Source organism: Pipistrellus kuhlii, unplaced genomic scaffold (assembly GCF_014108245.1).
Source record: "Pipistrellus kuhlii isolate mPipKuh1 unplaced genomic scaffold, mPipKuh1.p scaffold_m20_p_11, whole genome shotgun sequence".
NCBI classification, from domain to species: Eukaryota; Metazoa; Chordata; class Mammalia; order Chiroptera; family Vespertilionidae; genus Pipistrellus; species Pipistrellus kuhlii.
In genome coordinates this window covers 48,291,706-48,406,443 of record NW_023425416.1, presented here as the reverse complement: position 1 = coordinate 48,406,443, position 114,738 = coordinate 48,291,706, and the positions used below count along the sequence as shown (strand labels likewise).

The window sequence follows — 114,738 nt, the reverse complement described above, 5'->3', positions numbered from 1 at the left end:
GCAATCCCACTTCTGGATATATATCAAACAGAAATCCGTGTACCTTTGTTTATTACTGAATTATCCACAATAGCCAAGGGCTGGAAATAACCTGTTAGCAGATGAATGGGGGAATGGAATGACCCAAAGCAAAAGTCCCATTCTGAAGTTTTTAATGTGTGTCATTTTCTTTTATTTTTTCTGTGTTTATTTTTTTGTGGTAAGATACACATAAAATATACCATCTTAACAGCTTTTAAATGCACAGTTAAATGGTAGTAAATACATTTATAATGTGCAACCACCATCCAACTCCAGAATTCTTTTCTTTTTTTAATATATTTTATTGTTGTTTTTTTTACAGAGAGAAGATAGAGGGATAGAGAGTTAGAAACATCTATAAGAGAGAAACATCAATCACCTGCCTCCTGCACACCTCCTACTGGGGATGTGCCCACAACCAAGGTACATGACCTTGACCAGAATCGAACCTGGGACCTTTCAGTCAGCAAGCCAACGCTCTATCCACTGAGCCAAACCAGTTTCGGCTCCAGAATTCTTTTCATCTTGTAAAACTGAGAGTCCATACCATTAAAAAATAACTTACCCACCCCATCCCCAGGCCCTCATAGAATCATGGGACCACGCAGTATTTGTCCTTTTGTGAATGGCTGTTTCACTCAAGGTTCATCCATCTTGTAGTCTACATCAGAATCACCTTCTTTTTTAAAGATGAGTAATATTCCATGGTACGTTTATACTACATTTTGCTTATCCATTTATTCATTGATGGATACTTGACTTGCTTTCATATTTTAGCTATTGTGAATAACACTGCTATGAATATGAAGTACAAATATGTCTTTGAGACTCAGGTCTTAGACATCCCAGGAACTACAAGCTTGAGGTAGCTTACAGTTTCAACATTAGACTGTAGTACATTCCTTTCCAAGTCACTATATCTTTGCAGAGCAGTTTCCGGTGGTTTGAGAAAAGGGAGCAGGAACTGAGGGTGACAGTATCCAGGGGATTCCAAGATTTGAGAATGGAGCTGTGCCCAACAGGTGCACATATCCCATTGATACCAATTGTTTAAAAATAAAATATTATGTTTTCTTCCAATTTGTGTGTATTTGCACACAGCTATACACAGAAGCACTTAGGTTGTTTGGATCTAACCACTTAACTAAGTGGAGCAGTTTGCTGTTTCTTTTGACCTTAGGGCCCTGAGGAGAAAAGACGGAGATGGGAGGGACTCTAAGAACTGAGAACGTTGGCGCTCCTCTGGACTAAGGACTTGCTTAGAAGCCGGAGTGTATGTGATTGTGGGAGCTGGCAAGAGTCTGTGCAGGCTACTGCCTGGCATCCAAGACTGGGAGGGAATCTCTGTGGGTCAGCCACACAGGCAGTCAGGGAGAAAAGCCTGGACCACAGCGAGGACACAGTGGAACCTGGCAGGACTAACCGCAATGCCCGTGGACAATTAGGCCTCATGAGGACAAAGTGTGTGTGTAGTGACCTGCGGGGGAAGTTGCCCTTACCCATGCTGATGCCAGGCACCCAGCCCAGGACACAGGAGCAGCAGCAAAGCAGTGGGACCTGAGTCACAAGAGCAGACAGCAGGTGGACTACAGTGGGTGGAAGCCACCATGGGCCCGGCGCCTGCTTGCATCTTCAGAACATGACATGGCTGCTTCACTCTTACAAATGGCTCACTAATTATCTCTCCTGGAGGACACTCACATGGACCCTTATAGGCCAGGGCTTCTGGGAAATGTCGGTCCAGCTTAACTAGACTGACACTGGGCAAAGCCACCAGAAAGAGTGATGTTCACTTTCCTCTGCACCCTCTTTCAGTGCTATTTTTTTTTTTTAAGAATTCATGTGTGTTAAAAACCCAATGAGGAACAATTGGTGATTTTTATGCAAACACTAAAAAATTCTTTTTAAAAAAATATATTTTATTGATATTTTACAGAGAGGAGGAAGGGAGAAAGATAGAGAGCTAGAAACGTCGACGAGAGAGCAACATCTACCAGCTGCCTCTTGCATGCCCCCTCTTGGGGATATGCCCACAACCAATGTACACGTCTTTGACTGGAATCGAACCTAGACCCTTCAGTCCGCAGACCGACGCTCTACCACTGAGCCAAACCAGTTTCAGCTCAGTACTATCTTAAAAAAAAAAACAACAACAAAAAACCCCCACATTATAAGAAAATCTATTCTTTGTTAAGAAAAAAAGAAGTGACGAAAGAGAGGGATGAGGGGAGGGAAGAGCAAGGGGAAAGTTGAGGAATGAGTGACAGAGAAAGGAAGATGAGAAGCTGTTTCTGAAAAGAACAAGTTTGGGATGAGCATGTCAGAATGAGGGTGTGGTGTCGGTGGAGACCCTGAAACATGACACCTCTGGGAACCAGAATGTTGGGTAGGATTTCCACAGTGTGCATGGGAGCCACCCGGCACCCGGGGTGGGAGGGATGAGCTGGCAGATGGTCAAGAGCGAAAAGCCACCAACAAATATTGAAGTTGAGCCTGGCCAGCGTGGTTCAGTGGTTGAGCATTGACCTCATCTATGAAGCAGGAGGTTGCGGTTCGATTCCTGGTCAGGGCGCATGCCCGGGTTGGGAGCTCCATCTCTAGTGTAGGGTGTGCAAAAGGCAGCTTATCCATGATTCTCTCTCATCATTGATGTTTCTATCTCTCTTCCTCTCTCTGAAATAAATAAAAAAAATTTTTTTTTAATATATTGAGTTTGAGTTTACTATCAGGAGGTGACACACACTTTGGCCACAAGCTTTCTAAGATGGTATTTATATGCCAGGAGACCCTGGATAACGTGCCTCTGAACTTCACTCTTCATATTAATAGAAAAGCTAAAATAGTGGGAGTTGCCGAAACTGGTTTGGCTCAGTGGATAGAGTGTAAGCCTGTGGACTGAAAGGTCCCAGGTTCGATTTTGCTCAAGGGTATGTACCTTGGTTGCAGGCACATCCCCAGTAGGGGGTGTGCAGGAGGCATCTGATGGATGTTTCTCTGTCATCAATGTTTCTAACTCTCTATCCCTCTCCCTCTCTGTAAAAAATCAATAATATATATATATATATATATATATATATATATATATATATATATATATATATTTTTTTTTAAATAGTGGGAGTTATAAAGGCTCCATATAAAGTCTTTGTCCTGTGGTACTAATTGCTCAGAACCCTCCTGTCCCCACAACTCCTATTGCTGAACCTCCTACTGCTCATCCCCACCACCACCACCACCACCCTTGGGTATCCCAGGCCTCTTTCTGCCTGGTAACAGAATGAAGCACACTGAGTGGGTTGCTGCAGAGCTGCAAATGGGGATTTAATAACTGAACTGTCCATGAGGAGCTGCTGCCTCAGAGTGGCCCCCATATTTTATTTTTACTTCTAACCAAGTTTTCTGAAAAGGAAGTGTGAGTGCCTTTTCTTTGAAACAGTGTCACACTTCAGTGATTTCCTTGTATTACTTTGATGCCCAAGCCACCTTCAGGAGGCTGATGCCGTGGCCACTCACACCAGACATCACTGGGGTCTCTCAGGATGACTGCTGAGCCCTGCAGGGCTGCTTGATTCTCTACTTGGTTCCCGAGAAGGAGAGAAAAAGGAGAAGTCACCCATATAACTCCGATTCTGAATACGTGTCTTTGCAAAATTGCAGAAGTTCAAGCAGCTTTGTACTTCTGCTTTGTCAAAATTCGGTCTTCTTTATTTTCGCCAGCAAGCAAGGCTGGGAGTTGTCCTGGAAGTAAATAGAATGGCGTTACTAAATGTGACCACAGAGAGGCTGCAAGGATGTGGCCCACAGCGGTGCCTGTTCTGAGAGAAAATGAGAAACTTCCTGGAGGGCCAGCATCCATTTAAAGCGATGAACAAAATAGACTGCTGCTTCCTGCTTTCTTGGACACCTCGGATACACTGAAAGTAAAAGGGGGAACAAACAAGAAGCAAACAAAACAACAAAACAGAAAACCCCAGGGGATTGGTCAAATAGATCCAGTAATGATGTTCTGCAGCCGGCTTGTAGCAGTCACAGAACCAATTGTGTGATCTCTTTGCCAACTCCTTAGTAAGTCATATAGCATTGGGGTCTTGCAACTGGACATGGTTAGCATATTTACACCAGAGAAATGGGCAAGGCTGCAAATCAGGGCTGGGGTTTTTCATTTTTATTTTTTGTTCGTTTTCGGTTCTGTTTTTTGCTTCTTTTGAGAGACAGTGATTAAACGTGAGGACCCCACTGTTTGTAATATATTCGTGAAATGGAATATTAAGCTTTACCAATATTAACATTACAGAAGAATGTTTCATGATAAAATAGTATGTGTAAGGGAAAGATCAACTTAGACCCTCACTTCACACAACACTCAAAGATTAACTCAACAAAAGTCAGACTCAGATGTAAGAGCTAAAACAAACCTTTAAAAGAAGGCAGGGGGAAATCTTCAGACTTTGAGCTAGGCAAAGATTTGCCAAACGCAATACCAAGTGCATGGCTCATAAATGGGGAAAGACTGAGAAAGTGGACTTCATCAAAATTCAAAACCTTTGCACTTGCAAAGATACCATTAAGAAAATGAAAAGACGGGAAATAGACCAGGAGAAAATATTTGCAAAACATATATCTGATAAAAAATACTTATATCTGAAATTCACAAAGAACTCATAAAACCTAAATGTAGTCACAAGTCAGGAAGAGGAAGGTAGAGGGAGAATTTGCTACTGAAGAAGGAAGGCAATGCAACAACAAAAGCAGAGATTAGAGTGAGGGGGGTCACAAGTCAAGGAATATGTCAGCCAAGAGATATTGAAAAAGTCAAAGAACAGATTTTCCCCTGAAGCCAGGAGGAGGAACAAGGCCTGCCAACACCTTGATTTTAGCCTCATAAGATTTGTTTTAGACTTGTGGCCTCCACAACTGCAAAAAAATAAATTTATGTTGTTTTAAGTCACTACATTTATGTTCACTTGTTACAGCAACAATAAGAAACTAATACAGACACCCTGGTCACAATCTCCATCCTTCCTGGAGCTGGTCATCCAATCACCATCCATCACTTTACTCCTTCTCCATCCAGACACTCGATCCCAAGCTGTCCTCGTGGCATCTATTATTTTTAATATTTGAAATTTTATTTCAAGAATTTCTTGACAGCTATTGAATGTTGCAAGGGTAGAGTCAAAACTCACTTGTGACTTTCATTTCCACATTTGACCTTTTAGGAGGTTGAAAGACTATTCAGATGGTCATTTTGATGTGGCAATATCCCCTGCGATAGGCTAACCAAAAGCCATCCAGCCCCCTTTGCAGTCTTCTATTGATAGTAACTGGGAACTTGCTTTCTTTTAAGAATTTACAAAGAGAGTGTGCCCTTGTTCAGGTCAGCCAATCTCTAACGAGCCTGAGACCCAAGAACCACAACAGATGTTGAGAACAGAGGAGCATCTGAAAAACAAAAAACAAACAAAAAAACAGGATCAGGCCGAAACCGGTTTAGTTCAGTGGATAGAGCATCGGTCTGTGGACTGGAAGGTCCCGGGTTTGATTCCGGTCAAGGGCATGTACCTTGATTGCAGGCACATCCCCAGTGGGGATTGTGCAGAAGGCAGCTGATCGATGTTTCTCTCTCATTGATGTTTCTAACTCTCTATCCCTCTCCCTTCCTCTCTGTAAAAGAATCAATAAAATATATATATTAAAAAAAGATCAGAATTGAAACCTCATTTCTAACCACTCACATCTAGAACATTTGACCAACTACTTCATATGAAGGGGCTTCTGAGTTATATGTGTGGCCATTGTTGAATGTGTGCCCCAACTGGTTATTATTTTAACCCAGAGGTAATTTATCCATCGTATTCTTTTGATTCTCCCCAAGTGTTGGGAGAGTGGGGAAAGAGGAGTAGAGTTCCTTTGTTTTCCAAGTCTAGAGATATTCAGATCTTTGCAATCAATTTCCCAGAAAAGTGTCGCAAGGTTGGTTATTATTGATCTAGTTGTAGGGTACGTCTTTCCCACTTTTGATGTAGTTGTTTCCCCTGAACTGCTTTCCATCACAGATCTTACCATCTAGTTCTTGTGCATGATTAATGTTTTAAGTATGAGAGCATGAATTTACTAACTTTCCTATGAAATCTCATCTTGTTGGTTTCAGTTCGGCAGCCCACTTTATCAAGATCCATTGGAATCTTCATCTTTGCTGTTCACCTTTGCATTGCAGTCATGACCCATGTTCTCCCTCTCAAAATTGACAAGCTAAGTGCTTCATGGAAGGTTACTGTGTCAAGTGTGATAAAATCAGCTCTGTAAGAAAACTAAAAATTTGAGCTGTATTCACTTTCTCTTCCTTGAGGAGGTCAAAGGTCAATGCAGCAGAGATAGGAGTAGTACAAAGTTTACTGGCTTAGGAGCCATGATTACAGAGCAGAGGATCCTGGCGTGTACTCACCCCTGTACACAAAGAGCAAAGAGAAGAGAACTTCTGTGAAAGAAGGGGATCTAGGAGGGGAGAACCAGCCCATCGAAACGAAGAGCAGGAAGAGTGGACACCAAGACTGCTTGAGGTGCCTTGTAACTACTTGCACGATGTTAAAGTTGTTATCTGCTCTGTTTTCAGGTCCCGTGGAGTGAAGGAGAGAAGGAACCTCAGCAATTTGAATCAACTCATAGAGAAAGGAAGCAGAGGCATAAAAGTGAGTGTGGGCAGAATGCAAGGCAATTGAGGGAGGAAAGGGGTCGGTGGATACCCAGCTCAGACCCTTAGGCAGAGCCATCCCTGACCCCGCACAGGTGGAGAGCAGCAAGATAGGATGGAAAGCAAAGGTCTCTAAACTTTTTTAAAAATATATATATATTTTTTAATTGATTTCAGAGAGGCAGGGAGAGGGAGAGAGAGATATATAAACATCAATTATGAGCCGAAGCCGGTTTGGCTCAGTGGTAGAGCGTCGGTCTGCGGACTGAAAGGTCCCAGGTTTAATTCCGGTCAAGGGCATGTACATTGGTTGTAGGCACATCCCTGGTAGGGGGTGTGCAAGGGGCAGCTGGTCAATGTTTCTCTCTTGTCGATGTTTCTAGCTCTCTATCTCTCTCTTCCTCTCTGTAAAAAATCAATAAAATATATATTTTTTTAAAAAACATCAATGATGAGAGGGAATCCTTGATCAGCTGTCTCCTGCATGCCCCCTAATGAGAATCAAACCATAACTTCCTGGTTCATAGGTCAACGCTCAAACACTGAACCATGCTAGTTGGTCAGGTCTCTAAACTTTTGATGACAGGCTGCTGTCAATAAGTGCTGGGCAAGTATCTCCAATGTGGGAATACTCATTTATTTATGATGACATATGCTCCACTTTTCTTAGCTGTGTGACCGTGGGCAGCACTTCATTTTCTCTCAGCCTTGGTTCCCCCATCTGGGAGGTGGATATTGACCTCAGTATTCACGACAGGGGATGTGTAGAGCCTCAGAGGTTCAGAGATACTTATACCATACAAGGGAGTGTGTGACATCTGGGGATCAATAAAAGCTCATGTCTCTAATTATGACCAAGGAGAAAGGAGGAGGGGATTCGGGAAGTCCTGGTCCTCAGTCTAGCTCAGTCCTCTGTGGCCTGAGCCACCCATTTTCCCTCCCGGGCTCCAGTTTACAACAGGAAGCCATTGGGCCCAGCACTGACATGGCAGAGGAAGCTGTAGACAGGGGGGTTAGGTCTGCACCGAAAGACATTGCGAGAGTTTAAGCCATTGTATTGCTCTCTCTCACAGAGAACAGTGTGTTGGTGTCAGCCCCAAGGGAGTGGTTAGATTCTCTTTTCTAGGGTAGAAGTATGTAACATAGGGTCAGGGTGTGGGTGCGCCAGATGGGCAAGCAGAGGGAATAGGGGAGGACGTGAGTGTGTCAAAGGAGGCAAGGGAGGAGAGTGCACAGGTGAGTCAGATGGAGAGGAATTCTTATCTTGCAGAGGCCAGCTGTCTGCCCCACGCTATGGGAAAAGGATATAACAACGTATATTTCAGAAACATGTCCAAGCAGGAGACATTAGGGGTACTTCATCCTAACAGGGGGAACAATGATCAGGGATGTCCTGAGTCCTTGTGGGGTGAATAACCTGGTTCAGACTCAGTCAGATAAGCCTTCAGCAATGATCACATGATTTAATCAATTAGACTTTATATTCCCTGTCTCATGCACGTGACCAGTTTAGGGTATGAGTTGTCATTTGCTACATTAACACAAGAAACACCTAAGGTTTGCTATCCTAAAATTATAAAACTATTTATTATCTGGCATAATCCTGTAGGTGCTGAAGGGTTCTTCCCGGTCACATGGCATTGACTGGGTGCCAAGAAGGCTGGAAAGTCCAGAGTCACCCGGTGTTCATATTTAGCCCCCCTCTTATGCTATCATTCCCCTCCCCGTCCATGTGTAATATACGCATTATTTTCCTGGTCGATGAGGAGGAAGTGGTAGATACCATGTCCTGCATACTTTCTAAATACTTCAGGGTGTATTTCCTAAGAACAAGGAGATTCTTTTGTGTAGCCACAGAACAATTATGGAAATCAGGAAACTTAACATCCATCAGATCCACAGTCCATAGTCACATTTTGCCAATTGCCCTAAAACAGCCCGTGGCAAGCTATCTTCCCAGGATCCAGGTCCAACCTGGGATCCTGCTTTGTGGCAAGCTGCCACGTCTCTGCTTTCAGCCCATTTTCACCTGGAAGAGCCCTGAGCCTTTCTTGGTCCACACCTGCTCTTTAGACAAGTGGATTTCTGTGTGAGGGCTGGGGGTGTTTAGGGCCATCTCCTTCCTGCCACACCCGCTGCCTGCCATGAGAGTCCATTAGTCTATTTGCTCTTTGTCCCTAATCCTCCTGGGGGGTAGACCAGGAAGCTCCACTGAGCAGCCTCACCCTGAGGCTAAGAGAAGACACAGGGAATGGAAAGTATTCCTCTTATGTTGTTTTCTTGTGACTTCTTTCCAGCCAGGAAAATGTGATTCCGGTAACCCATGCTTGTTCCCTTTCCCTTTAACCACATTTTGTTACAAAAACAATATGCTGGCCATCATAAAGGGAACTTTGCCACAAGGGATTTCCTCTGTGAACCTGTTTATTTTGACATGTGCCGGTCTAGCGATGCATTTTGGATTTTTTTTTATATATATTTTTATTGATTTCAGAGTAGAAGAGAGAGAGAGAAAGAAACATCAATGATGAGAGATCAATGACCAGCTGCCTCCCTGCACACCCCCTATTGGGGATCGAGCCTATAACCTGGGTATGTGCCCATGACCTCCTGCTTAATAGGTTGACGTTCAGCGGCGCTAGCAGTGCATTTTATACACTTGAAGCCACTGTGCTATGCTTGTGTTCTTTGCTTTTTCACATTTTCTAAAATCTGATTGTTCCCTGTCACCCCCTCCTTGCAGGACACTCAGAATAAGGTGGAGGCATGACCTTGAGTGGCTTGGGAGACCCCTGCCTGTTCTCACCCCAACACGTGGCTCTTGTGCTCCACCCCAGACCACCAGGCTCTCTCAGCTGTGCCTTTCCCTGCCACTGATCATAGTGCCACCTGTTAAATGTCTCTCCGGGTGGCCTAAGCATCACCTCCTGCTCTCACCACCCTAGCCGCAACCCCAGACCAGGCCAGTCCCTCTCACTGATTCCAAGTAGCTGCTACCACTGTTTTGTAAATGGGCTCACATGCCTGCCTCCCCTGCTGGACTGTCATTTCCTTGGGGTTTCAATGTCCCCAGTACCAGGCTTACCACATGGAGGTACCCCCAAAACTCTGGGGGTGAATGAGACAGCTGTGAGGATCAGTATCAGAACCCTTTTACCCTGGTTTCACTTCTAAGCATAGCACTCATTTCTTTTGAGCACCATCACACTTGCTGTGCCTCCCCCCCACCCCCACCCTGCATCCCCGCCGGCTTCACCCCCTGGTCTGACAGCTCCAATTTGGATTCCAAGTCTGTTTAACTCTAACAAAGTTCTTTGCTTGATCAAACTTAAATCGGGCTCCTGAACCTTCTCCTAGGCCCATACATCAGGGCACTTCTTTGTAAAAATCGGTTTTTATCAAGAACCCTGCAGAGTGGTTGTAGTAAGTACTTCCACCCTCGATATCTGATTACCCTTAGCCCCTGACTGGGTTCCTCAGGCTCCACCAGCCCATGTGAGGTCCGGCCGCCCTGACCAGCCTCAGCAAGAGTCCTGTTACCCTGCTTTCGCCAGAACAACCCCCACCCTCCTGGTGTTTCCTTGCAGTAATTTTCCATGCACTGCCCCCCCACCCATTCCTGGGTTATTAATTCCCACTGCCTTCCTCACTGCAGTGGTCCCTGCACCCTTGGTGATGGTGTCAGTGAACTTGATCCCCTCTAACAATTCCATCTCCCCCTGGGGCCATCTGTGTGAAAAGGGACACTACCTTTCTGCCCTCGAGTTTCTTGGCCTCAAATCCTTTGGTCTCCCCACCCTTCAGCCACCCACACTACAAACCTTGTCACCTCCAGAATCTGCCTTACCAAGAAATCTTTAACTTAGAATCTCCCTCTCTGACCACAACTTCCTACCGTTCCCACCCCTCTCACCCTCCCTCAGTACATCTCTCCCTCCTGTTTTCCACTCTGTTAAGATCTCTGGCAACTTGGACCTGCTATTTTTATTATTATTATAATTACTAGGGGCCCAATGCATAACATTCGTGCAAGGGGCTTGGCCTTTGCGGCCCCATCTTTGTCCAGAAGGTCGTTTGGCTGTCCGGTCTAATTAGCATATTATGCTTTTATTATTATAGATAATTATTATCAGCCCCATGAGGTCTTTTTGTTTTGTTAATCCTCACCCAAGGATATTTTTTCCTTTGATTTTTAGAAAGAGTGGAAGGGAGTGGTTGAGAGAGAGAGAGAAAAAAACATCCATGTGAGAGAGATGCATCAATTGGTTGCCTCCCTCAGGGTGGAGCCTGCAACCAAGGTGTGTGCCCTTGACCAGAATCGAACCCACAACCCTCAGTCCAAGGGCCAACACTCTAACCAAGGAGACAAACAAGTCAGGGCCTCATACTGTCTTGACTTAATTCTTCCTCCAACCAGACACATGGTCACTCCCTCAGTCCATCTGGTCCCAATACAATCTACACACTACCCTTCCGTCATCTCTGCCTCAAGGAACCCTGCCTCTCTCCAGCAATTCCACTTCTGTATTTATGCTCAGCCTTCTAGGGAAATTCACCCACATGTGAAGACTCCACAGAATCATGGTTTCCAATGTCAAGTCCTGGATCTGCCACTTCAGGCCACGAAATGCTTGTTACTCCATCTCTGCAAGGTTTGGCCTCCTCACCACCAAGTGGAAATCAAGGACACCTGGCTCTCCGGAGCGCAGAGGAGGGTCGGGGCGGGCATGCAGCACACTGTAGTAAATGTTAGCGACAGCAATTGCCATCATTGCTGACGGCCAGCCCTCCCCAAGAGGGCAAGGGGAAGTTTCTCTGAAATACTCACAGCTGGTCCAAGCCTCCAAATTCCTTCTCCAGCCCCTCATCCCGCCTCTTCCGCGATCATTCACCACTCAGCTCCTCCTTCATGGGGGAGACAAAGCCATTGGCATAGGTCTCGTTCTCATTTGTCCACATTCTCTGCCCATTCCTTGCTCCATGTTGAGGATGTGCTCTTACCCTGGCCCTGTCCAGGGCTGATTCCCTTCCTCGGCCTTCAGGTGCCAGCCTTGCCCCCATGTCAGCTTCCATCAGCGGGCCCCTCACTGTCTTGTGCCTTCGACCTCTCCAGTGGCCCCATCCTTCCAGCAACAAAAAGCAAGCACTTAAAGAGACGTCATTTCTGAGAAGATGGAGTCAATATCGTTTTCCTGTTCCCTTCTCTAAGTACAACTAAAAACCCAGGACGTTATATATAAGACAAACATAGGAAAACTGAAAGGTGGAGAGAGGAAGACAGACTGACTACGGATCCTAGCACTAGAGGAAGTGCATGGTGGTGAGTTACCTGAGTCTTCTTTTTCCCTTATCCATCCCCAAATTGGAGCCGAAGAAGCCAGCAACCAGGAGACACCAACAGAGAAGGAGGCAAAAAGCCCTGCTAGGGCCGCCATAACGAAACACCACAGATTGGATGGCTTTGGTATTGGGATAATGCTCGTCTAATAGATGTGAGGTAGGTAGAAACTGCTCCTTGCTCTTTGATTTTTGAGAAGAATTTAAGAAGGGTTGGTATTAATTCTTCTTTAAATGTTTGGTAAAACTCACCGCTTAGCCACCGGGTCCAGGACTTTTCTCAGTTCAGAGATTTTTTGATTACTCACTCGATCTCTGAACAAGAATACCAAAGCCAGACGAAGAGACAAGAACACCACAGACCAATATCCCTTATGAGTATTTACTCAAAAATCCTCAACAAAACATGAGTAAATCAAATTCAGCAGCATATTAAAAGGAGTATATACCATGACCAACTGGGATTTATTCCTTGATCGCAGCTATGGGTCAACACCCACAAAACTCAGTCAACATGATATACACCATTCAGGCACTGCAGCCCCAGTGTTAATGAATCATTACAGGCTTTTCTGCTTGCTATGTGCGTCTTCCACATTTTACATTCTCATCAGCATGTGATCTGTTCTGACTAAACGGATCAGCTGAGATTGAATTAATTCATTAATTTTAGCAAAAGCATGAGGATGTGCGTGCGGATGGACGGACCTCTGATTCACAGCTGGCGGAGGTGCGTGGATGCTTGCCCCCTCTCTAGAGGGTGTCTTTCTCTAACTATATTTTAGATTTTAAAATTGTTCAAACCTTTTGATCCAGGAACTTCATTTCCAGATAGGACCCTAAAGAATTAATCAGAGCCGAAACCGGTTTGGCTCAGTGGTAGAGCGTTGGTCTGCGGACTGAAAGGTCCCAGGTTCAATTCCAGTCAAGGGCATATGCATTGGTTGCGGGCACGTCCCCAGAGGGGGGTGTGCAAGAGGCAGCTGGTCGATGTTTCTCTCTCATCGATGTTTTTGGCTCTCTATCCCTCTTTCCTCCTCTCTGTAAAAAATCAATAAAATATATTTTTAAAAATATTATTAAAAATAAAAAGAATTAATCAGGGCCCTAACTGGTTTGGCTCAGTGGATAGAGCGTCAACCTGTGGACTAAAGGGTCCCAGGTTCAATTCTGGTCAAGGGCATGTACCTTAGTTTCGGGCACATCCCTAGTAGGGGGTGTGTAGGAGGCAGCTGATCGATGTTTCTAACTCTTTCTCTCCCTTCCTCTCTGTAAAAAAAAAAATAAATAAATAAAAAATAAAAATAAAAATCTATAAAATATATTTTTTTAAAGGATCAGGGATAAGTGTGCAACAATATTCAAGTTCTACTAGCATTCATACTGAAAAGTGAGAGAGAGCTTAACCACCAACAGTACGTGTCTGACTGACTAAATCAATCATGGTTTACCCGTGTGATGAACTGTATGTGGTTATTACAAATTATTTGAGAGAATTGGAATAATATAGGGAAATACAATGCCATGCTAAGTGAGAAAAATGGAAAACAATTTGATTTCAGTTTCATCTAAATTGAAGCTAAAAGGAAATACTTCCAATTATAAGTGGTTATTGCTGAGTTGTCTTATTGATTGGGGGTGAAGTCTTGTTTTTATTTTTGTGGTAGTTCTCTAAGTTTTTGTTCGTAACTGTTTATTTCCTTTCTAATGGTTTTCATTTATCATGAAATATTTCAAACATTCAAAAAATAGAAAGAAATGAGCAGATATACATTAGGTCTCTACCTCATACAATAAAAAAAATTAATTCCAGTTAATTCGTTCATTCCAGAATGTGGTCCAAAAATATGAAAAGCAAAACGGAGAGACTTTGAAAAGAGAACATAGAAGACCCTCTCTGATCTCAAGGTAAAGACCTCTCCTGCTGACCTCTTTAGCAAGACACGCGCTGTTTCAATATTCCCGCCTAACAAGCCAGCCCAAAACTCAGCGGCTTAAAGCAGCAACCAGCTTTTCCTGTTGACCATTCTGCAGTTGAGCAGTTTAATCTGGGCTCGGGGGCAGTCCTGAAGGTCTTTCCTGGGCTCATTCATGTCACTGTGGCCGGCTGTCAGGTTACCTGGGGACTGGCGTTGGCTGGTCACAGGGTGTCTGGGCCACATGTCCATCATCAGGAGGCTGCCTGAGCTCATGTACCTGGCAGCCGACAGAGTTCCAAGCCTCTGAGCTCAGAGCTCCCACAGCCTCACTCCCATCGCACTCCCTTGGCCAGAGCCGGTTCTGAGAGCCCAGTAGGGTAGCGATAGGTCCTCCTGCTGACCGGAGGAGCTGTACAGACATTGCACGGATGCAGGAACGCAGGGAGTGGAAAGATCGTGCCATCTGTGCAGTCAGCCATGAGGAATAAAATGCACAAACCATAAAGGAAAAGATTGATAGTCTGAACACATAAAATTAAAACTTCTGTATGAAAAATGATACCGTATATGTAGTACCTTTATAATCATAAAACAAAATTAAAATAAAGATTTCAGGATACTGCACTTTTTTTTTTTTAAACACTGAAGAAAATATCTATGTAAAAATCTGATCTTCCAAAGTGGGGAAGTTATTGGATCAATAATGTCTTTATATTTGGATGCTTTCTCCTCAGATAGGCATATTACAAGACTCAGTCAAATAGTAAAGACCACCTCCTGCATTTGAAAAGGAATTCCTTCCACAGAAATTCGTATTACACATCTATTATACGATATACAATAAATTGTGTCTATTTAAAATTATAAGTGCTGCCTTAGCCGGTTTGGGCCAGTGGATAGAGCATTGGCCTGAGGACTAATGGGTCCCTGGTTCAATTCCGACCAAGGGCACATGCCCAGGTTGCTAGCTCAATTCCCAGTAGGGGGTGTGCAGGAGGCAGCGGATCAATGATTCTCTCTCATCATTGATATTTCTATCTCTCCCTCTCCCTCCCTCCCTGAAATCAATAAAAATCTATTTTAAAATAAATAGGAAATGAGAAATAAATGCATAATTAAAAAATAAAATTACAAGTGCTTCTTCATCTTAATTCTTCTCATTCCAGGAAGATTTTTGAATTAATCACCAGAATCTTAGAGGTCTCTTGTTAAAGAAGCAGGAACATTGAGAGGATTGAGCTTTCCTGTCTTCAGAGAGAGTGAGTAAGAAGGGACTGGGTCTAAGCACAGACTGAGGGACCTACACTTTTTTTTTTTCTGAGTCAGTGCTCAGAAATCCAACCTTTGCCTTTTGTATGACTCTGGAAGTGCCCAAAACACCAGCTCCTGGGGCCTCCTGGAACAGTTTGGGTCAGACCATGAGGTACCCTAGTGACTCATGGCCCGTCACAGTGTAAACAAGAGGGGGTTGTGGTGTCTCAAGGATGTGATCGCAATCACACCCCTGAGCAGCAACAAGCCTGCTGGGTACGTCAGATGCTCAGAAAGCAAACTTTCTGCTGAGAGCAGCAGCCCTGGTTCCTTTGGGGCTTGTACCCACAGATGAAAAAAGAAAGGGAGCACCGGAGACTGAGTGAGTGGAGGGGCACGGGATTCTCCGATGTCTCCCTTCGTCTGCCCGCCCTTCGTGCCCATCGCGCCGGCCAGCATCCTGGAAAGAGCCCCATTTCGGCTCAGAGGCCCTCATGTCAGAACACCTGGGTAGTGAGTCACCTCTGTCACCGAAGGACCAACCAAGGTGACAGCTGAGAGCTGATGTAATCTCTCCACCCAGCTTCCTGCTCAAGGGGCTAGAACCGTGGTTCGCAAACTGCAGCTCACAAGCCACAAACGGCTCTTTGGCCCCTGAGTGTGGCTCTTCCACAAAATACCACGGCCTGGGTGAGTCTGTTTTGAAGAAGTGGCATTAGAAGAAGTTTAAGTTTAAAAAATTTGGCTCTCCAAAGAAATTTCGATCATTGTCCTGTTGATGTTTGGCTCTGTGGACGAATGAGTTTGCCAACCACTGGGCTAGAACACCAATCACACCCCCTCGCTGTCTGCTGGCCCAGCTCCGCCAGGGGGGCAGGGCAGCAGCATGGCACCCCATCTGCTTGTGTCAGGGCCCTGCTTACCTCCCTGTGGCGCTGCTTGATGATAAATATGGCAATTTCACCATTACAAATATTAAATTTTTTTTGTTTGTTTTTTTAAATATATTTTATTGATTTTTTTACAGAGAGGAAGGGAGAGAGATAGAGTATCAGAAACATCGATGAGAGAGAGACATCAACCAGCCGCCTCCTGCACACCCCCTACTAGGGATGTGCCCGCAACCAAGGTACATGCCCTTGACCGGAATTGAACCTGGGAACTGACGTACAGGTCCGCTATCCACTGAGCCAAACCAGTTTCGGCATCACCTTTACAAATATTTACCTGCGCCTCCAAAGGCCACCGGGAGGATTCCCAAACACTTGGTTTCTCACAGGAATGCTCTGCAAAGGGAAGGGGATGGTCTCTTTCCCTTGTAGCCACCGGGAAAGCTCAGTGTGTTAATCTACCTTCAGATGGGTGAGGGCAAGGCCTAGGACCTGGGAGGCATGGGCCTCCCTTCCGCAGTTCTGCAGGAGAGTCCAGCCGGCTACCCTAGTGACATGCAGAAGGAAGTGACTGAGGTCCGTGGCCAAGAGGAGGGCAGCGTGTTGGTGACCTGGGAGATGGGAACTGTTCTCCTGGGGATGGGGATGGGGGTGAGGGGAGGGTGGGAGTGGGGTGAGGAAACAGGTGCCTCTGGTTTGCTTCGAGCTGATGGTTTAGCAAAGGAGCGTGGCAGAGGCAGTTCGGTGTCATTTCTGTGAACAACACCCCCAGTTGTCCGTGGGGTCCACAGGTGCTGAGATGCCCCTGTGAGAGCTCAGTGCACAGGAAGTGCCTGACCACGTGTGAAACCGACCCTTGTCACAGGTCTAGTCTCGGAAGGGCCGCCGCATGGGCCCCGGGGGTCTCTTTTTGTGGGCTCAGACTCCTCTTGGGGGCCCCCTTTTGACACATACGCCATCCCACCTCTGCGTGGAGTCAGTCACTTCCCGCAACAGAAAATGTCCAGAGTTGCTTCCGCAAACCGCAGATGTTGCAAACAGTACCCCATCCCCCACCTCAAATCATGGGTGTCATGGAGACAGGGTGACCTGAGTGGGAGGAAACATTATCTCTGGAAGAGCAGGGGAGCGCCCAAGGTGACTGTGGAGATCAGGCTGTTGAACCCTGAAACCTCTCCCCCAAGAAAAATGGTGCTGACTCAGGTGCAGATACTCAGAGACTCCAAAAGGACTGGTACGCTACGACTGAATAAAAGAGCATGTGGTCAGCCCTTGCCGGTTTGGCTCAATGGATAGAGTGCCGGCCTTCGGACTGAAGGGTCCCAGGTTCAATGCTGACCAAGGGCACATGCCCAGGTTGCAGGGTCGATCCCCAGTGTGGAGTGTGCAAGCAGCAGCTAATCAATGATTTTCTCTTATCATTGATGTTTTTATCTCTCTCTCCCTCTCCCTTCCTCTCTGAAATCAATTTTAAAAAAAAATTTTTTTTTAAATGAGCATGTGTTCAGAAACCATCACTAGGTCCTCGTTCTCTCTCCTTGTGAATTTTGTATGGTTTCAAGGCCCCACGCAAACAGCCCTTACATGAAGTCTGCCTGCATTCCTCCGTCCACAGCTGCCTCTGATCTTGCCCATCTCCCACCACTCCCCAGGGTTGGCTTCTTCTGTGGCACCCTCATACCAACTGAAGAACTGAGTGATTGCAACACTTTGAAATGTTCTGACTTCAAGAGCAAGAAGCTATCAGTACAGAACACCCAAGGAAAGCACAAAGAACATTTTTAACCAGAAGAACGAGCCAGACTGAATGTACTTCCCTGCCTTCTAGAACACCCTTTTGGTGCTTCTCCACCATGGTTTACATGAGGGAGCAGAGCACAGTGACAGAAAGTGTGGCTCTGGAGTTGGACTGCCTGAGCTGACAGGCTCGGTGACCTTCAGCGAATCAGTTGACTTCTCTGAGCCTCAGTTTCCTTATCTGTAGAGAGGGGATATCCCTCCCTGGTTTGCTGTGAATACAAATGTACCTAAAGCACTTAAGCAGTGTCTGGCCCATGGAAGCACTCTATTAGCATCCGCCATGTCCTTGCTTTGTTCACAGGCTCATGGAGTTGAGCATATACTAGTAAAGGTCAGGTTACTACTCTAGGTATGACTGCATTGACCATCATGGTTTTGTGGGTGTGTTGTTGTTGTGTGTGTTTTTGTTTGTTTGTTTTGTTTTAAAGATAAATGGAACTTCTGCACATTCTTGAGTTTTTTCTGTATAAGTCAAGTTCTGTTGACATGGAACCAGTTTTAAAATCACTAGTGCGTGTGACAGCACTCGTTGACAAGAAATGGTGCAGCATTTTGAGGCAGAGGAAGACCTATCAGGTCATAAAAGGCTCAGCAGTGTCCTACTCATCCACCTCTTACTGCGCTTGTCAAACCAAGACCCTATTTGGGCTAATACATTTGTGCAAAGAGCTATTAAAAGCAAACAAAATAAAGCCAAAGCAAAGAGTTTTGTTTTTTTCCATTGAAAGTGGGAAATGCATGGGAGTTGTCTATGCTTTTTAATATTAATTGTATTAGGTGGAAGTCGAAACAGATGTCATATTCTCATATTCTCACTCCCCCACAAATCCATTAAACACCAGAGTTCTGTTGTCTCCAAATAGGCAAAAATGCTCCAGCAGCTCTCAAACCAACAAAGGAACAAATGTCACAATATGCATTGCTTTGCAAAGTGCTGTCGAAAACAGAACTAACACATTCCTGACGCAGAGTGGCTGCCCCAGAAGTGAGTGATGGCACTGGGGCTGGGCAGGGGGGAAGGGGAGAAGGCACAGGAGGAAGTGCCCCGGAAGCTGAGTGGACAGAGTGTGCAATGTGTGACTTAAATCCCCAGTTTTAAGGAAGTAGATGGAGATGAGCAGGGTCTAGAATAGAAACCCTTCCTACCAACATGTCAGGGATAAAACAAAACTTACAACAAGTACAAAGAAGAAAATAAGCATTTTTTGCTATCTCTTCCCTCACTGTTAACACTAATTAATATGAATATGTGTTTTACATCATCCAAATCGTGTGATACATACAATTTTATATCTTTTCATTATTATATCTTCTCAAAATTATCCCACATTATTAAAAATTGCCCACAAACATCACTTTTAAGAACTATAAAGTATTTGTAGATGATACCATAGTTTTCTTATTTCTTTATTGGTAGATATTTTCCTAAATTTTTCTCTCTTTTTTATTGACTTCAGAGAGAAGAAGGGAAAGAGAGGGAGAGAAACATTAATGGGGAGAATCATCCATCTATCAGCTATTTCCCACACACACACATCATAGACTAAATATAAAACCAACCAAAATGCATGATTTGGTACAGTCTAGGAAAAGAAAACCCACTTGGCCTTGATATTGAAACATTCCCCTCTACAGATCCCAGCATAAGACCTATTTCTGTAGAGATTAATATTTATAATATCTGTACTTTAAATACAGCTTGTTCGTTGGCTTTCAATGATCAGACTTAACTGACAGAACATGGAGAACAAATTTACTAAACAGAAGGCATGTGCTGTAAGCCTTGGCAACATTACAGAGGTGATATAGTTGAGAGAGGGTGAGGAGTAGATGGGAGAGAAGCAGTGGATGGAAGAAAATGGGTATTAATTTTCCAACTTATATAGAAGGGGAACCAAGAGTTACCACCAACAATTAATGGGTCAATAAACAGAAATGGAATATTCTGCAAAATCATAAGGTTAACAATCAATAAGAATACAGAACTATCCATGATTTGCAGGTGGGAGAAGGGGATCTATAAGTGAATAAATTTCTCACCTATTGTAACTAAAAGTCTTTCGATAAAGCTTTGAGCTGATAATCGAAGATGTAGTTGTAGTATGCCACTTAGCACTATCAAGCTAAATACCAGAAATAATAGAAACAGAAACAATCAAATGAAGAAACCTATTAGGAGGAAACTAGAAAAGGAATTGGGGAATAAGACTTTTTATGGCGTTCTATGTGGTTTTAATGTTCATTTCCAGGCAACTATACTTTAATAATTAAAAAGTGAAAAAAGAAAAATACCAAAGGATTTTAAAGTAGTAGATATGCATCAGGACAAAAAGATGGAGTGGGTGTTTTTCCCCCCTCTGCTTTCTAATTATACTGTATGTATTATGGCATTTGCTATTTCCATAATGGAAAAATTCATGAAGAAAAGAGAAGTAATTAATGCATCATTTTTATCACATCATGGGTAGATGTTGTAGGAAATGGGGGTGACGAGGCAAAGAGATGCATCTAAAATATCTGAGGGAGGATTCTACAATGGTCATGAAGGCCAGGCTAACTGTGCGATCTTGGCTAAGTCACGTAGCTCCTCGGGTCTCAGTTTCCATCACTGAAACACTGAGGAGTTGCCTTTAGCAGTTCTCAGACCAAGTTCAGCTCCAAGAACGTATGAATCTCTGAATTTCCAGCAACTGTGAGCATTGCCATTGAGATCAGTGACCCAGGCAATCTTGACTACAAAACAACTGGCTCCTCTCTTCTGTTGTTGAGGGGCTGTTTCCTCTTAGAAGGTGAAGCTGTGAAGTGCTGCAAACCTCATGTTTTTCCACCAGAATTGCAATTGTTTGCTCCAACAGCAAGTACAAGGTCCACATAGATTATTTGCCCTGATGTGTGCTCAGAAAAAGGCCAAAGGCCTTACCGTGAGGACCAAGTGGGTACCCCAGGTCCAACTCAAGCCCCAAAGAAACCTGTCATCATTGGGGCTCTCGCTGTTCTACAAGAAACACAGGAAGTGTGTTGAAAACCATAACCACAATAAAACTGCCACATCAATCAGGGAGGTATTTTTTAAACACGGGAAATCAAGTACCATGAGGACCTGCCTAAACCAGATCCCGCTGCCTGCAGGGTTCACCGTGTCTCTAAGTATTGGCATTTCATCCACATTGAAGTTCTGCCTCCAGGAGGTTATTAACAACAGCAACAAAACACAAAATGAAAATAGAAAGTTTGTGGTGAGATCAAGTAACAGATGGCAGTTCATTTGCTTTTTGTAATGTGGTGTCTGAAATTGTCTGGTCAGGTTTTGAATACTGAGAGGCAGTACCTAAGGAATATCCACAGGTCAGTGGTAGAGTCTATACTGTTGCCATAGGAATTGTGGTCTCCAGAGCAGTGGCGCCCTGGGAAGCTTTCACATGTACAGAAGTTTAGGCCCCAAATGGATCTACCCAACCAGACACGGCCTTTTACCAAAATCTCCAGATGACACTTTGGGGCAATCCGTGATGTCCACACTCCTACCCACATCAAAAACTGAGGATTTAACTGTACACAAGGTCAAGTACCTAAGTCCACAAAGCTTTACAAGGAAGATGATTTTTGTTGTTGTTGTTGTTGTTGTTGTTCTCATTATTCCTCTTCTGTACAGATGAGGAAACTCAGTTAACTTCAGCAGGCCTGGGCTACCAGGAACTTACAGAGAAGGCTTAGAGAAGTTAGAAACTTTCCCAAGCTCATAGGTAGCAAAGGGCAGAACTGGCATTTGAAACAAGATCCCTTTAAACCCCACTCATGTTCTTAAGCCATTACTTTCAGTTGCCTCACTAGAGTTGAATATTTTCAAGGGACTCCAGCAGGCTGATATACAGGCTGCCTCCATTGAATCCAGTTGGTTGCATGTCAAGAACCATTTTCCAGAAGATCAGCCTTAGGAGACATGTCGAGAAGCTTCTTTCTCACCCCTTCCCGGACCATCAGGGGTAGATATGGATGTTCTGGGAGGGATCCTGCCCAGAGTTTTGTCCCAGAGAATGTGACCCTTCTAGGCAACTGAGTCTGAGTTAGCCGGCCCCAGAAACATTGCCTAAGTAACGCCTGTGTTTAAAAACAGAAGGCAAAGCTTCCGGGAAGGATGACCTATTTTATGGTACCTTATGGTTTCAGAATGACTGTGGGCCCCTTCGCCTACCTCCTGTGGGCTGAACACCATCATCTACCCTTTGACACTCTTGGGTCTAGAGAAAGAAGGGTAAGGGTGGAGGCAATTGCAGCTGGCAGAAACCTTGATTTTCAAGAACCTGGGTTCCCGGCCAAGGTTCCCTGAGGCCCTCATGGTATGACTTGGGGACATAAGGGTTTTCTAGAAAGTCATGCATGCTTTTCCTGGGAGGGAAGAGGGAGGACCCAACAGTGACCTTCTTAGTAATCCATTCTTCAGTCCCACTTTCTTGGTGATACCGGGAAGGATGGGGTTCATCTTCTCTATTTGCAAGAACTAGATTCAGGTCAATAGAAATGATGAGGATTGTGATGATGGCTTAAATCAATGCTCTTCGAAGCATCATGTGCTCATGAATCACCTGTAAACCTTGTTGAAGTACAGATTCTGATTCAAAAGGTCCAGGGCCGGCCCTGAAGTTCAGCATTCCTCACAAATTCCTGGTCTTACCCATTCTGGGGCCCTTCTCATACTTTGACTAGAACCTCCAGTTTTAAAACCTGTCAGAATCATCAGAAGTGGTTACAGCCAATTCCTTAATGCATTAGGTGTTTTTGTTTGTTTGTTTTCTGTGCCCAATGCCCCTTTGACTGAAACTGCCTAGCATACAGCCCCCAACCTACCTACCTGTCCACCTAGGGAAAGCAGTTATGGGATAACTTTTGGACAGGAGTGACCACAGAGGGGAGCAGGAGTGGACACCCTACCATAGATTGCTAGTGGCTTACGACATGGTCCGGTGCAAAGGGAGATGACAAAACTAAGGTGATAACATTAACTGAGCCAATCAGAATCCCTCACCAGGGAATTTAACCGGAAGTTACTGGATAGAAAGAGGCAGTTGTGGTTTCCACGGAGTCAGATTAAGGATGCCTCAAACTCCCATTGATGATGTCCCCAGCTCTCAACACCACTGAGCTCGGATTTTCCAACCTGGTGTTTTTCATCCTGCTGGTTCTCTAGGAATGCCACAGATATTCAGACAGACACAGTTGACATCCTTTTCTATTCACCTAGTGAAAATGATCTGTGCCATCTTGCGATGTACACAGCTAATGCTGTGCAAGTCTCTAGTTTTGAGGATTTCCCTGCCACAGTATATTCCCCTTCCTGGCTGAAACTGCCCTCCCACAGGTCTTCTCTGTGGTTAGGTGGTCACTGATTGGGCCAAGGAGCCCAACCATAGGCTTTCCAGTTGAGGCTGGTGACTCGTGTTTTTCTAAAGGAAACAGTAGCTCAGCTGCTATGGTCAAACCCCAATCACATGGTTAAAACAAATCTATGTTTCCTTTTTTTTTCTCTTGTGGAAGTCTATGCTAGCATGCCAGTTCTATTCTGCAAAGATGTCAGGGACCCAGGCACTTTCTCTCTTGTTGCTCTGCCAATTCTATAATTTTGTCCTCATCTTCACTGTCCAAGATGGTTTGCAGCATCCACATTCTTGTTAGTAGGAAAGGAAAAAGTACCCCAGAGGACATGCCCCTTCCCTTTTAAAGCACAACCTGAAAGTGGCATAGATAACTTGCATTGGCATCCCATTGACCAAAACATGAGCATATGCCCTCACCCAGGTGCAAGGAAGGCTGGGAAATGTTAGTTCTATCCTAGTCAGCTGTGTGCCTCATTAAAACCAGGGTCCATATAAAGTAGGGTCACAGTTGTGAGTATACAAAACACAGTTTATTACTTATTAATTATTGTATTATTTTCCACACAAACAACCATAAACCTGCTTTTGCCCCATCCTGTATTCTGTGCCTAGTTAAAAATTAGAAGTTCTATTATTTTGAAAGAGAATGAATAGGAGAGGGCATGTCCAGTCTCTGCTGGTCAGACCAGCTCTATCTGGAGTCTGAGCCTGAAGAAACCAGAGATCATTAGTTATTGAGAGTAAGAGGAGATGGAGGGTGACAGGTGGAAAGAGTCACAGCCATGAGGCCCATGAAAGCATTCAAGAGCATGGATACACCCTAAACCACCTGTGACAACAGACAGTTCTCACTCCTGCTCTCTGCTCTCCCACTAGGTGTCCTCTTGGAAAACTCCCTTCTCTTAAGGAATGTGAGACACTCAGAAGTCTTTGCTGCAGGTCCAGGGCAGTCCTGTGGGAGGTGAGGATCAAACAGTGTTTTAACAATGATCCCATTCTCCATATGAAATAGCTAAACCCAAGACGCTTCATCATCTGTCCTCAGGCAAAGGAGAAAACTTCATGAGAATCTGCTGCTTCAGCCTCTTGATCAGAGATGAAAACAAGCCATCGGTACATGGAAGCGATGCTATCTGGCTTCCTCTGTGTGGAAAGTGCTAATAGAAATTGAGAGGTCCTGTTTGCTGAGACCACAAGCTCCGGTAAGTCAGCGTAGAAATACATCAATATAGATGAGATGTGAAGCTGGGTATGTAAACAAACACTGAACACTTGACACACAGGCCTCCCTGAGGCTCTGAATGTGTGAGGCCTTTCTGGAGACCACTGAGCAGTGAGCCACGGTGCACACAGTAGGGCCTGAGGACAGGTGGGAGAGGAGAATGCAGTCAGGACGTGGGCCCCAGCTAGCACCAAGAGGACAGGATTAGTCTCAGGTCCTGGGGGCAGAAGTCCTCCTCAGAAGGCAGAAATAGTTCCTGAAGAGGATGACCAGAATGGCACCTTGCCTGACAATATGACTTTTAAAAGCAAGACACCCAAATCACTTCTCAGGCCTTAATTGATTTGCAATATGCCTGATCTGGCAGTGGGCAAGTTCAGAGGTCAAGGCAACCTGCAGCCCCAAGTAGGGGTGTCTGCCAGGCACAGTAGCCACAGACCAACTGCACTGGAATTCTGAGGTCTCTGGGCATGGGTGGTCCTCGGGTTGGATTCATCTGACCACCCCAAGGAAAAGCAAAGAGATTGAAACTCCTGATGCCTCACTCTAGCGACAGCACTGACCACCATGTTAAAGATAATTGCAAAGACTATGGAGAAACATCTCTGTAGCTGCTGGCATGAAAGTTTCTTTGAGAAGAAAGGGTCTTGCCAAAACCGGTTTGGCTCAATGAATAGAGCGTCGGCCTGCGGACTGAAAGGTCCCAGGTTCGATTCCGGTCAAGGGCAAGTACCATGGTTGCGGGCACATCCCCAGTAGGGAGTGTGCAAGAGGCAGCTGACCGATGATTCTCGCTCATCAATGTTTCTAACTCTCTATGCCTCTCTCTCCCTCTCTGTAAAAAATCAATAAAATATATTTTTTTAAATAAAAAAGAGAGAAGAAAGGGCTTTGAGAAGTCTACTTTTCAAAGGGTGGAAAGGGAGTTTCCAGCCTCTACTTTGAACCCCTCCTACGTTTTCTGCAGAAGGAAGGGACTTTTCTGGAGCACAAAGGAGGGAGGAGGAAGAGGAAGACTGGTGCTGAGGTCAAAAAGACAAGGAAGAGAAAAGAGTTGCCTCCACAGCTCAGAGGAAGGTCTCAACAAACCTGCTGGACACATATGTGTGAGATTAACTTGCCCTGCTTCCCTCCCCCCTGACTGCCCCCACAAGCCCCTGAAATCTTTAGCAAATTCCCCACTGCTCATTAATGAGTGTGTACCTCCTCCCTCTCTTCCCCCCACTGCCCCTAAACCTCACTCCGGGTCACCAGGAGAGCAAGTCTCAAAATGAATTCTGCCCCCAAAGCCTGATATTTGTTAGCAAGCAGGAAATCCTTTGAAGTGCAAGGAAATCCTTTGGGGCCACAGAGAGGTGGTGAGGATGAACACAGAGACCTCAAGCGAAGATGAACATATCGTAGTGAGAACTGATGTAGATGGCTTTCTGCATGTTTCTTTATGCACACCTAGTACTTCATTCCAAATCTTATCGGAGGCAGAGACTACTTATTCTGCTTTCACAATCTCATATGACCTCATTCTCCAACCAGCAGGAGAGAAATATGATAAAACGTGAACAGTATACAAATGAGCATTCTGCCCTGTGAGACATGACTGACTCTGTTCTGCGAAGGTGTAGATGTTGAAGGTGTAACTACGGGATGTTGTATCTCCCAATTCAAGCATTTCCCCCAAAGTGTCCAACAGGAAGATCTACAAGGGGATGTCCTGGAGGAGACACAAAAGGAGGGGCAGAGGAGGGAGGAGGTTCTGTCCATCTGCAGGGGTAGAGTGTCCAGCATCTGCACAGTACAACACACGGAAACCAAGTGAGCATCCGGTGCTGGTGGCCAGCCAGCCATGCACCCAGTGGTGCAGAACTCAACTCAAGAAAGAGGACTCCAACCACAGAGCCTTCCAAATTCAGGAAGGTGGCCAGTGTGGGTAGAAGGGCATCTGAGACAACAGTAGGTTATATGGCTGTAGCCACTGGAGTGAGATTTGGGAAGAGCAGAGGACTCCAACCCTGAGCAGTAACTGAGGATAATGGGAGCAATAAGAGTGGGTTCTGGAGGGACTGAACCCGTGACAGGTGGAGGTTAGGGACAGAGAGCGAGAGAAAATGTCAGGTCGGGGCACAATGGCCACTCCTGAGGCGTAGGCCTGGCATGTAAGCTAAATCTCTCTGAAGGTTCCTTCCTAAGGTCAGGGCTAATGCCAGAAACAGAAGGTTTTTATTTTTCATTTTTTAATTGATTTCAGAGAGGAAGGGAGAGGGAGAGAGAGAGAGAAACATCAATGATGAGAGAGAATCGTTGATCAGTTGCCTCCTGCATGTCCCACACTGGGGATCCAGCCGAAACCCAGGCACGTGCCCTGACCACGAATTGAACCATGACCTCCTGATTGGTAGGTTGATGCTCAACCATTGAGCCATGCTGGCCAGGCAGAAGGAGTATTTTAATTAGGAGGCATTTAGCTGCACGTAACCAGAAGCTGAACTAAAAGTGACTTTAACAAAAAGGAGATCATTGACTCACAACTGAAAGGACAGTAGAGCAGGCTTATGGCTGATCTATACAGTGGCTCCAACTCCACTTTTTGGTGACTTTTTTCTACTCTGTCATGGGACGGTGGCTTCATCTGCAGGCTTCATCCTGCCATGAGCGACATTGCAGGCTCAGCTCTCTTTGGGGCTATGGACCATGTGGGCAGAATAGATGCCTGCACAAAATTATTCTTCTGTTAGGAAGAAGGAAGGAAATGATACCAAGGGCAGATGAAGTGCAAGTGGGTGGCTGACTTAGGTTCTTTCTACTAATCCTCTGACCAGCTGTGTGAGCTGGGGGAAGCCACTTCTGCTCTCGAGGTCTCATCTAATAACAAAGATTATTCTAGAGAATCTTTAAGTGGTCTTAGACTCTATGCAATGAGATGTTCATGGATTACTCAATGCAGGCCTTCGAGTGTAGGAAATTATTCTAGTAGTTTGTGGAAGATGGTACTTCCCAGAGATGACCCCAGCTACTTCTCCATCCCACGCACCCATCTGCAGTGGAACCTTGCCACTCCGCCATCAGGAGACAGAGTCTAATTCTCAGCCCCTTGAATCTACGCTAGCCTGATGACTCGCCTGGACCCAGCGGGCCACAGTAGCTTATACCTAATAAACTGTAGGTCAAGTGACACTGAAAAGGCCATACAGAGTCCAGTTGGTTCTCTAAAAACACCAGCTGCAGGGGAATCCAGCGCCATATAAGAAACCCAGCTACTCTGAGACAGCCTTGCTGGAGAGGCCCTGGCAAGGCATTCGTGTGGACAGCTCAGCTGAGCTTCCAGCCCAGAGCCAGCACCAGCTACCCACAGTGAGTGTGCGCCACCTTGGGCCTCCAGCCCAGGCTGACCTTCAGATGACTGAACCCTCAGCTGACATCCTATCGCAGCTCCATGAGACATCCCACAGATAGTCCCGCCAAGCCTGTCCAGAATTCCTAACCCAGAGTATCAAGAGCAAAAGAAGATGATTGCCGCCTTTCACCCTTATGTTTCAGAGTGATTGGTTATGCATCAGTCGTACCTAGGCTATCCTTAGAGTGGAGTGGACATAAGTGAACTCGGAAAGATTTAGACTCAACTTTGAGAAGTTGTTTCTGATAGTTGCAAAGCATTGAAAATATTCTTATTCTTTCTTTATGGCTACTTACGAAGTCAGGAGAGATTCTTTGAGGAATGACCTGGGTGAGTCTTGCCACAAGGTCATAACAATGACCTTCTCATTTAGGCAGATCTTTGGAGTTTGGGGAGGGCAAATGAACTCATTTGAAGGTCAGAACCAAGGGCTAGGACACAATTCAAGCCCCATCTTTATTCAGTCCCCCTCCTGGAATTCCTGAACCTTGCCCACCTGTTTTCCTTGGAAAGAGAACTTTTACGGATAAGCAGAACTTCCCTTCAGTGAGCACCCATATGAAATAGGCCAACTTCCTAATCATCTCCACTCTGTACCTTCACATGGGGACAGCAAAGAGGGCTGGAGGCCTCTGAGCTACCAAGTTTCCTCCTTGGCCCTCCTGTGCTCCTCTGATGGTCTCAGGGCCCAGCCCCAGCAGCCCCTAGTACAGCTGTTTTTAGCAGCTGCTGTCTTGACCCTTAGCAGAAGCACCTTTGATTAATGGATTTTCTTGAAGTTATACAAACAAAACTTATGATGGCTCTGTGAGGCGAGCAGAGCAAATGTTATTAACACTATCATGGTAGCCAGACTTCAAGATGGCTCCCAATAGTTTGTACCTCCTGGTACTCACAACCTTCAACAGGTTGACTTGGGTAACAAATGGGATAGAGTTTAACTTTAGAGGCTATTTCACAATTGAGTGTGGCTTCTGTCTTGCTCTCTCAGATTGCTCACTCTGGGAAAGGCCAGCTACCATGTCAGAAGGACCCTCAAGCAACCCCATGGAGAGACTCCTGCCAATAGCCATGTGAGTGAGCTGTCAGTAAGCAGATCCTCCAGCCCCAGTCCAGCCTTCAGATGACTGGGGCCCCAGCAGACACCTTGACCCCATCTCATGAAAGATCATGGGCCAAAACTGCACAACTGAGTTGTTCCTAAATTCCTGGCCTAAGAAATAATAAGTGTTTGAGATAACAAGTGTTTATTATTTAAATCTTTATTAAATCTTTATTAAATATATGTATTAAATCATATAATCATATATATACATATATGATTTCAGAAAGGAAAGGAGAGGGAGAGAGCTAGAAACATCAATGATGAGAGAAAAACATTGTTCAGCTGCCTCCTGTATGCCCCCCACTGGTGACTGAGCCCACAACCCGGACATGTGCCCTGACTAAGAATCTAACTATGATCTCCTGGTTCATAAGCCGATGCTCAACCACTGAGCCACGCCGGCCAGGCTAAACTACTAAATTTTAAAGGAATTTTTTAAAAAGTAATAAGTAGTTACAAGTGAGAAGCTGAGGCTCAGAGACATACAGTGACTAGTCCAAAGTGGCACAGCTGGAACTGGGAAGAGCTCCCTCACCTTGCGACTGCTGACTCATACAGACAGGTTCTGTTAGCCCATGACTCAGCCATTCGGTAATTTAGGCCCAGAAAACGGAGAGATGAGGCTGCAGGCATGGAGCAGTGATGGCCCAAGCAACCCTGCCACACTCAGGCCGCAGACCCAGAGCGTGGCCGAGACCCTTGGCCCCCATTGCATGGGGCCTCCGTGACGAGGAGAAACAAGGCAGCATCTGGACCTTCTTACCTGGACAAACCCACATACACATGTTCTGGGCCTCAGCCCTGACCACTAAGAACACAACTGCTGAGCCACGATGCTGCCATCCTGCTGGGCTGTGGCACAGGTGTGTGGGGGGGGGGGGGGGGGGGATTAGGGCCTAAGAGCCCTGACGCGAATTCAGGGTCTGGCCTGGTCTCCGGTGCCCTCACTGCTGACTCAGGTGTCCTCTTTAGAGAAGTCACTCCAGTGAGGGGTGCTTTCAGTTCCCATGTGAGTCACTGGCCACATGGTAACCGGTCACCCTGCCGTAGGCTGTGCCTGTGGCCTACGTGAGCTCTCAGGGGTGACAGTGTAGGTTGGTCATGCGGTCAGAATGGGGCAAGTCTATCCGGCTGTTTCTTCATCCTTTCAGCTAAATGGGACTTATTCCAGCAAGAGCCACTATGCTCCCCCCAACCCCCTGCATAGAACTGGGTTTGGGCAGGTCAAGAGGGTGGTTTAAGACAAAGGGTAAACAGTTGCTGCTTGTCTTCAGGGTCTCAAGTTCAGCTATCGGCGCTCTGGAGGGAGCACCGGATAGAGGCCTAAAGCAGGGGCTGGGATTGGCAGCAGGCAGTGGAGAAATGCTCACAGGATGGGCATAGGATGCGGCAGGGAACAGCCCCTTGGCTGTGCAGACCTGTGGAAGGAAGCAGGGAGAGACCCAAGGTGACATTTCTTGATAAAGGACCTCAACAGCCCAGCAAAGGGTCTTATGTCCGTTACCTTGTGTGGCATTCGAGGACTTCCATGGTAGAAGAGGAAAAATCCAGGACACCTGGATTCTAATCTAAACTCTAGATTCCATCACTTTGATATCCTTGGGAAAATTGTTGGCCAATCTGGGCCTCGGTTTCTTCATGCGTCAGGTCAAGCAAATGGTATTCAGACTGGGTTCCCTGGAACCCTGGGGTTCTGCAGGCCTACCTTAGAGTTTGCCATTGGGAGGGAGCCTCTAAACCAGTGCTGTCCAATAGAAATATAAAGCGAGCCACATGTACAATTTTAAAATTTTTTAGTAGCCACATTTTTAAAAATCTAAAAACAAATAGGTAGAATTACTATTAATAGTATCTTTCAACATATAACCAATTTATTAAGTTTCTTAAGATATTTTAAATTCCACACGACATACTAATTTTTCAATATTTGGCGTATAGTTTGTGCATAAGCACAACTCAATTCGGACCAGCCACACTTCCAGCACTCAATAGCTGACCTGTGCAAAGGAGAAATCAAGGCTTTAAGAGCAGAAGACTCCCCCTGGTGGACAAAGCGGAAAGTACAGGAGAGACCAAAGGATTTAAATGAGTCTAACACCTGAAAGCATAGAAAAGACTGATGAGTTGGGGGCTCCGGTGGCTCAGTCCAGCCAGAGCGTAAAGGTAGGGGAAGGAGTGTCTCAGAGAGGTCATGAACTCATTTGGCTTCCTCCAGCATCATGGGATTTCATGACATCGAGTAAAGGTCTCAGTTCCTTGATTGAGCGTGTATAATGCGGGCATCTGTGAGGGCATCTGGGGAGAGCACGGGCCAATCAGAGACGCAGGTCACAGCCAAATTCCTGAGGGATTTGGGAGCGAGAACTGATGCAGACTCACTGCTGGGAAGCGAGGGAATGTGTCACAGGGGAATGGGGCACAGACAAGGATGTGTTGAGCAGAGAAAACATATTTGGACAATAATTCGGGCTGCAGAACAACTGGCGTCATCAAGTCAAAGGAGCCAGAGGCATTCAAGACGCAATATAGCAGCGGCGTTAGGAATAGACTCGGGAGCCAGCTTCGCTGCTTGCTGGCTGTGTGACTTACCTTCCCGGCCTCAGAGTCCTCATCTGGATAACAGAGGAGATCATAGCACCTGCCCTTGGGTCTGCTGTGTGATGAGTTGTGTTTGTGACAATAGATTCTTTCTTTCCCAATAGCATGTGTCAAATGCTGAGAACAGAAATAAGAAAGTGCCATGGCTTCCCTCTTATAATTACAGGGATTTCTTTAGAAGGACAACATTTTCTGTGAGTGCTCACACAGGATCCAGCCTCATCCCCAATGAGTTGGCATTCAAGTGCAATCACAGGACAAGTCTGTTCCACATAGAAATGGCAGTATTGTTTCAGTAGAGGGCAGTGGCCAGCCACGTATTTCTCCAGCGTCTTCAAATGGAAGCTGCCAACAAGGCCAGCTTCCTTCCTGACCTGGTGGGACTCAGGACCAGGGGGGTTCAGCCCTGGTATTAGGACTCCCTCTTTCCCAGAAAAAAATGTGGGTGTATCAGGATTCACAGTTCTCTCTTCTAACTTTGATGAATTCAATGATCTTCTCATTTAAATAATAATAATGGCTGCGGTTTGTGGAGCCGCCTCTAAGGGGCAGTCAGTGACCAACATCCCATCACGCCATTCAAGCCTGCAAGGCCTTTGTCTCCCGTTTCAAAGCTGAGGACCCAAGTGTCATCAGTGCTTGCCTAAATGACAGGATTCCCCAGAGCAATTGGTTGGCATATGAAATCTGAGCCCTGGGCGGTGGTGCCCAATCTCGCTGTGCCTGGAATCATTGGGGTGAGAAGGAGATGGGTGGGGAGGGGCGGGGGTAGGAGGGAGGAGGGGAGTGACTTTGTAAAATCCTGGCAGTGCAGGCCCACCCTCCATGTCAATCAAACTGAAACCTCCGGCTATGAGACCCAGACATCAGTGTTTTCAAACTTCCTGAGTGAGTTGGTGTGGAGCCCAGATTGAAAGCCACCCATTCAGAAGAGGTTGTTCTGGTTCCCAAACCTGACCCATCAGTCCCCAGTATCATGCCTGGAACATTTTTGCACAGAATTGAATGGAATGTTCTCACCGTGGCCTGCCGCAGTCATTGGCGGTCTGTGCCAAGAGGAATACGTATTTATGTTCTTGAAAACTCCAGCGCGTGTGCATTTAGTTTACAAAAGTGACTCTGTGCCATCAAATATCATTTGGGATGCTTTTATTATTATTATTATTCAGCTTGATGCTTTTGTTTTTAAATATATTCTTATTGATTTCAGAGAGGAAGGGAGAGGGGGAGAAAGAGAGAGAGAGAAACATCAATAATGAAAGAGAAACATTGATTGGCCCCCTCCTAAGGATCGAGCTACAACCAGGCATGTGCCCTTGACCGGAATCAAACCCGATACCCTGCAGTCTGCAGGCCGACGCGCTAGCCACTGAGCCAAACCAGCCAGGGCAGCATGATGTTTTTGTTTGAGCTAGACCCATGCAGCTGTAGTAAATGTAGTTCTGATTTCTGTTTTGTCTTCCTGCGTGTCCATGTATCAACGTTTTATGTGTCCATTCTGTAGGGACAGACACTCCAGACTTTGCAACCAACCACACTCCCCTGAGCATCTTCCCACTGTCTCCTGGTGATCCCAGCCACGTTTCTCTGGGTGTGCAGCCTAAGAGAGGAGCTGCCCAGTCAGAGGGCATGGGCAGCCTTGCATTGTCCCAGCCTGTCTTCAGGACGCTATACTGGTGATCGGCAAACTGCGGCTCTCGAGCCACATGCAAGTCTTTGGCCCCTTGAGTGTGGCTCTTCCACAAAATACCAGGTATGGGCGTGCACATACGGTGAGATTGAAACTTCGTGTCCCATGTGCAGAAGTCAGTTTTCGGCTCTCAAAAAAAATTTCAATCGTCGTACTGTTGATATTTGGCTCTGTTGACTAATGAGTTTGCTGACCACTGCGCTGTACCAATTCACACTCACATAAGATTGCCTTGAGGGGCCTCTTTTCCCAGCCTTGTCAGCCCTCAAGATGATCTGTGGTAGGTCCCCAGAAAGCAGCCAGGCCAAGAGGAGTTATGAGAGTTTTTAAGAAATTTTATGGCGCTCTCTCACAGCGGGCTGAGACCAGTGTGTGGGATGGCTGGGTTCTCTGATCTAGGGTAAAAGTATGCAACATCGGGTCAGGTTGTGGCAGCGCCCGTCAGTCAAGCGGGGGAATGGCAGGGGCCGGCACAAGTGGGTCAAGGGAATTAAGGGGGGAGAGGTCACAGATCAGTAGGCGAAGGGGGATTCCGTCTTATCTTGCTTCTGCAGGAGCCAGCCGTCTGCCCCGAGCTATGGGAAAAGGCTTCTCACAAAATATATCCCAGAAAACATGGCCAAGTAGGAGAGATTAGGAGTGTTTCGTCCTAACAATCTGACTTTCTAGTTTTTGCCAAACACATGGGTAAAAAAATGACATCCGACAGCTTTAATTTGCATACACCCAATCCTTCCAGACTTAAATTCACCGCTATTCCGTGACTTGCCTCCTGCTACCTCTGTAGTCACACCTGCCCCCGCCATCCCTAACCCCGGCAACCAAGCCTACCTACCATCTCCATGGTTTTGTCATTTCAAGAATGTTATGTAAATGACATTGCCCAGTACGTGACCTTTTGAGAGAGCTTTTTTTGGGGGGGGGGAGGCTTGGGGGGGGGTTACTAATCATAAAACCCCTCAGTAGTAGCCCATGACATGGAATTTAGCCATTCATTCGTTAAGAGACATTTTGGTTGTTTCCAGGTTGGGGCTGTTAAGAATAATTAATGTTTTTATAAACATCATGCATAGTTTTTTTGAAAACATGAATTTTTGTTTCTTTGTCATAAATGCCTACCAGTGCAATTGTGGGATCATATAGTGTGTGTTCTGGTTTTTTAGAGGACAGCCCAGAACAAGGCAAGGATGTCTCTTGTATGTTGACTCTGATGAATCTTCCAACCCATGAAAATGGTATGTTTCTCCCTTTATGTAGATGTCCTTTGGTTTATCAGCATTTTGAGGTTTCAGCATACCTGTTTTGTACACGTTTTGGTGATTTATGCATAAGTATTTCTTTCTTGGGAGAAATATTATACATGAATTGTATATTAACTTTGCTTTCCACACTTCTATTGCTGCTGCATAGAAATGCAATTGACTTTTACATGTTGCTCTTGTATCCACAGCTTTGCTTATTATTCTAGGAATCGTTTCAGTTTTTTGTTTTTGTCGTTTTTTTAAATATTCTTTGGCATTTTCTATGTAGGCCATCATGCCGTCTCCAAACAGGGACAGTTTTATTTCTTCCTTTCCAATCAGTATCCCCCCCCCCCCCCCCCGCCTGCTTATTAAGCTGTCTGGGACTTCCAGCACTAGATTGAATAAGAGTATTGATAGCTGACATCTTCACCTTGTTCTCAGTCTTAAGGGGTGCCATGTGAAGACTTGGCAGGGGGCCCAGAGCAACTCAGCTGTCTCTTGGGGGATTTCCCGGCTGTGCTGCAGGTGGAAGCTGAGTAGAGAGCGCACCAGCTTTCAAGCCACATTAAAGGGAAGCTGCGGAGAGTTCACGAAACTCCTCCTCCGGGTGCTGATGTTTATCTGAGAGTGTGGGATGGCTGAAGGCGGGATGGAAAAATAGGCTGGGATTTCTCCCTAAGCAATCTTACACGGTCTGTATGCTGTCTCATAAAGCACCCGAACAGAAGCTTAAAATGAGCACCATTTCTTTATTTCTCATAATTTTGTGTCTCAAGAACTTGAGCGGTACTCAGCTGGTGAGTGTGTGTGTGTGTGTGTGTGTGTGTGTGTGTGTGTGTGTGTGTTATCAATGGAGGTACCTTGGTGCTACCGAGTTGGTGGATGGCTTTTGGCAGAGGAGACAGGTAAGCTGGGCCCAGAAGCTCTCAGGAGGTCTTACCAGCATGGCAGCCTCATGGTGGTGGACTTCAAAAGTGGTGGTTCAACCTCAGCTGGTTTGGCTCAGTAGATAGAGCATCAGCCTATAGACTGAAGGGTCACATGTTCGATTCAGGCAAGCCCATCCCCAGCCAGGTAGGAGCAGTTCAGGAGGCAACCAATCAATGTATCTCTCTCATATTAATGTTTCCCCTCCCTCCCTTCCATTCTCTCTAAAAATCAATGGGAAAAAAATATCCTCGGATGGAGATTGAAAAAAATAATAATAATAAAAAAAGAATAGTGGTTCAGGGCTCCCAATTAGAATGTCCCAAGACATTCTGAAGGCTGCAGACTTCTTATGACCTAGAAATCCCAGGATGTCCCCTGCACTGGGTTCTATTGGTCAAGCAGATCACCAAGACCAGCTTACATTCTAGACTAATGGTCGGCAAACTGCGGCTCACGAACCACATGCAGCTCTTGAGTGTGGCTCTTCCACAAAATACCACGACCTGGGCGAGTGTATTTTTTAAAAAATATATTTTATTGATTTTTTACAGAGAGGAAGGGAGAGAGATAGAGAGCTAGAAATGCCGATGAGAGAGAAACATTGACCAGCTGCCTCCTGCACACCCCCTACCAGGGATGTGTCCGCAACCAATGTACATGCCCTGGACCGGAATCGAACCTGGGACCTTTCAGTCCGCAGACCGACGCTCTATCCGCTGAGCCAAACCAGTTTTGGCTTGGCAAGTGTTTTTTGAAGAAGTGGCGTTAGAAGAAGTTGAAGTGTAAAAATGTGGCTCTCCAAAAGAATTTCAATTGTTGTACTGTTGATATTTGGCTCTGTTGACTAACGAGTTTGCCGACCGCTGTTCTAGACAACCGTCTAACAAATAGCAACCGTGTCTGGCATCCGTGCTCAGCACATGTTGGCTGCTGGCATTATGATTGTTCAGTAAGTCATTATTGGATAAAAATGTTGTTGTAAGAAGAGCTGTGCATTGAAGAATGACACGGTGCAAAAAACCACAATCAACACAAGAGCCTGACATATTCAGGAGGGGGAAGGTTAAGCCTAGGAGGAGGAGGAGGAATGAACTGGGGGAGGGTAGCCAGGAGAGCCTTCAGGCAGAGGGACAGCGTGGGAAGGGAAGCGTGCACTGGATGGGGCAGGTTGGGAATGGATCTCCCATTGCTCTGAACTGGCATCTTCTCCACCTGCCCCGTGCTCCCATGAACGGGCTGTATCACAGGCACCCTCGCCTCCTTGCTGGTGCCAGGGGAAGGTACCAGCAGGAGTTGGGTGGGTTGGAATGGGGAGGAGAAAGAGGTTGGAGCGTGTATTCCTCTGGGTCCCTTCCAGCTACGGCTGGAAGTGACTTATTCCTCAGCCAAAGGCCAGGTCCCAGGTCTAGCAGCCTTCTCCGGGCTGTAGGTCTCACCAGCCGCTGCAGTGGCTTTCCTCTGCCCACTCTGCTAGGTGAGGGCGCTTCACCGTTGTTCCTTGTCTTCCCCACACCCTGACCCAGGGTCCCAGCTGCGTCCAGTGCACACTGAGGCTGCATGCCACTCCCCCCACACGCCCTGTGGCTCTAGCCAGTGGCTGTGTTTGGCAGGTAGCAGAACCCTTTCATTCCCGCCCGAACCAGAATTCCCACATGCTCTACTGATCTTGAGGTTTTGGTTCCAAAGGGAGACACAACAATGATTCCACTGAACTAGAAGCTGAGGCTGCCATCCAGACACGTTGGGTCCTCTTATCTCTGAATCAACTGGCAACAGAGGGATTCACTGCACAGGCTGGCATGAAACGGACCTGCCACTACACAGTAGATGTAAGAAAGAATATGTCTCAAACATGAGTGACTCCTCGGGGTGTCTCTTAGTCCTACGTGCTGAAATGCTAATGGTCCAGGTTTTAGGAATGAAGGGTTGGATCAGCAAAGAACCATGACCAACTAAAGTACTTGTGGAGGGCGCCAGAACCGGTTTGGCTCAGTGGATAAAACATTGGCCTGCAGACTGAAGAGCCCCAGGTTCGATTCCAGTCAAGGGCATGTACCTTGGTTGCAGGCACATCCCCAGTAAGGGGTGTGCAAGAAGCAGCTGATCGATGTTTCTCTCTCATCGATGTTTCTAACTCTCTATCCCTCTCTCTTCCTCTCTGTAAAAAAATCAATAAAATATACTTTAAAAAAATAAAAATAAAGTACTTGCAGAGGGCAATGAGAGTATGGAATGGGTAGTGAAAGAAGGTAGTGGTTAATACCAGTTATGACTATGTGGCCAAATGCAGAAATGTGAACCAGAACTGTGATAAGTATCTCTTCCTTATTTAGCCATGAATATGTCTATTTACGTATGTATTAAAGCAGATAAATTTGTCTTCCTTCTCTTATCCTCTAATGTAATATATAACAAATAACTGTACATTATGTATTCAAGTTACCAGATATCCAGGAAAAGAATGAATATCACCCAAGAACTTTGAAACCTGTCTAGGGAAAGGGTTAGTACATTCTCAGTTGTACCCAGATAGTGGTAGGAACAAGTATGATTTTGTTATTGTAACTGTGTGCATACTTGTTATCATAAATGTATCTATAAATATATATGTATATAGTAACTGCATATATTTATAATTTATATTATATATAAATATATGATTTGATAGTATATGTAAATACCTATTTATAAATATATCTAAATATCATATATATGCATGTAGGTATGTATGTATGTATGTGTGTGTATATATATATATATCTATATATATATATATATATATATATACATACATACATACAGGGTGGCCCAAAAAATGTATACACACTTTGAATAATTCTTAATCCCAATGGCTTAAGTCTGAAAAGAAAGAAAGATCAATTGAGCTATCAGCTATAAAGCATGTATACATTTTTGGGACACAGAGAGAGGGGGGGGGATTGCTTTTTCATCCTATTGATTCTCTTTTTCTGGTAGAATCCTGCCTAATACATACCTCAATAAAGTCGAACCAAAAAAATAAATAAATAAATCTTGGAGGCTCCAGTGCTCATGGGTAGTTGGACTTTGGCCAAGTGAAAGTGAAGGATGACCAGGTACCCTTCCCTTTTTTTACTAGAAATGGGAAATGCAAGCTACATGTTCTGTAGAAGTAAAAGTGAGAGAGAAACCAAGATGGCGGCATAGGGTAGACACCCGAATGCAGCCTACCACAACAAATTTGAATTTAGAACTGAAAAACAGGGGAGGCATTGCCCTGAAGCGCCAGACAGCTGGCTAAGAGGAGGCTCTGCCATCTGGGAAGGAGAGAGAAGGCACGCTGAACCTCAGGAACTGTGAAGGTATGGAGAACTGTGTGCGCGAAAAGGCGCTGGATTAATCCCGGTGCGGAGAGGAAGGGCCGGACCGAGATTGCTGCTGGCTTACTCCCTGCACGCAGAGAGGGCGGGCCGGGCTGAGATCGCTACTGGCTTACTCCTGGCACGGAGAGGGCGAACAGCTAACGCGGCTGGCTTTCTTGTCCGAGAGGAAAACAGAATCCCCCTATTGCTCTGATAAACGGCCCCAGACAGGGAGAGGCCAGACTGTCAGGCAGTGGGCAGAGATCTCTTGGTGGTGTGTGAAGCCAGAGGCCATTACTGCGGGTCTTGGGGAGGAGCCGAAGGGAAAACAAAGTTTGTCTGCACCAACCCGAGACTCCGCCCTACCTGTGGCTGAGCACAGAAGCTCTGCCAGAGGCTGGCTTTCTCTAAGGAGGGACTTGCAGGAATCCAAAGCTTGTCTGCGCCTTTACCAAAGAGGTGCGCGCACGCCTGCAACCAATCTTCCAAAACTCTCCACGAACAGGACTTTTCTAAGGCGAAACTGACAGGGAACCAAAGATTGTCTGTGCCACCCCGAGACCCCGCCCTATTCAAGCAGAGTACGGAAACCCTCCTAGCTGAGTCACTGCTGATCCTCACAGCCAATTGGCTTGGAGATCAACGCTTCCCAGTGATACCAACAATAAGCAAGGCTTAACAACAAGACTGCACACACAGCCCACAAAGGGCTACACCAAGACTGTCCACTGCAGGTAACTGGGAAGGCTGTGCTACTGGGCTCTACCAGAACACCTAGCACACAAAGCTATTCCATCAAATCAGGGAAACAACTAAAATGCAGACAAGAAGAAGGACACAAAGGAAGGAGATGGAGGAAAAGAAAAGATTGGACATTGAGTTCAAAACTACAGTTATAAGGTTATTCAACAATATCCTAAATAAAGGCCGATAAAATAAATGAGACCTATGAGGATATGAAAAGGGAGCAACTAGAAATAATAAGGGATCAACAAGAGATGAAGAAAACATTGTCTGAAATAAAAAATATTATACAAAGTCCTAAAAACAGACTGGAAGATCGCAAGAATCAAGACAAAGATTTAGAACACAAAGAGCCAGAGGACACTTCTCTGCAGAAGGGAGAAGATAAGAGAATCCAGAAAGTTGAAGATAGTGTAAGAAACCTCTGGGACAATTTCAAGCGAACCAACATCAGAATTATGGGGATTCCAGAAGAGAGAGAGCAAGATACCGAAAGAGTACTAGAGGAAATAGTGACAGAAAACTTCCCCCACCTGGGGAAAGAAATAGACTTACAAGTCCAGGAAGCCCGCAGAACCCCAAACAAAAGGAATCCAAGGAGGACCACACCAAGACATATCATAATTAAAATTCCAAGAGCAAAAGACAAAGAGAGAATATTAAAAGCAGCAAGAGAAAAGCAGGTAGTGACCTATAAAGGAGCACCCATAAGATTGTCAGCTGATTTCTCAACAGAAACTATGCAGGCCAGACGGGAATGGCAAGAAATATTCAAGGTGATGAATAACAAGAACCTACAGCCAAAAATAATCTACCCAGCAAAGCTATCACTCAGAATCAAAGGACAGATAAAGAGCTTCACAAATAAAAAAAAAAAGCTAAAAGAGTTCATCACCACCAAACCAGAATTATATGAATTGCTGAAGGAGGTTATTTAGGAAGAGGAAGAAGATAAAGATAAAAATTATGATCAACAAATACGTAGCTATCAACAAGTGAATCTAAAAACCAAGGGAATTTAAAAATCTGATGAACAATATTAACTGGTGAATATAATAGAATCAGAGGTATGGAAGGGGAGTGGACTGACGATTCTCAGGGAAAAGGGGAGTGGGGGTGCGGGAAGAGACTGAAGAAAAACTGTGCACCTATGGATGAGGACAACGGGGGATTGGGAAAGGACAGAGGGTGGGGTGGGAACCTGGTGAAGGGGAGCAATTGAGGGGGAGAAGAGGATCACATTTGTAATAATCTGAACAATAAAGATTTATTTAAAAATAAATAAATAAATAAATAAATAAAAATAAATAAATAAAATAAAAAATAAAAGTGAGAGTCCTCTCCACTCTATACCCCAAACTGGGGATCGGGGAACTAAGATTTCCCGTCCGAAATCAACTCACAAACGTGATGTGCACAGGCTGCAATGGGTGGGCCTGGACCCAGGCACTGTCTAGAAATAGTAAGACTGAGCGCGGGGGTACCCATTGCTCTTCCCAAGCAAGTGAACAAGCAGGAGCAGTGCTCCAAGGTCTGCTTGTGGGGAGGAGTCCCCTTCACCACTGCCCTTCAGGGGTGTCCAGCAGGAAGCTGCAGTGCCTCTCCAGGGGACCCCTTTTGGGAGGTGTCTGCAGATCTTGCAGAAGCATCTGCAAAACAGACATGAGTTTTTCTCCTCCTCATTCAACTGGACACAGGGAATTCCTCATGAGGTCACAGGTGTGTGGCTGGGCGTAAGAAGGCAGTGTAGCAAGAGCAGGGGCCGTGGGCATTTGGGTCACTCCCTCATGTAACTTACCTGTGCTTTCAGGGCCTGCTTGGTCCTGTCTTGTGTATAACACCTCCGTTCGATGATGGCTTGGTGGGCCACAGAGGTGGAAGGGCTGTTTCTATTGGCCACGGAGGGGTTCTATACCCCCAGCTTCCTTGGGATCTTCCCATACATTCCTGTCCCAATTTTCAGGATCTCTTTTTCCCAATGCCCTCACTTTAACAGAAGATACCCTGCAAGGCTGTAGATTTGGTTTGCATTATGATTTGGCCACTGCAGATTGAGAGGTGGTTTGGTTTCCAGAAATCTAGCCACAGGAGGAGGATTTCATATATATATAATAATTGATTTTCTACAGAGAGGAAGGGAGAGGGATAGAGAGCTAGAAACATCAATGAGAGAGAAACACCAACCAGCCACCTCCCGCACGCCCCCCACTGGGGATGTGCCAGCAACCAATGTACATGCCTCCGACCGGAATCGAACCTGAGACCCCCAGTCCGCAGACCAATGCTCTATCCACTGAGCCAAACCGGTTTCGGCGAGAAGGATTTCTTTAAAGACAGATATAGAAATTTTCGAGTCACTCATGCAGAACTTGAGCTGGCAATCTGAAACCCTGAGACCATCTTTGCTCACTTTCTCTAGGACAATGGAGAACCAGCAGCCAATGTCATTATTTACCTTAGATTGAGTAAGGCTTCTTAAAGTATCAAATACATGGATAGTCACCCAGAACCTTGCCTTTGTAAGTATTTGATGAAGAGCACACATTGGTAATATTTTCCATATCTCTATTGCCACATCACAACAAGATAGCAAAGTTTTTATCACCCCCAGAAGTTCCATCACGCCCCACTTCAGAGAGCACCTAGGGATACAACTTAGGAGGAGCTCTCTTGCTCCCACTCCAAGGTCCAGATGTCTTATCTGCTACAGATTCTACCAAATGAACAAAAGGACTAGTTGGCCAGAGGGGGAAGTTTGGAGTATTATACTAACAATAAAAACTTCTGTAGAAAACAAATAGAAAAGCAAGATCATTTGGGTAACTCTTTGAGGAGGCAGATACTCTCTAGATCATGATTTCATGCAAAAATAAACTGGTTGAATTTGCAAAGAGAAACTTTGGAAGTAAACACAAGAGATTAATCAAATATATATATTTGAAAATAAATAAATAAATAAATAAATAAATAAATAAATAAATAATGCATTATCCTTTCACATTCCTTCTAACTCCAAAATTACCCAAACCTACCCTTGATAGACTCCAGGTAGGAAGCCCCATGGTGGGAAGGGGAGGGATTAGTCAAGACTCCATCTCCCACCTTCCTCCAGACTACTGGGCAAAATATAAGAAGCACCATTTCTGCCTTTAGTTTCTCTGAGCAAAATATGAGAAGCACCATTTCTGCCTCAAGACGCATGGAAAGAGGTACAGGTGAGTTCCTTTTAAAGTTACATTTTCCTCTCATTTTAACAGGGATTCTTAGACTTTGGTGGCCAGCAGAACCACCTCAAAAGCTGATAAATGGGGAGATTCCTGATCCCTCCCTCCAGAGGCTAATTCCATGGGTCGGTGGATGGTGCTTGGAGTAGAATGGTCACATATAACACTTTTCTTTTCCTTATGCTAAAGAAAGTAGAGGTGATTTAACTGGTTATACGTTTGTTTGTTTGTTTGTTTGTTTGTTTTTAAGTAAAATATATTTTGTTTTAAACTAGAGGCCTGGTGCATGAAATTCGTGCATGGGGGCCGAGGGGTATCCCTCAGCCCAGCCTGTACCCTCTCCAATCTGGGATCCCTCAAGGGATGTCCAACTGCCCATTGGACATTGGACATCCCTCTCACAATTCAGGACTGCTGGCTCCCAACTGCTCACCTGCCTGTCTTCCTGATTGCCCCTAACTGCTTCTGCCTGCCAGCCTGATCACCCCCTAACCACTCCCATGCAGCCTGTTTGCCCCCAACTTCCCTCCTCTGCCAGTCTGGTCACCCCTATTTCCCTCCCCTGAAAGCTTGATCACCCCCAATTGCCCTCTTTTGCCTTCTTCTACTTCTTCCTCTTCTTAAACAATACCCTTCAGCATTTCATGTAATCCTGGTTTGGTGGTGATGAACTCCTTTATCCGACCTTCAACTCTGAATGATAGCTTTGCTGGGTAGAGTAATCTTGCTTGTAGGTTCTTGCTGTTCATCACTTTGAACATTTCTTGCCACTCCCTTCTGGCCTGCATAGTTTCTGTTGAGAAATCAGCTGACAGTCGTATGGGTACTCACTTGTAGGTAACTATTATAATTGTTTTTCTCTTACTGCTTTCAAGATTCTCTCTTTGTCTTTTGCCCCTTGGCATTTTAATTATAATGTGTCTTGGTGTGGTCCTCTTTGATTCCTCTTGTTTGGGGTTCTGTGCACTTCCTGAACTTGTAAGTCTATTTCTTCTACCAGGCAGGGAAAGTTTTTTGTCACAAACGTATAACCAGTTAAATCACCTCTACTTTCTTTAGCATAAGGAAAAGAAAAGTGTTATATGTGACTGTTCTACTCCAAGCACTATCCACCAACCCATGGAATCAGCCTCTGAAGGGAGGGATCAGGAATCTCCCCATTTATCAGCTTTTGAGGTGGTTCTGCTGGCCACCAAAGTCTAAGAATCCCTATTATTTCTTTCAATAGGCCTTCGATGTCCTGCTCTCTCTCTTTTTCTGGAACCCCAAAAATCCGGATGTTGGTGCGCTTAAAGCTGTCCCAGAGGCTCCTTACGCTATCCTCACACTTTTGGATTCTTCTTTCTTTCTGTCTCTCTGGTCGGGTGTTTTTTGTTTCCTCATATTCCAGATCTTTGGTTTAACACTTGGGGTATGTTGATCTACAGTTGAGTTTCTGTATATTCTTTATTTCAGACAGTGTTTGCTTTATTCATTTCAGATACTCTCAATGTCTAGATGGAGCCCTCAGGCATCCCAGAGACTACCACCCCTTATGATTATGATTCGCAGAGCTTTTTGTGTGACACTCAGACCTTCACCTTTGCAGCCTTCAACACCACCATCCTGTACTGCCTGGTGTTCTTCCTCAGCCTGGTGGGCAACATTCTGGTGTTGTGGGTCCTGGTGAAGTATGAGAGCCTGGAGTCCCTCACCAATGTCTTCATCCTCAACCTGTGCCTCTCAGACCTGGTGTTCTCCTTCCTGTTGCCTCTGTGGGCCTTGGTGTACCACTGGGGCTGGGTGCTGGGAGACTTCTTCTGCAAGCTCTCCAACATGATCTTCTCCATCAGCCTCTTCAGCAGCATCTTCTTCCTGACCATCATGACCATCCATCGCTACCTGTCCGTGGTGAGCCCCCTCTCATCCCTGAGAGTCTACACCCTCCAATGCCGCGTGTTGGTGACCACAGCTGTGTGGGCAGTCAGCATCCTGTCCTCCATCCCTGATGCCATCTTCCACAAAGTGTTTCATGATCCAGAATCTCCATCAGGATTTTCAAGATGTGATTATTCAGAAGTCAAGTGGTACCTGGCCTCAGTCTACCAGCACATTGTCTTCTTTCTGCTCTCCATGGGGATTATCCTGTTCTGCTACGTGGAGATTCTCAGGACTCTGTTCCGCTCTCGGTCTCGGTCCAAACGGCACCACCGGACAGTCAGGCTCATCCTCACCATTGTGCTGGCACACTTCATCAGCTGGGCTCCCTACAACCTGGTCCTTTTCCTACAGACACTGTTGAAACTTAATATCATTCAGAGCTGCCAGGTCTCCCGGCAGCTGGATTATGCCATGCTCATCTGCCGTGATTTTGCCTTCTGCCACTGCTGTGTCAACCCAGTGCTCTATGTCTTTGTCGGGGTCAAGTTCCGCAGACACCTCAAAAGTCTGCTCCAACACTTTGGGCTCTGCCAGTCATTACCTTCCCCATCACCTCACTCCCACAGTGCTCTCCCCTATGAGGGCGCCTCCTTCTATTGAAAGGGAGTTTGGTGCTGCAGGTTGAGATGGACAGAAGACATGGAGTGGGAGCAAAGAGAAGTGGTACAAGAAAGAGCATTGCAGAAGGCATAACACTGGGGATGCTACAGCTGCAGGGGTGGGAGGTGAAAGAAATGCGTTACCCCAGGAGGTCCTACTGCAGAAAAGGGACTCCCTGCCTGGAAAGTTTATATTGCCATCAAGAAAAAGATTTCTTGGATCCTGAGTTTATTATTCATTCCTTCATTTATTCCTTCATTTATTCATTCATGGGTTCATTATCATTGCTTAGTTCAGAAGGTTCTAAGACATGAAATTTTCCCAGACCATACAGACCTGGTCCCAATCTATGAATCTGATTCAGCTCTGGATGATTGGGGCCTTTGGAAAATCTCCCCAGCTGATTCTGACATGTACCCTATTAAGAAACATTGGGTACAACTCCTTGAAAATGGGGATTCCAGAATCTTCCACAGTTCATTGAGCGGGACTTTGCAGAGTCACTGTGGCACGCAATACATGTTTATTGAGTAAAGTAACTACTAATACAGCCCTCAGCTGGAGCCTGCAGAGCTTATAAAGCATTTGCCCCTTCAGTTCCAGCTATCATTTCAATACTCTAGTTGCCATTAGGAGGCCAGCCTTGGAGGACATTGACCTTGCTGCAAAGAGCGAAGGTCTAATTTTAAGAACTGGTCAGTAACACCTGCTGGAGAAGGCTGGGTAGTGCACCAGCTAACCAATAGGTGGGGCCATCACCCACCACCTATGGAAGAAATAGCCCCCCACCTAAGAAAGGAGATGAGATGGTTTCAGAGTAAGTGGATAAAGAGCCTCTCTTTTTGTTGTATGTGTGTGTGTGTGTGTGTGTTTTTTTCTACTTCCATTTCTCTTCCTGACTCTTGCTTATATTACACCTTCCAATCAACTCCAGGTACCATTCATAGGCTTTCCATGGCTTCTTCTCCGCAGCACACCAGCCCAGGCATCACCTGGTTTGTTGAATTCTCGTGGCTTTCATTTGTGAAAGCTGCCTCTGATGGGACAAAGAAGCCCACAAGCATGGAAAGCCCAGTAGAAAAGAACCCCCAAAGTAAACTGGCTAAGCAGTCTCTTGGGATTTGAACCCTGGACCCAAACCGCAAATCCAAGCTCTTTACTCACTCACTGTGACCTTGGATCTCTCAGAGCCTCAGTGTCCTCATTTGTAAAATGGTATCAACAACACAAAGACAGGTTCTACTCAGACCATGGAGGTGCACATGAGGTTATGTGTATAAAGTACTTGCTTTGTAAATCATTCGGCCTCGACTGATATGAATTACTATTGCAATCATCTAATAAAAACAGGAAAAAAATCATTGTATCATATGCACAAATAAATCTCTACCCAAAATCATTACATAAGATTCCTAAAAGTTCTCTTCTTATTGGAGGGATGGCGGTGGGGGTGGGGAAGCTGGGTTAGGATTGGGGTGAAGGGAGGGACACAGAAGGGTTGGAGATAAAGTGTGAAATAAATCCTGTGTGAATCAGGATGGTGGAAAATTGGCTCCATTTAGGCCTTAGGCAAAATTGTCCGAGGCCAAGTCTGTCATGAATGTTCCCTGGCTCAGTTTTTTGTCCGTATCTCTCCTCTGGCCTGACACCCAAGTCTCTGTCTCCAAGTCCAGGGCTTTTTCCTATCTCTTAATCCAGTGTTTTTCAACCTTTTTTGGGCAAAGGCACACTTGTTTCATGAAAAAAATCACGAGGCACACCACCATTAGAAAATGTTAAAAAATTTAACTCTGTGCCTATATTGACTATATATAAAGTAATTCTCTTGAATAGGAATCAAATAAACACAAAGAAAGTATTTTATAATTACTTTATTATGAAATATTAAGTAAACAAAATAGTGAAAAATTATAAAATTCTTGTCTTGTCTGCACCTACGGCACACCAGGCAACATCTGTGCCGCGGAACAGCGGTTGAAAAACGCTGTCTTAATCCAACTGTGTCTGAACTCAAGTGTATTCTGCACTTACAACACATGCCCAATTCAACTCAAACTCGCCACATTTCAAATTCTCAAAAAGTCACACATGGGCGGGGCTGCTTTCCAGAAGGATCCCAACATCGGTGGTTGCTGTGCGTCCTCAGAGATGGAAAAAGGTTAACCTACAGCCAGAGGCAAATAGGAGTTGCCAGCCTCAGCGCTGCGGAGCATGCTGGGAGTTGTAGTCTGAGCCCATATGCCCCTGGGGTCCGACGGGCGCTGAAGGCCTGGAGCTCGTGGAGCATGCCGGGAGTTGTAGTCCGCACCGGCTCGTGGCGGGCTCTGCGTGTCATGGCCGTCTCCGCCGCGCTCCCGCAGTCTTCCGCTTGGCCCCAGAAAGTTTCGGTTCTGCCCGGCGGTGGACCCATTAGCGCGTAAGTGCCACCGGGGAGCCGGCCGGACGCTGGGGGCGCCCGGGCTCCTCTCGGCCCCGGAGCCGAAAACTTCAAGGCACCTGTTGCCCTTTCCGTTCCCACCCGGCTCGGGTGTCCCGCAGACCCGGAGCCCTTGTCCGGCGGGCCCGGGAGATGTCCGCAGCGGGTGACCCTGGCCCTGGAGCCCGGGCGGCCTCTGTGACCCGTTAGAAAGACAGACACCACCCCACCCCCCAACAGCAGCCCCAAGACCTCCAACGGCCGAGGGGCCGCAGAGGAACCCACCCGGTGGGGGGGTCTCAGGACAAGCCTGGCGTGTTTGGGGCGCGGCGGGGAGAGGTCCCCGGCCTCCAGCTTGCATTGTCCAAGGCACTGACCTTAAGAAGCCAGTTCCTGGCTCAGCGGGGCCAGGGCTGCCCAGACCCCTCACTTGGCGCTACTCCCCTGATGCCCTCCCTGGTCTCTCCCCTCCTCCCCTAAGCGGTTGGTTTGTTCATCCCGAGACCATCCATCCTCCGATCACGGCCCTTTGTGCCCGCTGCCCACTTGCCCTTGTGTCCCAGCCCCAGGATCTCAGGTTGGTCTTTGCTGGAACACCTGTGGGTCTGTGGAGCGTCCTCTGGTGTGGCTGCCCCGCACTTGAGCAGAAGAACCTCGGCTTGTGGGGGATGGAGACAGGGTGCTGCATCTTATTATTATTATTATTTTTATATATAAGAAATCATGTGTGGTTGACACATTAACCACGTGGCTGCCTGTTAAATGCATCTTCTGGTGCCTTTTGTCACTCTTCGCAGTTCCCATTGGCTGCCCTCCCCAGGGGAAGAGAAAAAGAAAAAAAGAGAGCGCCGAGTGAAACCGCCCGTGTTGGCCACAGCCTCTCTGCCCCTCGGCTCGTCTTACCGCAGCAGCTTCCGTTTCCCACCGAGAAATGGGTCAGGGGCTCAGGGGGACAGAGGAATCGGGCCTTCATCTGCGCGCGCCCTCCGGCCGACAGCTGAACCTCCCTGCCATCTGCCTCCTGCGGATGCGGGGGGCGCAGCGTCCCGCGGAGGTTACCTGCCTGCAGGGCCCCCGCCTTCTGAAGGGGGCCAGGTGGAGTGGGCCGCACTGGGCCCCTTCCCCCCTTTCTGTGACAAGGACTGCTCAGACGTGATCGAATGCCCTGAGCCGGCTTGTGGGGCCATTATCACCTTCACCCCGGAAGGCAGAGTTCATTATCTCCGTGCTGGGCTGTGTGGCCTTCTTTGATGAAATGATTCCTGTGTTTAGGAACCGGGTTTTCTGCTTCAGTTTGTGGTTGTTGTTTTTTTTGTGTTTTTTTTCATGGTTTCCAGGGTTTTGTTAGGAAAACGGAATCTTTGAGAGACTTGCATAGTGAACACATACCCACCTGTTAGATTCCATGATGACTATGTGACGTCGGTGGTTTTTGTGCTCCGGAGTCTGTCCTCCAGCGGCTCCTTGGATGGTCTTTGCTCCTTGTGGCTGGTTTCAGGGCACCCCGTGTGGGTTTGGGAGCCACGCCGTTAGCCTGGACCGGTGGTCGGCAAACTGCGGCTCGCGAGCCGCATGCGGCTCTTTGGCCCCTTGAGGGTTTTTTTGTTTTTGTTTTTTAGCAAAGGCCATCGTAGGAGTACCCTAATTAAATTAATGACACTGTACTTACCTACATAGTTTAAGTTCAAAAAGTTTGGCTCTCAAGAGAAATTTCAGTCGTCGCCTGTTGATATTTGGCTCTGTTGACTAATGAGTTTGCCTACCGCCGGCCTGGACCTTTTGGGGGCAGGATGGCGCCCACAGATGTTTCTGATGAGAGGAACCACTTAGAGCAGGTGTCGGGAGGGAGAATTATTCCTCTAACCTTCGAGGTTCTTCTGGTTGGACTAATAGTCAAATCAACAAGAGGCAGATTAGCAGGAGGAAAACAAATGAAAGTTTAATCACACGTATCCAGGGGAGAGACCGGGGAGAACTGTGTAAGTCGCCAAAATGGTGGAAGCCGACACCTCAGATACCACCTGCAGCGAAAGACAAAAGCTGGTGTGTGTGTGGGGGGGTCCGCTCTGGGGGAAGCCTTCAGCTCACCAGGGTGAAGTTGTCATGCAGATGTGAGCTCCTGCCTTCTCCAGGGCTGGCAGAAGCAGGCCTGGCCCCCTGACGTGCAAACACCCTTACAAATGGAGATTGCCCTTACAAATGGAAATGCCCTTTTACTAAGGGTAACTTCTAGGTATTTTGAGCTCCTGGCACCTCTGCTGGGTCTTAAAATGAACTGGGCTGGCGTGATCTGCATCCCAGAGAGGCCCATTTGGAGGGGTAAACGGCTCACCCTTCCACAGCCACGCCAGAGCAGACGGTGCGGTTGACCCGTGTTGGTCGCCGAGACCGTGGGCCGCTGCCACTGGAACACACAGCCGCCCACCATTCCTGGCAGTCCTCCTCTTCTCTCTCCTTGGTGGGTTTTCTGGTGATTCCAAGGACAACTTGGGTGAGTCTAGACTAGAATGCCTTTTTTTAACGGAAAAAAAAACAAAAAAAAAAAACATTGAAACCTGTAAAGAATTTTAGTGTTTATTTGAGCCAAACTATCTACATATTCCGGGAAGCAGAACCTCAATAAATTGAGATAATGCTCCGAAGAATGAGGGTTACCTTTCTATTTATACATTGCCATCAAAGGAGGGACATAGGTGGGTTACATGAAATGCATTGGTGACTGATTAAGGAGAGGTGGGTGGGATAAAGCAAAGCGTGGGAAACCTCTGGGATTGGATAAAAAGTAAAATGATGGACACAAACTTAGGTGGGCGAGGAACAATTAACACGATAACGAAGGAATCTGAGGCATCAGTCCTGGTGCCCACCACATTTGGTTGTGCCCCAGGGGTTCCAGAAAAAGGGAAGTTAACCAAACATCTCACAGATACGTTATCTTAAAGGTGGAAAGGCTACGGGGCTCAGTAAAAGAAGATCTAAGTTGGTCTTTGTCTAGGACGTGACTACCCACTAAAACCTGTTTGTAGATTAAATATTTAATTTTCAGACCATCTTTTGTGGTTATTTTAAGTCTCTGAGTTTGCAAGACTTCCATGCAGGCCTCCCCTGAGCTTGTCAGGTTAGCATGTGGCTCTTTCGTTTACACTTTAAACTTGAGGCAGACGAAGGGTGTTGCTTAGCGTGGTCTCCAGGTGAAAAATCTCTGCTGGGGACTCCCCAGTAGCAGCCCCGTCGGCAGAGCAGGTAAGGCTGTGAACTGGTGTAATTAGGCAGAAGCCGCAGAGATGAGTGGAGTTTGGCCTTGATGACATCTGCTCACCTAGTGGCTGAATGTCATTGTCTTGCTCAGAGATAAACAGTGTTCTCTATTCGTAATCTCAGAGCCAGGTTTGTTTTGTTTTGTTTTTGTTTTTAAGTTCTTGGTTGGCCTAAGAGCCTCTGTTTGAGCAACTGTTTAGAGTGGTTGTTGAGTAGAAACCGGTTTGGCTCAGTGGATAGAGCATCAGCCTGCGGACTGAAAGGTCCCAGGTTCGATTCCAGTCAAGGGCATGAACCTTGGTTGTGGGCACATCTCCAGTAGGGGGTGTGCAGGAGGCAGCTGATCGATGAGAGAATATCTCTCTCATTGATGTTTCTAACTCTCTATCCCTCTCTCTTCCTCTCTGTGAAAAGCCAATAAAATATATTAAAATAGAGTGGCTGTTGAAATGTGTCCCTGGATCTGTGTTGATCTCCTGCTGTTCTGAGATGTGTCAGTGTTCTGTCCCCACGTTGAGGTTCACCCTCAGCACGTGGGCTCCGTGGCTTTTAGAAGATGGAGACGGCAGAGACGTGCCGAGTTGTGCAGGAGCTTGTTTCCCTCTTCTCACATTGAAGCCACCCAGCCTGGTGGTTTAGGGAACACCCGTGGTCCTTCCTGTTCACGCAGTTCTGGGTGGCATTAGAAAGACAGCACGCGGCTGTTGTAGCTGGGCCAGATCCTCTTTTCAGGGACGCGGGTGTGTACGTCAGTGTAGTTCCCAGGACAGATTTAAGGAGAACCGGAGGTCTGGTTACACTCTGTGGCCTTGCGGCCAGTTCAGGGACCCCGGGGCAGGTTTGACCAAACCATGGGAGGATGTAGGCAGTGCACCCCCAGCCTGAGGCAGAAAACTCTTAGGGACAAACTTGCAATTAAAAAAAAAAAAAAGGAAGCAGAAAAAGCATTCTAAGCAAGTCCCTAGTATGCAGAGGGGTGGGACAAGAGTGTCCCTGTAAGAGGCCCAGGATGGACGGACAGCTGAACCAGAGCTGGTGTCCATTCACCATGGAGCTGGAAGGGATTCCTCAGGCTGAGCCTGCAGCCTTGGTCAGGAGGAGCGGCTCTCAGTAGGAGCCTCAGCCAAAGTTAGCCACTGAGGATATCTGTTCTCCTTCCCCAGCTCCATGGAGGAAGGTGAAGGATCACCTCCCCACACTGTACCAAGAAAACAAATAAAAAACCACCACCACACACACACACACACAGTATGAGGAGGTCAAATAATGTCCCTAGGACAAATAGATTTCAGATTGGAAGAGCATCCAGATTGGCGATACTCAGCTACAGCTGATAAAGGGAAGACCGTTTTCTTGCCCGTTGCCACAACTCCCACAATCCTAGTTCTTGCTTGCCCCTCCTGTGTGCCAGCTTAGCCCACCCCCTCCCCCACCCCCATAACCACGATATTGCCCTTGTCACCCAAAGAGCACAGCCTAACTCCGATCCATCCATACCTTCCACACCCACCCCTCTAGTGTTCTCCTGTTGATGGGTCCAGATCTAAACTTCCAGGAGAGGAAGAGGAAGAGGGCCTTGGGGAAGGCTGGGTGAATGGGGAGGTGGTGGTAGTGGCTGTGGTTATTATTGTCCTGGGTGGAAGGCTGCCTCTGGGTCAGAGCTGAGGTATGTACGCACTCTCCTGTAGACACACTTAATGCATCCAATCCCTAAATTACATAATTCCATTCATTCTCAGAGTAATAACTGTAGTATTGCCACAATAATGATGATATAATGTCTGCATTTACAACTTGACTTTTTAAATGCATTATTTTAGTCAACATAAAAGTATTTTATGCTCAATAAAGACAAATTGAAAAATCAGAGAAATAGATTTTTTGAGGCAGATTTGCCTGTTTCCCACCATTGAAGGATAATCATCATTATTTACATGTTGCTACATTTCTAGTACATTTCTATGCCTAAAGCTTAATTTGGATTGTGGAGCAAGAGTCAGTGGTTTGTTTTGTTTTTATTCATTCATTCATTCATTCATTCATTCAACAGGTAATTTATTGAGGGCTCTTCATGTGTCAGAACTGTGCCATGTGCCTGGGAAATGATGAATAAATAATGAATAGCGGTGGAGCTTACAGACAGGTGGGAAAGACAGATTAAACAAAAAATTACTGGACCGGTAGGTGGCCACCAGAGTGGAAACAGAGGCGAGTCCCCCTGCAGTAGGTGCTTAGAATGTGAGCAAAGTAGAGTTTGCTAGAAGGTTCACCTGTTTTCATCACAGTGCTTCTGAGGCCTCAGGTGACCTCTTATTTGTCTATTCTACAGTGATTCCCAAATTCTCATGATGAGAATCACCTGGTGAAGTTGTTAAAATACAGATTCCTGAATCCCAACTAAGAAGTGCTAAACTAGAGTTTTGGGGAACATATAGGTAAAATTGTATACGTAACTAATTGTATACTCTAAGCTTAGAGCACTAGTTACGTATACAATTTTACCTATATGTTCCCAAAAATTCTAGTTTAGCACTTCTTAGTTGGGATTCAGGAATCTGTATTTTAACAACTCCACCAGGTGATTCTCATCATGAGAGAAGTTTGGGAAACACGGGTCTATAGGCTTACGCAGGAGGTGTGATCGATCATGCTCTCTGCTTCTCCCTCTTGGAGCATGAGTTCCTTGAAGGTCTGGGACTCCACCAGCCTGTTCACAGCTGTAGCCCCCACCCCTGGATCAGGCCTGCCTCTGAAAAGTGGTGCCCAGCAAACCCAGTTGGCTGGCAGGAGGTTACCTGCTGTCTTCCCCAAGGCCATGTTTGGTGGGACGGCATATTCTGCCAGAGATTTGGTCCGTAATTTAACACCGGCTGGCCAGGCTCCCTGTTCTCCCACCTGCATGGGGTAGGTGCTGGTAGGGGCAGGTGCTGGTGGGGGTATGTGCTGGTAGGGGTAGGTGCGCCAGTTTGTGCTCCTTTGTTTGTGCAGCTGTCCCAGAAGCTGCCCAGATTTTCAGACGCACATGCCATTGTGGCCTCGGGTGCTTACTCTGGCCTTCAATGGCACTGCAGCCCCAAGTACCAGCACTTCCTGGGAACAGCTGCCCACCTTCCTGGAAAAAAACAAAAACAAACAAACAAACAAAAACAAAAACAGCTTCCCCCAGGCCCAGCAGCAGCACCCCTACCCCCACCCACAGGTTCCTCTTCTCCCTCTCTCCTGGGTCAGGGGGCAGGAATTGGAGCCAGATCTGTGTGTCTTCCAGGACAAGGGACCAAGAAAACCTGAACTTGTTGGTGGGGGACGGGCAAGAGAAGGTTCAAGAAGTGATGACAAAAATCTTCAGTCTTCATTCCCTTTGGGAAAAAGGAGAAGGTTGCAAGCAAGAAGGCGTGCTTGGGGAAGATGAGCCAGGCATGCAGTGGGTCAGCATTTTAATGATAGGCCTCAGGGGCGGGGTTGCCTGAGGAGCCTTTGCTCACCTGTGCCCAAATGTCTGCTCTGAGCTGGCCTCTGACGCTGCTGAGCACTCTTCCGGGCACCTTCTTGCAGCTGGCGAGGGCAGCCTGCCTGCCGACTACCCATTCAGCACCAAGCCAGCAGAGCCGTGGGCCTTCAAAGCCGCAGGTACCTGCCCAGTGCCCCCCTTTCCGTAGGTGGTGACCCAGGCCGAGGCGGTGGGCTCCTCCACAAAGGCTCTGCTTTGACTGGTCTGGGTGGAATTTACCACTGGTGTAGAGAGTGAGCGGCGTCCCACTGGACGGTGTCCTCTCAGGGTCATGTCTTAGTTATTGTGTTGTTATCAGTACTTGTTACTGAACAAGTAGGACAGATTTTGAGAGCAGGACATAGTTGTCTTTCATGCCCCTCTCCCCCCCTCCCCCCTTTTCCTCCTTGGACCCTTCTGTTTCTTCTTTCCTGATGTAGCTCTTCAAACACTATATTGCCCCTGCCAGAGCCCATTTCTGGGCAATATAAGTGTTAGTCATTTGCACCATAGTATAAATAAGTTTATGTGAGTCTGGCTTTGTATCTTTATTTGGGACTAAACTGCTGTGTCTATTGTTGAAGCATTTAGGGCTTCTGGGCAGGAAGAGGAGGAATTTTCGAGGTGGTGGAAGATCACTTACCTCTAAAATAGTTTTTAGACGTGGATGTAGTCCCTTTTCCTCTTTCAGAAGATTGGATGTGTTCAGGCCTTCTGGCTCAGCTTAAACATAATTTTTAGTTGTTGGCAAGTGAATCCAATTATCCCCAAGTGTCAAAAGTGAATTGAATTGTGGGACACACAGTTGTTGTCAGAACTGATTCCTGGTGTGGGGAAAAGTCAGAAATGGTGTGAGGAGAGAGAGAGACAGAGACAGAGACAGAGACAGTGAGAAAGCTTCATCCCTCAACCAAAGGGCAAAGTTATCTAGAGACACAGGAAGTTGACTGTAGTTTGGAGAGACGGTGCCCCTGCCCCTCTCTGTGCCTTTCATTGGTTAATGACCTCAGACTAAGGAAGAGGGATGGCAAAATGCAGAGTCCATGGAGCCAGCGTCCCTATGGTGACCGGGTCGTGTCTTCCAAGGAAGCTCTGACTTCCCGAAACCGGGTGAGGTGGTGGCCCGCACGCAGCCTTGGTGGGCAGCCACTGCGAGGCCCTGGGCCGGTGCTCAGGGCTCAGGAGCTTGGGGTGACGGTGACAGTGACGGTGACGGTGACGCAGGCTATTTGGAAAAGCTGCTCGGGTAGTTGGCAGCTGGCACAGCTCACCCCGTGACCCGGGCACTTGGCTTCCGCTGAGCACTCTGCCGGGCCAGGCAGAGAGGGCCTGGGCTCGGGCCCACGCAGGGGCAGCTTCCCCAGAGCGCCAAGAAGTCTGGAAGGAGCGTGTGTCTCTCTCTCTCTCTCTCTCTGCCTGTGTTCAGGCTCGTCAGGCCAAGGTGCCGGTTGGTTTGCAGACCTCGTTTCCCTCAGGCCAGACTCCAGAGAGGGCTGGGCTCTAGGATGAGCTGCTGGTGGAACAGCTCCCACCAGCTCCCGCAGCTCCTGGCCTGAGCCTGCCAGCTTAACCCCACCAGCTGTTTACTCCACGCCCTTTCCCTCTCCCAGGTGTGCCGGCCTTGCCTCTGCTTTGAATAAACACCCAGGCCCTGTAGGCCTCCTTTGAAGACTCTTGGGGCATTAGTCATCTTCCTCCGAGATCAGCCCTCCCAGAAGCTGTGAGGCTGTCGTGTTGACAGCATGCAAAAAAGAGGGACGTCGGTAGAGAAACAGGCTTCGCGGACCCTCCTCCCTGGCGCCCTTTCCACCTTGGAAGGCGGTTCATTTTCAGGCCTGGCCCGACACGGCTGCCATCGCAGTGTCCACCACCCTCCCCCTCCCCCCAGCAGAATGCACTTTCCCTTCCCGGTCCCACCGCAGCTCCTGCTTACAGTCAGGTGACCACCGCCACAGTCAGGATAGAAGAGAATTGTCCCCCAAATCTCTGCATGACCTTGTAGCCGAAGCCGCCCTTCCCCCCCCCCCCCCCGCCCCTGGCACCCCGCTCTGGTGTCTCCCCAGTGTTTTGCTTTGCAAGAACAGGCACGGGGATCGGAAAGCGTGTAGCCTTTTCCGTCCGGCTCCGTTCACTCAGCGTAAAGCACTTGCTATGTGTACCTGTGGCTCATGCCTTTGCACTGCCGAGTTACCCATAGCATGTTCCCCAGGTGTCTGCATGGCCCTCCTCTGTCCTCTCCTGGGTGTTTTTCTGTCTGCCTCCTCGGTGCACAGCCAAGCCCGTCCAGGGCTGGCCTGTGCCTTGCCTGCCTCTGTGTCCCCGTGACAGGGCCTGGGCCAGGGCAGCTGGGCACTGCCTCGCCACGGGGTGGGAAGTGTCTGCCTGGGCAGCAGGGCCCCTGCCGAGGTCTGGCCCGGCCTGCTCCCTGCTCAGTCTGTTCAGCAGGCGACCTGGACCAATGGGGCTGGGTGGTCTGGCCATTTGTAAGCCGCTCCCAACCTCAGTTTGGTGTCTGTGATGGGCAGGGTGCCAGCACTTGCTGGGGGGCTTTGGCGGGTTCTCTCTGGATCCCCTGACTCGGGGGCTCCGTGTCATGAGTTCCTGGGCGTGTGTGAGTATGCGCCTGTCCAGTTCCTCCCAGGCCAGAGAAGCTAGTTCCTCTGGGCCTGGTTTTCACTGAGTCACAGCTGCCCTAGCTTGTTAGTTAAAAATAGGCCTGGCATTCCCGCCTGGGACAGGCCCTCCCACCTCAGGCTGACGCTGAAACGCTTCTGTAAATATTTGTAGGAGCTCAGGCTGGGATCATTTCTATTCCAGGATCTTCTTGCCTTGACTCCTGGAGCGGTGAGGGGTCGGTGTGGCGGAGAGTGAGGGCCAGCACACATTAGAAACACTAGGGGTAGCGGCACAGTATTTGGGAAGGGGCTGGCGTTCACTGTGGTTCCTAGAAGCCAATAGAACTGGTTGGTCTCTCGCTGTAGTGACAGTGGCTCAGCTGAAAATCCAGTTCGAAATCAGACTGACCGGCATTGTTCAAACCCCATTTCTGCTCCTTGCTGGCTCGTGGTCTTAGACAAGTTACATGACTGACTCCTGAATGCCAGTTTCGCCGTTGTGTGTTATCTACCCCACTCGTGCGGTTGTGGGAATTAAATGATCACATGTGTGAAGTGCCTGGCAGGACCCAGCATCATTTAGTGTGGCTGCTCCTACAGGCACCTCTAGTCTTACCAGCTGCTGTGCCAGCAACCATTCCGCCTTTGCATGGGACATCTAAGGGAAGAGCTACAACAGTGGTCGGCAAACTCGTTAGTCAACAGAGCCAAATATCAACAGTACAATGATTGAAATTTCTTATGAGAGCCGAAAACCGACTTCTGCACATGGACCACGAAGTTTCAATCACACTGTACGTGCGCGCCGCATATAGTATTGTGTGGAAGAGCCACACTCAAGGGGCCGAAGAGCCGCATATGGCTCACGGACCGCGGTTTGCTGACAACTGAGCTAGAGGTTCTGAAAGAAGGACAGCGGATTGTCCACATGCATGTCCAGGCTGCTCAGCTCTCATCATTGCTGAGTTCAGCCTCTACAGTGTCCTTAAATCACTTCAGCAGCTGTCCAGTAGGGCTGGTAACTCAGGACTCACCAGCCTCGAGAGGACAGTAACCGAGCTTAAAATAGAAGCGTCCCATGAGGACTGCGCAGGCCCCTGGGGAAGGGCCCAGCAGTGTCTGCCCATCCAGGCAGAGCCGGACTCCGGGCATCGGGCTGCAGACCTTCCCCCCCGAGAGGCAAGCCAGGCTTCCCTGGCCCAGGAGTCCTGAGGGTACGTGTCCTGTCTCGCCCACCGCTCCTGCCCAGAGGTTACAGAGCCGCCCTCTGAGAAAGCAAGCGGGAGAGGATGTTGGAGCTAGGGGTCTGGTGGCAGCCGGCAGCAGAGGCCTGGCAGGCCAGTGAGCGGGGTGGGCTGGGCTAGTTCTGGCCTTGGTTTCGGGGTGTGAGGGAGCCACTGGGAGCATTTTTAAAGGTGGAAAGTGAAGCCGGGCTATCTAAGAGGGCAGATTAGGAGAGGCTAGGCCAGGCTATTTGGCTGATGTTTTTTGTTTGTTTTCTGTTTGGTTAATCCTCAATGGAGGATATTTTTCCCATTGATTTTTCTTTTTTTAGGGAGAGTGGCAGACAGAGGGGAAAGACAGAGAAACATGGCTGTGAGGGAACTCCATCGACGGTTGACTCCCACAGGGGCACTGAGTAGGGCCGGCCGGGGAGGAGCCCGCAACCAAGGCACGTGCCCTTGACTGGAACTGAACTCGGGACCCTTCCGTCCGCAGGCCAACACTACATCCCCCTGAGCCAAACTGGCGAGGCCTTGTTGGGTTTTTCTGTTTTGTTTTGTTTTTTGTGTTTTTTAAGGCCCCAAACAGGTCATTGTGTCTGAATATAAAAGTTTGTCAGAAGCCGACGAGGGCATGCCCACAGAGCAAGGCCCACACAGCAAGGTCCAGCCTCCCCGTTGCAGGAAGGTGCCCAGACGGGGCAGCCTCGCTCTGTGAGTGACTACATCGTGTCTGACTGCTGCTCCCTCCCGTGCAGGTGCCACCATGGAGTCTGACTTCTGCTGACCGGACCCGGGCAGGAGGGCACAGCCGAGACCGCGGCCGGTAGCCAGTCGCCATGGCTTCCCCCAGCGCGGAGAGCCAGCTCCTGAGGATCATCCGTGATTTGCAAGGTACGGTCAGGCCGCCGGGCATGCGGGTTTGGTGTGGAGGGAGCTGTGACTGTGCTTTTGCTTTTGCTTTTGCGGTTGAAGTTCAGCCTTTTCATCTGGGTTCACACAGGGAGGGTTGGGGCGGACATTGATTGGAGCGCTCAGGACACAACATATTGAAATAAATATTCGGGGCTCAGCTGTCCATCCTGTAGGGCTGGGGGAGCCCACGGGCCCTCCTGACTGGGACTGTAAGGGCACTCTGCAAACAAAATCAGATACTCCTTCCAGATCCGGGTCTGGGGTGTGTGTGTGTGTGTGCGTGTGTGTGCGTGTGTGTGTGTGTGTGTGTTCTTGGCTGAAGCACGCGCCTCTGGGCTCTCTGATGGAGCGGGGGAAGAATATTCTCCTTCCCTCTGAGCAGGAAGACCAGGCACCGGTCTTTCTTGTTTTGCTGTCTCTCCTGCTGGCGGTGGGCAGGTAGCCTATCCTGGCCGAACTCCCGGAACTCCGGCTGTGTGCCTGCTGCTCCCAGGCATCGCGCCGGGAGCAGCAGCTGAGCCTGAGGGTGCAGAAGGGAGGCCCTTGCCACCCCTCCCCCGCCCCAAGCGCTCAGTGCACAGCAGTGACCTGACCTCTCTGCCAGCTCCTCGTCTGTACAATCCTGCGTTGTCCTTACTCTTTTTCACGTGTTCACAGCTCTCACGTTGGGATCATCTTAAAATCAAATGCATCTTAGATTTGTCAAAATAAGGCACTTCCTGCCTCACGTGACTAAAGGGGAAGGACTTGCAAAGGCCTGGCCGCTAGCTGGGTCCCGTTAACAGAAGCAGGGACTGTTGTCATTCTTGCGATTGTCACATCACTTTTTGCACATTCTGGGTCGTCTTGAAGCCTGGACTTCCCTGTACTGAGCGGTGAGATGATAGTGAAGAAGCACAGAAACATGGCCAGAATGAAGGGGAAGGCTTTCTGCCCAGTGCAGCTTTGGGCAGCCAGTGCTAGGGGACTGCTCCATGATGCATCCACACAGCAAACATCTGTTGACCCAGCAGTACGAGGCCCGCATGGTGGGCCTGCAGGGATGGCCCTGGAAAACGCCCACCCAGGGAGCTGTTGCAAGGTGCCTGTGGGTTCTGACACCTTAGCGTAGGGGTGTCGAACTCAATCAGAGAAGGGGCCAAAATCTAAAATCCAGCCTAAATCGCGGGCCAAATGGTTTACTGAACAGTCATAAACTGTCATTGTGATGGAAACGCAGCGGAGTGCAGTGATGACAGCGCGGTGCGGGCCACATTTCAAGGCCTGGCGGGATGGATTTGGCCTGCGGGCCTTGTGTTTGACACATGTGCCTTAGCGCAGTGGTTGACAAACCCCGGCTTGCGTGCCACATGTGGCTCTTTGGCCCCTTGAGTGTGGCTCTTCCAAAATACCACAGCCTGGGCGAGTCTATTTTGAAGAAGTGGCGTTAGAAGAAGTTTAAGTTTAAGAAATTTGGCTCTCAAAAGAAATATCAATCATTGTCCTGTTGATATTTGGCTCTGCTGACTAATGAGTTTGCTGACCACTGCCTTAGCGCCTTCTGGCTTGGTCTTATGTCCCTGGATGTGGGTACAGCCCTTCACTTTTGTGAGGTGCTTTGCCATCACCGACCACTTCCCGGTTATCCTGCTTCCCGGTTATCCTGCTCATCTCCGGGAAGTTGGCCTCCACCTGGTGATGTGTTCCTGTTTGTTGTCTTAAAGATGCTGTGACAGAACTAAGCAAAGAATTTAAGGAAGGCGGGGAACCCATCACAGATGACAGCACCAGCTTGCATAAGTTTTCTTACAAACTTGAGTACCTCCTTCAAGTAAGTGACCCTGAAACGTGTTGATTTCTGCTCTGTTGTCTTGTTTCCCTGATGGGAGACTCATCAGCTTCGAGGATGTGGTCCAGAAAGCTCAGTGGAGCCATTAGGCCATCCTGTTTAGACCGAAGGTCAGAGCAGTCCCCGTCGCGAGCTCGGGCCTCCAAGTGCCATCCTCTGGAGATCTGGCAAGTTGCCCCTTGGGATGATTTGGGAATCCAGAACATTCTTTAGAGACTTAGGTCAACTTAAGGTCGGTAGCAAGGTTCCTGTCTAGCAGGGATCTTAATTTGGGGCAGTCACGTCCCCTTTTGAAAATCAGGTGAAAGCCATGAAGTCTCTTCCCAAACAGACATGCATATGTGAACACACCAATCACATGTTGCAGGAGCATGTGGGCCTCTGAAGGTTATCCAGCGGCCTGTGCCCAAAGTGGTGTGGTCCGTAGGCTGCAGCACCAGCTCACCCAGGAGCAGGCTGGAAATGGACGCCTGGTCCCCCCTCTGAGGTCAGCCAGGGAGTTTTTTGTTTTTTTCACACACTCACACAAGCCTAATGCTTGTGTCCGCTGGTTCAAGTGCACAGACCAGAGCACTCTGCAGATGCAGAAAAGTCCATCAGCTACAACAGGAAGGAAACGGACCGATATGTTAACAGAAGTTAATCTTGGGCATTATAATCTTTTCTATTTTTAAAAAAATATTTTTTAATTTTTATTGATTTCAGAGAGGAAGGGAGAGGGGGAGAGATAAAAGCATCAATGATGAGAGAGAATTATTGATTGGCTGCCTCCTGCACACCCCCCTACTGGGATTTGAACTCACAACCCAGGCATGTGCCCTTGACCAGAATCGAACCCGGGATCCTTCAGTCCGCAGGCCGACGCTCTATCCACTGAGCCAAACCAGCTAGGGCATCTTTTCTATTTTTTAAAACCCAGATTTCCTAACATATCTGCAGGTCTTCGGTAATCAGAGAAATACATGCTATAAGATGTTGCATTATAGAAAGATGTCCCAAACATTTTGAGCACCGTTAGTTCCCAGCGTCACATCCCACCAAGGTATACAGGATGAGAGCCCGCTGGGGGTGCCCAGCCTATGAAGGACTCCTGCCCGTGCCCTTTCAGCCCGTTCTCTGTTTTACATTGTGAAGATATTTATGGGCTTTTTTTTTCTTTCTTTCTCATGTTTAGGTTTTAGATTTGAAATGACTCATAGCTGACACTTACTTGAATTTATTGTATTAAAACACTGACTCTTGCCGAAACTGGTTTGGCTCAGTGGTAGAACGTCGGTCTGCGGACTGAAAGGTCCCAGGTTCAATTCCGGTCAAGAGCATGTACATTGGTTGTGGGCACATCCCCAATGGGGGGTGTGCAAGAGGCAGCTGGTCGATGTTTCTCTTTCATCGACGTTTCTGGCTCTCTGTCTCGCTCCCTTCCTTTATGTAAAAAATCAATAAAATATATTTTTTAAAAATAAATAAAACCCTGACTCTTGGGTAACGCAATAAAATCCACTAATTCATTTCCTTAAGTTGAGACCTAGTTAACACACTTCATGTTGCCCTTAAGACTTTTCACTTGTATTTCTTTGTCATAAGTTGTTACATACCTCTATCAAGGCTGTTCCTAGCAAACTTTGGTGGTCTTCTACCCAATGCTATGCATAGAGATCTCTTCAAGAGATAAATCTTTTTTGGGGGGTGAGGGGTGGACGGGCTTCTATTCCGGAATCTTAATAGTTGTATGACCTTGAACTAGTTGCTTAACCTCTCCCAGCCTCAGATCCCCTATCTGTAAATTGGGGATTACAGCACCTTCATTTGACAATAAATAGAAATAATGCCTGTAGAGGGCCCTGCCTAGTGCCAGGCAACCAAGAAGCTGTGGTTATTTCTCACTTAATGAGAGGAACAGCAGTGGGTTTGGACAGCCTCTCTCTGTCCCTTTCCCTACCCAGTTCGACCAGAAGGAGAAGGCCACCCTCCTGGGCAACAAGAAGGACTACTGGGATTACTTCTGTGCCTGCCTGGCCAAGGTGAAGGGCGCCAACGATGGGATCCGATTCGTCAAGTCTATTTCCGAGGTAAGCAGAGCAGCCAGGGACCCCACGTCTCCCTGTCACCGAGACCTTTGCTGCAGACAGTCAGGTGAGGAAGTGGGGCTACGGGTGGTGAAGTGAAACCATCAGCCCAGGTACACGCAGTGCCCATTGTCAGCACAGGGAAAGCCGCCCACACGAGCCTTCACCCAGCCAGCCCTGCAGACCGCAGCCCACACTTCACAGCGGGCTGTTCGCACCGTGGGCCCCCGGGGGGTGCAGCACCTTCTGAAACTATCGATTTCTTAGATAAATTCTTCACGTTTGCTGGGCTGTTTGTCTGCAGGTTTTCCAGAAACCTTAGATTTGAAATGAAGACAGTGATGTGGGGTCTTAAGAGACATTACACGCCGGTATGCTAAGCAGCTCCCCACGTTAAGTTCGAGCCTCTAGAGCAGAATGCCGTGGCTCCTCTTGTTTTGCAAAACTCCAGAACCATCGCTCTGTTTCTATCTCTGTGTCTCTCTCTCTTCTGTCTCTCCCCCACCTCCCACTCCCGAGGAATCTCTTTTTCTCTCATAAGCCTAGTCCCGTGGTCGGCAAACTGCAGCTCCCAAGCCACATGCGGCTCTTTGGCCCCTTGAGTGTGGCTCTTCCACAAAATCCCACGGCCTGGGCGAGTCTATGTTGAAGAAGTGGCGTTAGAAGAAGTTTAAGTTGAAAAAATGTGGCTCTCAAAAGAAATTTCCATTGAAATTGTCCTGTTGATATTTGGTTCTGTTGACTAATGAGTTTGCAGACCACTGGCCTAGTCCATCTGAGAGTAAGAACTTTACCTATTAGGGAAAGTGACCCCCTGGATTTAGAGCAGGAAGCCCAGAGGATCTGAACATTTCACCTTTTCAGCGTCTTGTCTGTAAATTTAAAGATATTTTAAAGGCAGCACTGTGCTCCTTGGCTGGCCTCCTGTGGAGACCGCAGCGTCAGGTGACCACAGAGTCAGGTGCTCCCGGGAGAATTCCTTTCCAGCCCCAGAGCCAGATGGTTTCTTCTTATAGAGAATGACAGATAGCCTGGCCTGAGTGCTGGGCATTTTCCACCAGCTGCACCTCTGACATCTGAGCTCATGAAAGATCCCGACGTGAGGAGTATGTCCTGCCAGTGTCTTTAATGTCCGCGTAGCGCAGGGTCTTGTGAGAGCTTGCCTGGTGGGCCACTTGGGTCTGTGATGTAGAGCAGTGCTCGCTGCACCCCAAATCCAGAGGGGGTGCTCAGTGTTGCCCCCCTCTCCATACGCCTAGCAGTTCCCTTGCACTCCATCTCCCACTCCTCACAGCAACTGCAGCCTGCGACTGCCAACCGCCCACAGCTCAAGTCTGGAAGTATATTTAGTTTAATCCTCATTGCCCGGGGTTATGAAATGCTAACATCCACTCTTTAGCTGGCTCTTAATCTTTTTTTTTTCTTCTTTAAAAAAAAATTTTTTTTATTGATTATGCTATCACATAATTGTCCTCATCCTCCCATTCCCATCCCAAACCCCTACCCACATGAGCCCCCACCCCCCTGTTGTCCATGGCCACTGGCTAGGCCCATAGGCATGCACACAAATCCTTTGGTTGATCTTTCCTCCTTACCCCCACCCTCCCCTGCTTTCCCTCTGAGGTTTGAAAGTCTGATGGCTGCTTCTCTTTCTCTGGTCTGTTTTTGTTCATCGGTTTATGCTGTTCTTATTCTTTACTCAAAATGCAGTCAAACCTTTCAAGGCCAGGAAACTGTCTTCTAGAAGCAAAAGCGTTCCCTGCTTGCACACACGTTGTGGGGTTTCTGGTGGCTGACGTAGGCCCCCGCTTCCAGAGGGTGCAGTCCTCCCGTCTGCTGAGGACTCTGCTCTCTGTGCACCGCTGAGCTTGGGGTGTCACTGGGGTGGTACTTGGGTTAATTTAATCAACAATCAAGTGCCACCCCGGCCAGTAAGCCAGAAGGTAAAAGTTCATGGGCAAGGCCATCGCTGGGCACTCTGGCCCCTTTCGTAGGGTGCATGCCTGGCGTAAAGTGGAATCAGCTCTCGTGTGCCTTGCAGACTTCCTGCCCTTCGCTGCTGCTGTTTCGCTTCCTGGTAGACTGCATGATATGAGTTCTGATTAACTGCTAACAGACTTCAGGAATTAGGCCATAAAAGCAGACCCAGGATCTAAAAAAGGAGAAAATAAAATAGCTAGGCAGTGTTTTCCTTTGTGATACAAAGGAACTACTGTTCTCTTCCCTAAGGGGTGTTTCAAAAGACCTTAAAATAAATACAGTAGCTCCTTTTCTGTCATAAAATACACGCTGTTGGTAGGCCTGGTTAAAAACAAGACTCACGTGCTTTCCATTAAAAAAAATAAGGGTCCCCAGTGCCGTGACAGTGGCTGTTTCGCTCATAAAGACAAGCCGCTCGCTGGGAACTCACGGGCATGGCTGTCCTGTGCGGCTGACGCGGTTCCATGAGGCCCGTGGGGGTGGGTGTTCATGTGGCCGGCTCTCTTCTCCTCACCACACCCGCTCAGCTGCTGAGTTCCCTGCCTCACCACTGGACACTTTGTTCTGACTTCGCTCCTCAGTGGCAGAAGTGTTTGGACAGAGTTATGTCATCAAGACCTTCCTTCCTCCCCAGGCATCTGTCACGGCCAAGTGATTGTACACAGGCCACTGCGGTGTTGTAAAGCCAGGGGCCAGGCTGCCACCGCCTCCCCCAGGCATCCTGACTTCACCCCACACCCACAGAGCTGACATGGAAAAATTGCAGCCTTCGTGATTCTTGAGGTTTCACACCTTTTTATTTTTTAAAACAACTTCATGAGGTGGTATCATCTCCTTAAGGCAACGGTGAGAAGTCGGATAGCTCTGAGCTAAACGGTGCCTGGCCTTCTGGGCCCAACCATTGGCATGAATCCTGATTTGCAACTGGTCTCACATGCCTCTGTGGCTGTCCCCTAGGTCTCGTCCATCTTGGCTGCTGTGTGTCCCCAGCTGGCCGAGTCTGACCAGCACACTCTCTCTCCACAACAAGCTCCCAGAAACCTTTAGAAACCATGTTTTGTTACGGTGGGGAGAGGTTTCGAAGACAGGCCCTCCAGCCAGCTCCTACCCCCTGAAATAGAACCGCACTCCTTTTCCATGACCCCCGCGTAGCTGGGCCACATAGACGCACCCCTGTTTCCCACCCTGACAGCTGCTGACTGAATGAGAAACCCACCGGGAAAGTGTCTACGATAGATGCATGAGGGTACAGAGGAGGCAGTTACACAGTCACTAGAACTTCTTAAAAGTCCCCTTATATACCCCTGCCCCTGCCCTCCTTTCCCCTCCACAAGGGCTCCAGCCAAGCCCTGTAGGCCTCTTCGCCAAGCAGCAGACATTAGCCACACTGGCCAGCTCTCCTCGGGCTCACTTCTGCCATGAGAAGTCCTTAATCAGCCTCCAAGTTTCATTCTGAATATTCCTAATTAAATCATACAGTTCTTCTCTGACTCCAAACCCAGAGACTGATGGAGAAGAGGAGGGACCCATGGGTGTTCGGAGCCTCGCAAACACATCTTTCTGAACCTGCCTATAGGTTATTCTATAGGTTATTCTATAGGTTATTCTATAGGCTACTCTCGGATGGAGGCCTGGAAGAAGGCGGCTCACTTCAGGCCTCGCTCTGGGGGATGATGTTATCAGATGTTTGTGTCTTTGGAGGGACATGAGGGAAGCCAGCGTATAGGGTAGAACTGGGTGACATTATCCGCGCTGTTACTGTTTAATTAGGCCACTTAGGGGTGCTCTCAGACATGCACCATTATGACTTAGGCTAACAGTTCTGCATCCCCGTGCCATCTTTTCCAGCTCCGAACATCCCTGGGGAAAGGAAGAGCCTTTATCCGCTACTCGCTGGTGCACCAGAGGCTGGCAGACACCCTGCAGCAGTGCTTCATGAACACCAAAGTGACCAGGTACGTGCCGACAGCTCTGGTTGACCCTGATCATTCACAGGCGAACCAGAGTCCCTGGTGAACGTAATGACACCTGCGCTGCAGTGTCTGTCCTTGTGACACAAGCCGAGTCCTCCCACATCTGTCATCCTTTCCACCCCCGGGGTTGGGGGGCAGAGAGCACTGAGTGTTGACAGGTAAGGAAGATGAGGTGCAGGGAGATGCTAAATGCACCTCCTTCCCCCCCCCCCCCCCCCCCCCAGCTCCCCGTGCTGAGTCTGAGTCCTGGAGCAGGAGCGTGGGTCCAGGTTGACCAGCAGTTTTCCCTGGAGGTGGCATGGCCTTGGTGCAAGCACTAATGAGTGCACACGTCCCACCTGTCACCCTGGCCTGTCTGCAGAATCACCTGTGGGGTTTTGAGCCCCACTGAGCCTGGGCCTGAGCCTCACTGAGGTCACTGCACCTGCCAGGCACATCCGGGCTCCCTGGAGGTCGTGTGTCACCTTTGAGGTGGATTTGCCTAAAGGTGTATTTCTCACACATGTGACACGTGAGGGGCTTTGTGAATTCATGTGAGGTGAGAGAATCTTCTTCATACATTTGATTTGCAGGCTGTTTTGTTGTAGTCTTTTGGTGAGAACAGCTTGGCTTCCAGTGTTTAGGAAACCAAGTTCACGGGCATCAGCCAAGTAGCTCTTTAAACTCAGCAGCGTGTCCTAAATTCTTCCTGCTCCAGGAAGTGAACAGTGGGCACCACACAGGGCAGATCTTTTGTTCTTTGTCTTTTAAATTGGTGTCAGGACAGAAATTAGCAGTGAGGTCGAGGTCCTGTAATGAATTCCCCAGGAGGAATCGCAGATGAGACAAAAAGGAAGTGTTCTGTCCCCTACGACTACCCTTTCTGGGCAAATAATTGAGATTTAAGGTTTCTCATATCCTTTTCTGGGAAAGAGATCTAACAGAAATAATAGCTGTATAAGTATCTAGTTCATCTCGGACATTTCGGTGAAGAGCAGGCTTATATGGGAGTTAGGAGCTGCGGGGAAAATCACGGGGCTGAGGGGGGCATGTGTCTGACTGTCTGTCTGTTTACCTTAGTGGCCTGTATTAGAATTGGTCCATGCTGAGAGGACCGAATGCACTTTCCTTTCCTGCATCTCTTGTAACCTCACCCTGTATGTTCCCCCGCAGTGACTGGTACTATGCCCGGAGCCCCTTCCTGACGCCGAGGCTGAGCTCTGACATTGTGGGCCATCTCTACGAGCTCACCGACGTTCAGTTTGACCTGGTGTCCAGGGGCTACGACTTGGACGCGGCCTGGCCGACGTTTGCCAGGTACTGTAAAGAATTGCTTGGTTTAAAAGATTGGGGGGGGGCGGGGAGGGTGTTTGAAGTTTTAGAAATGGCCACCGGTCTACTCAAATCACCTTTGTACTCAAAGCAGCTTTGTATGCTCAGTAAGTACGTAAAGCTTCGCCACTCTTACGCCTGTTAATTGTACAGACTTTGTTGAGCTGTGACTCACTAAACATCTGAAGGCTCCAACCGTAAGCTGACCTCCTTGGCCAGGTGGCATGAGGGGAAATGCATAGGCAAAGGCCAAGGTTTTTCAGTGTTAAGGGACTGTGTGCCAGTCTGGGGAAGAGCGGGTGGGCCTTTTCCCGTTTGTGTTCTGGGGGTTGTGGAGGCTCCAGGAGGAAGAGGGAGTGGAAGTTACAGCCCAGCCACGGAAGGGTTTCTGGGAAGGTTGCCACGTTTTCACTTTTTACACCAAGATGGTGCTCAACACGTCACCCCGCTGAATCCTGACAACCACACCAGGAGGGAGGGGCTGAGGACACGGGCTTAAAGAGGGGGGACTTGCCCAAAGTCACACAGCTGGTGGGCAGCAGAGGCAGGGCCTGCACCCAGCTCCCCAGGACAGCCACCTGACCCGAAGCAGGTCTGTGAAGCAGTGGCCATGAGCCCTAAGCACAGGGCGGCCTTTAGGTAGCATGTTGACTGCTCCTGTTCCTCCCTAGCAGACAGACTGAGGCAGGCACCAAGAGTTAAGGAAAATTTAAACCAAAAATTGGAAAATACCATGCTCACTAACAATAGTTGTTGTTTGGCACTGGGGGAAAGCCATCATGTGTAAACTTTAGCAGCAGACCGATGTGAATGTGCCCTTTGGTGGATCATTCTTACACTCTATCTGGGAGGGCATTGTCCTACCCATCCCCCCGCCCCCACCTGGTTTCCGGGCACGTGTGTGAGCTTCCTCTGTGATACAGGTGTGTGTGTCCTATGCCCCGCAGGAGGACACTGGCCCCTGGCTCCTCTGCCTACCTGTGGAAAGCCCCCAGCCGGAGCTCCAGCATGAGCAGCCTGGTGAGCAGCTACCTGCAGGTAAGCCGGAGAGGCTGGGGTTTCCCCGCCCTGCGTCAGCCAGGGGTGTCCTCGCCCCTCGCAGCTCAGGGCGGTGTTCCGGCCAGAGCAACGAGCCCTCAGTCACACCCAGTGTTTTCTAGAGTCCAGGTTTTTATGACCAAATAGAGCTTAGGCCTCTTAAAAAGCAAATTCTTTTCATAGCTTTAAGGCACATGTGTCAAACACAAGGCCCGCGGGCCAAATCCGTCCCGCCAGGCCTTGCAATGTGGCCCGCACCGCGCTGTCATCACTGCACTCCGCTGCGTTTCCATCACAATGACAGTTTATGACTGTTCAGTAAACCATTCGGCCCGCGATTTAGGCTGGATTTTAGATTTTGGCCCCTTCTCTGATTGAGTTCGACACCCCTACTTTAAGGTATTTGAAAAAAAGCAGGTTAATATTCTGGTTAAAAGCGGCTGAGTCAAATCCCGACTGTCACCTACCAGCTGTGCCCCAGGAAGTGCCCGGCCCCTGGAAGCGTCAGCTCTCACCATCCGAAGGGGATCAAAAATCGCCGTGGCCGAGCGGGTGGTGGCTGTGCAGGTGGTGGCCGTGCGGGTGGGTGCGGGAGCACGTGTCCTGTGCGTAAGGGCTTCACACAGCAAGTGCTCAATAAACACTAGTGGGTAGGTCAGTTTTGATAGTTTTGATAGAAACGTGAATGTGTCAGAGTTGTATATAGTTTGTGGGAAAGGCTGCTGGAATTTTCCCACAAAACGAAACAAAGGGAATTTACTAAGCAGCATTAAGAGTAGAAAATCGCCTAATCCTTTACCCTGTTTTGGGTCTAATCACCACAGGAGTTGTGGGCATAGTGCAGTGGTGGGCAGTAGTTTAAGTTAGTAACACTTTCATGTTACTAATGCACAGGAGGCTGAATGGGAAGCAAGTTGTGAGTGTCGGGGCGCTCACATGTGTGGCCCTGGGTCTTCAGGGTGTGTTGCTGGCAGCTGCTGTGAGCAAAAGGGTCCTCGTCCTTTGAATAGTTCGATGGACTAGCCTTAGGTCATGTAATTGCTATCTTTTGACTTCTGTTCTCATTAAACTCTAAAGCCTTTCCAAATAGCCACGTAGCTTCATCCCAAAGCCATGTTTGTTTTTGTTTTCCCCTCTCTTTTCCCCCGCCCCCAGACTCAGGAAATGTCCACCAGCCTTGACCTGAACAGCTCCTTGAACAACGAGGCCCTGGAGGGCTTCGATGAGATGCGGGTGGAGCTGGACCAGCTGGAGGTGCGGGAGAAGCAGCTGCAGGAGCGCATTCAGCAGCTGGACCAAGAGAACCAGGAGCTGCGGGCAGCCGTCACCTCACAGGGGGAGCAGCTGCAGGTGGAGAGGGAGAGGGCCCGCTCCGCAGCCGAGGACAACGCCCGCCTAACGCGCATGACGGCTGAGCTGCAGAAGCAGTGGGAGGTCACGCAGGCCACACAGAGCACCGTGCAGGAGCTGCAGAAGTGCCTGCAGGCCCTGGAGCCAGGCCCCGCGGCGGAGGGGGATTGCCCCTTGGCCCTGCGGCGGCTGGAGCCCATGCTGCAACGCCTGGCGCAGGAGCTCGAGGCCACGCGGGACGCGCTGGGCAGGAAGGACCAGCTTTCAGCTGACGCCCCAGGTCCAGGCTTGGCTGAGCAGAAGGCAGACGTGGCACCGGACACAAAGGGGCGGCCAGAGCTCGACCCCAGTGCCTCGGCCCTGGCCATCCAGCAGCTGGGGGAGAAGCTTCACACCCTGGAGCAGGAAAGCACCAAGGTCCAGGAGCTCAACAGGCAGCAGAGCACGCAGCTGGAGCAGCTGGCCAGGGAGCTGCAGCTGAAGGAGGAGTCCCGGGCCGGCCTGGAGCGCGTCGTCAGGGAGATGGCCTCGCAGCAAGAAGAGCTGTCCGCGAAGAGGAAGGAGGCCACCCAGCTCCGGCGCCGGCTGCAGGAGTCGCTGGCCCACATGAGCACCATGGAGGAAGAGCTGGCAGAGGCGAGGCAGGTGGAGCGGCAGCAGCGCGAGGAGAAGGACCTGCTGCAGCGGGAGGCCAGGGCCCTGACACGGCAGCTGCGGCTCCTGGAGACCCAGCTGGCACAGGTGAGCCAGCGCGTGAGCGACCTGGAGGAGCAGAGGAAGCAGCTCGTCCAGGACAGAGACCGCCTCAGCGAGAAGGTGGGGACGCTGGAGCTGCTGGCTGCGCAGCCGCAGCCAGGCCCGCCCGTGGCGGCGGAGAACAGGGAGGTGCTGGCCCCCCAGGATTCTGCCCTGCAGGAGGGGCCGAAGGATGGTACTGTGGTGCAGGGGAGCGCCCGGGAGGAGGAGCTGCGGCAGGCCAACGTGGAGCTGGAGAAGGAGCTGCAGAGCGTGATGGCCCGTAACCAGCGCCTGGAGGACAAGCTGCGGACCCTGCAGGCCGATTACCAGGCCCTGCAGCAGCGGGAGGCAGCCATCCAGGGCTCCCTGGCCTCCCTGGAGTCCAAGCAAGCCAGCATTCGGCATATGGGTGACCAGATGGAGGCCAGCCTCCTGGCGGTCGTGAAGGCCAAGGAGAACATGAGGGCCCACATGGCCGAGAAGGAGGCTGCCCTGCAGAGCAAGGAGGCCAAGTGCCAGCAGCTGCGGGAGCAGATGGAGCAGTGCCGGCAGCTGGCGGAGACCCGGGAAGGGGAGCTCAGGGCTTTGGAGAGCCAGTGCCAGCAGCAGACCCAGCTGATCGAGACCCTCCGAGCAGAAATAGTCCAACAGGGGCTCAGCCCACCTCAAAACAATGCATTCCAGGAGCTCGCTGCCCAGCTGGCCCTGGCTCAGGCGCAGCTGGAGGTCCATCAGGGGGAGGCTCAGCACGTGCAGGCTGAGGTGGTGGACCTCAAGGCCAAGCTCCAGGCAGCCCTGAGTGATGGAGAGAAGGTGCAGAGCCAGCTGAGCGTGACTGAGGCGGCTCTGCAGGAGCACAAGGCCCTTGTGCAGCAGCTGAAGGAGCAGAACGAGGCCCTCAACAGGGCCCACGTCCAGGAGCTGCTGCAGTGCTCGGAGCAAGAAGGGGCCCTGCAGGAGGCGCGGGCCCAGGAGGCCCGTCTGAGGATGGAGGAACTGCAGGCCCTGCGGGAGGAGCTGTCCCAGGCCAAAAGCAGTTCCCAGGAAGCGCAGCTGGAGCATGCCGAGCTGCAGGAGCAGCTGCACCGGGCCAACACCGACACCGCCGAGCTCGGCATCCAGGTCTGCGCACTGACCACCGAGAGGGAGCGGATGGAGGGCGTGTTGGCCTGCACCGTCCAGGAGCTCCGGGATGCCAAAGCGGCAGCCACCAAGGAGCTCGAGGACTTGAAACACCAGGTGGCGGAGCTGCAGCGAGAGAAGGAGAGCTTGCAGGAGAAGCTGAGGGCGGCCGAGGAGGCAGCTACCTCACTGCCTGGCCTGCAGGTCCAGCTGACCCAGGCCGAGCAGCGGGCCCAGGGCCTTCAGGAGGCCGCACACCAGGAGCTCGACACCCTCAAGTTCCAGCTAAGCACCGAGATCATGGACTACCAGAGTAAACTTAAGGTAATCCTGGCCTTTGCCACGGGCTGCTCCTGCCTCCTGCGGCGGGACCTGGTGGGTTCATGAGGGGATAGGCGCACCTTCAGCCTCAGGCACCTGAGGGCCCCGGTGTCCGTTGTCCCGTCCCGCCATCACAGCTCACAGCATCCTCTGCAGGACCATGCTAGGGGCCCAGCATTGGAGAACGATGCCTTAGCCCAGAAATCTAAGCTCAAGGCCATGCCACACAGGTTTGGCCCACAGAGTTTATTTTTTATTAATAGTCAACATTCAAAGAGCAGGATGTTTACACATTCACTTTGGGAGCACTTCTTTCAAAATCTGGAGAGGTTATGTTTTTATTTTTAAAATATATTTTTATTGATTTTAGAGAGAAAGGGAGAGGAGAGAGAGAGAGAGGAACATCAATGATGAGAGAATCATTGATCCGCTGCCTTCCGCACGCCCCTTCTGGGGATCGAGCCTGCAACCCTGGCATGTGACCTCCTGATTCATAAGTCGATGCTTAACCACTGAGCCACACCGGCTGGGCTGAAATCTTGAGAGATCTTAAAAAGCCTAGCCCTCCTGGTGCGGCAGCTGGCAGCAGGAGCTGGGGGGGCCCTGCCCACATTAAAGATGCCGGCCCGCATCCTCTGGTATTTTCCTTGCAATCCTTTGTGCAGTTACCCAGCCCTTGTGGGCATGTGAGTTTGAGACCCCTGCTCTAGTCCCTGTGACCTACTGCAGAATGCCAGCAGGCCTGGCTGCCTGGAGGCCTGTGTCTGTCCCTTCAGGTGCCATTCTGACAGCAGGTGCGGTGGGGGGGAACCCACTCAGTTATCACAGGGCCCTGGAATAGATGAGCATAGCTGTTAACACGTGCCTTTGATGCTGCACAAAAAAAAGAGTTAAAAGTGAGGACAGGGAGGACTGTTCTCATCTATTCCAAGGGCCCCGTGATAAATCGCAATTGTTTCCCCAGATGTGCCTCTCACCCTGTCGCCCCATCCCATGAAGCTCCGGGGGGCTCAGAGGCCACTTTTCCCCTGCAGAAATGAAATTCTAGGTTTGGGGACCAAGCTAAGTCTCTCAGTAAACTTGGAAGAGTTTTATTACCAATGAAGCCTGACGCTTCCTGAGCTTGTGGGGAAAGAGAGAGAGGTAGCTCGTTTTTTACCCATTTGGGGAAGGTGGCTGCAGAGTCTCAGAGCAAGGACCCCACTTCCGCGATCCCTTTCTCGTCCTCTCCAGACTGCCAGCGAAGAGTGCAGGAGCCTCCGGGGCCAGCTTGAGGTACGAGGCCAGCAGCTGCGGGCCGCCAAAGAGGCTGTGGGCAAGCTGGAGGTAGGCCTGGCCGGGGAGGGCCCCTCGGGGAGCCCCGGTCAGAGGCTGGCACCTGGGAAGGGGAGGCCGATGTGGTGGCCTCCACCTGGTCGTTTCCTCTCTCAGTTTGTGGATCCTTTAGGGGCGAGGGGATCTGGTTTGGTTCTTGCTGGGCCATTGAGGGGCTCCCCCATAGGACTTCCCATTCCCAAGCTGAAGGGTCATCAGTCCGCTTTGGCAGACACCCTGAGTTTGTATCACGGTGCCTTTCGCTCCCCGGACACCTGGCTGGAGCTGCCAGATGTGTTTTTCACGCAACTGGTGGCAAAGAAAACATTGTCCTCCAGTTCCCTGCAGATGTGCTCTGAGTCAGTCAGTCTGAACTGAGCAGGGACTGGTGGCGCTGGAACCGCAGTCTTCAGGGCAGTGACCTTTTCACTGAATGCTGCTCCCTGCCGCCCACCCCAGCCCCACCCTGCAGAGCCCCGCACCTGCCTCCCCTCCAACCGCCACAACCAGCTGCCATGGATGCTTAAGGGACATCCTTACAAACCGGAGTGTGTCACTCCACAAACATCGACCAGAGGTTATTGGCCTCACTTTAAATCCAAACAAACAAACAAACAAAGTCCCTCCAGTTGGACGGGACCAGCCAGATGGCCAGAGCACAGCCTTGGCTGCATGGCGGCTGACACGTGCTCCTGCGCCTGAGTGTGTCCTCCCTGCCTCCTGCGCCAGGCCGCCCAGGCAGACATGGGAGAGAAGCTGAGCCGCACCAGCAGCCGCCTCTCGGAGTGCCAGGCCACCATGCTGAAGAAGGACAAGGAGGGGGCCGCCCTGCGCCAGAACTTGGACAGGTTAGTTACGCGGCCAGCCGCAGGCTGCAGGGAAGGGTGCTGGGTGCAGTCACTTAGAAAGTCAGCCGCTCGTGAAGTTGAAGTTCTTTTTCAAGAAAAGCCACAGACCAGAGAGCGCTTGTGCCGGAAGCATGCCACCGAGAGCCTGGCCGTTCGCCCCTCACAGCCCTTCCAGTTCCACTTCCTTACCCCTGGCAGGCGTATTTCAGTCTGTAGGTCGTGTTTTGGAAAAACTAACAGGAAGTAAAAGTTGGGGTATAATAATGGCAATAAAAGCAGCAGACGCTTAAATAATGCCTGAACTGGAACAGGCACCGTCTTAAATACTTTACATCTAGTTGCCCATTTAATCACCCAATGAGGGTGGTGTTTATTCCCATTTTATAGATGGGAAAAATGAGGCTCAGAAGAGTTCATTTGCCCTCTCAGGTCAGGCAGGAGGTAAGCGGTGGTAGGATTGGAACCCAGACACTTTGGGCTCCAGAGTCTGTTTTCTCAACAATATCCGGACAGACGTGTGTTCTGCTTTACTGTGGGGCACCGGTGTGTGCGTGTGTGTGTGTGTGTGTGTGTGTTTCCCCCGCTGTGGAGGTGCCTCGAGCTCTCCCTCATTTCCCAAGCTCATCCTGACAGGGAGCACGTGTGCCAGGACCCTGGCTGGCTGGTGTTCCCACAGCCGCTCTGGTGCGGTGTCTGTGCAGAGCACATCACGCTCTCACCCTGTCCTCGTGGCTTTTTAACCTCACCGCTGGGGCCTCCGTGCGACCAGCCCCTGCGCCTCCCCGTCTTCAGGCCCAGGGACCACCTGGAGCAGGAGCCCACCGCCTGGCGGGGGGCCCAGCTCGTCCTGCCAGGGGCTGACGAAAACAGGTGTAGCAGGAGGAGGCGCAGGGACCAAAATGCACGTGTGCCCCCTCCACCCCCAAGCCAGGCACCTGACTGTGCCAAGGGTCTTACTTTTCTACCTTCCCCTCCTCCCACCCTCCTCGGAGGCTGGGCCCACCAGCGGGAGACGCAGCGCATGTGGGGTGTTCAGTGACTGACCCTGGCTCCGTTAGCCAGGTCCTGCTCCCCTGGCAGTGTAAAGAGAGCGCCCACATTGGTGATGGGTGGTGGCTTTTAACGCCGTGACTGGTTGTGAGGTCTCACAGCCGTTGTTTTCGCTGCTCCAGGTTGCATTTTCCATGTGCCCAGCAGTGAGTTTTTTGTTATCCACCGCGTGGGCAGGCCGTGGTGGTCTGCGTGTACCCATTTTGGCGGATGGGGTCTTAGGGCACACCCTCCCGACAACATTATTATTCCAGAGGTAAAAAGGCTGGATGAGATGCAAATTAGTTCGTCTCTGCAGAGCCCTCTGTCTGCTGGAGCTTTTACAAACATCTGGTGGGCCTTGGGGTTTAGAGAGCATCCGTGGCAAACCACTGCCTTAGGGGACAGCCAGGCTGAACGTGGGGTGGGCACCGGCTGGCCACAGCGGCTCAGCCAGCACGCTCCGCGGGGCTGTCGGGTAGCACATCTGGCCGTGCCCCTGGAGCGCCCGCTGTGTGCCCGGCACCATGCTCTATGTGTAGAGTCGCAAAGACACAGGAAGCCCTGCCCCTCTGTCCTTTCTGTCCTGACTCCGTTTCCTCTTGCAAACACTCCCCGTCCCCAGCACCAGCCCCTGAGCCTTGTCCTACGGCTCCTCTCATAACCTCAGTCCAACTGGTCCTGGGGTGCTCGCGTGCCTGAGGTTCCCTGCTCTTCCAGACGCCCCTTGTGTCTGGGGTGAAGAGTTTGGGTGAGTGAGGGGAGCGCTCGAGGCTAGGGGAGTGTGCTGCCTGTGAGCAGGCAGTGCCGAGGGGCTGCTTCCCTGTGGGGGGAGGCCGGGAGGGCCCCGAGGCCCAGGGGAAGCGGGAAGGAGAGGGGAATCAGGGAACGACCACTCCTCCACCAGGACCCAGAAGGAACTTGAAAAAGCCACGGCAAAGATGCAGGAGTACTGCAGCAAACTGTGCCAGGAGGCGAGAAGCCGGGAGAAGAATGACCAGAAGATGCTGGCGGACCTGGATGACCTGACTAGGACCAAGAGGAACCTGGAGGAACGGCTGATAGAGCTGCTCAGGTGAGTGTTGGTGTTTCTTTAAAGACGTGCAACTGCTCTTAACAGAATGCTCGTGTTCTGTTAAGTCCGTGGGTCGTGTCCCCTCCCCAACCCTGCCACACACACACACACACACACACACACACACACACAGGCACTCACATATAGGTTCTGCTCAGGCCCATGGCAACCTAGTGGGAGTGGATTTCGGTTTCACAATTTTTTCAATTGCTCATAATTTGCCTAAGGATCTAAATTAGATCCGAACATTGCATGCGATATTTTTCTTAGATCTCTTTAGTCTATGGGTTTCCCCACCATCTCTCTTAACTTTTTTTTTTTTCCTTTGCGATTATTGTTGAGAAAGCCAGGTCATTTATCTGGTCGTTTCCTCGTAGCCGGGATTCTGCTGATTGCATCCCCATGAGGTCATCTAACGTGTTCCCCCAGCCTTTGTATTTTCTATAAGTTGGTGGTCAGAGCAGTGCTTCTCGGCCCTGACTGCCCATTCGCATCACTGGAGAGCCATTAAAAAAAATAATACTTGCGTACGGCCTCACCCAGACCCAGTGGGAGTGGGTTCCAGGCGTCAGCGAGCCGGTATGACTCAGGATCTCCGCTCCGCTAGAGGCTGGCTCAGACTCAGGTTCACGCCTGAGCTGTGTCACCCTTGTCCGTGCCGGCCGCTCTGCCAATGCCAGAGCCTTTTCTGCACGTCCCGCGTCACCTCTGTGCCTCACGTGTGCGGTGCCAGTGAGGGGCCTGCGGAGTCTGGGGCCGCTGTTGGTGACAGGAGACAGCGGGGGTGCACTTCCAGGTGCAGGTGGTTTCCTTCTGTGTCTTGGGGAATTTGGAGTTTGTTTGTTTTGTTTTTTTAAATGAATCCAAGATAATTCCATTGTTTTCATGGATTCCTTCTTTTCTCTGATGTGGCTTTGTCCCAGGGACAAGGATGCTCTCTGGCAGAAGTCCGATGCCCTGGAATTCCAGCAGAAGCTCAGCGCGGAGGAGCGATTCGGGGACGTGGAGGTGAACCTCTGCTTTGACTGCAAGCGGGAGTTCAGCTGGATGGTGCGGCGGCACCGCTGCAGGTGAGCGGGCAGCACAATGGCCAGCGCCGCCCCTGGCAGGGCCCGGAACAGGGCGGGCAGCCGCCCGGCCGCCCGAGGCTGTGCCCACAGGAGCACAGTGCTTTTTTTTTTTTTTTTAATATTTTTTATTGGTTTTTCACAGAGAGGAAGAGAGAGGGATAGAGAGTTAGAAACATCGATGAGAGAGAATCATCGATCAGCTGCCTCTTCCACACCCCTCACTGGGGATGTGCCCGCAACCAAGGTATATGCCCTTGACCGGAATGGAACCCGGGACCTTTCAGTCCGCAGGCCGACGCTCTATCCACTGAGCCAAACCGGTTTTGGCCACAGTGCTTTTCGGTTATAAGGGACCTGGGCGAGGGGGGTGTCATAGGCAGGGGAATAGCAGGGCACCCAGGGGTCCCGAAGGGAAAGAGCCTTTTATACAGATGTGTGAGTGGAGTCAGGGGACCCGAGGGGACACGGAACACCCAGACCAGCAGCCCTGACCCTCCCTCAGCCTGAGGGACTGGGGGTGGGAGAGTGGGGGGGTGTTCCTGGAACCCAGGAGGAGCACAGAGAGCAAACCCCAAAGAAGGGCAGACAGAAGCGGTCTCCAGTGGGGGCAGAGGGAACCCAGTGGCGTAGCGAGGGGGGTGCCGAGGGGTCCATGGCCCCGGGCGGCGTATCAAAAGGGGCGGCGGCAATCACCATGATATTTAAATTTAAAAAAATATAGGTATATGTAAAACTGCAAATCGCGCCCGCGCTGATTCAAGCCAAGCAGACCACGCGGGTGCGGAAAGGGGGGCAGGTGAAGCAGGTGGTGCAATAGAAATTTCGCAGACGTTTTTAAATGGGGGGCGGCAAATTTCCGGTCGGCCCCAGGCGACGAAAGCCCACGCTACGCCACTGAGGGAACCTCTGACACAGGGTCTCGGCCACACCCGGATCCTGTGTCTGGGAAGGTGGTCTTGGCCGCACACTTGATCCCCCGGCCTCCCACAACCTTAGGAAACAAAACATTCTCCCACTAACCCTACCAGGATGGCTCTGTTGGGATCTTATCGAGGGGCCTTACGGCCGCATTCTAAAGTGGGGGCAGCGCCAGGTGTGACGAGAGCCACCTGGCCTCTAGACCCCAACCCGGAGCCCCTTTCTGGTGCTGAGCAGGCGGCCCAAGGCCCCGAGCCGTCCTCACAGCCCGTGCTTGCTTGGTCCCCAGGATATGTGGGCGCATCTTCTGTTACTACTGCTGCAACAACTACGTGGCGACCAAGCCGGGCGGCCGGAAGGAGCGCTGCTGCCGAGCATGCTTCCAGAAGTTCAGCCCCAGCTCCCCGGACAGCTCCAGCTCGGGCACCAGCCAGGGCCAGCCCAGTCCCACTCTGTCGCCGGCCCCGGCTGGGCTGCAGGCCGCCGGAGGCCAAGGTCAGACTCCTGCCGCCGCCCTCCTTGTTCCCCGGGTGCCACCCCCACACCGCCGCCCCATCTTGGCTAGTTAGCTGCCGCAGCTCAGTTCAGTGTTTTCCAAACCTGGCCGTTAGAGAGATATAAAAATGTAGCCCACCAATTTGAGACTTTCTTTATGATGTGCTCGGGATTGAACAAGAATTGAAAAGGGAATAACTTTCTGCCGGTATGACTCAGCTTCGTGAGCACGAGGTCTGTGTCCCCGTTAGCTCACATACTGCCAGCGGCCGAACCCCACGCATGAGAGATGCTCTGTCTCCACAGCCTGGGCCCCGATGGCCCACCCTCTCTCCCAGAGTGACCGGAGGCCAGGAGCTGAATCTGGAAATGACCACCTCCTGCACTCCTTCCGGGGGCTCACGGTCCTCATGGCTAAGGCGGATGTGTTCTCCTTCATGTCCTTTCACTCGGTGCAATAAAAAGAAGCGGGATTTGCTGCTCCCGCTCCCAGCACGGCCCAGCTGGCCAGCCCAGGCTGCTGTCGGGGGCTGGCCTGTGGGCGACCTGAGAGGCAGAGCCGGCGTGGCGAGGGCCGAGGGCGTCTCATCATCTCTGCTCAGGCCGCGCTGCCTGCTGGGCTGCTCCCTGGGGCCTCCTTGGCCTCTGCCTGGATCCGGGGTCGCCAGCATCTTTTAACTGGATCCTCAGGAGGTTGGCAGGCCTCATTGCACACATTGGGTACAGAGAACTGCTCGGCAGAGGAAGTAGGGAGGGTGCTTGGCACGGCTTTAGTATTTCTTCACATCTTTTGCTCATTTAAATCTTTTTAATTATTGAATTTTGAGAGTCCTTTATATATTCTGGATATAAACTATTTACAGATAAGTGTTTTACAAATATTTTTTTCCCAGTCTACAGTCTATCTTTTCACTTTCTTTCAAACCACTAGTTTATAATTTTGATGAAGGCCAGTCTATCCATTTTTTTTCCTCATGGATCAAATTTTTTTATTTTTTATTTTGTGTATCCTATGTATCTTTGCTTAACCCAAAGACTCAAAGATTTTTTTCAAATTTTCCTAGAAGTTGTACAGTTTTAGGTTGCACGTGTGGGTCTCTGATCTATTTTGCATTCATTTATGGAAATGGTACAAACTCTTGGTTGAGATTCATGTTTTTAGTTTTTAGGTTTTTTGCACGTGGTTGTTTCACTACCATTGGTTGGAAAGTGTGTTCTTTGTCAGAAATCAGTCTAGTCTTCCTATCCGTGAACATAGAACAGTTAATTCCTGTCTTTTTTCGTTTCTCTCCGTGGACAGCAGTTTGGGTCCCTGATGCTCCTTGTGTCTGGGTCTCTACAAAGAAACCAATCCCTGGCCCCCTTTTCAGCCGCTCCTCAGCCCTGCCACTATGTACACTTCAGCCAGGAGGAAGAACAGAACTCTGCTTCTAAAGCACGGCCCGTCCCCGTAGCCAGGTGGAGGGCCGGCTGGGAAACCTGTCGCTCGAGGGATCTGGCACCTTCTTTTTTCGCTCTGACTCAGTGGTGTGTGCACTGGTGACCACACCAGTGCGCTGAGGTCACTTGTTTTGATTTCTGGATTTCCTGTCTCCTCTTGTCTCTCTGCCTTCCTCCCTCCCTCCCTGTCATCCTCTTCTTTCTTTCACGTCAGACCTGCCATCACATTTTCCATGACACACGCGAGGGGGTGCTTGTGGGTGGGGACGGGCACAGGCGCACGCACTGGGCATCCTTCCTGCCGAGTGGCCCGCAGAGCCCGACACCAGTGCCCTGGTCAGGGCCACAGTGGCCGCTACAAGTCCTTGAGCAGAGGGAGGTCTGGATGGGGATGAAAACGCAGGCCAGACAGAACTCAAAGGGGGTGGGTGGCCGTGTCTCAGAGCGAGGACTCGGCCGCTCAGAAGCGCCTTTACTTTTCCGTCTGGGTCTTTCCTGATAAGGGCCTGATAAGGTTTCGATACATGTTTTCCCTTCTAGACCGGGGGCTGCAGAGGCCATGTAAGAGCGTGACTGACTGAAGGGCTGGAGAGAAGTCTAGGTTGTGCATCCAGTTTCCTCTGTAGTCCCCACTCTGCTTTTCTGGCTCTTCCCAGTAGCCACGTCTCCCGTCAGCCATCCCCCGCACATCTGGGCAGAGGCGCTGTCGTTGGGTGGTTCCTCTCTATGTGTCCCAGAGGCGTGTCCTGCGTGCCTGCACCCCTCACGTCCTTGAGGCCCCCATGACCGAGTGTGTTTCTCCTCTCTCCGGATCTGCCTCTGCGGTCCAGGCGCAAACCCAGACTTGAGGTCACCAGACGACACTGTGTTCGACATCATCACGGACGAGGAGCTGTGCCAGATACAGGAGTCCGGCTCCTCCCTGCCTGAAACGCCCACCGAAGCCGACTCCCTGGACCCCAGCGTGAGCGAACAGTGAGTAGAGGTCACCGCCATTTCCCGAGCGCTCGTTCACTGCCTGGCCTTGCGCCTGCTTACCAAAGGACAGGAAATGCGGGAGGGAGGACCGCTGCCCTTGCTTAAGGGAAGGTGCCTCAGCACAGGGCTGGGGAGCAGGGCCCCTCCGGGAGTCCACGTCACTGTGAGCTTCGTCAGAGCCGTCCCAAAGGCAGTGGTCCCGGATGTCAGCATTAAGGCCTTTCTTGGCGTGGGCAGCCACACCAGCCTGCTCCGGCTGCCATAACAGAACACCACAGACCCGGTGCTGACACGCCAGAGGCCAGCTCTCCCGCTGTTCTGTAGCCTGGGAGCCCAGGTCACGGAGGTGGCAGTTTGGTTTCTTCTGGGACCTTCCTCCTTGGCTTGCAGACCTTGACCGTGCCTCCTTGCGTGGTGTCTGCACGTCACCTTGGTGTGTCCTACCTCCCCCTCGTACAAGGACACCACTCAGATTGGGTGAGGGCCCGTTGTCCAAAGGCAGTCACTTTCTGAAATCCGGGAGTTAGGACAGCAGCATGAGTCTTACTCTTGCCAACTCATATTGATCTCTCTTCCTCCCCGAATTGAGAGGCGGCTGTCACCCAGGGTTTCTGTTGCATGGGAGGGGATCCATTCAATCATCCTGGGACTCTGAGCAGGAGATTTTAGGCTTAAGGGGACCTCTGCGTCCAGTGTTCTCTTACTAAAGAGTGACTGCACTTACCACGGTGTGGCCTCATGGATAGAGCCAACCTGACCAACAACCCAAGAGAGCCCTTGCTCATGTCGCTTCTCCGGCTCTGAGCCTTTTCCTTCTGGAACCCCCAGAATTCTTCCCGGCAGCCTGCGCGTTCTCCCCAACCCGCACGGCCCGGCGGTCCCCGGGGCCTGTTCCGTCCCGTTAGCACTAAGTCGCTGAGTGCCGCCCTCCCCTGGCCCCTCTTCACTGGCATTGCCTCGCCGCCCAGCCAGGCGGCGGTCAGCTGAGCAGGACCGAGCAGGGCTCGGAGGGCGAGCTCGGCGGCAGCTGCATGAGAAAGTGAGCCCCTCAGCCCGGCCCGCACCTTCCCCTTTCCCGGGAGGAACAAAGAGAGGAGGTGTTCAGCGTGCTGACGGATCTGTGCGCTTCAGTCACGGGAATCAGGAAGTGTCCCGGGAAGGAAACTGCCAGCGCTTCTGTGAGGCTGCCTGCGTTGTGGTGTGTAGGGCTGTGCTGGCATGTCTGCTTGTGCCCGCTGAGCTGGCACCTCGAGGCCCCCTCGTCTTCTCCAAGGAAAACCCCTCCAGATGCCCAGATGATACTGGGCTGCAGCTCACCCACACGGTGTTGTGGCTGCTAGCGCTTTAGAGCTGACGCTTCGTGGTCATGTGCTTTGGGTGGCCGCGGTGGGTTTGTCACCAACCAGGAGACTCGATGCCTGGTATCTCAGCGACAAAATGAGAACAGGAAATGGTGATGCTGACTAAGGTTAGGAAGCCACGCTGTGCTTGGGTTAACCAACAGCTCTGCCTTCGGGTAAGTCTGGCAGGAACCTTGGTCCCGTCAGCAAAGCCTCACCAGCTTTTGGGGAGGAGAAGGGCTCCTCACTGGGGTCCTAGCCCTGGTTCTGCTGAGTGAGCTTTGGCAGGTAATGGTCTCTGGGTTCCTTTCCTCGCCTGCAAAACGGGGTTGGCCGGTCCCGTGAGCCAGACCGGAGGGGCTGCCTTTGGAGCCCGGGGAGGAGAAGCTGGAGGGCACGCAGCTCTGCCTCCCGCCCTTTCGGAGGTCCCCCGGGAGGCTCCCACGCAGCCTCTGCCTCAGGTCACCCTGTGTTCACAGGGGACAGAGCGGCCATCTGTGGTCTCTACCAAGTGTTGCAAACGTGGTTGGCAAGGAGCACTTTCCTTACCTTCAGACCCTGAGGCCACACCCAGGCAGAGTGCCCACACCCAGCCTGCCTCCTGCTCCCCATCCTCCCTCTGCCCCTTCACCAACCTCTCCTCCCCAGGCGCCCTTTTATATGACGTGCTGATGTGTGTGAGAATATGGGGGCCGTGGGGAGAAGAGCAGTTCTGAGGGTGGGACTTCTGGGCTGTTGTGTGGAGGGAATGAAATCAAGATGCAAAAGCTGCCAAAACCAGTTTGGCTCAGTGAATAGAGCGTCGGTCTGCGGACTAAAAGGTCCCAGGTTCGAGGGCATGTACATTGGTTGCGGGCACATCCCTGGTGTGGGGTGTGCAGGAGGCAGCTGGTCGATGTCTCTCTCTCATTGATGTTTCTAGTTCTCTCTCTCCTCTCCCTTCCTCTCTGTAAAAAAATCAATAAAAAAATATATTTAAAAAAATAAAAAGACGCAAAAGCCCTGAGGTGTACGTGGGCGGGGCCAGGATCTGTGGCCAGTAATGAGTGGCGTGTACCCAGGGCGGAGGTGGAAAGTCATTCCTACTCCCAGGTGTCTCAGGTAAGGGCCCAGAGAGTGTAGGACCTGTGAGTGTGAGGCCGGAAGGAGAAGGTTTCAGCTGCTGTGCGATTCCTGGGTTTGCTGAGCTGTGGAAGGCCCAGGGGTGGGGTACGGGCTGGCGGTGCCTGGTCAGGGAGAAGCCACTGGTCCCAACAGTGACCCTTGTGTTGCTGTGGCCAGGCAGCCCCCAGCTTGGCCCTCGGAGCCCACTGTCCAGGCCTCCCTGTTACTAGCCAGGGGTGTGGGTGGTGATGTGGGTCTGGGGGCCTGAGGGGCTTTCCCAAGGACACACAGAGGTGGGGCTGCCACTGAGCCGGGCTTTGAGTGACCCTGGGCCCTGCTTTCCCATCACGGTTATGAACCAGCAGGTGGGGTCACATGGGCCCTGTGCCAGCTGGTGGCATGTGGCATGCCACGCCCCTCTGAAGGTGCAAAGTAAACCCTCCTGAACCTAGCAACACAGCGGCTTCCATTCTGTGTTGCTAGTTTTTGTTTTTTTAATTTATCGGGGTGACATTGTTAATGAGATTATATAGGTTTCAAGTATACATCATCTGTATATTGTATTGTGTGCTCACCACTCTATATCTACCCTTCCCTGTCATGTATTTGACCCCCCCAACCCTCTTTAACCTCCCCCCACACTCTTCCCTCTGATAACCACCATACTGTTGTCTGTGTCAATGAACTTTCTATTTGTTTCTTTTGTTTGTTCATTTGCTGCCTTTTGTGTTATTCCCTCCACAATGAGTGAGAACATGATTCTTGCCCTTTCCCATCTGATTGGTTTTGCTTAGCACGCGACTCTCAGGATCCACCCATGCTGTCGCACATGGCTGTGTTTCATCCCTCCTTGCAGTTCAGTAGTATTGCTAGTTCTCGGGACAAGAAGCCTTCCTGCCCACGAATGCGCACTGTGCCCAGTGCTCTGTTTGCATGGCCTCCAGTCCACACGCCAGCCCAGGAGGTCAGCCGTGGTACAGTCCATGTCTCACCAAAACAAGAGAGGTGAAGAGATTACCAGCTAGTGAGGGTCAGAGCTGGATTCACCTCTGGTCCATCTAAACCTCAAAACCACACTGGTCAGCCCATAATTCTGCCTGCAGAACTGCTGGTGTCAGTTGCCCTCCTTTTTCAGTGAGTGACTTGTGACTCATGAACCAAGAGGCAACTTTAACCTAATGAGCAGATAGGTAGGATCAGACACGCAGTGTCTGACATTTAAAACTCTGCCTCATTCTGTGACCACACTATGGAGGTTAAACAAATACACCTCACATGGTGGGCAGGAGATTGGAAACCACAGCGAAGGCACTGGGTGGTTTTCTCTGGTATATTCCACTTCCTCGGTAGAGCAGTGCCCTGCGAGTTTGCGAGCCTAACTTCTTTCCTGTGCCTTGGGCCCACAAATAAGCTCTAGATATATACCCGGCATGCCATATTAAAGTAGAAAGTGCTCAAGGGGTAAAAGTAGTCTGGAGACTTTTAAAAGTTTTATTTCTTAGTCATGAAAATCATATGCTGTTTGACATATGTGTGGAAGAGAAATAATTTCATATACATAAAGAATTTGTGCATACATATGTGTGAAAGGCATAGGATAATTGTGTTGTTGGTTTTTTACATTTTTTTTTATTGATTTCAGAGAGGAAGCGAGAGGGGGAAAGAGGTGGAAACATCAATGATGAGATAGAGTCATTGACTGACTGCCTCCTGCACACCCTCTACTGGGGGGCCACACCCATAACCCGGACATATGCCCCAACCTGGAATTGAACCGAGACTCCTGGTTCATGGGAAATGCTTAACCATTGAACCATATCGGCCAGGCAGATAATTCAGTTTTAAAATGAGCAGACCCAACATAGACTCCATTTCAGAACATTTCGTAGATTCACGGCGATCTTACACTCAGCTATACACAGTTTTCTAGCATTCTGTGGACCTCTGGGATTCTCAGCTGACTAGATTGTTTTGGCCTGTTCATATTCCCTGCTGCTAGTCCTTCCAGGATTAATCACAGAACAAGAGCTTCAAAGTTAAATCAAAAGTGAGGCGGAACCTGTCCTCCTGGGTGAGGTGCCTGGAGATTGAAGCTTGAGCCCAAAGGAAAAGGGTCAGCACTTGTTCTGGTGGCTGCTCTCATCCCTGCCTCCCAGAAACCAGAAGAATCTCCTGAACTTGGGAGCTCAACGCCACCTGCTGTCAGCTCTGTGGTCATGGTACCTCTTCAGCCTTCAGTCTCAGTCTCAGTAAAGGAGAAGCTGGGGTGTTTAGACACGCCATTCCCCCGGGTGTCAGAATTCTCGGAGATGGAGGAAGGAAACTCTCACAGCTTTTAGCTCCCCCTGTGAGCTGTAGGCCTGGGTGTTCAAGGAGAAAACAAATGTGTTCCTGCCTGAGAAGAAGCACTGCACACCAGCTGCAGCGTGTGGTCGCTTCGCTGCGAAAATGCACAAGCTATACACAAAGCCTTCCCCGCCGCCGCCGCCCGAGGACATGCATTCCGTGCTGCTGGAGCCCCTGGGCAGCTTCTCTGAGCCCCGAGGCCTACAGCTGGAACATGCTGGTGCCCTCCGCTTGCTGGGAGGCCGAGCACGTCTTGGAAGTGTCCTCCGAAGACTTGAGCTGGCTCGAGGCTCCCACGTAAGGGAGGCAGCTAATGTCTTTCACAAGTTTCCAGAAGTTCTTCCGAAACTTCAGGCCAACGAAAGCATAGAGCACAGGGTTGAGGCAGGCCCGCAGGTAGGCAATGGCCTCGGTCACAGCGAGGGCACACTGGTAGCTGGTCCTGGTTTGGTACACCCAGCTGGTGCTGCCCACGAGCTTCACCAGGGTGAAAGGCGTCTGGGTCAGCAGGAACACGGCCACCACCAGGAAGATGATCTTGAGAGACTTGTGGTTCTGGAAGCCTCGGGCATGAAGCAGGGTCTTGATGATGACGGAGTAGCAGACAATCATGTTGACCAGTGGCAGGAAGAACCCCAGAGTCAGCTGGGTGGCGAGAACCACAGTGGAAATCTTCTCTTGGTAACCGCAGACCCACTTGTCTCGCTTGCTGACATCGCCGTAGATGATCTGCGGCAAGGAAAACAGCAGGGAGACCACCCAGACGGACCCGCAGATGGCCTTGCCCCAGCTCATCCGCTTCGCCTTCTGGTTATAGGCCTTCGTGGCCCGGACCACCGCCATGAAGCGGTCCACGGTGATGCAGACGAGGATGAGCATGGACGTGTAGAAGTTGAAGGTGTAGATGCCCAGCAGGATCCGGCACAGCCCCTTGCCGAAGACCCATTCGTGCGTGCCCGCGTAGGCCCAGAAGGGCAGGGTGCACACAAACACCAGGTCTGCCAGGGGCAGGTTCACCAGGAACATGTCCGTTAGGCTCTTCAGCTTCTGGTAGAAGATGTAGATGACCAGCACCAGTGAGTTCCCCACCAGGCCACAGAGGAACACGGCCACGTACATGCAGGGCAGAAAGAGATTCTTGAACTCCAGGAAGTCATCGTGCTTTTGCTTGCTGGCGGTGGATGTGTTGGACATGTAGTTTTCAAAGTAGTCTTGGTCCTCCATAGTGTCTGGTCTGACCAACACCTGCGAGTCAAAACCCAGGAATCATGTTTGGGCTGAGGGTCCACCCACCCGTCTTCCCACTGTCCCCTCGCTCAGCTCCGGCCTGCACAGTCTAGTACACGAGTGGGACGGGGAATTCTTCATGAGCCTTACAGTTCTCAGGACTCACCTGCCCGGGAGGTCCTGCGCATCCCAGAAGAGCCGTGCTCGCTTCGGCCTCACAGGGCACCCGTGGTGACATGGGGCCGGTGCCCTTCAGGGCCTGCTGCGCCTGCCCTGGCCTCACAGCACGTGCCCGCCCACCCGCTGTTAACATTGGGCCCCTCAATTACTGGTGAAAGCCAAAGCACGTATTCCCCAGAAGGTGTATGGGGGATGGCCCGTCCCTCCTGCCTTTCCCTCCCAACCACATAGATTTTAAAGGACGACCGATAGAAAAACAAGGCAAAGAAAAGCACATGAATGCCCAGCACTTTGGCTGAGCTGGCCCCTGACAGGGCCTGGGGAGTTCTCACTGCCCAGCCTCATCTGTCCCCTTGATCACCGGTCCCAGTGACCGTGCCCCGTCAGAGCCTCATCTCCTGAAGAGATCTTGACCTTCAGGCATCTCTTCAGAGGTAGTTTCCCCGGAAGAGAACACGGCTTTCGCTTTTATGACTAGCAGTTTAGGCTGAGGGGTCTCCTGTAACAAACGGAAGGCCAGCTGGGAGGGTGGCCAGAGGCCGGTGGCAGGCCTTGCAGGGGGCTTGTAGCTAAGCCCAGACAGCTGCCCTTTTGCCTAGAGCTCTTCGAGGCCCACACTTCCCTTTGACCCTTCTCTTTGCCCTGTGACGCTGCTGAGGACCCAGGCAGGACATAACAGAGGTGACGTGACCCGTGGCGTGGGCACGGCACCTGCCTGCAGCAGCATTGAGTTTGGAGTGCCAGGCCACTGGCCTGCAGCTTCTCCACACACAGTGACTCATTTCCAAGGACTCAGTGCTGCTATATGTTGCCAGTACCTCAAGAAGAGGGTTTTTTTGGGGGGTGTGTGTGTGTGTGTGTGATTGTTTTTTAAACCAAAACACAGGTATTCTTTATTGCAATTTCATAGTTGGAAGGAGTCAGGTATTTGGATTAGCAAAGTCAAAATATCCACCGGCAAAAAAAATACTTGAATCAGCTAGACAAGGGTATGTACAGGGAGGCACCATCTTTCCTCTCTGATCTCCTCGAAGACTTTTCTGACTGGAAGTGCCATCAGCCCTGGTGCCGTCCCCTCAGTCTTTCCTGGGAACAAAGCGCCCTTCGTTGCAAGGAAAGGCCTTGCCTTCAGATGAGGCTCCGCAATAAAAAGTCCCTGCTCCTCGCTCCTCGCCTGGCCGCAGGAGCGTTGGAGGAGCATTGACCCATGAACCAGGAGGGCATGGTTTGATTCCCGGTCACGGCACCTGCCTCGGTTGCACCCTCAATCCCCTGTTGATGCAGCCAACCAGGGATGCTCTCTCGTCGTTGATGTTTCTAATTCCCTCTCTGATATCATTAAACCATTTTTTTTTTAATTACTTTCTAGAAATGTGAAAACCATTTACTTCCCTAACCAAAGTCCTGTATTTATTTCTGAAAATAAAAATGTAATATATGCAACTTTGGAAATGGTATAAATGTCTAATAATAATAAAAAAGTAGCTAATTATAATTTAGACAAAATAGAATAACTAATGTATAGGAAATGCTTTTAATATTTTTCAAATGGTAACACATTTGAATTGCTCAGAAGGTATAAGCACTTAGTACTGGTTGTTACTATTGCAGTGAATAGGGGACAGGGATATAGCACTGAGCCTGGTTCTTAACCTTTGATCAGAAACCCCTTTGAGCATCTCGTCAAGGCCGCAGTCCATTTCCTCAGAAACATGTACACACACTGGCACTCGCAGGGTCCGTGAGCCCTTTGACACTCTGCCACCTACCCGACCGCCCTGGTCTAAGAATCCACGATAAGCCACAGGGTTTTGACTGTATTTTTTTAAAATAGAAAAATGACCAGATTTTAACAGCAGTTCACTCCGGCCGGTGCAATTAGGGGTGACCTATTTACCTTATGTTTTCCAAAAGTTGGATAGTGGTAAGCCATATTCCGAGATAGGAGCCTGGCTTATTAAATGCAAAAGAAATGACACAAAAGCTATTCAGTGAACAAGCATAGACAGTGAGTCTCCTCATCTCCCGGGAGGGCCTGACTCCGCCGTGGCTCCCCAGGACCATTCGCTTCCAAGCACCTCCAGTGCCCAGGACCCATCGGTTATTTCTCTAACCCTCGGCAGCAAGCAGCAGAGATGGGATCGGAAGCTGGAGCAGCTAAAGCCTGGGCATTGCAGGGCGGCTGCTCCAGGCAGGAATCGGAGCCCTGGCTTCTACCTATAGAGAGGAAGGCAAATGACTCACCCACCAAGATGCCTTTTCAGTTTGTTCCAGAGATGAGCTGTGCCCCGCAGCAGGCTTGCCTCTGCCTCTCTGTGATGTGGTCCATGTTTCCGCTGAGTAGTTTTGAAGAAGCCTCGGTTGCTGATTGGAAGAGGCCCAACCCATCTAGCGGATCAGAATCCACATGACCAGTCTGCACCTATGTAATTTAGGGTCAAAGATAGGAAGCTGTGGCTCCGCTACTGAGACCCCTCTGCCCCCAGGCTGGCGACCAACTCGCCCGCTGGGACCTGAGAGGGCTTTTATTTCTAAACCAAAGGCATTCGAATCTTAAAATTCTTTCATTCGCTAGTCACGCATCTCTTTGGAATAGTTTGGGTCTGGACCAATGCAGAGTGCATGCTCTGGTCTCGTTCTGTGTATGCATGCAGCTCACGCGTGATAGCCACGGGTTCTCAGCCCTGCAGAATTGGTGTCACTATTTTGTAAATGAGAGTGCCCAGGGCCAGAGTTGAATTAGCCTCATGTGCACACAGCTAGCAACTGGCATTTCCAGGCTACAAACCCAGCTCTGTCACTGCCAGGCCAATGAACCAGATGGCTTCTAGGTGAACGTGGGCCTGACATGGGATAAGCCAGCCATCATTTAGGACGAGTTCAAGAACCAGAGTGTGAAGTATCTGAGCCTTGTCTCACACACACTCGGCCGCGCGCTTCTCGCTTAGTAATCACTTGTACTCCGTGGAGCAAAGCAGGTCTCGACCTGCTGCCCTCCACAAAGTGCCTCTGCCCATTTGCAGTGTCCCTCGTTTCAAGGGCATTCCTTTTCTTGGAAACAAAACTAAGCTGCTTAAGGGGAGGTAGCCAGTCATACGCCTTGGCTTTCCCCTGGAACACGGCAACATTTTCTAAACGAGGACGGGAGAACCCAAGGGGCACGGCAGCCGCCTGCCGCACACTTATCGTGGAGGTCAGAGTGCGCTGATCTGCCTGCACTTCCTCTGCACCCGACACTCCAGAACTCAGGTTAGGCTGTCAGGGCCCAGCTAAGGCCATTACAGCTGCCAGCAGAAGAGGTTGCCTGCAAGACTTTGGTGGGTGACAGGGCTGTGGGGGGTAAGTAAAAAGATCCTAACCTAAGAGCTGCCAGTTGAGTGTGGCTTACTCAGCGGCGCCCCCAGGTGTTGGTTGTGAGAATGGGCCTGCAGGTTTGCCTGTTGTGTCAGACCATAGTTACCAAGTAATCAGAAGTCAAAATACCAGAAGTGTTTGCTTGGTTTTGGGGCAAAAGGAAATCAGTGACTAAAAGAACAACTACTAAGAATTTACTTTAATCGTAAAATAAAAGGATTCCCCGATCCACAGAATGACTCACCCCAACCTCACAGACCCGGCTGTTGACTAGAGTCTCCTGCAGTGACGGGCACTTCCTGGACCCGTGCTGCCCCACTCAGTGGCCACTAGCCCATGTGGCTGCTGAGCACTTGGTGTGGGGCAAGTGCAACTAAAGAGTCACATTTTGTGGCTTTAAAATATCTTGGTGAATCTGAGTTGCCATAGCCATAGCTAGTGGCTATCCATTGCACAGTGCAATTGTAGACCAGAGGCCTCTACCACTCACAGGGCCCTGCTCACAGATGCCGGCTGCCCTGAGGGACTGCAGGACTCTCATCGTCAGAGCACCATCCTAGCTGTGCTGGGCTCGGCCAGGCAGAGCCGTAGATGGAGCCTCTGAGGAAGATGGTCAGCCAGACTTGGGCCATCGGGGCCTTGCAGGCACCCTTTCCTGCCCAGCCAACCCGAGCGAGCGGGCAGTCTGCTGTCCAGCAGCCTGCAGAGTTGACACACAGCAATTCAGTAAAAGAGAGGCCAAGGCATTTTGATCTGTGGGAGGAAAATCATAGAGATCGCAGCTGCAGGAACCAAGCTGGAGGACCCCACCCGGGATCCCTCCTCCAGGCCGGCATGAACCCCTGCACTGCATTCCCAGGGACTTCTCAGCATCTACTTGGTCTGTGATCACCACTTTCTTCTTCCTTAGTTCTAATTGGAGCCTTGCCCAGCTTGCGTGGCTCAGTGGTTAAGCGTTGACCTGTGAACCAGGAGGTCACAGTTCTATTCCCAGTCAAGGCACATACCCAAGTTGCAGGCTTGCTCCCCAGTGTGGGGCGTGCAGGAGGCAGCCGATCAGTGATTCTCATCATTGATGTTTCTATCTCCCCCTCCCTTCCTCTCTGAAATTAATAAAAAATATATTTTAAAACAAGTAAATTGGAGCCTAGTCATGCCCTCCCTTGGGGGCATTTGAGACAGAAAACTGCCTTAGCCTGAGGCACCTAACCTGACACTTACTGAGCACAGGCTGTGTGCAGGGCAGGTGCCCAGGGAAGCCGAGAAGAGCACCCTCAGGGCGCGGAGCACGTTGGCGTAGGTGCTTGTGCCTGAAGACAGGGTCAGCTGGACTGGCCGTGGGCTCGGGGAAGTGTGACGTGCCATCTTCCCCATGAGGCTGCCGTGGCTAGCATTGAGCTCCCCCGGCTGGAGCTGGGAGGAGGAAGGTCACTTGTGGGCAGTGGGTTTGCCTCACTTCTTTTCTTAGAAAAGCGCATCAATGACAACAGAAGGAAATGGGTCTGGGAGGAGATAGGCTGCCCCCTAGTGGCTTTGCTTTTGTTCACTGTCATTCTCACATTTTTTTAAGCCTTGGACATATTCTAGCACCATGTGGGCAAACTGCGGTTCTCGAGCCACATGCGGCTCTTTGGCCCCTTGAGTGTGGCTCTTCCACAAAATGCCACGGCCTGGCCGAGTCTATTTTGAAGAAGTGGCATTAGAAAAAGTTCAAGTTTAAAAAATTTGGCTCTCAAAAGAAATTTCAATTGTTGTCCTGTTGATATTTGGCTCTGTTGACTAATGAGTTTACCGACCGCTGTTGTAGCACATGCCACAGTGAGAGCACATGTTACCTGGCTCCTTGGTGTGGACATGTGTACACTTCAAATCAGAACAAGAGCCTCAGGAAGCAATACTGAACCCTCCCCACATACAGTGGCCATTTCCAGCCCGTTTTCCTACTGTTGGCCACAGCTCATTCATAAGCTACTCTGTGGGTCGTGACCCACAGTTTGAAAATCCATTGAAAACCACTCACTACCTTCCCGACTTCATCGCCCACCCAGGCCTACTCCCCTCCCCGCCCCTCCCCGCCTCTCAGCTCCCTCTCTCAGGGCCTCAGGCAGGACCGGCGAGGGTCTGAGGCACCTACTCTGGGAATCATCTCCTTGTGGGTTGCTGGGGGTTGTCTGTCGTCATGATGGTCAGAGAGGGGACAGTGGGTAAGGACATCTTTTGTCCTAAATGTAGAAAGATGGAGAGAACCAGCTGCAGTTTTCAGAGTTTGTTTCATCATATGTTACAGCTCTTTCTCGTTTACAGTGTTTCCACTTTGGATGAGGGTAAAAGCAAATGCAATGAGGCCGGCCTGCGTGGCCTGGGCCCATCTCTTCTCCCCTGGACCCCTGGCTCTTGAGCTGCTTCCTGAGGGACATTCTGTGATTCTGTTGGTTCCTGGGTCAGAGGTGGGGGATCTGGAAGCCATGGTTAGAAGAGCAACAAGAAGAGAGGAGGTCGGAGGTGGGGCAGGCCCCGGGGGAAACGGAATGGCGAATGGCAGGGCTCGCCTGGATGGCAGCGGGCACTTAGTAAGCACTTGGGGGCAGGTTTTTGCTGCCCCTTCCCCAGGGAGAGCAGAGAAGGCCAAGCACACTAATGCACCTTCTCCTTGGAAATGTACAGCTTTTCCAAGCCAGCAGAGTCTGGAATGCATCTGGTTCCATCTCCTCAAATTGGGAGAAGAGAAAACGCAAGTCTCGGCGTGGAAAGGGCTTAGCCAGAGTCACGCCGTTAGTCGCAAAGCCAAGACTGTAACCACCTTGAAGTGGTGCCCAACACCCCCACCCCGAGCTACCTCTCTGCTCTCTGAGCCACAGTGGGCTCCATTGGGGCGCTGACTGTCCCGCTTGGCATGGGCTGATGTGAGCTATGCAGAGTCAGCCCCAGCCGGGCACGTGGGTGCTTGCGGGTGTCCGGTGATCCCAGTGCCAGCCCTCACCACCCCACGTAGTTGCACCCCGAGAGCACATCCCCACGTCGCAGCCTCAGCACTCCAGCAAGAGGCACACAGGAGCCAGGCCAGGCAGTGGGAGCTCTGGAGGCGAGCAGGCACAATATCCAGGCTGTCAAAGGAAGCCGAGAGGCCAGAGCCGCTCTCCGTAACTCAGCTGGTGTGGGATGGGGGGTGGTCCATGTGTGTATGGTCATCCCGTCCCCTCACCTGCAGGGAAGACGTTAGGGAGATCACGCAGCCCTGTTGTCCTCTCCCACCGGTGCCCTCTGCCCACAGGCTATGCGGGCCTGTCTCACGACTTCCGGATTGAAGGGTTTCCATGGGGTCTGATATTGGCTACATGACTCCAGCTGTGGGCCTCAGGTTGTGGGCCCCTGTGTGCTCAGAGCTAAATGACTGTACTCTCGTGACATTTCAGGGACACCACATCAAACTCACTAACCCCCGAGGACACCGAAGACCTGGCCCTAGGGCAGGATGCGGAAATCTGCTTGCTGAAGTCCGGAGAGCTGATGTAAGTGCCCATCCCCAAGCGGGGCATCCGAGGGCAGTGGGTACGGGGCAGAGAAAGTGCTCGCCCCTAAGGGGCATCCCAGGGCAGAGATAGCAAACCCTTAATTTGGCTTTATCCGCATCTCCTTTGGGGAGACTGGGTATTGTTCCTTACTGAACATGTATTGTAGTTTCTAGAAAGGTCAGAAACATCAATTGAAGGCACAATCACAGTGAGGATGCGGGATGTTCTGGACCATAAATTGTAAGACAGCCCCAGCCTTGGCGGGGTATTCGGTCAGGAAGTGACTACACACACGGTAATGCAGTAACACTTCATATTACAGGGGAGACCTCTTCCCCACAATGGTCCTCTCTGCCTCCTCTCAGATGCTTTGGAAAATGTAAACATAGGAAAAGGCCTTTTATGCCATAATTAGAAATAAAGCTTAGTACATGGAAACGTGTTGAATGGAATGCAGTTTTCATACAGGTGAATGACTCAGATCAGAGCTGTCCTTTTTAAAGCATTTGGGTTTTAAAATCATGGATTAGTCTTCTCGTTACCATAGCTTTGGGGAGTGTTTCCATCTATCCTCACAGCTTTGGAGGCAGACAGAACTCTCAGCACCAGCACTTGCTGTTCAGTCTTGGGCAAGTTACCTAACCTCTCTGAGCTGTAGTTTCCACCCCAGAGGCAACATATTTTCCTCCAGGAAAGGCAGGGTTGAGGAGAGAGACTGGCCCCAGCCCACCACCCTCCCGGGGAGTAGCCCTGAGCTACATGCTGACTCTGTGGTATCGAAAAGACAGATAATCGGTCAAGACAGACAGCCTCAAGATTTCCCCATTTCCATCTCCTCACCAGGCTAGAGGCAGGTGGCTGTCTCTGTTTGCATAGGAGGAGACTGAGGCTTAAGAGAGTCAGCCGGCAGCAGTAAGAAGTGAGGCAGGCACCTAATCCAGGCCCCTCTGGCTCCACACCTCATTCTTCACATCCCAATGGGGTCCTGCAGAGGGCCTGCAAGCAGAGGCACTGCCTGTCACTAGAGCAGTGGTTCTCAGCCTTTCTAATGCCGCGACCCTTTAATACAGCGCCTCATGTTGTGGTGACCCCCAACCATAACATTATTTTCGTTGCAACTTCATAACTGTCATTTTGCTACTGTTATGAATCGTAATGTAAATATCTGTGTTTTCCTGTGGTCTTAGGCGACCCTACTAGTGGTTCTCAACCTGTGGGTCATCTAAGACCATCAGAAAACACAGATATTTACATTACAATTCATAACAGAAGCAAAATTATAGTTATGAAGTAACAACAAAAATGATTTTATGGTTGGGGGTCACCACAACATGAGGCGCTGTATTAAAGGGTCGTGGCATTAGGAAGGCTGAGAACCACTGCACTAGACCCTTCAAACTTCTGGAAGAGGCTCTTGCCCACCTCGTGAGTGTTAGAGCCAGGGCACAGCCCCAAGAAGCCTTTTTCCCCAAGGCCGTCCTACCAGCCCTGCATCAGAGAGTCGGGAGGCAGCCGAGTAGGTGGAGATGGCACTCACCTCCTCCCAGACCGGCATTACAGCTGAGACATAGCACACCTCACCTGAATCATCAACTGAAGACTAGCTGAACAGAAACCTGAAAGCTGGGGATTTACGGAAGAAGCCACATTGACACTGGTAGGAAGGGCAGAGACTCCAGAAGAGCTGGCCCACCCGCAATGGGTGCAACTGACATTCCAGAAGGCCATCTCAGCTGCCAAGGTTCCCCCCGAGGAGCGAGCGGTCTCAACCCTACACCAGGCTCCCAGCCCCCAGAGAACCAGAGCCGGGAAAGAGGCACCACCGAGCATCTGGCTGTGAAAATCAGGGGATTCTGTCCGCCTTGGTTTCCTGCTGGAAGCGAAGGTGCCCTCTTTAAGGTCCAGCACACAAAATCTCGTTGGCAGATACTCACCTCGGGCTCCAAAGGAGGGAGGGCGGAGGGACTTCAGTTCTGTGAGCAGAGACTGGGGCTTGTGGCTCCAGGGAGAGAGCTGAAGGAATGGCCACCAGGGTCCTTGTCCTAAGTTTCTCTGTAGATGCTATCTATAGATGCTAGCCTGCGGGAAATGCAGGAGGCCCGCCCTCCCGACTTCCAGTTGTCCCATGCAGGTTGTCCCCTGCAGCGGAGGAGTCAGCTGCCTGGGCCCTGAGGGTAGAGGTCCAGAGGTCCATTCTGCCTCTCACAGGAGAGACAGAATCTGGGATAGACAGGGCTATGTGGCTCTTTGACAGTGTCAGGTTTTTTTTTCGTTTGTTTGTTTGTTTGTTTGTTTCGTCACATGCCCAACCAGTACAGAGCCCTTCACACAGCCAAGTCTTCATCTGTTTGTGCCTGATAAACTCTGCTGCCTCCCCCCGACGACTCCCTGAAACCCAACCCCACCACGAAGGTCTGCAGGCACCAGCAGCTGGCGGCCAGCTTTAGTTACCCCGGGACTTTAGTGAGTGGCCTCAGACCCAGCACCAATCCCGAGTTTGAGCCTGTGACAGTGATAAATACCGCTCACCCCTCCCTAGTGACTCACTAAGAACCTATATCAACCTGAGTACTGCCGGAAGCTCCCTTAGTGACCGAGCCTAACAGGCAGCCAGAAGGCAGAGGCATATCTCAGAGTGCCTTGTACCTTTCACTAACCTGCCCCCAGGCTCAGTGCTACTGAGTGCCGGCCTTGGTGCACCACTTGATCCTACACACCCAGGCCCTGCAGAGGCAGCCACAAACTGGGGGTTGTTTTAAAACTCCAAACAGGTTGCCTAGGGCCAGTCACGGGCAGCATCTGACATTGACCTACACCAGAGACCCTCCCAAGAGCCACCAGAACCAACTAGTGGCAGGCGTCAAACAACGCCATAGCAGGATCCAATTACCTTCACAAGGGCCACCAGACCCTGCTGAGGTGAATTCTGCTTCATGTGGTCAACTCCTGCCCAGAAGCTCGTACACTGGTCGGGGTCAATCCTCAGTTAGCCAGCATGAGGGTCAGCCCCACACATGAACGGGCAAATCGGAATTAAGACTCGGTTACAATAGGAGGGCTCATATAACCCACACCAGGGGCATTCCTGGAGCACCCCGTCCAGTGGTCAAGGAGACGGTGCCACTGGGTCACACCCACTACGTAAGACCAGCCTCTAAAGACGGGAGACATAGCAGATCTCCTAATACACAGGAACACTAAGAAGTAGCCAAAATGGGAGACAAAGAAACATGCCCCAAATGAAAGAACAGTAGGAATGTCCAGAAAAAAAAGACAAATGAAATGGAAGCAAACAATCTACCAGATAGAGAGTACAAAACGGTGGTTATAAAGATGCTCAGGAGACACCTGTCTTGCCCAGCCAGCCAGCCAGCCTCCCCTCCCCGGCTGCCCTGAGGAGGCAGAGGAGTGCTGGGCCGGCCTGTGGGCAGGCGATGATGCTGAACTTCTGCGCGGCCCCCAACTGCATGCCGAAGAGCACGCGGTCGGATTTGGCCTTCAGGTTTCCGAGGGGTCCGGCCAGATGCCGGAAGTGGGTGGAAAATTGTAGGAGAGCAGACTTAGAAGACAAAACACCTGATCAACTAAATAAACATTATCGATTATGTACCAAACACTTCGAGACTTCTATGGTCTGTAGAACTAGTCCTTATACCAACAGTGCCTTTAACCCTTGAAGAGAAGGGAAACAAAGAATACTTAAAATCTTCATTTGAAATTTTGATTCCTACGGGAAAACAAAACATACCTCTAGGTGGACATGGGGCTGATGAAATCCCAGAAGGTCTCTTTACTCCGGATCGCTTTCAGGCACTGGTGGGAGTGCCGGACAAATTCTGGGGAAGAGGTTCTGAGAAAGCGCTTTGAGACGACAGCAGTCAACACACTGTTCAGAGAGCACAGCAGAGGCGGGTGCTGGAGACCTGTGAGCGCTGCGTTCGGGAAGAAACGCTCAGGGAAGTGAGACCCTCACTTATTGTCGATTACGAGTGATGACACAGTGGTCACAGCAGGGGAGAGCCCCTGCCTGAGTTAGTGAGGTTTGCTGACGAAGCTCCTATCCTGAGAGAGGAATTGGTGGGTTTCCTGCTATGAAGCTGATGCGGAAATTCTGGCTATGAAATTTCACACTACGATAACCGAGACGTGGGGATTCAGCATGGAATATTGTCGTGGCCAGGCTTACACTGTGTCCAGTGGATTTTCTTCCAAAATGAAAGTTGTTGCTTCTAGACTTTTGGAGAAATACCCCCGAGCTGTCTACACCCTCGGCTCTTCCTGTGCCTTAAATATGTGATCGGCAGAACCAGTGCCTGTAATGGGAGTGTCTGGAACAATTAAGGAAGTTTGTTCTTTTTCCCATCCATCGCCACAACTGCTTCTAGAGCTTGACAATGTAATTCCTGTCCTCTTCCAGAACAATGAAGAAAGGAGTAAAGAACCAAAGGAAATTTGCCGTTCTCAGTGGACAGGCAGGCATGATGCTTTTGAAGCTTTAGTGGACCTCCTACAAGCATTCGTTTCACATTTAATGGTATAAGTCATGATACAAATATTGATGAAATAACTGTACAGCAGGCTGAGCATTTGTATTCTGTAGTGCAGTAACGTATTTTGATTTCGTTGTTACCATTGTCGTTCTTTACAATGTTCTATCTTTTACAAGAGCCTTTGGGGAAAATCTGATGTCTTTGCAGCCAGTAGTTTGACTGTGGTGCTGCAATCACTGAACGAAGTGATGGAAAATATTGAAGTTTATCATCAATTTTGGTTTGAGGAAGCCACCCACTTGGCAAACAAACCTGATATTCAGATGAAGCTCCCCGGGAAATTCAAGGGAACCAGAATCTCAGCTGACCTCTGAAGGTTACTAGAAAGAAGCTCTAAGTGTTTCAAGAGTGGAACACATTATCCAGGAACTGGAAGATACAGTCTCAGAACAGCGCCTCAAACTCTTCAATGCTGACCTCTGATCCCCTCTGTCATGGGACAGCTCATATTCAATACATCGGAGGAGCACCATGTTGACATGTACAGATGTGATTTACCCAGTCCTGATACACTCCCCTGAGCTGCATTGTGGGAGAATCAAGTGGAAACACAGAGAAGAAGATAGAGAGCTTCCACCCACCATGTATGAAGCCCTCCACCTGCCAGACATCAAGTTATTCCCTAATGTTTATGCATTGCTAAAGGTCCTATGTGTTCTTCTTGTGATGAAGGTTGAGAATGAACGCTCTGAAAATGAGCGAAAGCGTGTCAAAGTGTACCTAAGGAACACTTTGACAGACCAAAGGTCCAGTAATTTAGCTTTGCCTAACATAAACTTTGATATAAAACATGATTTGGATTTAATGGTGGACACATATATCAAATTCTATACAACTAAGAGCTACCTACAGATAATTCCAAAACTATCAAAAATACCTAAGAGGCTATGGAAATAGGTTTTCTATTACATTTGATACTGAAAAAGGAACTAAGAAATTTGAAAACATAGAAAAGCTATAAGGTATATGTAGGCCACTTAATCACTGGATATATCTTGAGTACATTAGCCATTGGTAATCTGATGGTTTAAATGGCCCCTGTTTGAACTTTCGTGCTTGGAGAACTAACTGTTCTTCCAGAGGGTGGCGTTGAAAGTGCCAAGTAGCACTCCTGTGTGATCTCTGCTAAAGTCGTTTTAGACATAACATTTGTTATCACTGTGGATCCAGTTGTCGGGTGTTGAGTAATCAGTTCTTCGAAGAAATTAATTTTGAGGTGTGGGAGGAATATGTTTCATAAAACTTTAACAGTGAAGCTCATGACTAACCTTTGAATAGCAGGGGTTTTAAGTATACTATTAGAAATCTGTAATGGACAGCTAAGGGAATTACCAGCTAGTGAAAGAAACGGGAGCTTGCCAAACAAGGATTTCAGGGTAGATTTTGTCTTTATTTGATGATCTTAAAAAGGAACAAGTTACCGTTAAACATTGAAGGAAGAACCTGCCATTGTCCTACATCTGGGTGTTGCTGTTTACATTTCTTTGTTGAGCCTATATCTTCATAAGCTTTTTAGCAAGTATCTGTCGAACACTCTGTTTCATGGTCAAGACAGGATCAGAGATCATGGATACTGACAACAGACTGGTTTCTTTTATTCTGCCTTTTTCCATGACTGTATCTACTGCCTTGTCTTGATGTATAAGCAAAACCTACAAAAAAATGTGTTTTGTCATTTATCTAGGAATAATACAGAAAGTGTTGCTGTTATTTTTGGCCAAGAAAGTCAATTTTGTACAGTTTATTTCGACATAAATAAAATGTGAATTTGTGTTACAAAAAAAAAAAAAAAAAAGATGCTCAAGAAACTTAGAACTTCAACAGCATGAAAAGGGACATAGAAACCATAAAAAAGGACCAGACAGAAATGATTAATACAAAAATGTGAAATGAAGAATATAAATAGTATAAGAAATAAACAGTAGGTTAGATGAAGTAGAGAGGTTTGCATCAACAATTTGGAAAACAAGATAGCAGAAAATATTCAATTAGTGCAGCAAAAAGAAAGACTTTTTTTTTTTTAATGAGGATACTTTAAGGAAACTTTGGTACAACATGAAATATAACAACATCTGCATCATAGAGGTACCTAAAGGAGAAGTGAAAGAGCAAGGGTTTGAGAAACCTATTTGAAAAAATAGTAAGTGAAAACTTTCCTAATCTGGAGAAGGTGAAAGAAACACAAGTCCAGGAAGTGTAGGGAGTCCCAAACAAGATGGAACTGAAGAGGCCCACACCAAGACACATCATAAGTAAAATGGCAAGGGTTAGAGACGAAGAGAAAATATTAAAAGCTGCAAGAGAAAGGCAGTTAGTTACCTACAAGGGAGCTCCTATAAGATTGTCAGTTGACTTCTCAACAGAAACATTTTAAGCCAGAAGGAATTGGTATGAAATAGTCCAAGGGATAAAAAGCAAGGATCTGCAACCAACACTATATTACCCAGCAAGGCTATCATTTAAAATTGAAGGAGAAATAAACAGCTTCCCAGACAGCAAAATGCTGAAGGAGTTTATTACCATTAAATCAGCTTGCCCATGTTGATCAGGTCCCTCTCTGCATTTGTTTTGTTTGTTTGTGTTTTTTTAGGGTAAAATTGCCCTTCACAGTGGATGAGATTGCCAGCTTCGGGGAAGGTAACAGGGAGCTGTTTGTGAGGTCCAGTACCTACAGCCTCATCTCCATCACTGTGGCTGAGGCGGGTCTCACCGTCAGCTGGGTCTTCTCCTCCGAACCCAAAAGTATCTCCTTCAGCGTTGTCTTCAGGGAGGCTGAGGACACCCCGCTGGATCAGTGCAAGGTGAGGACTCACATCAGGACGCCTGTCCAGGCCCTCCCTACCGCAGGGCGTGGCCGTTCTGCCTTCTGCTGGGCAGGCCTTTCTTGAAAAGTTGTGATAGGGGCACCAAGAGAAACCAGGGTGGGAGAGCCCTCTGGGCTGCATCACAGAGCAGGCATAGTGCCTGGGCTTGTCCAGCTTGGAAAGGAGAGACCTGGAAGCTCAGGAGAGTGGTCTTCAAATGTCTGAAGGTCACTCCTTTGTCAGAAAATGTCAGTCTGACCTTCAGATAGATTTGGTACTTAGAACTTTGAGGAATACAGATGGATAGCTCAATGTAAGGATTATTTTTTAACAGAGTTTGCCTGCAGAGCAGTAAGTATCAGTGTGAGAGATGACCATCTTCTGAGATCCCTGCTTCTGGTCATTAGCTTTGGGTGTTCAATAGCTCACCACAAAAACATAGTCACTGTGTCATTTGGATTGGTTGGACTGGAAGTCTTCATGCCAGGTACCAGTTCATACACTCCGAAGACATCCTAAGCTTGCAATATTGACGGTGGCCTGGACTGCAGTTCCCAACCTGGGCCTCACGTTAGAAACACCTGGGAGGGTCTTTAGACCCACTGTCAAGGCCACTCCCCAGACCGAGTGTGGCAGGTGATTGCTGTGAGCGGCCAGGTTGAGGGCCTCTGGGCTGGATCAAGGGGAGGAAGTCAAGAGTGCAGAGGTCGCGGTGGAATTTGGGACACGAGCAGGTGAACAGGACCCGTGTTGGCTGATTGAATGTGGGGTGAGGAGGAGGCTCGGAATCCATGCCTGTGCCTCTGCAGGGACAATGGATGAGAGCTGGTTTGGGTAAAAACCCAATTCCATTAGAATCCCTGAGTGGAGGGAATGGTGAGGACAGTCAGCCACGCTGGACTGGGACAAGGGGTGGATCCCAGGCCTTAATTTGCTTGTCCAAATCTCCATTTTCCAAAATTTCAAGAATCAGGATAGAGAATAGCAATTTGGGGTGCCCTGGGGGGCTCGGAGTGGGGATGGGAAGGGCCCCGAGCTGGAGGCAGTCTAATTCATTCTTACCTGAACACTGCTTTGCCGTCTTGCCATTTTGGGGGCTGACAGCCATGCCACCTACCTAGCTTTGGGGCACTTCCTTCCTGAAAGGTGGCAATCCCCCAGCCTGGAGGTCCTGGAGCATGTGGTCTGAGAATGGATGCAGGGTCACCTGCCAGCTGGGCACTGGGAGGGCAGTGTCTCACACTATGGGGCAGATAAGGAAGCTGAGGTGCATAGTGACTTGGCTGTGTGGTTGGTTGAGCAGCAGTAATACCGATGCACTTACCAGCTCCGCTCTGACCCTGCCGTCCAGCCAAGAGCTTATACCAGCACCTTTGCTGTTCACTCTCCCGGTCCCCAGGCCCACCAAGCACCTAGCACTGCAACCACTAGGATTATTATAATACTGGGTGTTTGTGGCCGGTAGGGCTGAGCTGACTAAACCAAGTGTTTGGGCCTTTGCCATTCCACCTGCCCACATGTCGCTGAGCCCTGGGTCTCTCCTCTTCCCAGTCACTCACCTGCCACACCTGGGTGGTTCGTACCAGGAATCACCATCTTGGGGGCCTGGGGGAGCTGTCCTCCTGCCTGGCTTCCAGGGGCCTTCCCCGGGTTATGACCACCATTGCCTTTCCCACAGTGGACGCCAGGGGGCAGAAGAAAACCATCTACTGGGGAGTGAGCTGGGTGCTCAGTTGCTCCTCTGCCTTCCCAGGCCCACTGTCCCCAGACAGCTGTCGGTGGAGGTTGTTATTTCTGCCTGAGGTCCCCAGACAGATGTCACCCTGGGGATGGTCCAGCACACATCCTCAGCTTCAGTCCTGGGGACCCCCCTGTGTGGTCCCCTGACAGCCTGGGTCTTGCGAGAAACAACGGGGTGCAGTGTGATTGTGAAGGGGCAGACACAGGAAGTGTGCTTTTGCTCTCAGTCTGTTCACAACCATTTACTGAGCTTCTGCTCTGTACTGGGCTCTGTAGGGCCTGTGGGATCTGCCCTTGAAGAGCAAATGATAGAATCAGAGCCTCTAGTAAATCACCCCCGTGATTCATGGGGTGAATGTCGTAATCAGGGAGTGGGCGCTGTGGTCCCCTAACCCAGCCTGGGGCCAGCGATTGGGGCAGGAGACCCTGGGCCGAACCAAGAGAAGCCTATGGGGCCACGGGTTAGAGAAGTGTCCAGGCAGGAGCAGCACAGCAGGGGGCCGGCCCCATCTCTGTGGCACCGGTCAGGCACTCCCCACCCTGCCGCGCCCTCTCCAGGTGACTTCCATGCCTGGACACGGAGCTTAGAGACGGGATTTGGGAAGGCACTTGTTAAAGAAACAGTCCACCAGGAATTAGAGTTTACCCTTGTGAGGGCACAGGCCTGCACTCCTGGCAGAGGACCCAGGCTTGGTCAGAGAAACTCAATGGCCACAAGGGGCCACAGAGGGAGTCAAGGGAAGATCCAGGACTGGGAACAGGACCTTCAACTTCTTACTTTTTTTAAAAAATATTTTTTTATTGATTTCAGAGAGGAAGGGAGAAGGAGAGATAGAAACATCCATGATGAGAGAGAATCATTGATTGCCTGCTTCCTGCACCCCCCTTCCCCGCCTCCTCATCCCCTACCACACACACACACACACACACTGGGAATTGATCCCTGCAACCCAGGCATGTGTCCTGACTGGGAATCGAACCGTGACCTCCTGGTTAATAGGTCGATGCTCAACCACTGAGCCACGCCAGTCAGGCTAACGTCTTATTTATCGAGATATCATTCATCCATTTAATAAGTCATTGGGTGCTTTTGTGTGCGTGTGTGTGTGTTTTAAGTATATTCACAGAGTTTTGCAAACTACCACCACTGTCTACTCATATCATTTCCATCACATCCCCCAAAATATGGACCTACTAGCAGTCCTTTCTAACCTCTACCAGCAACCACCAGCTTACTCTCACTATGGACTTGCCTGTTTGGACATTTCATGTGAATGGAATCAGCCAGTATGTGGCCTTTTTAACTGGCTTTTTCCATGTAGCATAGAACCCTTGCTTTGTACCAGGACCCCAAGCCACTGGAGCCCATAGAAAGATCAGCTAAACCAGTGGTCGGCAAACTCATTAGTCAACAGAGCCAAATATCAACAGTACAACGATTGAAATTTCTTTGGAGAGCCGAATTTTTTTAATTTAAACTTGTTCTAACGCCACTTCTTCAAAATAGACTCGCCCTACTTGTGGAAGAGCCACGCTCGAGGGGCCAAAGAGCCGCATGTGGTTCTCGAGCCACAGTTTGCCGACCCATGACTTCATGATAGTAGGTCCTCATGTGTCTCTGTCCCCTCCAGGCTTGTCTTGGGCCCGTCCTGCTCCCTCACCACCAGCAGCTTCCAGCCAGAGCGAATGTCCTGCGGTGGCAGGAACACGCCCCGTTCACTCTCCCATGCCTTTGGGACCTCCCTTTTGGTTTCTCGTTTACTCGTGTGTTATTCAGAAGTGTGTGATGTAGTTTCCAAGTATTTGGGGATTTTTCAGAGATCTATTCATTTTTAATCTAATCCCATTGTCAGAAAACACACTTTGTATAACTGCATCCATTCAGATGTAAGGTTTTTTTTTTAACAGCCTAATAGAATACCTGGTGAGTATTTCACGTGCACTTGGAAAGAAAGTGTATTCTGCTGTTGTTGGGTGGAGTGTTCTATAATAATCAATTAGAACAAATTGTTGACAGTATTGTTCAAGTCTTCTATTTCCTTTTTTTAGGTATGCATTTTTTATTGATTTTTAGAGAAAAGGGAAAAGAGAGACATCATTGTGAGAGAGAAACATTGATTGGTTGCCTCCCATACATGCCCCCCAACTAGGGATGTAATCCACAACCTTTTGGGGTTCAGGATCTTGCTCCAACCCACTGAGCCACACTGGCCAGGGCCTATTTTCTTATTGAGTTCCCCTCAATTATTGAGAGATATTGAACTATCCAACTATAATTGTGAATTTATTTTATTTCTCCTTGTAATTCTACCTTTTTTTTTTTTTCCTTTGTGTGTTTTGAAGCTCTGTCATTAAGAGCATAAATGTGTAGGAAGATGTCCTCTTGATGAATTGACATCTTTATCATTATGAAATTATCCCTAGTCATATTCTTTGAGCTAATACTCACTTTGATATTAATGTAGTCAGTCTAGTTTTCTTTTGACTAGTGTAGCATGGTACATCTTTTAAATCCTTGTACTTTTAACTTATTTGTATCTTTACATTTAAATTCCATTTCTTATAGGCATGATGAGGTTGGGTCTTGTTTTTATTCAACCTGATAATCTCTGCCTTTTAATTGGGATGTTTAGACTATTTACATTTAATGTGATTATTGATGAGGTTAGGTTTGCGTATACATCTTCCTATTTGTTTTCTGTTTGTCCTGTCTGGTGGTTGTTTCCTTTTCCTCTCAAAGCAGTGAGCTAAGGCTCGTCTTATTCGTTCAGAGATCCCTGTCCTTCATTGCCTAGTGTTCAGTCTCTTGAAAACTGCTGCTTTGTATAAAACTGGGGCCAACAGGAAACAGCCAGACAGACAGATTTCACCTAGAATGCGCCCCAGCTTTCTAAATCCAGAAGGGACTGCTTCTGCAGATGGTGGGCGTTCTGGGATGGCCGTGGTCAGAGGGGCTGGGGTCTACTCCTTTGGGGTGTTGGCCAGTTCATGATCTGGATGAAACTCATACCTACCCTGCTACAGGTTATCAACTAGCCATGGCGTGTGGAAGGCACCCCACTACCCCTGGGGGCTTATCCCAGCCCAACCCAGCTCAGCTCTGACCTCAGACAGGACGCTCAGTCTCCCTGGGTGTCCGTCTCCTCCCCAACAAATAAAGAGTCTTCCCAGAGGGTCCATGAGGCCCTTCTAACCTCTGATGGTTTTCCTTATCTGCTCTCCTCCCAGGTCCTCATTCCCACCACCCGATGCAATTCCCACAAGGAGAGCATCCAGGGCCAGCTCAAGGTCCGCACCCCAGGCATCTACATGCTCATCTTCGACAACTCCTTCTCCAGGTAGGGCTCCTCATTCATCAGATTTTGGAGTGATGGTCTCAAGAACAGAGGTGGACATTAAAAATAGATTATTTAATTATCATTCATGTATTATTAAGAGCTCTGATTTTAGACCCCTACACTGCAGTGTTCCGATGCGTTACCAGTTTTATAAACACACAAGCTGATACTTGTGTCACATACAGTCTTCCTACATGTCGGGTATGTTCTCAGCCCTCCACACTTACGGACTCACTTCAGCCCCACAGCATCCCCAGGGGGTAGGGACCGTCTCTCCTAATGTTATTGCAAAGGGACTGAGGACCAGAGGTAAACGAGTGGCATTCCCAAGTCACACAGCTAGTGATGGAGCCAGATTGGAACACAGCTGGCCAGCTCCAGACTCTGGACTCCACCGGCATGCTCTCCTGCCTCTCTCTGATGTCCAGGTTCCCAGTGTCCAGGCCACAGAAAGGCTCAGTAAACACAGTGGAAGGATTCAGTGGGTGGGTGGGTGGGAAGTGACAGATTGTTGAAGGAGAGAGGAATAAAAGAATGACGGCTAAAGCTAGGGATTATCAGGACTAGAATTGTGAGGCGAAGTCCCTGGCCCACTTGTCAGGGAGCAGGGGCATTGTGTGCCGTCTCTGGGAAGCCCGGGAGCAAAGCAGCACATCCAGGTCCAGGAGAGGAGGGCCTGGGGCGGGAGAGGGCAAATAGGGCGATACGGCTTGGAGGGCAGCCAAGGAAGGACGTGGGAGGGGACCAGCAGTGGATGAGCATCGCCCATAAGCCAGGGCTCACAGAGACATGAGCCAGGGGAGTTACGGTTATGGTCACCCATCCCTTTGGTGTCCTCTGGCTCCAGCATAAGCCCTTAATTGGGGCTGCCTCTTAGCAGACCTGCCTGGTCAGCACGCAGCCACGTCTCTTCTGCGTGGTGCCCAAGCTAGTGGCCACATCCCCCCACCTGGACCGCTGTCCCAATCCACTTGGGATTTTAGCAGAATAACTGGACAGAGCACTCCGAAAGTCCATGGTGATGTCCCAGGGCCCTGATTCTTTGCAGAAAGAGAGCTCATCTGGACAGACAGGAAATGGGGTGCGGCCCAGGCTCTGAGCAGAGGCCCCCTCAAAGGGCTCTCTGTGCCAACCCTCACCCACCAGGCCCCTGCAGCCTCGGCCTCTTGGCTCTCAGGGTAACACCCTCCATGTCCATCTCTGTTTCCTCAGGTTTGTCTCCAAAAAAGTGTTTTATCACTTGACGGTCGATCGGCCCGTGATCTACGACGGAAGTGATTTCCTGTAGCCTCCGCACCTGGATTTCAGCAGTTTCACTTCACCCACAGGAAACACTACTCTCTCACCTGCCACACAGAACACTAAGACAAAAACAACAAAAACAACCCAGCCACTCCAAGCTGATCAACTGTGCCACTCAGCGACCCCCTGGCTGCTCTCCCAGCTGCATGGTCCCGGCAGCATGCGCTCAGCTCTGTGCTTCACGCTCAGCTCCCGAGGGCTCACGCAGCCTTTCCCTGGCTGCCTCACCCGGAGGGGCACTGCCGGAGGGCTCACCACTCCTGGGGAGTTTCACAGGCCAGAGGTGGTACCTGCTTCTGCCCATGGGAAGAGTTGCCCTGCTCTGCCAGCCTGGCCCGGCATCCTGAGAGACCATGAGCCAGATGCCCTTGCCAGCCCCGGTGAGGCCTTGGGTCCCAGGGTCATCATGACAGTCAGGGCGCCAGGGGCCCTCACGAGACCTCAGCCAGCCTCCTCCAGCCATGTTCCTGTCCCTTCTGCCCCAGGAAGTTCTGCGTTGCTCCCACACTCACCAATTCCAGAGGCGCCTCCAACTGCCCCTTCTTCCTGAGCCTTCTGCTGGACAATTCTGTCTGTGAGCAAAGCCCTTCATCACCAGGCCTCCCAGATCTCCCCTAAGAATCAGAACTGGAAACAATCTTGTGTTCAGGGGACAGAACCCACCAAACGCCGATTAACGCCAATGTGTGGCCAGAAAGCAGGCTCGTGCTTGGCTGGCCTGCAGGTCCCTCCTATTGGCTGATGGCCTTCGTTTATACAAATAGGAGCTGCCTCGTGTGCAGATAACGTTTACTAATTAATGATCATAATCAGGATGAGAACCACTTTTTACAACATGGGCCTTCTTAAGTCTTAGGTAACTCATGTGTAAACAGGCACAAGTATGAATCTGCTCTTTGTTCACCATTCGGCCCCTGCTCCCCACCTGCCAGGTTCCCCGGCACCACTCGCCCACTTCCTGCTGCTCAGCCCGAACCTGATGCCCAGGAGCCACCTCCCCTGGGGCAGATGTTTCCTTTTCCTGGTCTCTGGCCCTCGGCTTCGCCCCCCTCCCACTTCCCCCCCCTAGCAGCTCACCTTTGATGGCCTCTGTGCCTGTGGCGGGGGGGGGGGTGTGCAGCCACAGCCTCAGGCCTTCCAGCTGAGCAGAGCCCACGCTGACCTGACCCGGGCTGAGGGAGCGAGCACTGGGCCCGGGCAGGCTGCTGACCAAGTCACAGCCCCTCAGGCTGCACTGCCATCCATGAGCCTGGCCTGACCGGTTCCGAGAGCTTGAGGCTGGGTCAGGGCCCCCTCCGGCACGGTGCCCAGCAGAGCACTCCTGGGGGCCGGGGTAGGAGGAAATGGCTTCTGCGTTGGGCTCAGACCTGTCATCCAGATGGAGACCTGGGCACTTAGGTTCCTTTAAGGGAACTGAACCTTCAGGAGAAAACCTGGGCCTGTGCTCTTTCCCTGGAGCCAACAGAGCTCTGGCATTTACGGCCGGGGGCCTGGTGGCGCCCTGCACCATAACCGCACAGCATGGCACGGAGACCTCACAGCACCTGCTTGTCCTCAGGTGTGCCACCGCCCGAGATGGAAGGTTTCAGGGCTCTTGTTCTGCCTTTGAGTCCCCTCCCCCTTCCAGGAAAGTGTAACAGGAAGTAGCTGGCTCACCTGAAAGAAACTAACAGTTAAAGGAGAACGCAGGGCAGTCTGGGATCTGGTGAGAGCTTAGCTTTCGCAGGATCCCGGGGAGACGGGCCCAGCTGATGGCTTTCCGCTGCCACCGCCATCTGCAGCTAGAACCAGCATCTAGTGAGGAGCCGATGGTTCCTGTGAAAGGCCTGGAACATTCTATTCGCCGCTGTCCTGCAGCTTTAAGACCATTTGGCGGGTCAACCCAGAGCCACTCCTGGGGAGCAGGGAGCCTTCACGGTGAGCACCCCTGGAGCGTTGACTGCAGTCGCAAAAGGGCTTTCGCTGGTGGGAGGACTGCCTATCTCCAGGTCACAGCCCGCCCCTGAAGCATGTTTTTTTGTGTGTGTTGGATGCACTCCTATCAATTTGCGTGTGAGGTCAAGTTTGCCGTGCACCCTGCAGCTGGAGACCGCCTTGGCCTCCTGAGCTGTGGCTTGTGGCAACAGCTTTATTCTAAGCAGGGTCCCCGCTTTACTGAGGCTTCGGGGTTGGGGTACTTTTTAAAAACGCAAATGACAATGAAGACCTAGCGAAGGTGGTAGCCCAGCCAGTAGACAAAATGACACTAGCAATCAACCAGGAGGAAACGCCTTGGGTCCCAGGTAATGAAAAGGTAAAACAGCTGGCCCAGCTCTCTGAGGGAGTCACTTATTTTTTTAATATTGATGCTGGCTGGCTTGTTCACTACAGCCTCAGCAGCCACCACTAGTCCAGCAGCCTGAGCATGTGGCCTTCGTCAGGAAGCAGATTTGGGTGAAGTGTGACCTTACAGAGCCCACTGCACTCGGGCCCACTGGGCCAGGAGCAGACAGATTCTCCAGGAGGAACGTGGAACGGGAAGCCCCCCTGGGCTTTGGGAAGTGGGAAGAAGCCTCACACTAACTCAAACATGAAGGGGATGGTTTCTCTGAACGTGGTGAAGCCATTCCACTCACAGAAAGTCCCAGCTGGGGATGAAACCTCAGTCCCTGGCTTATGGTACCAGTTAGGTGTCCACTGCTACACTCAGGACTGTCATTTCTTAAGGTCTGCGTTGGTGACTCCATGTGAGAATCCCATCCACAGACTAGGGTTGAGAATTCTAGCAGAGAAGCCGTCTGTGGTGCTCAGAGCTGAGGGTTGACCTTCACAGCCACTGCTGTCAGCTGTCCACCTTACAAAACTCCCAAAAGGCGCTTTTTAGTGGAACTTTGGGTTTTTCTTATTTCATTGTGATTCTTTGAAGGAAATGGGAAAGACGGAATAAAGCCTTTAAAAATAGTGAAATATATCTAAATATCGGGAGGCATTTTGATAAAAAGGCTTCCATAGAACCTGGCTGTCCAGACGCTCTGGCCTGGTGGCTGCGGAACACCAGGGCCTCAGGTGTACAGCGTCTGAGCGGAATTGCACTTTCATCAACTAACCCTTCAGTGGGCTTATGGGATAGTGGGCCTGGGAACCTAGCTCGCTCTTACCTGCCAAAGAATTGCCCTAGAAGCACATCAAATGCCAACACCCCGCCTGCACAGTGGGGGTGAGAGCCTTTTGTATCCCCAAACATTTCTTTACAGCACCTGCTGCACCGTTTGGAATGTATTTTTAACCTCAGGATTTAAATAAACACTATGACATTGAGAATGGTGTCGTCTTTAATTCCATTGGGATGGAAGGCAAGCTGCCTTGTTGGGAGATGGGTTCTGAGAAATCGCTTGGCCTGATCTCAGTATTTCCCGGTCCACTTGGGCGGGTGTTCAGACCTGCCTGGGCCAATCCTCGTTCCAGCCCACAGCGCTCCGCCAGGCAAGCTGCCCTCGGCTCACGTGTCCCAGACAGCACTGGGAGCAAAGGGCGGGCGTCTCATTTACCAGAATAGTGGGGGTGGGGAGGTCATGGATGGCTTAAAACCACAATTAGTCCACCTGTGGTACAAGGCCGGGCAGCTGGCTCCCAACTTACACAGCTCTAGGGGTGTCAGGCCCAGAGCCGTGTCCCAGTCACTCCTGGACGGCCAGATTGAGGTCACACCACATCGGGGGATGCCCGGGCTCCTGCCCTTGGCTTCCCTGTGCCTCACGGAACACCTCCCAGCTCCCTTCGCTGCCACCTTCCCCCTGCCTCCAGGTTCTCCCTTCCCTTTAATCGGCTGTTTCAGAGTCACTGCATCCGTGTACACCCTGGCTCCGTTCATCTCCACCTTCCTCCTTTCCCTCACCCTCTCAGCATCGAGCACTGCCTGAGTGATTCAATGCCCGAATCTTTAGGGACGCTGATGGGTCCTGATGCCTTTGTCAGCTGTAAGCCCTCAGCACTCCCATTGGCCAACTTGGTGAGGGACAGAAGCTCCTTGATCTCCCTTGGCCTACGAGAAGTTTGGAGAGGGTGCAGGTGAGGTGAGCAATCAATAGCCCCGTCCCCTGTCCTCCCTTATGTCCTCAACCCAAGCCTCCTACTGTCCAGCAACAGCCTGAAGTAATGAAAGATTGGTTCATCCAAGCACCCAGAACAGCACCGAGAAGGGGTCTCTAGATGGAACAGTCCCTCCAGAGGCTTGGCTTTGCGGGCTGCGGGCTGGGGGCTGCGTCTGGGGCTGGGACCTGGGGGGCCTCCGTGTCAGAATCCCCATCGCACCTCCCCCACCGGCTAACGTACCAAGCAGCCCAAGATGACCTAAGTCTGCTCCAGGCTGGCCAAGGCCCATGCTTGATCCCAGGCTCCTGGCCAGCTCAGCGCCACCAGCTCCGTGGCATGTGCAGGGACCAGGCCTCAGGCCACGTGCGCCCCTCGGTGCTGGGGACGCGGTGATCCCCCGGTGACTCAGAAGGACGCTCGGCAGGGTCAGCCCTCTCGGTCTGAAGATGCGTGGGAAAAGCCCGCCGCCCACACACATCCGAAAAGCCCAACAGAGAGTGAAACCGGCCGCGCCTTTGAGAAAACGGGCTTCTTTGGGGGGAGCAGTTGAAGCTGAAGCCGTGAAGAGGCAGGGGGCGGGCACAGCGGTTCTGAAAGCCGTTCGAGGCGGCGGGTGAGGGTTGAAAGAAAGGTCAGCCTTTTACTTTTCCCACGCCCCGTGCTTCTGGAGGAAGATGGCAGAGCCGCCGAGCAGAAGCGCGATGGCCAACCTCGGCCTCTGATGTGTGTCTCCTCCCTCCCCGCCGCCGCCGAGCCCCGTGGGAGGACTGAAACCGTGTGGTTTCCCCACATCTCTGGCCCGTGTGCCCTGAGGTTAGCTCCGAGTTCGCAGCCCCAGCGGGAGCCGGGAATGAATGGTTTTCTTGGCTAAAAAGGGAGCCAAGTGAGGCAGGCCTCACGAGACCTGTCCTGGCCACGTTTGGCGTGGGGCCCGCGGCTCCAGGGCCTCACCAAAGCAAAGGTGGGCGCAGGAGGCCCAACCCAGCTTTCTGCCCGCAAGGAGCCCCACCGAGCCATGGAAGGAAGAGCCCATTCCTGGGAGCCTAACGCTGCTGCCAGGTCAGTGGGCAGCACCGTCCTCTCCCTGGAGGCTGTGGGAGGAGGAGGAGGGCCTCTAAGGATGGGCGAGCAAGGAAGGGGTGAGGAGAGGGACGAGCAGGAAGGGCCTTCCCCGAGGCTCCCGGCAGGGCTGGCCCGCAGGCAGGTGAGCAGAAGCTGCCTTTGGCATCGGAGGAAAAGAGCGGCGGGGAAAGGGCAGCGTGGGTGTGGCCAGCGCCAGCCACCCCGTCCAGCGTCCAGCGGGTTAGTGGAATGGGCCGTTTACCAAACGGACACCAGAGGCAGTGACGGCAGACGCTTCTTCCTCTGACTCGGCCGCCTTCGGGGCCTTGCGAGCATCCACAGAAAGGAACCGGGGAGAGCAGGCACCACCGTGCTTCCGAGAGGCCTGGCCACAGGCCTCGGAGGCGGGTCTATGCGTGGAACCGGAAGCCTTTGTAAAGACAGCCCCTGGCCGTCGGCAAGGACGTCCACCGAACAGTTGGATGTCCTCTTGCCCTGGTGGTGGAAGAGGATGGGGAACCAGGACCCATCTCAGATCAGGCCTGGAGCCGCTGGGTTGCCAAGGGTTCAGACATCAGGAAGAGCCCAAGACTGACCCAGGGCTCCGTTCTGCTCCAGAGTCAAGCTGTCCGCGCAGTGTCAGTCAATGGAAAGCAAGTACCAAAGAGTTTCTTAGAAGGAAGTTCTCTTATTTTGGTTCCCTGGTGGCC

At 50.0% G+C, this 114,738-nt stretch overlaps 3 protein-coding genes and 1 long non-coding RNA gene across 11 annotated transcripts; 3 read left to right on the top strand and 1 right to left on the bottom strand.

Annotated features, from left to right (window-relative positions):
- The first annotated feature begins 10,951 nt into the window (after positions 1–10,951).
- On the top strand, positions 10,952–15,231 carry LOC118714992. Its single transcript, XR_004986733.2, has 2 exons — positions 10,952–12,779; positions 15,135–15,231. It is a non-coding gene; the product is annotated as an uncharacterized LOC118714992 (long non-coding RNA).
- Positions 15,232–28,803: 13,572 nt separating this feature from the next.
- On the top strand, positions 28,804–46,103 carry XCR1 (X-C motif chemokine receptor 1). 3 transcript variants are annotated; one of them, XM_045579498.1, is made up of 3 exons: positions 28,804–29,137; positions 34,458–34,522; positions 44,251–46,103. In XM_045579498.1, exon 3 carries the CDS (start codon positions 44,268–44,270, stop codon positions 45,288–45,290), a length of 1,023 nt encoding a protein of 340 aa, XP_045435454.1. In that variant the 5' UTR covers positions 28,804–29,137; positions 34,458–34,522; positions 44,251–44,267; the 3' UTR covers positions 45,291–46,103. The 3 variants fall into 3 exon arrangements, with proteins under 3 accessions (XP_045435454.1, XP_036287974.1, XP_045435455.1); XM_036432081.2 differs by lacking the exons at positions 28,804–29,137; positions 34,458–34,522 and adding an exon at positions 41,910–42,065; XM_045579499.1 differs by lacking the exons at positions 28,804–29,137; positions 34,458–34,522 and adding an exon at positions 42,576–42,895.
- A 1,461-nt stretch (positions 46,104–47,564) lies between these two features.
- Positions 47,565–112,192, top strand: FYCO1 (FYVE and coiled-coil domain autophagy adaptor 1). 4 transcript variants are annotated; one of them, XM_036432072.2, is made up of 18 exons: positions 47,565–47,707; positions 59,050–59,183; positions 60,908–61,014; positions 62,976–63,101; positions 66,927–67,033; positions 68,204–68,347; positions 69,310–69,400; positions 70,556–72,934; positions 74,165–74,257; positions 74,975–75,093; positions 77,030–77,197; positions 78,121–78,267; positions 79,475–79,680; positions 81,951–82,095; positions 95,063–95,158; positions 102,302–102,512; positions 107,484–107,593; positions 108,806–112,192. In XM_036432072.2, the coding sequence occupies exons 2-18, from the start codon at positions 59,129–59,131 to the stop codon at positions 108,879–108,881; spliced, it is 4,380 nt and encodes a 1,459-aa protein (XP_036287965.1). In that variant the 5' UTR covers positions 47,565–47,707; positions 59,050–59,128; the 3' UTR covers positions 108,882–112,192. The 4 variants fall into 4 exon arrangements, with proteins under 4 accessions (XP_036287965.1, XP_036287968.1, XP_036287967.1 ...); XM_036432074.2 differs by lacking the exon at positions 47,565–47,707 and adding an exon at positions 54,458–54,591 and having other exon boundaries at positions 59,048–59,183; XM_036432073.2 differs by lacking the exon at positions 47,565–47,707 and adding an exon at positions 58,142–58,280 and having other exon boundaries at positions 59,048–59,183.
- On the bottom strand, positions 86,344–90,777 carry CXCR6 (C-X-C motif chemokine receptor 6). Of its 3 annotated transcripts, none has more exons than XM_036432078.2 (2): positions 90,540–90,777; positions 86,344–88,133 (listed from the first exon to the last, which is right to left on the bottom strand). In XM_036432078.2, the coding sequence occupies exons 1-2, from the start codon at positions 90,681–90,683 to the stop codon at positions 87,090–87,092; spliced, it is 1,188 nt and encodes a 395-aa protein (XP_036287971.1). In that variant the 5' UTR covers positions 90,684–90,777; the 3' UTR covers positions 86,344–87,089. The 3 variants fall into 3 exon arrangements, with proteins under 3 accessions (XP_036287971.1, XP_036287973.1, XP_036287972.1); XM_036432080.2 differs by having other exon boundaries at positions 90,544–90,629; XM_036432079.2 differs by having other exon boundaries at positions 90,513–90,606.
- Positions 112,193–114,738: the final 2,546 nt, after the last annotated feature.

Excerpts from the sequence above, each read along its gene's own strand:
- XCR1 (XM_045579498.1), top strand. The coding sequence starts at position 44,268 with ATGGAGCCCTCAGGCATCCCAGAGACTACCACCCCTTATGATTATGAT.
- FYCO1 (XM_036432072.2), top strand. The coding sequence starts at position 59,129 with ATGGCTTCCCCCAGCGCGGAGAGCCAGCTCCTGAGGATCATCCGTGAT. Across the intron at positions 68,348-69,309 it reads GCCTGGCCGACGTTTGCCAG|GAGGACACTGGCCCCTGGCT; the intron begins GTACTGTAAAGA and ends TATGCCCCGCAG. Across the intron at positions 79,681-81,950 it reads GCAGGCCGCCGGAGGCCAAG|GCGCAAACCCAGACTTGAGG; the intron begins GTCAGACTCCTG and ends TCTGCGGTCCAG.
- CXCR6 (XM_036432078.2), bottom strand. The coding sequence starts at position 90,683 with ATGGGTTGGGCCTCTTCCAATCAGCAACCGAGGCTTCTTCAAAACTAC. Across the intron at positions 88,134-90,539 it reads CTGAAAAGGCATCTTGGTGG|GTGTTGGTCAGACCAGACAC; the intron begins GTGAGTCATTTG and ends TTTGACTCGCAG.